Source organism: Amia ocellicauda, chromosome 16 (assembly GCF_036373705.1).
Source record: "Amia ocellicauda isolate fAmiCal2 chromosome 16, fAmiCal2.hap1, whole genome shotgun sequence".
Taxonomy (NCBI): domain Eukaryota; kingdom Metazoa; phylum Chordata; class Actinopteri; order Amiiformes; family Amiidae; genus Amia; species Amia ocellicauda.
The window spans coordinates 25,294,145-25,412,590 of record NC_089865.1 but is presented as its reverse complement, the minus strand read 5'-3'; the positions used below and the strand labels follow the sequence as shown (position 1 = coordinate 25,412,590).

Below are 118,446 nucleotides of genomic sequence, written 5' to 3'. Positions count from 1 at the left end.
GAGACCGTGACAATAATACATATATAATAAATCATCAACACTGTATAATTCTATAATATAGCTTCCAGAATGGCTCTACCAGGACATATAATATAACAGCAGGACACCTAAGACAGCTGATGTTTCTTAATGTGACCAAAAAATATTCTTCAGCACATCAGTTAATTGAAAGCTTCTGCATTAAAGGGATTGAATTGCTTGGTTGAACTTAGTGTCCCCTGCATGAAATCTGATTTTCTGATTAAGAAGATGTCTATAAGTAATGGAGTTTCCTAATATTCCTTATATAACACCCTTATATGTATTCCTGTAGGAGATTTCATCATCTTAAAGTGAAAATGTTAACTGGGAAGGCCTGTGCTGTTCTCAAGTGGGTGCAGGACAATCTTACTGGTTGTGAGGGTTCACAAAACAGTACTTTCTTTTTGTAACCAGCATTTTCATATACCCTTACACTATGGAATTGCTCAAATGAAAGACAGATTAATATATATATATATATATATATATATATATATATATATATATATATATATATATATATATATATATACACCGATCAGCCATAACATTATGACCACTGACAAGGTAAGTGAATAACACTGATAATCTCGTTATCATGGCACCTGTCAGTGGGTGGGATATATTAGGCAGCAAGTGAACATTATGTCCTCAAAGTTGATGTGTTAAAAGCAGGAAAAATGGACAAGCGTAAGGATCTGAGCGACTTTGACAAGGGCCAAATTGTGATGGCTAGACGACTGGGTCAGAGCATCTCCAAAACTGCAGCTCTTGTGGGGTGTTCCCGGTCTGCAGTGGTCAGTACCTATCAAAAGTGGTCCAAGGAAGGAAAAGGAGTGAACCGGCAACAGGGTCATGAGCGGCCAAGGCTCACTGAAGCACGTGGAGAGCGAAGGCTGGCCCGTGTGGTCCGATCCAACAGACGAGCTACTGTAGCTCAAAGTAGCTCAAATTGCTGAAAAAGTTAATGCTGGTTCTGATAGAAAGGTGTCAGAACACACAGTGCATCACAGTTTGTTGTGTATGGGGCTGTATAGCCAAAAACCATTCAGGGTGCCCATGCTGACCCCTGTCCACTGCTGAAAGCACCTACAATGGGCACATGAGCATCAGAACTGGACCAATGGAGCAATGGAAGAAGGTGGCCTGGTCTGATGAATCACGAGTTCAAGCTGTTGACCAGATCTCAATCCAATCGAGCATCTGTGGGATGTGCTGGACAAACAAGTCCGATCCATGGAGGCCCCACCTTACAACTTACAGGACTTAAAAGGATCTGCTGCTAACGTCTTGGTGCCAGATACCACAGCACACCTTCAGAGGTCTAGTGGAGTCCATGCCTGGACGGGTCAGGGCTGTTTTGGCGGCAAAAGGGGGACCTACACATTATTAGGCAGGTGGTCATAATCTTATGGCTGATCGGTGTATATTATATATGTGTGTGTGTGTGTGTATATATATATATGTATATTAATCTTCACAGCCCTGACTGATTTTACAGACTTTACTTCTGCTCTTGAGTTGCCAAGGCCAAATCCACTGATGCTCATTCTCACAGCCATTACAGTTGGGAGTAACAGGAAGCACTGAGTGAATGAGAACAGCTGACAGTTATCACAACAACCACAGTAACCATTGAGCTTCATTGATTCAACTCTCTGAATTGTTTACACCTTATAAAATATTTCCTCCCAATTTATACATTTTCCCAGACTATTTGCTAGACTATTAATTTGGTAACTGAATTTGAACAAATTTCCTTTGAACAAACAATTAACCTCTAATATCTGTCATTCGCAGAGATGTACTATGTGAGGCAATAACTGTCGCATATAGAACAAATGTGAAGAGCAAATTAAACAAGTAAGTATTCATATAATTTCATGTATGTCCATTGTTTATGTTAACATGGTTAAAGAAACAACTATTTAATTAATCTGAACACTAAAAGGAAATTAATGTTGTGTAATAAAATGCTATTTGCTTTATGTCTTGTGGAAATGTTCTGATTTTGTTCTGAACAAATCCTTGTCGTTTTTGTGGTTGTGTAGCAAATAAGACACCCATCCCAAGTCATATAAGTAATGACTAGATCAGTGGTTTTCAAACCGGTCCTGGAGTACCCCCTGCCCTGCTGGTTTTTGTTCCAACTGTGGTCTTAATTGCTTAACTGGATCCTTAATTGACCTAACAAAGCAATATAGCATTCAATTAAGTAATAAAGACCTAGGTTGGAACAAAAAGCAGCAGGGCAGGGGGTACTCCAGGACCGGTTTGAAAACCACTGGACTAGATCTATGCAATCAAAATTTGCTGTTACAAAAAAGCTTAAATTCAGTTCAAGTGTTTACACAAATAACACTAAGACAAATCCAGACTTTGACCTACCTGCGCATCAGAAAATTACAAACTTGTACCCTATCATATTTGTATTTAGAAAAAAGCAGAAGAAAGTGCCTTCTGACAGTATATTAAATATGGTACAAGTTGGTACGTTACAATTTGAGGGTAGGTTGAGTGCCTTTGAAATACAGGCACTTGACTACAACCACAAAGGACAGTAAACCGGATGAGGAGGAGAAACAACAAACCTGTGAAAGAGGAATAATGATGGCAGGTTCGACTCCAGACAATTCAAATAAATTACTTGAATTAACATTTAGTAAAACAATAGGTTTTACACTAGCTGAAATGTTTGGCACAGTCAAAAAACAGAAGAAACAACAAGAAACATTTCAATTTAACCTTTGTATGTTTGTTTGTTTGTTTGTTTACAAGAGGCTTTGGCTCGGTATACTCTATATCTCGATGCTTTGCTCCCCACCAAAAAAAAAAAAAGAGATCTGCACTATTACTTTATGATATTACTACTAAAATGAAGAAATAAATGAAAAAATGCCCTTCAGCTGCAGACTCTTGGTCTGATCTTTCTAACTTCATAAGTAACCCCCCCCAAATTAATGTTTAAAAAGACCCTCCAGCAAAACTCATATTGAAATACAATATCAGATTCCTAGCATGGGAAAGCTCATTTACATTTCTACTCCTCTTTAAATAAACTCATTGCAGTATGATGGATTCCCCTTTAGCAGTCCATGCAGATGGGAGAATATTAAGCATTCCACTTTTCCGAAGTCAGGTCTTCCTTCAGACTGATACATTTTTTTTATAGTATCGGATAATTTCCTTTTTGGGAACAGTACATTTGCACTTCGGCTCATTTGGGTGTGTGGTTTTTGGATAGGTAATGCATGAACAATGTAGATTTAAAGATTGACAATGATACTGATAAATATATATGCCATCCCTGCTTGAATCTGAATGACAGCTGTTCAAATATTGTATTTGTTTTTCTTCTCTGTACTGTGAGCACAAGTCATTTGACAGCAGTTGGAATAGCAATATAGTAATAGAATTACAAATATAGCCATTGATTAAAGAGAAGTCAGTGCCATAAGGAAACTAGACTGCCTGCAGATTTATAATGCAATCCATTACAATATGAGAGGGGACTGCGTAGCCTACTGAGAGTTAAGGTTGTTTAGCGATGACAGATTCACCCATTTAAACATATTGTGAGGAGCTGTAGTTGAAAGAATTCACAACCCTTTTCTGAAACAAAGTTATTCTGTGTTCAATTCAGTTTAATATATATTAATCCTTATTTATCAATGACATCTTCTCAGAAGTTGTTGCACAGTGATCCAGATTTCAGTTGGAAATCACAGAAGGAAAACTCAGAAAATATATAATTGACTACAAAAGTATATATTTTTATTAACAATAAGTATTAAGGTAAATTAATCACAGAATACCAGATTTCCAGATGACGGGTGTAAAAAAATATCTCTTTGATTTCACACCCACTGAGAGTTGTTGTATCTCCCATAGCAAAGTGTATGAGGAATCACACACAAGAAGAAGATGAATACAAAGACGAAGAACAAAGCTGCTGTAATGTTCCCACACAATATCATGTGTGCCACACGTAGCTGAACCTTGAATCATTCAGTGTGAAAACGAGTTCAACTACTGTATTTTGATGCCTTTGGCGTTTAAGAAAAATAAATAGTTAAAGGAAAGAGAAAGACAGACAGCGAGAGACAGAGAGAGAGAGATTCCCCTGGGCTGGCCAGGATTTTTCCCCTTGTAATTCATCAAAGATCTTTGGTTTAGAAGACATGCATTTTCACTAAGACTGTCAGTTCCAGCCCTGTCTCTAGAGAGCTTGTGATACATCATTTTCTCTAGTCAGCACACTTGCTGTTCCCTCCTGAAAAAATAATCAGCCACCCCCTCCTCTTAAATATATTTGATTAAGGCAGGGGGTTGAATTAATTTAATATAATGTAACTCTTACTCTCAACATTGTAACGAACCCATGTGTTTTTTTGTTACATTGTTGTGTTTCTGTTATTTATTTGTATGCATTTCAAAGTGGTATTCCAAAATCAGCTACCTAAAATGTACTGTATTGCAGTACAGGGATGTCGTAAGGTTACTTTTATATACAAGACTTGTATGTATACATTTTAAGAATGATTCTTAAATTACAATGGATACATACATAAATAAACAAACACATTCATATTTAATCCTTAATCCTGAACAAAATTGCATAGAAACAAATAGAAAAATTGGCATAATTACATCATAAGTAAATATAATATGAATAACAACCACACACTGATTAAACCTATTTATAAGTACACATCATTTGAATGCTAGAACACTGTATATTTTCTCTTTCCCTGTCGGAAATGTATGTAAATTATATGTTGTGGGACTTTGTTTTGTGAAAAGTTGTCCTGGATTCACCTTGAACAGTTTACTATCAAGCAACAGGTGCCAAGTCTAGAATAAGTGATATCACTGCAACAGGCTCATGTACACAAAGATCATTATAATAAATAATCATTCCCTACAGTACCTTAATTTTAACTTAACTTAATGATCGCAAAATGAAAACGAAAAAAACAAAAACAATAAGAGCAATATTTGTATTTAATATTTATACATATAAAAAAAGAAGGAAGAAAGAAAAAGCATTGAAGTGATTTTATCTCATGGGAAACAACTCTCATGCAGTCTGCTTATGAAAGTTTAAGGATTTTGAAAATGCTCAAAAATGTTAATAGGTATAATAATAACAATAACAATAACATCAGCCTCATTAATACAAGTGAAGTATCTTCATGTACAAATTGATAATCATGTAAAGAATATACATATTTTCCAAACACGTAGCAGACTCTAAATATATTAATAACATGTTTAATACATTTACATTACCCAATAACAACATTCTACATTTTTAATAATGCTACATTTCTAGATGAGGAATTTGTGTGTGTGGAATTTGTGCTGTAATGTTCTTTGTTGTTGTTGGCGTTCTTTAAGAAGACCACATATTTAACGTAAACTGTGGCCTAGTGATCACATAAGCAATTTTGACAATGTTACATTGAGTCAAAGTGAGTCAAAACCTGAAATTATACATTCCACAGTCATTATGTGCATGTAGTGATAATTATAACATGTTATGCATCTCCACATGAAACCAACCAATCAAAAACCAATTCAAATGCTTTGCATAAAAGTCTATTGGGATGGTCCTTTTAGCTTTAAGGTCAAAGGCATTCTTGGTTTCAAAGCCCAAATTATACTTACATTTGCTAATTAGAAATGTGAATCATTCCATTGCAAAAGCAGTTTAATCTGTCCTTACAAACTGGATTTTTTGTCTCTTATCTGCAGCAGTTATTATTTCATGATTCCAATTAAAATCAAAGAGTTCTGTCTAAGAGACCTAGCACGATTCTCAATATCTATATCTGTAATATATGTTTTTTCTGTACATTTCTAACACTGCTTGAATATGCTGTTACAGTGAGGGAAAAAAGTATTTGATCCCCTGCTGATTTTGTACGTTTGCCCACTGACAAAGAAATGATCAGTCTATAATTTTAATAGTAGGTGTATTTTAACAGTGAGAGACAGAATAACAACAAAAAAATCCAGAAAAACGCATTTCAAAAAAGTTATACATTGATTTGCATGTTAATGAGTGAAATAAGTATTTGATCCCCTATCAATCACCAAGATTTCTGGCTCCCAGGTGTCTTTTATACAGGTAACGAGCTGAGATCAGGAGCACTCTCTTAAAGGGAGTGCTCCTAAACTCAGCTCTTTACCTGTATAAAAGACACCTGTCCACAGAAGCAATCAATCAGATTCCAAACTCTCCACCATGGCCAACACCAAAGAGCTGTCCAAGGATGTCAGGGACAAGACTGTAGACCTACACAAGACTGGAATGGGCTACAAGACCATCGCCAAGCAGCTTGGTGGGAAGGTGACAACAGTTGGTGCGATTATTCACAAATGGAAGAAACACAAAATAACTGTCAGTCTCCCTCGGTCTGGGGCTCCATGCAAGATCTCACCTCGTGGAGTTTCAATGATCATGAGAACGGTGAGGAATCAGCCCAGAACTACACGGGAGGATCTTGTTAATGATCTCAAGGCAGCTGGGACCATAGTCACCAAGAAAACAATTGGTAACACACTACGCCGTAAAGGACTGAAATCCTGCAGCGCCCGCAAGGTCCCCCTGCTCAAGAAAGCACATGTTCATTGGCAAACTTCAGACGGGCCTGTACATCTAAATGATTCAGAAGAGAACTGGGTGAAAGTGTTTTGGTCAGATGAGACCAAAATCGAGCTCTTTGGCATCAACTCAACTCGCCGTGTTTGGAGGAGGAGGAATGCTGCCTATGACCCCAAGAACACCATCCCCACCATCAAACATGGAGGTGGAAACATTATGCTTTGGGGGTGTTTTTCTGCTAAGGGGACAGGACAACTGCACCGCATCAAAGGGACGATGGACGGGGCCATGTACCGTCAAATCTTGGGTGAGGACCTCCTTCCCTCAGCCAGGGCATTGAAAATGGGTCGTGGATGGGTATTCCAGCATGACAATGACCCAAAACACACAGCCAAGGCAACAAAGGAGTGGCTCAAGAAGAAGCACATTAAGGTCCTGGACTGGCCTAGCCAGTCTCCAGACCTTAATCCCATAGATAATCTGTGGGGGGAGCTGAAGGTTCGAGTTGCCAAACGTCAGCCTCGAAACCTTAATGACTTGGAGAGGATCTGCAAAGAGGAGTGGGACAAAATCCCTCCTGAGATGTGTGCAAACCTGGTGGCCAACTACAAGAAACGTCTGACCTCTGTGACTGCCAACAAGGGTTTTGCCACCAAGTACTAAGTCGAAGGCGTCAAATACTTATTTCAGTCATTAACACGCAAATCAATTTATAACTTTTTAGAAATGCATTTTTCTGGATTTTTTTGTTGTTATTCTGTCTCTCACTGTTAAAATACACCTACCATTAAAATTATAGAATGATCATTTCTTTGTCAGTGGACAAACGTACAAAATCAGCAGGGGATCAAATACTTTTTTCCCTCACTGTAACTAAATGTACTCTCAAATAATTACCTGGCAATTTGAATATTTAAATTAACTTTAGTCTTTGTTTTTTGAAGTTGCTAAGTAGCAGAATAATAGGGATTTAGCTGCATTGTGCTTTTTTAGTCAGAAGTTTAACAGAAGTTGTATTGCATTTGTTATTGTGAACTATTTAAAATGATACACAAATATGTTATAATATATCCAAAAGACTTGCTTTATATGCTTTAGATACATAACAGCACAGTAGTCTACATAAGGAACTTAATTATAAGGATGGGATCCTTGGATCACTTAGTTATTAATGGACACCAAATGAGCACGATGGGTCGAATGGCCTCCTCTCGTTTTAAACTGTCTTATGTTTTATGTTCTTAACTAGGGAAAGTTCAGTTCAGAGTGGGGGTTTTCAGTTTTGTACATCATTGAATGTCTTATTGGAAAACTAATCCTGAGTGAGCAGTCTACAGGAGCCATTTACACAGAGAGAGTTAGATAGGGCAGTTCAGTTCAGATACAGAGCAAGTGAACACAATCCCCTATTTAAAAAGCACAGAAAGATGCTTAAAATTGTATTCTACTTTATTCCCATCGGATCGGATACAGGAACAGAAATGCACTGTTTTCAATCTACTTATACAATGTTTTCTGTTTTCTGTTCCCTGTCAATATGACAACAGGGAAATTAACATGGAACTGTGTGTGTGTGTGAGGGAGAATGTAAATGTTGTCCTGAGTCTTAGAGTACGTATCGTATCTGGTAGTGAAGTAGTAAAGGCAGGAATTCCTATGTACTGTAGGACCATTAAAAGAGGACAATTGGAATTTCAGCTGCATTTAATGCTCTTCAGTAGTGGAGCAGTAAGATTAATGTCAAAATGTCTAAAACCTTTAAAGACATTTAAGACATCTAAGCAACTAGGATAAAAAATAAGCTGGAATGCTGTTTATAAATATAAGCATTTTATGAAATGATGTGATGTTAGGCTAGAGGCTCTCAAGAACAGGGGAAAACCGAATACAAGGTAACATTTTGGCAAGGGTGAGGTCAATTGCCACAGAATCACAACTTTTTCTTATCTTACGTTTTACAGACAAATGAATAAAGCAAACGCATGGTAGGCTAGCCCTGTTTGCAGGCTATAGGAGGACACCAACACCCCCACTCTATTATCAATCATACAGGAAATGATGACCTTGCAAAGGTTGGGTGGGCATCTGAATCTGGTCCAGTTTTAATGACATCATGAATTTGAAGGTCATTCAGGCCACAAAGGTAACAAAACAATCTTCAGAATAAAAGGATGGGTAGAAACACTTAGCGGTCATGGCGTGAGACTCCTTGTCTGAGATGGTTTACCACAAAGTCTTAGTAGAAATCCCCATCTAGAGAGCACTGATTATTAGGGTTGGTATCATACTGCTGAAAGAAGGTTTCAAATTGATTAATGAACCAGCCAAAGGAAGGCAGAGTACCAGATGCTGAGGACAGAAAAACTCCGTCTAAAACTGAATAACGGACAGGCTGTGGACCTCAATGGAAACAAACAAACAAACCCGAAAGATTAAACAAATATCATTCTACATTCTTCCCAAACGATATTGGCTGAGGACTAAAGACAGTTGTGTCAAAAAAGAAAAAAGGAAAAAAAAAAAAATAACATGGATAATAAATAAAAATTCAGTGTATGGTTTTGAAACCAACAAATAAGCATATAATATATAAATATGGAAATCTCAGTCAGGCTATCCTGAGTTTACAGCACTCCATTCCCTCTCTTCCTCAGCCTAACCATACACACACACACACACACACACACGGCTTATCAAATACACGCTTGGAGAACTAAAATGGCTACACAGAACCAAAGTTGACAAAAATGGTTTACTGTCACGTTTATCATATTCAGGCCCATACAAAGACATGCTTTATATAATAATAATAATAATAATAATAATAATAATAATAATAATAATAATAATACACAATTAACAGAACAAGATATAAAATGTATCAAGCAGAGCTCCCAGGAAATGTGGTGAAAATGTGTATTTCACACTTAGCTAACCCCTTGCCCATGGTTGAGTGTTGCTTTTCTTATAAGTATGGGTTTAATGTCAAGAGCTGAAAATGAGGGAGTATTTGAGCAACAGGTGTATACAGGGTCCATAGAAAGTCTACACACACCCATTATTTCACATTTTGTTGCAAAAAATAAATAAATAATATATATATATATATATATATATATATATATATATATATACACACACACACACACAAAACTGTCATTATTGGATGAGTCTCCATTGAGTCATATCATGCTTAAAGGTGAACTCACATCCCAGTTTCAGCTTTCTTGTTGAGGACAGCACAGACTTTCCTCAGGGAATTTTCAATAATTTCATTTACCCTTTCATCCGGACAAGTGTCCCAGTCCCTGCTGATGAGAAACATCCCCATCACATGATTCTGCCACCACCATGCTTCACAGTAGAGATGGTGTTCTTTGGGTGATGAGCTGCGTTGGGGTTGCGCTTTGTATTTAGACCACACTTTTACTAGTCTTGGCCCAAAACCCTGTAGCCCTTTGCGAAGCTGCCTCTGAATCTTGGTAGCCTCTCTGATCAGTCTCTTTCTTCCTACAGGTTGGAGGGACAGCCTGATCTAGGCAGGGTCTTGGTGGTGCCATACACCTTCCACATCTTAATAATCATTTTAACTCTGCTCCAAGGGATATTTAAGGCCTTTCATATTTGTTATACCCATCCCCTGATCTGTGCCTTACAACAACTCTTACCTGGAGTTATTTTGAAAGCTCCTTGTTGGTCATGGCTGAGTCTTTGCTTTGAAATGTACAACCCAGCAGAAGGAACCTACAGGAACTGCTGAATGTATCATGAAATCATGTGAATCACTGAAATTTAAACACAGGTGGAGGCCACTTAACACGAGTTGAGGATTACAAGAGGGGTGGACACTTATCCAACCAAGCAATTCAGTTTTTATTTTTAATTACATTTCTAGAATATAATGTTTCACTTGTGTGTGTGTGTGTGTGTGTGTATATACATAGGAAAATGCATTTTAAATACAGGCTATAAGTCAACTAAAGGTGTACAAATTTAAAGAGTGTAGACTTTCTATAGGCACTGTATATTACTTGAGTTTCTATTAAAATAAGAAAAATCATTATACTGGGATTTCACTTGAAAATTCCTTATCCATTTCATTCTCAAGATAATGTAGGAGAAAGAAATAACACTGGCAGCTTCAGCCAACATAAAAACACCTTTTAGGGGCCTCTAAATCACACCACATTTGACAGCCAAGGGTTAGAAGGCTTCTATGACTTCCCCCTCCCCCTCACACAGGAAAATATATTTGAGAAATACATTCAGAAACGTTGCAATTTGAGTTTTATTAGTATTGAAATATTAGATGAGTATTACAGGCTATCGGCAAGGCAGCACACACATGACTACTACTACAGGGCAATTTGGAGTAACCAATCAACCTGTCTTTGGCATATATATTTGGCAGCCGGACACATGGAGAACAGGCAAACTCCACTGCGCTCATATGGAGAACATGGTCTGTATTTGTAAAACCATGTAATTGATAAAGGCATCTGCTAAGCAACTTGATGGTAATTTTAAAATATATATTTGCAAATCAATTGACTTGTAACATACATTGAAACCTTATATTACCTGGAATAATATATTGTAAAAAGGTCTGCAATTATTAGAAATACGTACAGTATTACTGTTATTTCCAAAAGGGGCAACATGAAAAACTGGCAGCAAAGGAAACTCTAAAACATGATTTATATGAAATGGAAATTGTAATCTTCCTGCTCCTTCACGGATGTAAATGAGGAGGCTTGTTATCATCAAAAATATTAAAAATAAATTAAAATCACACTTCAAAATTCACTTTGTGCCCAACTTACTAGCTTTCCCCTTTTGAAAATCACACTGCATTTGTTAGAATATGCTGTGTAATAAGCGTACGTTTAAGCAGGCATATTTCTTTTTAATATGTGTGGTGTGCCTGATGCATGTTTAAATGCTTTAGTCTGAAATTAGCTTTTATTGTATATTTTTTAAATACTGCAACATCTCTAAATGTCTCTAAATGTATTTCTATAAAATAAGCTAATATATCTCCACGCTTTGAGTTTAGTTTTCTACCACCTCATTTTATACTGTTGCTAAGCATCTTGGGGGGGCTGGAGAATACGATTGAAAGCGAAGGTTGCGTTTGAAAGTGTAACAAACCATGTAGAAGTGGAAACAATTGCCTTTTATTGAGTTTGCTTTTAGGAAGCTTTTTAAGAAGTCGTTTAAAACTCTAATTAGTCCATTAGTGTGATTTAGTGATCTCCTTAAGAGCTCTGCTACACAAACTGTTTGCAGCAGAATGCAAGCCAGGACTCAATAATAGATCCAACAATACACCCAAAACAATACATAAATACAAATGTATCCCGATTTGGATAGGGGGGGTGGAATTGGGAAATTGGGAAAATCGGGAAAATCAATACATTAAAGACAGAAATAAACATACAAATAAAAACACCTGAAGAACAATAGCAAGAATATATACAACAAAGTCCACCTATACAAAATATACAGTGGGTTGGTGGTTCTTCGGCTGTCCTGTCGAGTACAAAAACAAAAAGGGCCATTCAAGGGGCCCACTACTTTACAAAAGACACTCCAACGACACAATGTCATGCAGTTTAATGAGGGACGTCTGAGTCGCAGGGCTCCTCAGAGGGGAAATTGAAGTGTGGCCTCAATGTTGGTCCCGGGAGAAGGAGGGGAATAGACAGATCTCCCCTTTTCTCATATCCTGGAAGAGAAGATGAGTCCTCCCTCCCCATTCACTCCCTCACCCGTCCTGGGCAGAACACAAAGTCCTGAGCTCCTTCCTTCCAAAGGAGTGCGGAGATGTGATTAAGAGACGTGTTAAAGGATAGGAGAAAGATCCGTAGGAGGGCACAACCAGACCAGCTCAAGCCAGTCTGAAGTCAGACAAAAAACGATTATTCAGATGCCCCTGCTGATGAAGTGGCTTGAAGTGCCCTACTGTTTTTCTACAGTTTTGTAAAAAGCATTAAAAAAAACCTTCCAAAAAACAAACAAACAAACAAAAAAAAATTATTAACAGGATCTGGAAACAAAAATCAATTTCCTGAGACAAACTCCAGTAGCCTGTCGGATTGCCCAAAAGAAAACAAAAAAAATGTTTCCTTCCCTAAAGATGGGAATTTACAAAGGTCTCTGGGATTAAGAGAAGGTTGAAGCATCTGACCGTAACTCAAAGAGCGTACGCAAGTGCAGTGAATGAAAGGGTAGCTGAAAGCAGTTGTCCTCATTAAACAGGGCTTCGAGTTCCTCTCCAAGTTAAGGCCTTGGCTTTCCACTCCAGCATAAAGGAAACTGACTGGAGAGCAGGCTCAGTCACAGTTAAAAATCTGCCCTCTGCAGACTGCGGCCCTGGCAAAGCACAGGGACCACAGCGGAGAAGCAGCAGACATGTGGCATAACAACAGGGGATGTACAAAATTCAAATTGCTCTCAGCCTTCTAATGCAACAACATAACACTAATTCAAAGCAAAGTGCATCCAATCATTACACAAGTTGGGTTTCCGTAATGCTCTGTTAAAGCCTTTGTGACTGTAAATGAATATATGAGATCACTGAAGGATACACTGTGTATGGAGTTGTCTGTACAATTGTATGGGGTCTGGATACACAGGCTAAAAAAAACAAAAAAATTTGCTAAAACACCTTTCATTAAATCATCATGCAAATGAATTGCTGAAATAACCAGAAGTTTTAAATTTAGCCATGCAGTGAGACATTTTTGACATCTGATTTTTGTACTAGGGTAGCAGGTTCATGACACACATGTGTGTGCCTATGCCTTTACAACAAGGCTTGCTCATTTTAACATGTTTTTGGATAAATTAAAAGTAAAGAAATGAGCGGGCTTACAACTAAAAGGACAAAGCCCAATTAAGAGCAATGACCGTGAACTAATCACTTACAGATCCATGGAAAGACTGTCGTTAGGTCATCAGATAATTCTCATTAAGCTTTCGTACTTTGTTTTTGAAACTGTAGACTGTCTTCCAGTCAGGGTTGACTTGAGACCTGCAATCACATTTTCACTTTAGACATCACAGTTTGGAGATTCAGGGATTGAGTCTCTATAACACAGAGTTCCTATTGTTTGCACAAATTGTGTGTGAACCATCAATAAATTCTTCCCAATAGCATACTATCATAAAAGCACAGTAAAAGAGTGGAAAAGCATGGAGATGGTAAACCTGACACTGCCATGAACACCATGGGAAAGTGCATTCATAATAGAACTATAGAAACAGTGTGGGAAAACTTTCAGATTACTGTACAAATGCATGGCGTTAAGCTTTCATTAAGGCTGGCCACATGATCACAGATATCATTAAACAGTATTTTAGTTTATGTGTTGGTTTGTTCATAAATCACACTTTCAGTGCTGAGAATCAGATGTCCAGCTTTACTGTAATGATCATTTTGAAAGTTTACTAGAATAATAATTAAAGAAGGCCTTTTCAAACATGGCCTTAATAAGATCCATAATAATCCTCTGTGGTCCATCATCCTCATCCCTAACCCCCTTTAACCTGCCTTTAATACCAGGAAGTGCTCAGATGGAAGCAGGTGCCTGGCACTGTGGTATTGATTTCACCTGGAACAATGAAGAATGAATAGGGTTTTATTTATCTCACCTTTTCATGTTCAATCCACTTCATAATGTGTTTGTGATTTGCAATCACACTTCCACACATACAGGACAGTTTGGAGTGCCAAGTTATCTTTGAGGGCAATAAATAAGATTTGTTTCATATATAATTAAACATCTCTTATTTCCACCCAAAGAGAAGAGTCTTTCAGAATGTAATAACATACAGTCTCCATATACGGATATCAATACACTGTGGAGATAAATGAGGATGGTCACACAAGCCCCTTTATTTTTTGCATTTAGACTTAAAGTCATTATAAAACCCTGCATAAATGATTACACCAGACTCTTAATTCATTCTGCCTTCAAATGTATATGAGTAACAATATACAGGGTTTGGACTTTACCGTACTACAGAAAATATGAACACACTCCAACCTATACCCTACAATGGTTGTTCATTGTTAAATAATATATATATACAAGTGTCTGTAAAGAAAGAACCCCCAATTAGTTTAAGGATCCCTGTAAACTAAGCAAACATCCATCTCCAAGCTGTTGTATAAAAGCTTTTTGGAAATACTAATACAATACACATATATTGTATCCAGATCATCTCCCATATCCCTATAGGTATGGCCCCTGTATTTTCAATGTGTATGTCTATATATACATATATATTGCATTATGTAGGACAGTATGGATATATTGACTAGGCAGGTATGTATACTGCTTCCAAACTGTAGAGTCATTCTTGTCGTTCTTGTCCAACTTTTTGTATATATATATATATATATATATATATATGTATATATGTATATATGTATATATGTATATATATATATGTATATATGTATATATATATGTATATATATATATATATATATACACACACTTAATTTCCCTTGTACTGTCTACTGCCACACTTAAGCAGAAAGCCACAGGATGGTCCTTGTTGACTTCAGAGACTGTGAGCAAACTGCAGTCTGAAGTCTGAAGAGATTAGATTACATTTTTTTTTTTTACAAAAGCCATAGTAACTAAATAAATACATACATGAATAAATAACACAAAAGGAATGGAGCTCAAGTACTGAGGATGCATCAACTCACAAATCTTTCCAAGAAAGTATAAGATGACCTTTTAGAGAGTTCTAGGATTATGAACTTGTTCATTCTTCATAACTAGCTAACCAATTCAGGTAGAAATAAAATGTCAAAGTAAACAAAAATACTATTTGGACTTGGATTTGATATCCTAACTTGCCACATTTTGTACTGTAGAATGAATTAAAAATGGATCAATATTAAGGTCCTCTGAAAATACAGACCCAGAACAATCTGAATGAAAGGCATACAAAGGATTTTGAGTGCTTCAGATTAGTTAACCACAGACTTGTCTGTGATAAACTATTGCACAATTATATGTAAAAAATGTCTTCAAAGCAGATCCTTAAACTAAGATTCGATGGAAAGCACAAGACACTTTTAAATATATATATTTTTTCCAACTTCTTAAATAATTGGGGCTTTCAGAATTGTGGAAGTGAACATGAATGGAAAATTTGCATTTAGATAGAAGAATTAATACTGCTTTCCACAGACTGAGAAAGAAAAGTAATTAAATTGGCCTCAGAATATAGAATAAAAATACAAAAAGAAAAAAGAATTCCAGAGGCAACAGCTTATTTGCTGGGTGTGTAGTTTGGAGACCACACTCTGTAAACTCTGAGACATTTTCCTGTTTGGGTCCCCTCAGGACAGAAAGAAGGTGGCCATATTGGGAGGCTACAGAGCTAGCAGGCCCTCTGTAACTTATCTATGAACTCCTTGAACCATCTGTCAGCCAAGTGGGGATCAGCTGGAGCCAGCCAGGAGGGGGAGATTGAAGAACATGGAGGGTTTTTTCAGGATGCTGCCATTGATGTGCTTCTGAACAGCATGGAGAGAAATGTGAGAAAGGGGTCCGCACAGGGCAGCCTTAAACGCGCACAGCAGGCCCTGCTGCTGCAGTCAGGGGAACGGTGGAACCACAGTCATAATCCAGGTCCACTATGGTGTGAGCCCCACTGCTCAGGCCTCTCTGGGGATAGCCCGTCTGCCTGTCCCGGAAACTCTGTATGTAGCTCTGAAAGAGAAGGCCAAAGACACAGGTCACAATGGAGCTCCCTCATACCAAGAACAATGTGCAGAACAATAATTTTGTAAGGTCTTCTACAGCATTGGATCTCAGCCCTGGAGTAACCGTCTCTTCCAGAGTTTTCTTTGTTGGAGCTCCCAGTTACTTAGTTAAATCCTTATCTGAACTAGCTCCAATCTTTAGCATTGAAGCCATTTTAGCTCCATTAAGTGGGCAATCTTGTAATTTAAATCTCAACTGGAACAAAAACCAGAAGAGATTGGGGTACTCTAGGAGCAGAGCTGAGAACCACTGCTCTATGGGACATTAGTTTCTGTCATAATGGGCCTTGGATTATAATTTCACCACCTTTTAATTATTCTTGCAGTTGAAAAACAGTGTTTCAAAAGACCTGAAATTCTATCTATCAAAGGCTTCAGAAAGACAGATGTGAGGAAGGAAGGTCTCTGATCAAGTATTAGTTGTTTTTTAAGATATTTTAAAATGATGTAGTACAGAAAGAATAAAGAAAGAAAAATGGTTTTGTTCTGACATTTTTAGAAAGCACTTGTACACATCAAACCCTGCTTTGAAATGTTTGGAATACCTGGGGAAATTGATCCAAGTTGACATCCTTTACAATCCTGGGATTCTTAGGGCTATACAAGTATATAAAATAATAACCCAGGGTATTAAAGTATTCTTACAGCTAGCAAACACATCTGTTGCACTGCTACAGTTATTGGTACCACAGAACAAGTCTTTTCCATCCCCTCATCCATATCCTCCGATCAGGGAGAGAATCCCTGCTTGAGGCCCCAGTTTATTTATATATTGGTCTTTGTTCTACAGATTATCATGGAGAGGAAAGGGATGTAAGAAGACACTAACCCACATCTCTGATTCTCAGCAAAAAGAGGACTGGCTTTTTGTGAAGTTGTACAGCTCACTATCTTCTCCCATTTTTAAAATGTTACAAATTAATATTTCAATATACAACATTTTTAAAATTGAGAAATCCCTCCAAACGGAGTCCATGCACGTAGAAGATAGTGCTTGGGGCTGTCCACTCTTGGCCATCAAAGATCCAGCAGCAGTCTGCATTTAGCCCTGTTCATCAAGGTGAGCACTTCTAATCCCACCTTTCCACCTTTAAAAGTGCCAGTACTGAACTGAGATGGACAGTAATGGGTAGAGCTATGATAAGAAACTCTCATGTTGAAGATAAGAAATTAAAATCCTTTTTTGCTACCAGGCTGTTGAGAAAACAGCTCACCGGCTCTCCATGAACAAGCCATTCCAACTAAACATCAATTCCACACTATTGCCTCAACTCACAATATTATGATTTCTTAGTTATTCCAAATCACTATAGATCAGAAAGTTTTTTTCCCTGCCCATGTGACTCCAGTCCAGTTCACATTTGGAATTAATCTTTAAGCATATAGGAATCTGCCATCAGCAGATAACTATCATTTTAGAAAACACAAATAACTGACCAAATCTCAGACTGCATCATAGTTTGCAGAAACAAGGTAATTGTTATGACCACAGAGTCTCGTTATAAAAGACTCCTCTTCCATGTATGACATGTAACCAGGTGGGCAGAGTTAACCCTGATAAAGCACCTGTCACTTTGGTTAGTAAACTGACAATCTCCCCTATTGGCATTGTGCAACCGAACTGCCGCTGGCTCACACTCTACAAACCATCTGGGACTTTATATCAAGCCATAGTATACCAATACCTGCTAAAGAGTGTAAAATATAAAGTGGTACTGCTCTGAAGAAAAAAAAAAAAAAAAAAAAAAAAAAGCAATCAATTTACTCACCAGGACAAAAATGTCTAGATTCAGTAAACTATCATTTAGGACCCTTTATTTTGGAAAACATACTTTGCAGACATCTAATATGCAATTTAAACATTTCTCATACTGTGGAGAGAGCATGAGACATGCAGGGAACAGGAAACATTACCATGGAATACATTAAAATAAACAGTACATTTGCATGAGTATTTCACAGGTATGATGCATTATGCTACAGAAAAAAGATCTCTTTCTCCGATTGTGCAAGTGATACATACACAAATACACAAACGGTTTCCTGAAATAAGGGGGTTGTTTGGATTACCCTTGTTTTGCATTTTAAAAATACACCAGGGAAACTTGAATCTACCTTGGCAACAGTGAAAATGGGATCACTTGAATATAATGGCTAGATCAAGGTCTGAAACACAGAGAGCAAGGAGTCTACTTTTACCACTAAACTCACTATAGATAAAATCCAATAGACTCCAATACGCAAACGTAGAAGAATCGGACACACCCATTGCATGCATATTTATAAATACATCTATACATTCTAATGGAAATACATCTTCTAAACACTACAATATTGGAGGGGGCTGACAGTAAATGCAACTGCCACCTCTCACTTCCCAGCCATGCACGGCAATGCAGTACTTGAAGGCTTCATGCTCCATGGAGCAACGTCTGTAAACTTTACACTGTCCTAACAAGCACTGTGCATGTTACACCACATAGACACCTCTAACACTGGGATTGGCTTGCAGTTGGCACAGGGCACGTCACTGTTGCTCCAAAAGGCCCAGAAGCCCTGGCAGGGCAGTCACCGTGGGCCATCTGTAACATGGCAATGCAGCTTACAATATATAACAAACTGCAAGAACAATATGCTGATGTGTTAAAATAATAAGTATATATGGTTTAAAATATGAATGTAAATTGAAATTGATTTTAGGTGCAAGTTGACTGTTTAAGCTCATGTATGCAAACATTTAAACATGTCCATTTTGACTGTTCATACATGTGAAAGCTCAGATCAAACAGTCTGTCAGATATAAAAATGTCAAGTGTCATCAAGTATCCAGATGGTGTCTTTAGTATAGGTCCTATCTTCTGCAAAACAGAGATATTTACATTGGTACCCTAAACCTCCGTGTTCTTCTTGTTCCTATGAATACACAGTTATAGTCTAATTAAATACCTTTGCTTACCATATACTGGTATTATGTGTGGCAGCAGTATAGAGTAGTGCCCATATATGGGCATCTGCTAAGAAATATGATCATGAATAACAATGCTGCCTGTGATTTTGTCTCCAAAACTAGGAGATGATTGATGCCAGCTCCAACCCAAGGTAATAATAATGAATTCCACTGTGACCTTAACTATACTTTTACTGGTTATTGTTTTATTGGCTATGACACATTTACTGTATACTGCAATGTTGTTTTGGTCGTTGGGGTATCTGTGGCAACCCAGACTGCGTGTTGGGTACACAAAAATCAAAACACACCTCTATATCACACAGAACCGTACACACTGAAATCTTAGCAGTTGACATTGTAACATATTAGAAGCAGAATGTGAATCAAACTGCAAATACTAGAATCAGACATACTTGTTGGCTTAAATCATTACTGCTGCTTTAATGATTGTGATATTGACTGAAAAGGACTGAGATACATAATATGCAACAGAATTTCACTTCCCTACGGAAAGGTGTGGATCCATTCTGCAAAATAATGTTTGTAGCCTATAATGAAAAACAAATACACATGGAAATTAACCCCTAAGATATGTAACACTGTCTGATCATTCTCAAAAGCCACAAACTGAAAGGATATGTACAGTTAAACCTACTGGGCTTGTCCCCTTATTTCTTTCTACATTAATTTATTTTTCATATGGGCTATTCATGTGTTCCACCGTCATACGCTTAAAAAAATATTACTAAAGGATCCTAATGTTGTTTACATCAATTTAACACAATAAAAGCATTAGACTCATTTGGTTTGGCTTAGTTTAGTATTTGTGTATCTTCAGAAAATAGGTGCTTCTTTACATAAAAAAGGGAGAGGCAGATTCATGGGAAAGAGGTCCTTAAAACAATAAGCTACTAGCAAACAAGGAATCACAATGAGCTCTCAAAGTAATGATACTCAGCCTCAAAGGGTATTCTGATTTTAATTCCACTTGATTTTGAAATGACTTAATGATCAATTACCAACTTAATTAGTCTCAATTACCACTATTCCCAGGTCGTTAGTGTTTTTAATTAACACTCCTTACCCCCTGCTCCCGGAGAGCCTCAATCATTCAGGTTTTAGCCAAATAGTGGCTAAAGATCAGGTATTTCTAATTGAACCTGTTATGTTAGCTGAGATGGGCTTCATTGAAGACCAGAAGACCCTGTATTGAAGCGATCCAAGAGCAGGGTTGAATGGTCAAATTTGTTTCAGCTGAGACAAGTCTTTGTATTGGTACACAGTCAAGTAGTCTAATTTCACATTGAAACAAAAGTTCTCTCCCTCCCTCAAGTTCTCCACTTCATCATTTACCTGCAAGAAAAAAGGAGGCACAGGCGGAGGGTAGGGAACAGACGGGCGTACCGGAGACAAGACGTCGCCGTCAAAGCGGCGGATGGGGTTGGGTTTCCTGCGATAGGCTGGCTCTGGGTGTAGGGGCTTGGTGGGATGCTGGTGGTGGTGGTGATGGTGTTGCTGTTGCTGCTGCTGCTTCTTCTTCTTCTTGCGGTCCTTGCGCTCTTCCTTCTGCCGTATCCTCATCAGCTGTACCCGCCGCTGCTGCCGGCTGATGATGACTGCGACAGGGGACAGGGAGAGGACAGCAGTCACACCACACGGTATTGCTCATGGCTGGACGGCAAGACATCTGCAGGACCCTTGTTCAACTTCACCATCAGGCAGGGGGAAGCATTCTGCCATCTACCTTGTTTATGGAATTATCAAACCTTTTAAGGCTTTCATTTAGTGGTCTTGTTCTATGTATTTGGCCAACCTTCCTTTATATTAATGGAAACAGCTGTCCTGGACCCGTCAGACCTGGATGACCCTTTAAGTTAAGTCGATGAGAACCACAGCTATGTGTGCTACATAAACTGTGCTATAAGGATAGTGTCTAATCCATTTCTGTACTCGCCGTATGATTGTTTGGCCATGTGACTTCACAAAACACTTTGGGACAAAATGAAAAGACACTCTGATTGATAGTGCAAATACCTACAGTACATTTTAATAAAAAATAAATAAAATCACATAACCCATTTGAAATGAAGGGCTAAACCAATCCTATCCACAAACCACCAAGAAGTACTAACCTGTATCCTTACATGTTTTAATAACACGATAAGGGATAAGTTCTGTAATTTACCTTTTGTGAGTAGGTCAAAGGTTTGACTTGATCTGATGTAGCCTCAAGTCTATCCCAGAGCATACAGCCAATTAAATGACCAGTTCATGTACTGCACTACTAAGGGACAATCATTGTTTTTCCCCAGAAAAAGAGTGATGTGCATCTCAGCCACTGACGATTCCCCGCAGACTAATCTGATTACCAATAGCTTTCACGTTTGTCTAAAAGGCAACCAATTTGGTTTTATATGACAGTACAGCATGGTAAAATGATAGCCAAGCATTACCTCGTAACTTGATGTCTTAAAGGGTTTACTGACATGGAAGTAGAAAATATATCTTTCACTTTTCACACACTGCAGAAAGATGCGCATACAATTCATACTGTGACATACACAGTGAAGTAAACTGAAATTGCAGAGTGGCTTGTCTGGCGTATGGAAAGGATAGGCTGTAATAATGTCAAAATGCGGCAGTTTGGATGGGCCCCATTGTTGACAATGCGTTCTGCATGGGCACATCTCCCAAACTCCCCACAGTGATTCAACTATGTGGAAACAACTGCAGTTGACAACTCCTGCTCCAATTCACATTCAATTGCTATATCACCAGATAAAGGAAGATTAAACACTACATTGCACTTCTGACAATGCATTAAAGGGGAGCTAGTGCAGAGCCCAAAATGACTGGTGTATACATACTCATGTGTTAGAAGTGTAATAGTTAAGTATCTGTGATTTTTCTGTTCCATTCTATTTTAGTAACTTTTAAAACTTAAAATATAATTATCACAATCATGGCTCCTGTAAATACTCCAAAGGATAGCTCTCCTGTGTCGGCACTTACTGCACAGCAGAAACGACTACATCTCTAAGCATGTTTAATATAAAACTGTAAAATTGTTCAATAAATCAATGTATTGTAGCCAATAAAGAAAATGGGCCACTGGGTATCGCAAAGAAAAAAACAAAGCACCTACCAACTGTGTAAAGATGTTCTTATGCAATTAACAGCATAATCATTACACAGGTGCATCTTGTGCTGGGGACAATAAAAGGCCACTCTAAAATGTGCAGTTGTGTCACAGAATACAATGCCACAGATGTCTCAGTTTTGAGGGAGCGTGCGATTGGCATGCTAACTGCAGGAATGTCCACCAGAGCTACTGCCAGATAATTAAATGTTCATTTCACTACTATAAACCGCCTCCAACATAGTTTTAGAGAATTTTGTACACTACAGGTCAAAAGTTTTAGAACACCCCCATTTGTTACAAAGGTAAGCGGTAAACTGCCAGAGGTTAAAAAAAAAGTTTAGGTTACCAAAAACTGAAAAATAATGTACATTTCAAAGTCATATACTGTGTTACTACACCCTTTTCAGCATTATTTGGCAGTGTTACACGCAGCTCCTGTGCGTAAAAGTTACACTGTATTCCTACAATGAAAGCTTGTTCTCTTGGCTACCAGCGCGTTTCATTTACAGTCATGCACATCTGATTTACAGTTTCTGTGTCGACCGCCGTCATTCAGAGCTCGGGGGGTAAATGCGGAGTCTGCTCCGGGATGGGTCTCATTCAGACAGTCACAGATCACTCAGTTTCGATTGGATTTCTTTGCAAATAGGCTTGTTTTGTCCAGAACAACCTAACAATGAATCCAGTATATATTTGAAGTTCTATCACACACAGAGAAGTTCTGATACAATTATGCAAAATCATTGTGTATTAGTACACTGTAAACAGAGTTTTCCATCTTGACATTTCGAGCTCTCTACGGGTGTGTGTTGCTTCTACCAAAATGTGGATGGTCTTGTTTTGATCAGTAGACTGTCTGGTTCCAGAATATGTCACATCAGAGAATGCTTGAATCTCAGCTTTCATGGGAAACCAAACGCTTGGCAAACAACACAACAGTCAAAAGTACACATGAGATTAAAGAAAAGCAAGGAGGGGTTTGTCAGCTTAAGGGGTTCAATTTTGTTAAACAAAACAATTCCATGATTTATTTTTTATCTCCAATTGTTTATTTGTTCTATGCTTTAATTTCAGAGTACACTGAGACATTAAACTGCATACATTTAAATAAAAACTGGAAAAATTGAGGTGTTCTAAAACTTTTGACCAGTAGTGTACATCCAACCGGCCTCACAACCATAGACCAGATATAACCACGCCAGCCCAGGACTCAACATCCAACTTCTTCACCTGCTGGATTGTCTGACACTAGCCACCCGGACAGCTGATGAAACTGTGGGTTTTCACAATCTAAGAATTTCTGCACAAACTGTCTAAAACCATTTCAGTGAAGCTCATCTGTGTGCTTGTCATCCTCACCAGGATCTTGATCTGACTGATGTTCCAGTTCCCGCCAATATCAGCAACTTCGCGCAGCCATTGATGAAAAGTGAGACAACATTCCACAGGCTACAATCAACAGCCTGATCCTCTATGCCAGGGGTGGCTAACCCTGGTCTTGGAGAGCCGCAATCCTGCATGATTTCCAGGTCTCTCTAAATTACCAATTAATGGATACCTTGAACACATGGACATTTTGCCTAATTTAGACCCATAATTGGTTCATTTAAGCAGTTAAATATCTGGATAGAACAAAAGCCTGCAGACCCTACAGCTCTCCTGGACAAGGGTTAGCCACCCCTGCTCTATGCGAAGGAGATGTGTCACACTGTGAGGCAAATGGTGGTCACAACAGATACTGATGTTTTTCTGATCCATGCCCCTAACTTAAAAAAAAAAAAAAACATGGATATCTGTATTCCCAGTCATGTGAAATCCATAGATTAGGGCCTAATTTAAATTGATTTCCAAATATGAACTGTAACTCTAAAATCTTTGATATTGGTGCATGGTGCATTTATATTTCTGTTCAGTGTATATCAAATTATTATAGTAAGACACTAAACCTGGTTAATTTCTGAGCTCAGTCGACAGGCTACTAACTACAGGTTAGTTATTATGAAAGCCAACAAGTGCAAAGTGAGAGCTGCCACCAGTGGAATGAAAGTTGGTGGCAACATCCAAGAAACCGCAGGGCGGCATCCAGAAAAAGGCCAACGCATCTTTGAGAAAATAGCAGCGACAGTTTAGAAGACATCTGCCAAAAGTAAAATGAGCCAGAAATTACAGACAGCATTGGGTTCGGTGACAATCCAATCCATGTTATTTTGAATTCACTTGTATATAAAATTGTTTGTATATTATACCAACCCTTATACACGAGTGAACTTACCTTCAAAACTGCATTAATAATATTATTAATAATAAAACGTGGAACACAAACTTGCATATTATTTTCTCTTACGATAAAGCTGGATTATTTCATATAAAAATGTTGGTTATGATTTTATTGTGTACATGTTTGTCTTTATGTACCTCTAAATTACAATTTGGCTTGCCATACTTTTCTGGATGCAGTGCTGCAGTTTTGTGGATGACGCCACCGCCTTTCCCTCCCCAGGTGGCAATTCTCACTTTGCACCTGTTGGCTTCCGTACATTACTCCTGACATCGAGCAAATAGTTGAGCAATGCTTAACTGATATGATTAGGAGAAACTTTATTTGATTATATTTAGCAAATGCCCTAACCCAGTGATACTTACAGTCATTACACAATGTACACTGTACACAGATTTACATTATATGGTCGAGTACAATAAATACATAAATAAATAGTTCGATGTATTTATTGAAGCGCATCAGGACTCATGTCTTCCGGATTTTTTAAAATCCTGTCCTGGTGATAATGAAGCCATACAATCGCACTACCACTGAACGCAATCATAACCCGAGCTGCTGTGGGGAAGACAAATCCTAAGCTCTTGTAGACGCAGTATTTTTTGCTTTCTGGTAAGTATTGAAACATCACATCCTGAAACACAGAAGAGCTCTCCTTTGCAGTATTTACAGAAGCTATGATTATGATGAATGTTATACTTTGAGATACTAAATTGAGGGAATGGAACAGAAAAATTACATATACTTCACTTATACACTCCTACTTACACATGAGTGCATATAAACCAATCAACATGGGGACTGTGCTAGTTCGATTTTAATCTCACCAAATGTAAAACTCAGGCTGTGATTTTTAAAATGCACAAGAGCTGTAGTTTGGCATAATGAGAAAATTAGTCATCAGCATTTCTGCATTAAAAACTCAAATCTGAACTCTCAATGGTAGTTATACTTTTACCAATGATAAGCCCATGCTGATTCCATGAGGATTGAATTCCCTTCTCATCTGAATAAGTACATGTTATGCAACTGCATATGCCCACATTTGAAATTTGAGATAACAAATAACCTTGTACATAGTGGACATCAGTAGGATTTTCTAGTTCACATAAAATAAAACAGTGTAAGCATCAATGTTTATTTCAATATGAAGTAGACCTAATGCTTTGTTTTTTTGGTGTGCATGAAATAGTTGTTTTAGGCAGGGAAAGGAATATGAATAACTGATAATTAAACTATACAATTCTATAAGTTTTGCAAAAATTTGCAACACATTGATAAACGGTTTAAAGTCTGTAAAGTCAGGTAGGTCGAAATTATGATTTGGTCTCTGCCAAAATCTCATGATGTAGTGGTACCTCTGCTTTCTTGGTAATCAAGAAAAAAAGTCTGCAAAGTAAACGTGCAGAGAAAGCCTTATATTCATTAGTGAACTGAAATTCACGGTCTGATACATAAGGAACCTTGACCCCTCTCCCCCATATAAGCATCATAAAATCACCTACTACTAGTTCTGTTAGGCAGTTAAAAGCTCTGGTTCTACTAACAGTTAACACCAAGATCGGTTTATATACATATGCTATAACCTGACCCCCTATACCATAACAATTCAGCTGAAACAGACTCAATAAATAAACCAACAAAATGTGTGCTCACCTTCAGTGTGGGAGTAGCCCTCAGCCGTCACCTTCCATTGCACTAGCACTCCCAGCAGCGTCAGCACAGGCCACACCCCCAGGATCACCCAGCTGAACCAGCACACCGGCTGGGCAGGCGCCACCTTGATGCGCTCGTAGACATACCGCACTAGGAGGAAGAGCTCGATGAAGTAGTCCACGGTGACCGTGATCACGGCGCTCCCGAAGACGGCAGTGGAGAGGGTGGTGAAGCACCGCTGCCACTGCAGGGTGAGCACGGCAAACAGCATCCCGGTGCCCAGGAGCAGCCCCAGGGGGATCCACACGGTGGGAGGGTGGTAGAACTGCTCCATCACCACCAGTGTGGCCACGGCTACCAGCAGGCCCAGGAGCAGCCCCACCATGAAGAGTCCCACACTGCGCACCAGCATGGTGACCAGGCCACACAGCACCCCGATGCCCAGGCCGATGCCAACACTGGCCTCCACACTCAGCTGCGTGTCTAGCACCCGCTCCTTGTAGCAGAGCATGAAGATGATGATGGAGCCGAACATCAGTCCGGTCAGGAACATTACTGCTTTGAAGCAGCGGTACCCTGGGAAGACCAGGAGGAGAGAAAAGGTGCTTGTAAAATGTATTTTAGGGTGATTTTATGTATCTTTCGGGCTTTAACAGGGTCCAAGAGCTATTTTATAGGCTTGCCTTGTTAAAAACCAAATGGGAGCAAAAAAAAAAAACTGAAATAGAAATGAAAGACAATGGAGTGTAATCCAAAACTCAAAACCAGCTTTCTCAGGGCAGTTGCAATAACTCATGTATTGCACAATCAATAACTCAGAAGATCAGAAGAAATAATGTATGCTTGTCCATATGCTTGAATGCACGTCCAATTAAAAACTCGTCCACGGATACCTGACCCAAATGAGTGCAAAGGTTGTTACACTGGTTCACAAAACACAATGTTCATACTTCTATTCACCCAGATGTACCTCCTCCACTTTCTCCGAGTTGGTTACACATCTTCATTGGGATTCACTACGGCATATAGCTCTTTAACCAATTGCTTATCCTGTCTCAATTTACATTTAATCTCAGGATCTGACAACATTTTCAGAAACGGTTCCATGTCTGAATAACCTTGTCAAGATTGCCTTGGGATAGTCATCTTTCATTCCTTTGTTTGATTGAAGCTGCCATAAAACCACAATGTAATGTCAGGCAGATATGACAATATGCTTTTGTATGAATTTGTGTAACTCAATTAAAGTCTCGGGTAAATAAAAAAATGAAAATTCTATTTATATTTATGCCTTGTTATTTTCACATAGTCCATCATTGGCAGTTGGGTATTTAAGACTAGTACTAATCTGGCTCTGTGAAACCATCCCACAAAGTATCATGCTTTCAAGAGTTAGTTCAGTACATTTAATATGAGAAATGTTCACAGGATAGGAAACTGGGATGGGGGTGGCTAAAGGAACAGTCTGAACTCATGTCCTTCTAGATCAAATCTGACTCATTATATTTCGTTGCATATTGTAACAGCAATTACTTCCTTTCGGGCACTTGCTACTCCACTGAAACGAGATATTTTACCTTTCCTTATTGCTTGAACAGTATGACCATTAGTCTGGTTACTTTTCTGCAAAACCTATTATATATAAAATAGTGATATGGAAGAATTAGTAATCAGCCCATGAGAGAGATGGTGTGCAGAACTAGAGAACTGCTGGGTTACAGTAGGTCGTAACTGCAGAAAAGGGCACGCACAACCCTTAGAGACATCCCAAGAGCAAGAAATGCCCAACAAGTTCCAACTGCTGGACATCGAGTTGGACAGTGTAGTGATGGCTCAGAGGGTGATGGGAGGGCAGTTGAGCACCAGAGCACCATGGTGCCCACTCCCCCCCAGAACAGGGAGGTAGTTATAGTAAGAGACTCAATTCTTAGAGGCGTAGACCACACAGTGTGTTCTAGTGATAAGGAGACCCGCATGGTATCTTGCCTGCCTGGTGCTCAGGTTGCAGATCTCCCTAAACTAGTAGACAGGCTATTGGCCAAAGCCGGGGGGAATCCACTGGTCATGGTCCACACTGGAACCAATGACATAGGAAAAGGTAAGGCAGAGGTTCTACAAGACAAATTTAAAGTGTTAGGAAAGAAACTAAAAAGCAGAACCTCCATGGTAGTTTTCTCCGAAATACTTACGATACCACGTGGATGCCCAGGGAGACAGGCAGAGATTAGGAAGTTTAACATGTGGTTGAAATCTTGGTGTTGGAAAGAGGGTATTAGATTTATGGAGCATTGGTCTTTTGTCTGGGATAGATGGGACCTGTTCAAACCGGACGGTCTACATCTAATGCATTGGGAGAGCGCATGTGCAGGGTAATTGAGAATCTTTTAAACTAGGGACCAGGGGGTCAGGGAGTTCTGACAATGGGAGATGTTCCACTAAGGAAAGAAAACCAAGTTAAACTACTAGTAGGAAAGTACTGAAATGTTTGTACCTGAATGCCAGGACAATAAGGAACAAGATGTTAGACCTAGAGACACAGTGCTGGCATGTGACTATGATGTTGTTGGAGTGACAGAAACATGGCTTACAGAAAATTTTGGGGATGAATACAAGTTGAAAGGATACACACAGTTTAAGACAGACAGGCAAAATCGAAGATGGAGTTATATGTCAAAAATGACACTGAGGCAGAAGAACTTAAATTTGATCCTAGTAACGAAACAGAATCTTTGTGGGTTAAACTTTTGAATAAGAGATCTGGAGGATTAGTGGTAGGAGTGTGTTACAGACCATCCAACTCTGATATTCAGAAAGATGTTGCATTGTACAATGTAATCAGGACTGCATGTAAAAAGTATGTGGCTGTTAAAATGGGGTATTTCAATTTCCCAAACATAGAATGGGAAAGCCCAGCTGGGACTACAGAAGCAGAAATATAAATGGTTGAGATAAATAACTGCTTTCTAACTCAATTTGTCAGAGAACCAACCAGAGAGAACACATGCATTGACTTGATCTTTTCAAATGACCAAGATAGTCAGAGGGACACTAGTTAGAGAACCAATGGCAAATTGTGATCACAATATGGTTAGCTTTGAGGCATTTTTTCAAAAAATAAGGACTCTAAAACAATGGTCTATAATTTTAGAAAAGCAAACCTTGAAGGTATGTCGTGGCACTTAGAAGCGTTAGACTGGAGCACACTGGATACAGATTCAGTTGAAAATGGATGATATTTTTTGTGTACTTCTATTATACCATTTGGGCCAATGTTTTCTGGTCCACAATTTGCTAAGTTTTGGTACACATTTCTCCTGAGCCTCAAGTAGTATATTCTTCAAATATAAAGAGAAAGAAAATGTTGTATAATGCATACAAAAGGGATAGACGCGAAACAAAATACAAAAGAATATGTTGAACTGCAAAGAGATCTTAAGAAAGGGATCAGGAAAGCAAAGAGGGAAATATAAAGAAACATAGCTCTTGGAGCTAAAACTAATGCAAAGAGCTTTTTTCAATACTACAACAGCAAGAGGTCAATAAAGGAGGAAGTGAAACAGCTAAAGGGCAAAATGGAAGTATCTTGGAAAACGAACAAGATGAGGCAAATGTTCTAAATTAGTATTTCACAGAGGTTTCTACAAAAGAAAAAACAGATAACATACCACAGGTTAACAACCAGTCCAGTCAAACCCTCAGAGCAGGGGTTCCCAAAGTGCAGCCCCGGGGCCAAATGTGGCCCTCGAGTATGATTGGTGCGGCTCCCCAAAGCCAACCTTTAACCACCCCTTTTCTGAACTTTTACTATATTTTTACACTTTCTGAAAAAATTCTGTTACAAATTACACATGTAATTTGGGGAAAAATAGTAATAAATGTTCCCTAACAGAAATGTATAGGAAATAAAAAGGTATGACTTGGGACATTTTGTTTTCATCAGTGGTTCATTTTCTACTGTGGTCCCCCCATCCCATGCAACCTCCGGACATTGGGAACCCCTGCCTTAGAGAGATCAGGATAAATGAGGAGGAGGTACTAAAGGGACAACCAGAATTAAAAACAAACAGATCACCTGGGCCAGATGGTATATTTCCAACAGTACTTAAAGAAATGAGGGAAATTATTTATAGGCCAATAACTCAAATATTCCAAATGACACTTAGAACAGGGGATGTACCAACTGACTGGAAAACAGCAAATGTAATACCAATCCACAAGAAAGGGGACAAAACTGAGCCAGGAAATTACAGACCAATCAGTCTCACCTGCATTACTTGTAAAATGTTGGAAAAAAATGATTAGACAGAAACTAGAGGAGCATCTTAATGAAAACCATATTCTTGGAGATAGTCAACATGTCAACATAATCCATTAGAATTTTTTGAACATGCAACTGCAGCTGTAGATCATGTGAAAGCATATATGATATGGTATACTTAGATTTTCAAAAAGCTTTCAATAAGGTTCTGATCCTCAAATTGGAAGCTCTATGCATAATGCAAGTAGATGGTTGATGTATAGGAAACAGAGGGTGTTGATTAGAGGAGTTGCTTCTAACTGGAGTGGGGCTGTTAGTGGAGTTCCTGAGAGACTGAGGGAACTGAACCTTTTCACGCTGGAACAGAGGAGACTACGTGGGGACTTGATTTAAGTCTTCAAAATCATAAAAGGCATCGACCACATCAAACGAGAGGAGCTTTTCCAGATCTGCAGGGACACATGCACCCAGGGACACATTGGGTTTCAAGGCAATCAAGACGGAAAACAGGTGACACTTCTTCACACAGAGAGTTGTCACAATCTGGAACAAACTCCCCAGCGATGTGGTTGAAGCTGAAAATTTGGCAACATTTAAAAATAGACTGGATAGGATCCTTGGATCACTTAGTTATTAATGGACACCAAACGAGCACGATGGGTCGAATGGTCTCCTCTCCTTTGTAAACTTTCTTATGTTCTTATGAAAGGAAACATTCAATATGTTCTTTAAGTGTAGACTTTCATCTTTAATTTGAGGGTAGTTACATCCAAATTGGATGAACAGTGTAGTAATTACAGCCATTTTTATGTGTAGTACCCCCAATTTTATGATCTCAAAAGTAATTGGACAAACTAATATAATCATGAATTAAATTCTTAGTTGCAAATCCTTTGCAGTCAATGACTGCCTGAAGTCTGGAACCCAGTCATCACCAGATGCTGGGTTTCTTCCCTGGTGATGCTCTGCCAGCCTGTACTGCAGCTGCCTTTAGTTCCTGCTTGTTATTGGGGCCTTTTGTCAGGTCAGGTGACTGGCCATTGCAGAACATTCCACTTCTTCACCTTAAAAAAGTATTGGGTTGCTTTCGCAGTATGCTTCGGGTAATTTGTCCATCTGCACTGCTTCGGGTAATTTGTCCATCTGTACTGTGTCTAATGAGTTTTGAAACATTTGGCTGAATCTGAGCAGAACACTTAGCCCTAAACACTTCAGAATTCATCCTGATGATTTTGTCAACAGTCACATCATCAATACCTCCACCATGTTTCACAGATGAGGTGGTATGCTTCGGATCATGAGCAGTTCCTTCCCTTCTCCATACTCTTCTTTTCCCACCATTGAGTTGTTTTTTGTCTTATCTGTCCATAGGATGTTGTTCCAGAACTGTACAGGGCTCTTTAGATGTTTCTTGGCAAACTCCAATCTGGTCTTCCTGTTTTTTTGGCTTACCAATGGTTTACATTTTGTGGTAAACCCTATGTATTTACTCTGGTGAAGTTTTCTCTTGATTGTTGACTGAGACACAGATATGCCTACCTCCTGGAGGGTGTTCTCGATCTGGCCAACTGTTGTGAAGGGGTTTTTCTTCAGAGAAATAATTATTCTGTCATCCACCACAGTTGTTTGCTATCTCTCCGATTGGTTTGTTTTGGTTTCTCAGCCTAATGATGGCTTGCTTCACTCACAGTGGCAGCTCTTTGGACTTCATATGGGTTAACAGGAACAGATTCCAAATGCAAATGCCAACTTGAAATCAAATCTAGACCTTTTTTCTGCTTACCTGTAATTGAACTAATGAGGGAATAACACACATGGCCATGGAACAGCTGAGACAGCTGAGTAGTCAATTGTCCAATTACTTTTGAGCCCCTAAAATTGGGGGGATCACATGTAAAAATGGGTATAATTCCTACACTGTTCACCCAATTTGTATCTAACTACCCTCAAGTTAAATATGAAAGTCTACACTTAAAGCACATCTTGATTGTTTCCTTTCAAATCCATAGTGGTGGCGTAGAGAGCCAAAGTGATGACAAATCCAAATATTTATGGATCTAACTGTATTTTATGGGTCCTCCAAAATTAAAGATTAAAACAACAATGCTAATCAGGGACTGTTAACAGGCCCCAGGAGCTCTAGTTGGCAGTAAGATAAATCCCAGGGTTCATAGGATTACACAAGTAGATGCCTCACATGTCTGTGGATTCCCTATTCCTGTAAGTATAGTTAGTTCAAACTGATCACTGATTCATAATTCAAAACAACAATTTACACTCGCATATGGTGCATTTCGTCACAAGCAAACACAAAAATTAAATAAAAATCACATACCTGTGTGCAGATATGAACATTTTAGACAGGACACTATTTCTTTTTAAACTAATTTAAACCTGTGGCCCCTTTGACCAAAAAACTGAAACATTTAATACCAAAGCACAGATACCAAAGCAATCCTCAGCATCTCGCACACCAATGAATCCCAGTGCCACCTGAACATTCAGGTTGCTAGCAGGTCCAGCCGGTTCAAGTTACCTTGCTGTAAGCATTCTGGCCTTGCAGTGTGAAAGAGGGAATGCACACTTAGCCTCATCCTTCATGAAAAAGTACGGAGTCATAGCCTTGGATTGAGCTGAATAATTGACAATTCTATCAATTTCCAAAATTAAAACTCATACTAAATACTTAAACAGATATTCCGAAGCTTCTGTGACTGCAAACTCTGGATAGGCTCTACTCACCAAAGAAGCAGTAGATGATTCCAAAGAGGCAGCACATGGCGCACACCACAGAGGGGACGATCTCATAGCGCCTCTCAATCTCCTGGTCACAGTTGTAGATGCGCTCCGGGCTGCCATCCCCCAGGGGGAGCAGCTTGAAGTGCAGTGTCTGCAGGGTGGAGGTCATGGTACCATCGAGGGAAGGGGGATCAGGGCACACTTCCCATCCACAAGGGAGTACCTGCATAGAGAGAAAGGAGAGGGGTGAGCCGAAACATCACATCTGTAGATATTTAAAACCGATTTCCACATCCAAACACATAAATCACAGTAGCCCTCATGGACACAAAGCAAGGACAATGCCCCCTGGGTAAGACCAGATTCAGACTAGCACTGTCTGCAGTCTAAGGCTCAAAATAGACTAGAAAGCACCAGTTCAACCAACTGGAAACCCTGTTATAGTCTTCTCTTCTGAAGCAAAATTCTAACTTGAAAGCATCAGAAGATCGAAATGAACCTAGCAAGAGTTGCTTGGGAATGCAAATTTCTGATTCATGTAATTAAACATCTGCATTACATCGGGATGCCAGATATAGGGTCTCTGTCTAGCTGATGAAAGACGACATCCAGAAGTTATTCTTTCAGTATATGCACATTTTAAATCTGTAGAGCTGGAGTAAACATGATTTGATTAGTTTTTGTGCTGGTGCTGCACTCAACTTGTTAACAGTGCAATACAGGGAGTAAACAATTACAGAGTTGTTTCAGAAATTTGCATTCCTTTTCAGTTGAACTTGATTTTCAATTCTTCATGCAGCTGTGTACCATGACCTGTAAACCATCATAGACATAAACCGTGGTCACACTGAGCCTCATCTTCCCTATTGACCCATTTTCATGCACACCACACTTTCTTCACAGTGCATAGTTTTAACAATACAGTTATTTGAATAGGCCAACCAACTTAAATAGCACTTTTCAATTTAACAAAAATCATAATAAGCAGATGGTCAACAATGTCCAGGGTGTATTAATACTTGTCCTCCAGTCAAGTAAAGAAACAGAAACCTTGTGTGTCAAGTTGGATTTAAGATTCACAATATGTCATGCTTATCTCTGCTAAATCTCCAACAACAAATGTGACCACATTGGCCACTCGGTGTGTAAATCCAAAGCTTCATTATTCATGCCTGGAGTCAACAGATTTTATCATTGCACTTCGTAAGACTAACACAGTAGTCTGAGCCAAGGAGAATTGCAAAAGTAAAGGAGATTAATAACGCTGAACGCTTGTCACTATTCATCTGTTACAAAGCAAATAGGTAGGGAGACCTCAGCTGACAGAAGTGATATTATTCCAAAAACTCCCTGTTTGAGGAACAGCAAAAGATCCCTATAGATTGAAATTTTTCCTGAGGCTTACAGTACTGGAAGTATCTCTGGGCAGAAAAATACTTTGGCTGAAAGGTGCATTCAAACTTAGGAGCAGGAGCAACAGATCAGCGGATTTCAAAAAGTTATTCGAAGAGACATTCTTTTCAAGGAGTTTGTTTTTCCTAGTGGTTCTCCCAAATGCATGGTTTTTAAATTGACAGCAATACATATTTAGTATAATAAAAGGTTACTGTAAAGGCTTTCACCTTCTACTATAAAGTTAAACAGACATGTCTCCTCTTAAAAAATAAAGTTATTTGACCATGAAAGCTGATTACCTTTCTGAAACTAACAGGGTTTTTACTGGGTTTTGTGCTTCAGTATGACAGCTGGCTTACATTTTTAATGCTGACAGAACGGTTCATGTCTCCCTGCTTCCTAGCTTCCCATTCAATGGATGGTGTGTGTGTGTATGCGTGTCAGATTCTGACAGTAGAAATAGAGATTTTTAGATCATAATGCCTTTATTAAGAGCTTTACCACCCACCTCCAACCCCCACCCTACCCTCAAGTCTGACTCCTTCCCTCAGTGCTAATATTAGTCAGCTTTGTCTTCAAATGTTCTAAGAATTACCTGGATGTTGCTAGGAAACATAGCACCAAAGCTGCAACTCCTTGACCTTTCATCAAAGTATTCAAAAAATAATTAAATAATTCAAACAGCTATGCAGCCATTCCCCAGCTCAGCAACAGTATAGTCATACGTGAAGTCCCAACCTGCAATTCTCCAGGAACTAGATCCCAATCATTAAAGCCATTGATTTCTTCTAACGAGAAACTGGTCTATACATGACAGCATGCAGTGGCTGTAAAAAAGGATTGCACAATTCATCTTACTTCTAAGATGTATATATTTAGCTGCAGAGAGAGACTGACCAGGGCACTAAACAAACCCCTACAAATATTTTTTGGAAATTTACTTCAATACTCTCCCACGTCTAGGGCTCTTTTTTATCCTAATCTTCCGTCACTCGACAAGACTTTTGAAAGATGTTGTGGAGATATACACATACACAGTCATCACCGTCATGATCAGCCTTCATGGATTTATCATTGGAAGGAGGCCTCTCTCAAGATATTTCCATTTGTTTTGGAAGGTAAACAACTTTACATTTTTCAATTATCCTTTGATCTACTTCAATTTTCTTAATTTTAACTAATTTATTAAACATGACTTTTGGTGGTTTTAATCAAGTTAATTTTGAATTCAGGTTTTCTAATTTGCATTCGAGAATTCTTTAATTTGAAGCTCCAGGTCTTCAGGCGTCTCTGCAAGGATGTCTGTCATCGGCAAATCATAGCTAGTTCAAGTAAATTCCCTTTGTTGATTCCTTTTTCTTCCCAGTCTAAACATTTGAAAAATTCAATTTGTGTAAAATTTGCAAATTTATAAAAATAGTTAATCTGGGAACGGAAATCCTATAATAAAGCATTATTTTCAAATAAAAGCTGAAGTCTAATGTCTTCCTAACTTGATTACAAATGTACAGCAGCAGTAGTATAGCTACAGCTATGTTTGGTCGACTAAAGCAGCTCTTAAGGATAACACTGTGGACCCACAAGCACTTTCTAAGCCATTGGGGCTGTTCTGTTCTTGGAGGTGACGAGGAAGTGCTAACTAACTTCAGATGCATCCCCTGGGAGCGTTCTGCCAAACTGAACGTTATCCCACAGGGAATAGTCAGCTACAACATTTAAACTAGTCATGTCTGGACTATAGAGACCAACTTACACCCCTAGAAGAGGCATGAACTGGTTGAGGATCACAAGGCTTGGTGTGCAATTTGGATTGATTTATAAATATGCAAAAGCATCTGTCTCCATCTGTAGAACCGTGTTGGAAATAAGTGGAGAAGTCGTCGAGATAAAGCAAATAGAACTTTAAATCAAGCCGGCTCGGAAGCCCCACATCATGAAATTCCGTCAGTGAGAACTTAATGTTTACAAACATGAGTGCAGCTTTATAGGAAAGTGACGTGAAATCTTATGGTCGTTCATCCAATCAGAAGGTACAAGCCCGGGTCTGTTTACAATCTGTCATACCGTGAAGAGGTGATGGATCCAAAAAGCAGATGTCTGTCTTTGATGTGCACCAGGAAGATCCCACGGTCGTCATTTACCTAGTGTCAATCACTCATTAACAGAAACAATTCCTGCCAATCTGGAGAAACAATTAAGTCACAAACAGATTTTCAACAAAACAGCTGTAGGCTATTTCAGCACTGTGTGATCTTTTATTACTGACAGGAGTTTCTAACAAATGAACCTTGTTGACCTTTTGCTTAGCCTGCTAAAACTAATCTGCTCAGTCTGTATACAAGCTACTTCTAATGCTAGTGTTAATATAAAGCATTATATAATTATCACAAAACACTTTCTTCAACTTTCCTATACAGAGTCTTCACCATCTGTCTAGAATCAGACTGCAGCAGCTGCCGAGACCACGGACATTGACCTTCACTTGTGAGAAAAAGGGATTAAGATTTTCTCTTTTCCCCAAGAATCATATTTTCTGCACTTTCGTCAGCTATTGGTTTAATTGGTTTAACTTTAGGAACTTTACATGTGTGTGTGTGTGTGTGTGTGTGAGGTCAGGGTCTATGATGTCAGCAGTATTTTTTTCCACAGTTCCACAATTCAGATGGACATTTCCAGATTTAGAAATCAATGACAAATGTGCATGAAAATGTGACATTTTACAAGAACATTAAGGGATATTTTAGGTTATGATTCAAGGTGACCATGAATCCTTGACAAAACTTATTTGTTGCCATTCTACAGCTGAGGAGCACTGCAGGAGTTGTACAAGGTATAACTATGAACCATACAATCCAACAGGTTACAAAACACAAATATCCACCCCCAGAGTCTTATAGGACGGGGATAGACAGAACCGTAATAGGCTGGAAAATATAAATCACAGAACATTAAAACTTCCAGTGTAATGGAAATAATCCCTGAGATTAAAAACAAATATAAACTGACAACACAATTATGGCATTAAGCTATCATATGTCCATTTGACAGAAGGTGCCCAGAAATCCAATATCTGACATTTTCATCTGTCCATGCCAAAAATCTTGGTTCATGCCTAGAATTTAGCATTGATCCCACAGGCCTTAAAGTAATAGTGCATTAGAACAAAGCATGTTCCATATACAGTGAGGGAAAAAAGTATTTGATCCCCTGCTGATTTTGTACGTTTGCCCACTGACAAAGAAATGATCAGTCTATAATTTTAATGGTAGGTGAATTTTAACAGTGAGAGACAGAATAACAACAAAAAAAATCCAGAAAAACGCATTTCAAAAAAGTTATAAATTGATTTGCATGTTAATGAGGGAAATAAGTATTTGACCCCTTCGACTTAGTACTTGGTGGCAAAACCCTTGTTGGCAATCACAGAGGTCAGATGTTTCTTGTAGTTGGCCACCAGGTTTGCACACATCTCAGGAGGGATTTTGTCCCACTCCTCTTTGCAGATCCTCTCCAAGTCATTAAGGTTTCGAGGCTGACGTTTGGCAACTCGAACCTTCAGCTCCCTACACAGATTTTCTATGGGATTAAGGTCTGGAGACTGGCTAGGCCAGTCCAGGACCTTAATGTGCTTCTTCTTGAGCCACTCCTTTGTTGCCTTGGCTGTGTGTTTTGGGTCATTGTCATGCTGGAATACCCATCCACGACCCATTTTAATTGCCCTGGCTAAGGGAAGGAGGTTCTCACCCAAGATTTGACGGTACATGGCCCCGTTCATCATTCCTTTGATGCGGTGCAGTTGTCCTGTCCCCTTAGCAGAAAAACACCCCCAAAGCATGAAGTTTATACCTCCATGTTTGACGGTGGGGATGGTGTTCTTGGGGTCATTCCTCTTCCTCCAAACACGGCGAGTTGAGTTGATGCCAAAGAGCTCGATTTTGGTCTCATCTGACCACAACACTTTCATCCAGTTCTCCTCTGAATCATTCAGATGTTCATTGGCAAACTTCAGACGGGCCTGTACATGTGCTTTCTTGAGCAGGGGGACCTTGCGGGTGCTGCAGGATTTCAGTCCTTCACGGCTGTTTTCTTGGTGACTATGGTCCCAGCTGCCTTGAGATCATTAACAAGATCCTCCCGTGTAGTTCTGGGCTGATTCCTCACCGTTCTCATGATCATTGAAACTCCACGAGGTGAGATCTTGCATGGAGCCCCAGACCGAGGGAGACTGACAGTTATTTTGTGTTTCTTCCATTTGTGAATAATCGCACCAACTGTTGTCACCTTCTCACCAAGCTGCTTGGCGATGGTCTTGTAGCCCATTCCAGTCTTGTGTAGGTCTACAATCTTGTCCCTGACATCCTTGGACAGCTCTTTGGTGTTGGCCATGGTGGAGAGTTTGGAATCTGATTGATTGCTTCTGTGGACAGGTGTCTTTTATACAGGTAACGAGCTGAGATTGGGAGCACTCTCTTAAAGGGAGTGCTCCTAATCTCAGCTCGTTACCTGTATAAAAGGCACCTGGGAGCCAGAATTCTTGCTGATTGATAGGGGATCAAATACTTATTTCCCTCATTAACATGCAAATCAATTTTTAACTTTCTTGAAATGTGTTTTTCTGGATTTTTTTTGTTATTCTGTCTCTCACTGTTAAAATACACCTACCATTAAAATTATAGACTGATCATTTCTTTGTCAGTGGGCAAACGTACAAAATCAGCAGGGGATCAAATACTTTTTTCCCTCACTGTATAGACGCTCAACATCTGTTCGTATAATGCACCGATCAGTCTTGTATAGCATAACCATCTTCTAGCAACCACCTCAGAGAAGATAAACCGACATCTACACAGTGGGCCTCTGTAAAATAAGGGATGGCAGTCTTTGCTATACAATTAAACCTGCGTCTTTCTCCTATTAGTACACAAATCATCTTTCTTAATAAAAAGCTAGTTTCTAGAGATAATGATACTGAAATACATCAACAGTATTTTTAGCTTCTGTAGCTAGCTTGCTTTCAGTATAACTGTGGGTGTGTAAACATTTGCAGAACCATACAGTTTTCTCCAATCCAATTTGGGGGAAAAAATAGGGAAAATTAGTTGAGGTTCCAAATTTAAAACCTTGACATTCAGTAACAGATTACATAAATGCAGATAAAGGAAAGTTTTACACTGGATCCAGCTGTCTACCATTAAAGGCATGAATGCACACTGTATATTACACTCACCTAAAGGATTATTAGGAACACCATACTAATACTGTGTTTGACCCCCTTTCGCCTTCAGAACTGCCTTAATTCTACGTGGCATTGATTCAACAAGGTGCTGAAAGCATTCTTTAGAAATGTTGGTCCATATTGATAGGATAGCATCTTGCAGTTGATGGAGATTTGTGGGATGCACATCCAGGGCACAAAGCTCCCGTTCCACCACATCCCAAAGATGCTCTATTGGGTTGAGACCTGGTGACTGTGGGGGCCAGTTTAGTACAGTGAACTTATTGTCATGTTCAAGAAACCAATTTGAAATGATTGGACCTTTGTGACATGGTGCATTATCCTGCTGGAAGTAGCCATCAGAGGATGGGTACATGGTCATAAAGGGATGGACATGGTCAGAAACAATGCTCAGGTAGGCCGTGGCATTTAAACGATGCCCAATTGGCACTAAGGGGCCTAAAGTGTGCCAAGAAAACATCCCCCACACCATTACACCACCACCACCAGCCTGCACAGTGGTAACAAGGCATGATGGATCCATGTTCTCATTCCGTTTACGCCACATTCTGACTCTACCATCTGAATGTCTCAACAGAAATCGAGACTCATCAGACCAGGCAACATTTTTCCAGTCTTCAACTGTCCAATTTTGGTGAGCTTGTGCAAATTGTAGCCTCTTTTTCCTATTTGTAGTGGAGATGAGTGGTACCTGGTGAGGTCTTCTGCTGTTGTAGCCCATCCGCCTCAAGGTTGTACGTGTTGTGGCTTCACAAATGCTTTGCTGCATACCTCGGTTGTAACGAGTGGTTATTTCAGTCAAAGTTGCTCTTCTATCAGCTTGAATCAGTCGGCCCATTCTCCTCTGACCTCTAGCATCAACAAGGCATTTTCGCCCACAGGACTGCCGCATACTGGATGTCTGGCACCAACAACCATGCCACGCTCAAAATTGCTTAAATCACCTTTCTTTCCCATTCAGACATTCAGTTTGGAGTTCAGGAGATTGTCTTGACCAGGACCACACCCCTAAATGCATTGAAGCAACTGCCATGTGATTGGTTGGTTAGATAATTGCATTAATGAGAAATTGAACAGGTGTTCCTAATAATCCTTTAGGTGAGTGTATATTGCCTAGGATTGGTGTCATCATTATTCTAATTTAATCTATATCCAACAACCTGCTGTGATTGCATCACCATCTCCAGTTAATATAGTCAAATTCCACATTAAATATATTTTGTTTGTGCCACTTACTTGTTCTCCCTTGGTTTCATTTTTTACACAGGGTCAAAGCTCAAATCAGAGAGGCATACACCACTCCCTCCCTTTATCAAAATAGTTCATAGAAGACAAAATACAAAACTAAATCACACTTCAAACTGTTGGTATAAAATAAGTTAGCAGTGCTCACAATTTATTAAATCTATCCAAGCACTGTTGAAAGCATGAGCAAAAAATGTATTGTATTTTTAAATTCACATGAGCTCTTTTCACACTTGACCTGATGATTTTGAAAGGGTCATTTTTGATGACTTTGGTCTTTTTCTGTATGTAGGGTATGGACCTCTCCATTCTAAGGAAATAAGTTAAGAAAAAACAAGTATAATTTGTAGCAATATGTGGAAAGTATGGCACCACTACATTTTGCAACCACACAAACTCAGGTAGTGTACTGAAAAGCAAGAGAATGTTGCTCAGGAAAAGAATTTGTATTCAACTAATAACAGTACAACACACAACCTTTTCACAAAAGCTAATTTTAAATTAAAATTGCCTTCTTTCCATTCTGTCAAGTAAGTGGAGAATTTGCATGGACTTCCAAGAACATCTATATAGGGCAGGCAGTTAATCAAGTTGTTCTCTAATTGAGGAGCTAAATTACTCGCAATCACAACCATTTAACTCCTTCCAGATAGTTCAGCCCCAATAATTTATCCTGTCAGAAATACTTCAGCTAAAATAATATCAAGCCTAGTTCCACAGCCTTGTCATTTGGGTTTGTAATATTGAATTTGCCTGGATCTAATTTTTCAGCAACAATTATGCAGTCTCAGATATTACATTGGGAAGTTGTTTTTCCAGTATGTTTTTTCCCATCTTCATGCCCCTGGAACAAAGTCAATGCAACTAAAGATCCATTAGAAAATGGCATCTTCCAGATTTTCTGATTTATTTATTTAGTATTTAAGGGTTCTTAACACTGGTAAACTTTGTTTGCTTGACCACATTTTGGAGCTCAGTTTTTAAAGATAAAAATACAAAAGTCATGATTGGTATAAAACACTGGAAACCCAAATTTAAGTTTGCATTTTGACATCAACCATTTTATTTTAAAGCAACCTAACCAAACACCTTATTAAAAGATCTTAAAAAGCCATTGTACTTTATACAAGATCTACAAGACATTTGAGTTGCAACAATGCTAGCTGGAAATGTTAGAATACAAACAACTACCTAACACATGGGAAGTTGTTATTTTACTCTGAGCATAATCAACACATTGATCCCCATCATTAACTGCAAAAAACAAGGTGTAGAAACATTTTTATGGATCGGTTTTAGATTGTCTTCACTAAGTAGGTACAGCATTTAGTCCTGTTTCAGTCTCCTGAAATCATTTAACCAGACTGACGCAAAGCTTTCCCGGTTCTTTCAAAGACATTTTAATAAATCTGTTTAGTGAACAGCACTAGCCATAGATATATGTAGAGCAAACCTTTAAAATGATTCCCTTAATGAAATCATAAATACAATTTCATTCTCAGGCCAGCCACTATGTGATTCAGGGGGCACTCTGTCTGTAGTGAAAATAAAACCATTTTAGGAATTGATTTGCAGCAAGGATTTCTGTTTTCACATAACTCCAGAAAACTCCAAATATATTTTTATACATCTTATTCAACCCCATTATCAATTAATTAAATAAATAATTTCACACTACACTGGTGATATGCTGGTGTCATTTAGCATAGTGCTAACAAAATGTAGAAGCTCATAAATGGTGCAGGCTTTAGTTTTATTAGATGTGTAAATCAATATAAATATTGGCCCTGATGATTAACCCTTTATTTCTAACAAAAATTATAAAAAATAGAAAAATGCAAAGGGGAAAACAAAAAACAATACATATGTAAATGCTTAGAAAACATAGATGGGCCACTTCCATACAGTATATACCACCAGCCTACATCTAAACATATACTTTGTGGAGAAGTTGTCAACACATTCTTTGGTTTGAAAAACATCACCTACACATCTAAGGTGTTGACACCCTTTCTGGCCAAGTGTAAAACTTCCCAGACTTTGTTTGGTTAGATCTTGTCCCGTACTGCAGTACTCGAGATATTTTCACATTGGTTTAATATGCAATCTCTAATGTTCCCCCTTTCAAGCAATTTGGAATTGAATTAGTCACCTCAGCCCACCTGACTATGACTCTGCCTTTATTCGTGAGGGATGAGAAAGCACGCTTCCTCCTGAATCATGTTGTCAAAGCCATCTGTTAGTTCTCGCACTGCTTGCCCAGAGTGCCCACAGGCCAGAAATTACACCAAACTGAACCTGCAGGCGCCCAAGGATGCACAGAAGTAGCTGGTGTTCAGACAATTGAGGTTTACTCAGCTGACCCAAACAAGCAACAGACACCAGCTGGATCCAGACTACAGGACGCCCCCAGACTCTGGGTAAAGGCTGTTACCAGACATGTCACTCAGGCAGCGTTTCCCAATCTGATTCCTCAACACATAGGTCTCTTCGTTCCAACCAAATTCTCAATTACTTCAATTTATTGTGCCCTTAATTTAACTAACTAAGTTTTTCGGCCCTCAGTTTTTGGGTAAAAAATACTGGTTTCAAGCGGTTTATTTAAAAATTATTGTACAAATCCAAATCTCGTTCAGTCCGTCAGCACCACGTGTTTAAAGCCATTTTCTATTTTGCAGATCTGTCTTAAGAGTTGGAATTGGTTAAAATTAAAAAAGGCCTCTTTTGATTTTGTAACCTAAAAAGGAATTAATCATCACATAGTACAAACATACTTTATATAGATAGTCTGTGTTAAGAGCACATGAAAAGTTCTCTTATAGGATCCTTTTATTAGCAGAAAACTGAAGGAAAGGGTTTGATAAAAAGGCATCAAAACATGAAGCTTCAAAATGGAATAGATCACTGAGATTTGCGAAACAGACAGGGTTTCTCAGCCAGGTTTAACAATCTGATTTCTGTGTGCGACGAAAAAGAGCCCTTTCAAAGGACATGATCGTCTGCTCAGAAAGATATGCCATTTTCAGAGAACACAGGAGGTTGGGGAGATTTATAGAAAATTGCTTTTTTTTGCTTTCCATGGGTTTGGAGGTTTGCAGTGGCTTTGCTCCATTGCACCCAATAATCCACACAACACAAATAAATAAAATACCAGAAAGGCATATGGTATGATAAGGTAGGACATTTACTTTATTTTATACTTTACTTTTATTTTATATTTTGGCCTGTGCTGATAAGCCTTTTCAGGAGGAAATATAAACAGTCGTTGAAATGCAGGGAAGCAAATTTAAGTCACAGCGATTTGGAACACATGCCATTTCATGCAAATTGATCTCTGCCGGGAGAGAGAAAAAATAAAAGTTGGTCAGGATTGAAACCAGTCATTCTAGCCCCAAGGCTTGGGCTCGGGTCTCCACCCTCCTCTTTCCTCCAAAACAAAGACAATCGCAGTCATCTTGCCACCTCAGATTATCATTATCTGGTTCAAACAGCAAACCCATTTCATAAATAGAATTGCAACCAGAAAAGCACTCCTTATGAATTACCATATATTTGCACAGGTTAAAAAAACCTATCAACAGAGTACATCTATTGCTTCACATAGGTGACAATATATTAAGAATAAATAAATACATAAATAAATAAACACACACATATATAATGATAATTAAGAGGGATTTGAGAAGGACAACTCAAAGATCATGCCTGCCAAGAACAAAGGCTTTTTCGACTAGGGGCTGCGTCTGTGCTGAAGACAGAGGTTGAAATGCACTTCTCTTGAAATGTACACAAACGACAGGATTATGACAGTTCAAGCTCTACAGAATTACATTTTCTACTGGATATTCAGAGAGTACTTATTTCTGATCTTTTGAATGCCCGCAGTATGCATTTGGACTTTTGTATTTCACAGACTTCTCACGCCTTGCTAAATTCTGACTTGAAAACCTAACAAAGCAGGGATGGAGAGTTTATTTTGTTTAAGACCACTGGTGGTAATGTTTATAGAAGCAACCCATCAATGCAGTACATGATAACTGTAAGGTAGGAAAATAATAATAATTAGCATTTAATAATAATCTTTGTGTTGAAGGAAAGAATGTCTTCCAAAGAGGTTTGGGAGCTGCAGAATAACAGGATTGCTCCTGTTCTCCAATTTTGCAAGTACCTAAATTTACTTCTGCAACCAGCAAATCCCAGGCTGCCCTGTCAGTTTGAGTGATTCCAACCAACCTCTACACTCTCTCCTGCCACACCCAGTGTAGAAGCCCCTCATCTAATTTGTCAGTTGGCAATTTAAGAGGGGGTGGGTGGGGGTTGATTTTTTTTTTTTTTTTTTTTAAGTCAGAGAGAGAGAGAGAGAGAGAGAGAGGGATGAGAGAAATGAAGCCAGAGATGATGGATTCAGAAGCTCGTGGCTGTAACACACAGGCTTGTAGGATTACAGCAAAGAACCATTTCTCGTGTGACATGACCCTGCTTAAAGCACGACAGAGTGAAGCTGTCAGACACGTATAATCAGTGGCTCCTTTTCGAATGATAAAATAAACATGTATGGGAATATTGTGGGCATCAAGAAATCCATTCTCCTGCTCAGATGGAGAACAGCTAACATGGGTTGAGGCAACCACACAACCTCTATAAAGCATTGAACAGAAATCTGGACAGATCTCACTCTTTGGAGTAATGGGGGCAAAGGAAATGTTTTGTTATGCTTACAGATGCAGTCATATTAGGATTGCTGAGGGTTATTATTTTGTGGAAAGAGCAGGTGTTCCTAATTATTGCTGAAGTTTATAATTCCACTGAGACATTTGGGGCAGAGTCAGAGGCAGGGCATTAGGCCACCCCTTGTGTCCCACATGTGCTGCCTGGAGATAGACAGCCGGCCCATTTGACATTTTATTTACCAGTCCTGCACAAAGTGAGCGCCCTAAGAATAAGTTTTAACTCAAAAATTCATTAAATTGAAATAATGAATAGGCCCATATTGGATAAAATGATGCTGTTGAGACGCAGACTAAAATACTCACAAATGGACAGTTCCTCCCATGTTTTGCTACTTTTCATACAAATATTTTTACACAGATAGGTGCATTTGCAGGCAGAATGAACAACGTGTATCCACATTAATTTAACTCCAGCTGGGATTGAGGATGGCAGGCTAAAGGGGGTCTATTAGTTGATTGTGCAACGTCAATGTCAAGAGACTAGGCTTGCAATTGGCTGGTGAAATCTATCGGATTATTATGAAAAGCAGTTCAGCGTTTCTGCTTTGTAGGATTAATGCCTGGGGTCTAGCCAAGCTTAACTAAAAAACAGATTTTATTACACTCACCTAAAGGATTATTAGGAACACCTGTTCTCATTCATGCAATTATCTAACCAACCAATCACATGGCAGTTGCTTCAATGCATTTAGGGGTGTGGTCCTGGTCAAGACAATCTCCTGAACTCCAAACTGAATGTCTGAATGGGAAAGAAAGGTGATTTAAGCAATTTTGAGCGTGGCATGGTTGTTGGTGCCAGACGGGCCGGTCTGAGTATTTCACAATCTGCTCAGTTACTGGGATTTTCACGCACAACCATTTCTAGGGTTTACAAAGAATGGTGTGAAAAGGGAAAAACATCCAGTATGCGGCAGTCCTGTGGGCGAAAATGCCTTGTTGATGCTAGAGGTCAGAGGAGAATGGGCCGACTGATTCAAGCTGATAGAAGAGCAACTTTGACTGAAATAACCACTCATTACAACCGAGGTATGCAGCAAAGCATTTGTGAAGCCACAACACGTACAACCTTGAGGCGGATGGGCTACAACAGCAGAAGACCCCACCGGGTACCACTCATCTCCACTACAAATAGGAAAAAGAGGCTACAATTTGCACAAGCTCACCAAAATTGGACAGTTGAAGACTGGAAAAATGTTGCCTGGTCTGATGAGTCTCCATTTCTGTTGAGACATTCAGATGGTAGAGTCAGAATGTGGCGTAAACAGAATGAGAACATGGATCCATCATGCCTTGTTACCACTGTGCAGGCTGGTGGTGGTGGTGGTGTAATGGTGTGGGGGATGTTTTCTTGGCACACTTTAGGCCCCTTAGTGCCAATTGGGCACCGTTTAAATGCCACGGCCTACCTGAGCATTGTTTCTGACCATGTCCATCCCTTTATGACCACCATGTACCCATCCTCTGATGGCTACTTCCAGCAGGATAATGCACCATGTCACAAAGGTCCAATCATTTCAAATTGGTTTCTTGAACATGACAATGAGTTCACTGTACTAAACTGGCCCCCACAGTCACCAGGTCTCAACCCAATAGAGCATCTTTGGGATGTGGTGGAACGGGAGCTTCGTGCCCTGGATGTGCATCCCACAAATCTCCATCAACTGCAAGATGCTATCCTATCAATATGGGCCAACATTTCTAAAGAATGCTTTCAGCACCTTGTTGAATCAATGCCACATAGAATTAAGGCAGTTCTGAAGGCGAAAGGGGGTCAAACACAGTATTAGTATGGTGTTCCTAATAATCCTTTAGGTGAGTGTATTTGGTAGTACTTGTTAGTAGGGGTATCAGTACTATTTCTTTATAAGGCAGGGGTCCTTGTGCTTACAGAAACTACAGAACTTTATATAAATTAAAAACGAGGCATCCAGACCCATTCCCGAATACCCTTTTGCTCTCATGAACCAAAGTTGCCTTTGCAAGGAGCAAGGAGCCTGCTTAACTGATCAATAACTAACCTATGTTTCCAGTCTCTGTCTAATAGCAGAGTAAAGCTGACCTATATAACTGACCCAATTGTGGCTCTGCAGTATCAGGGTTGGAGAGCACTGCTCTGAGAGTGCAGGTGTGAGGGTTTGCCATTTTCACTTTGAAAACAAATTGAAATCCTACCTTGCTTCTTTATGATCAATTAACATAAGAAACAGACATAAATGTGCTGAATTTGACAGTAAACCTCAAAGAATATCATGGATACCTTGATTATGTAAGTGGCATTATCTGAGCCAAATCCAGCCAACATTATTGAAATTCACTTGCATTTAAACATTTCAGAATGGGCTGAGTAACTCAGAGTATTAGGTAGTCCTTTGAGAAAAACTAAATGTGCAAAACATACTGATCTTTTGCTTTTGTAGACTATAGATACAATGTCAGACATCTTTACCAGTTTTTTGTGCAAATCCTCAAGTTGCGGTAGATATTCCTTTTGATATTACCTTTGAGTGTGGTATAAAGATAAATTGCAAATTAAAGTATGCCCATGAATTTACAGAACCAGACACTGGATATTGTTGCATGCATTCGCAAAATGAAATGTTTTTTTTATCGTCAAGTCTTTGACTCCATGTTTGTGTCTTTCAAGGTTTCTTTTAATGCATCAGGTTATTAAATGACCATGTACAATAATCATAATAAGTTTATAATTTCCCAATTAGTCAAATCCAAATGTATTTTCTTATTTGTGAATTCAATTACTTTAAATGGGGAGGCTACAGGGACATCAAGGGCATAAGCAGTTGAATTACAATTACAAAACAATAAGTTGTATAAAGCCAGGGCCCTAATCATCATGGGTGATAATCTTCAAAAAGCCATATATTGTGTTGCTGTCATGGGTTATTTATTTTTCCCAAGATTGTATGTTTTTTTGGTTTATAAATTAGAACAATGCAAGTGTAATCTGATTATGTATTGGCTGGTATGCTTTTAATTGAATTCAATGTTTCCATTATACAATATTTAGAAAGCACTTTAGAAATTGTTATTATGACATAAAAGGGTGATCCACATTCAATACAAATGTTTGTGATTTTTGTTCCCTTGGTAATGTAGTCTTAGAAATGATGTTCATGCTTCAAATTAATCATTTGTTTGACATGAGTTTTGCAAGGTTTCAAGGTCTCGCTGGCTGGGTAGAACTGGGTTCACCTCACAAATGGGGGCTTTGGCCGTGAAGGCACCTGGACAGTTCAGGGTGTTCTAGCTGGACCACGTGCATCAAATCCTGATTTGTGTGGTAGGTGGACTGTAAGATATGTCAACCTTGCAGTGAGAAAAACAACTGATGGCTCTGACAGCATGTGTATTGAGTTCAGTAATTGGTGACTTAAAAAAAGATGAACATTTCAAATTTGAAAAAGTTATTGCAATGTGGGTCTTTTCACTTGTTTCTCTTCAATGTAATGTACACCTAAGGGAAAGCTGGTAATGTTTTTTAGACATTTAGACATGTATAGACCACACTTCTTGTTGCTGGCTAATCTCTCACAGCACAATCCTGTTTCTCTTAGGGATGACTCGTTCGTGTAGGAAGATAATGGGCGCTCGTCACGAATCAAAAAACAGATGTGATTCAGAAAACTATGTTATTGCCAAAGGAAAATGGGGGGGGGGGGGGGGGTAAAAGAATACAATGTAAATCCAGAACATTCGCAATTCTGCAGGCCAAGCTGCAAACTGTGAAATCTGCACTGAAACTGAGATTTCAGCCCACTTTGCCACCTACGCCCTAGAAATCGTACTTATCCCCAACAGATTGCTTTCTTCTGGATGTCAAATAAACCTCTTTAGATTGAGTAGTATTCAGAACTGCCAAAAAAACTTGCCAGCTTGTAAATAAGTGCAAGGTATTACCTGCAGGTAACAATCAATTTCTACCCCTAATAGCTTGTCCCATCTCATCCCACTCAATTCAATTCAATTCGATTGAGATCTGGTGACTAGACAAGCCACTGCAGTGAGCTGAATTCACCGTCATGTTCGTGGAATCATTCCTGGACAATCCTAGCCTGGTGGCCTGCATGGGCCATTATCCTGCTGAAAACATCCATTAGCAGATGGATACACTGCTGCTGTGAAGGGATGCACCTGATTGCCAGTGATGTTCAGAAAGTTGCTCCACTTTTTTCAAGGGGCCCAATGTGTGCCATGAAAACACAATCGCCCACCATCAAACCACCAGCTTGTAATGTTGACACCCAGCATGTTGAATGCATGTACTTATGATACACACGGGAAACCGTTGAGCGGGAAAAACCCTAGTGGATTTAACAGGTTACATCAGTAAGGGATCATAGGATTCACCTCTTCAGTCTATTTCATGGACATTTTGTACACTCTGTGTATGCTCAAGCATTCAAAACAGACTGGATGTAACTCATGTGATTATTAAGTTACTAGCTAGCAAATTGTTCGGCAGGTTGAATGGCCCCATCTCGTTTGTGAACTTCATGTTCATATATTCTAAAGCTTGCCCCTTAAAGATTTAATATTAATCCTCCCATCTCAAAGCTTATCGCATCAGAGATCACCACATACACAGAAGAAATGGAAAAACAGTTAATCTCCCGCAGCAGTCCACCAAACTACATGAGAATCAGATTGGAAATTAGTCATCCCCTTCCTTGAATCAGATATTCACTGGCAGCCGCTACACTGACATTATTAAAATCGTTCTGTCTCCTTGCAGTCTGATTTCTGCATGCATGTCACTGCTTTTGGATTAGTTTTCTTTCATTTTTGCTTTGCTGTTAGTGTTTATTGTCCCTAAACCAGTTTTTTAAATATTTTTGAAGCTCTTGTACAATTGTCACACCTCAACTACAATCAGAAGAGAGGTCACTATGACATTATCAGCATGCCATGAATTCTGCCTAGTTTTGAGCTTTTTGCGCACATGCTTTATTTTATATAATTCTTTGTTAAAGTAGTTTCTGGCTTTTCTGCAAAGTATTCAAGGTTTACAAGACTGCTAACAATACATAATTTGCCACCATCTGTTTATTTTGAAATCAAAAATAATCCCAGTCAACCCTGGGACCCTTTTATACAAACTGTTCCTGGAACTAAACAACCTTCGACCACAATTCTTAAATACATCATATTAGACTGAAAAACATATCTGCACTTTCAGTATAATATAGTCCTATTAAGAATATCTGATCTAGTCTGGCTGTGCAATTTTGATAGCTAGGAAATTTAGTATAAATCCATTTACATTCACAAAGTTCCTCAACTCAGTTTTGATATTTGTTTGTAATTGTAAGTGTAAGTGTAAGTGTAATTTGTAATTTGTAATGCTAAGCTGCAATTGTCATTTTATAGTATAAAGCCCTGTGCATTATTTTCCAGTACTGATGAAATCTGTTTGCACTAAGAGTACAAGATTGAGTCCTTTCAGAAAACAGAATAGGCACTAAATTATTTAAGTTTACTCAATGAGTGTGAATACTGCAAAATTACCGCACAGGTTCGATTTGTTTTCTCCTTTTCAAATCTTTTTCATGTTCTAACAGTTAATGGTTTTCACTAGAACACCCCGTTTTCACACTGCCTTGTAAGTGCCACAGTTATGACAGTTTGAAATAATAGAAAACCTGGAGTGAATGAAAAGAAAAATCAATTGCTCAGGAAGCTTAACACAATCCATCAATCCATCAGGGCTTCCTATGGATTACATTTAATTCCTGCATCATTTAGACAATATTGCCATGTGCATAATACCATAATGCAGTACTTTAATAGCAAAATGAACAAAACAAGTTTCAAAATATAGTCTTTACTTTTGAAAACATGACATGATGACCCTTGAGTATTGACCTGCAAGCAATTCATATTTCTTTCCCGTTCCTTCAACAAAACCACTATAACAAAACAATATGATTTCACAGGCTTCCTGTTTATTTATGCCATCATCCAGTTCGAACTGTAGCCCTCATCAATTCTCTTTTGAGAAGCTATTCTTGATCTCGATGCATAAGCAGATTAAACCCATGCATTTAATATGTTGTACATACTGCATAACTATGCTCCACAATGTGAAATTTTGTAAAATGCAAAAAAGGGATGTTCACCGAAGGGCCAGCTACAGCTAGTGATGCATTTTGGACATGGAACATAACTTTCTCCCCAATGGATCAGGTTCAGAAAAATTTACATAAGCAAAAAGTGCTTGACATTTTATCACCTACCATAATAGTTTTCATTTTAAATGTCAATAAATGGTTAATTTTATAGGCCTGAAGATCCCATGGTCATGTGAATTGTGCATTGACCCGCCCCTGCTTTTGCTAAAATGTCTGTAGGTTTTTTGTTTGTATATATTTCTACCAGTTTGTATATATTTCAACCAAAAAAGTTAGTTAAATTTATTCAGAATAACAGAATTCCTTAATATGTGTGCAGTTAATCTTAAATTAGTTTAGCTATTCCATGTATGGTAGTATAGATTTTTATATTCAACACTCTTCAAACTATTAATTGATGTTGGGGTGTGTGGCTCAAGTGTAGATGCCTGACAGGATGTACTCATTATTCACCCAGTTGGCACCTTGCCTTGCTAATATTTTAATGACAGTTAAGCAACACTGAGGTAACATCATGCCAATTATATATATATATATATATATATATATATATATATATATATATATATATATATATATATATATATATATATATATATATATATATATACACACACATACATACATACATACATATATATACATACATACATACATACATACATTATATATATTAGTTACGCACTCCTTTAGTGACAGATACTGTTGTGTGGTTTTCTCCCCTTTGCTACTTTAAGTAATTTGTGTGAAAAAAAAGCTGTTAATGAAAGCACATCTTAATGCCACTTTCATACATTCATCCCCTTACACCCCCCACTTCCTGTCTGTTGTCATAGCTACAGGAAAGATGCTAGATTCCTGGCTTAGGCAGGTTTGTGACCACATAGCCAGTCAGAGAGAAGCCAGACTCCCATAGCAACAGCCTGTCAGCCAATCATTGCAGGCCTTCTCTCTTTACTCAGACTACTGTACAGCTCAGCAAGCCCAAGCTGGCTCTGCACATGCTCATTAATTAACCCTTCAGGGACTGCACCAGGCAATGTAAACAATGAATCACTCGATTTCTGTAACTCAGGCAGCATGTCTTTCAGAAAGAAGGTCTGCTCGACATCGAACTGAATATAGAAACAAGACAAACAAAAAAGCTACATACTATTATTCAACTGTTGTACATCTCCAGAATTGACTAAATACATACATCTTGTCAATTTCAAAATTTGCTGTTACATATGGGAGTATCAGAAATGATTTTCTATTTACGCATAGGGACTTTTGACTCACCCTGAAATTCACAACATTGTTACATAACACATAAACTGACCAATTTTAGGATTTTTTATAGTATAGGATTTGGCCAGCCAAGGAACTGTGCGTGTTTTAATTTGGAGCTTTTCCGATCTTGATTCTTCTGTGAAATTAGCAATATGGTCTTAGTTCACAGTGTCCCCCATTACAAATCACAAACTTGCGTGGAACTCAAAGCAGTCCCTTTAGATAACCTGAGGTTTGAGTGCAGCAAAGTGGAAGCTTAGTCACATCTGATGCCTTTTAATATTCAGGGCTGTGCATACACTATTGCTCATAGCTTCTTGTCAAACAAAATGTGAGAGTTGTGAAGTTATCTCGAACAACCTTCTGGTTACAAAGTACCTGAAGTGCCACAGTACAATTGTTTTACTGGGGTGAATCTCAGCAGGCTACTTCAATCAACTCACTTCAAAACACTGTGGTGTCAATGAAGAATATTTCTTGTCTTGGCAAAACAGAATTTTCTGGGCTTTATCTATTTGATTTATGATCTACAGTATTGAAGAGATAAGCTTAAAAAAAATAAATGCCAAAATGAAAAAATCTAATTTTGAAGGAAGCTTTCACTGTTTGGTAAACAAACAATATAGTGGTCCTTGAACTTTTCAAGCAGCGAAAAGTATGATATCCTTTGAGGCACATTACATGATGCATATGAGGAACAGTGATTTTAAACCTGTTGAAATCCAAGAATCAAACCAAAGAAAATGCACTTCTGAAAAGTTCTGTTGATTTAGTAGTAATTTGGCAGATTCAAAGACACACAATATGTTAACTGAATCAATCCTCATATTCTCCCAAATAGCAAGTTCATATTTTGGACTGAGAGGACAAGAGGATGGATATAGTTTATATTAGCTGGATATGTGCATGTCCATTCACTGAGGAAACATGCAAGAAAGATTGCAGGAAATAGCCTGCAGGCACAGCACGCTAACCTGCAAGGTCATGACACTGTAGCCTTTCCCATCATTTACACTAAAATTAAAACACATCCAGGTTTGCTCCATTTCTAATATGGATTCTGATACTGCCTCCCCAGTCGCAGCTGGCATACAACCACTGTAGTACACTGAGACACTATTGCTTCCAACACCGGTGCCTCAGGGCACATCCTGCACTTTGAGCATGGGCTTTCAAAATGCTAAGGAGATCTGTGACCACAGCATATCCTCAAGTCCTGAAGCACATGCCATGTCCTACTGAACAGATAAAGGTTTGATTAACTAAGCCTGTTTAAATCAAGGGGTTAAAGGGTTAAAGCTTAATGAAATATAGTTTATTCTGAGATAAGCCCCCGTTCAGCGCAATCAGCACTGAGTTTAAAAGCATCTTGATGTAGGCTGCACAGGTCTCGGCATTAGAGGGTCGGGAAAAAGGGATGACTGAAACAAGCATCCATTTCTTAATTTTCCATTATAAAAACAAGTGGGATCAGGCTTCATCCACTTGTTTAGATAGAAACACAAAGGACCAAGCATTACACTGCTGTCTTTGATTAAATCCATTTTCTTCAGTTTTGTTTCTTGGTGAAAACTTAAATCTGGAATTCATGAATAGAAAATTAAAATGTGTAATGCTGCTTCCCAAATAAGAAAAGTTAAATAATACACTCACCTAAAGGATTATTAGGAACACCTGTTCAATTTCTCATGAATGCAATTATCTAACCAACCAATCACGTGGCAGTTGCTTCAATGCATTTAGGGGTGTGGTCCTGGTCAAGACAATCTCCTGAACTCCAAACTGAATGTCTGAATGGGAAAGAAAGGTGATTTAAGCAATTTTGAGCGTGGCATGGTTGTTGGTGCCAGACGGGCCGGTCTGAGTATTTCACAATCTGCTCAGTTACTGGGATTTTCACGCACAACCATTTCTAGGGTTTACAAAGAATGGTGTGAAAAGGGAAAAACATCCAGTATGCGGCAGTCCTGTGGGCGAAAATGCCTTGTTGATGCTAGAGGTCAGAGGAGAATGGGCCGACTGATTCAAGCTGATAGAAGAGCAACTTTGACTGAAATAACCACTCGTTACAACCGAGGTATGCAGCAAAGCATTTGTGAAGCCACAACACGTACAACCTTGAGGCGGATGGGCTACAACAGCAGAAGACCCCACCAAGTACCACTCATCTCCACTACAAATAGGAAAAAGAGGCTACAATTTGCACAAGCTCACCAAAATTGGACAGTTGAAGACTGGAAAAATGTTGCCTGGTCTGATGAGTCTCCATTTCTGTTGAGACATTCAGATGGTAGAGTCAGAATTTGGCGTAAACAGAATGAGAACATGGATCCATCATGCCTTGTTACCACTGTGCAGGCTGGTGGTGGTGGTGTAATGGTGTGGGGGATGTTTTCTTGGCACACTTTAGGCCCCTTAGTGCCAATTGGGCATCGTTTAAATGCCACGGCCTACCTGAGCATTGTTTCTGACCATGTCCATCCCTTTATGACCACCATGTACCCATCCTCTGATGGCTACTTCCAGCAGGATAATGCACCATGTCACAAAGGTCCAATCATTTCAAATTGGTTTCTTGAACATGACAATGAGTTCACTGTACTAAACTGGCCCCCACAGTCACCAGGTCTCAACCCAATAGAGCATCTTTGGGATGTGGTGGAACGGGAGCTTCGTGCCCTGGATGTGCATCCCACAAATCTCCATCAACTGCAAGATGCTATCCTATCAATATGGGCCAACATTTCTAAAGAATGCTTTCAGCACCTTGTTGAATCAATGCCACGTAGAATTAAGGCAGTTCTGAAGGCGAAAGGGGGTCAAACACAGTATTAGTATGGTGTTCCTAATAATCCTTTAGGTGAGTGTATATTACAGCAACAGGAAAAGCCAACCAGGAACCTGCCTTAAGCAAGACCATAAAATTAAAAGGACAATCACACCTCCCTTGATACAGGTCTCTAGAAACAATGTACTCTACACATGTAGTTTATAGTGAAACAGTACAGCACTTGTTGACTCTTGGGGACACCATGATAAATGGTTCATTCGCAAAGCATGAATTGACTGCATTCTCTGGGGAAAGGCAGTGCGAACATTTAAAGTACTACACAGAACGAATCATAGATAAAGTTCATGCATAAAACATTTACTTTTGAAACCGTGAGTCACTAAGTTTCATAAGAACATAAGAAGGTAATGCTACAAAGATTACAAACAAACAAGGAGTTCCATTCAGCCCATAACTGAATATTGTATAAGTCCTTTTGTATAATCTGTGCTGCATTAACTATCTGCAGTGCCTTTTTTTCATCTGCAAATTTGACAAGCTTATCAACTATACCAGAGTCTAGATAATTACATATGAATTAGGAAAAGCAGACACCCTAGTACTGATCCCTGAGGAACCCCTCTTACCTCACTGTAATCTGAGGCATCTCCCCTTAATAGGACTCTTTTTTTTTCTATACATTAGTCAGTGCTTCATCGACTTCAATTACCTTGAACCTCTCTCTAATTTCAGGATCAGACTTTTGCTCGGAACTTTATCAAAAGCTTCCAGGAATCCAAATGTATCATGTCATATGCTTTTAAACCATGTACTGTTGTGGTTTTGTTTTTTGAGAAAGCAACCAATTAAATTGGTAAGAATAGTTTCTATTGAAATGATCCTCACGATTGTTTCCATGATTTTACAAGTAATTAAGTTTTTTTTTCCCCCGTCTTTGGAAAGTGATAATTTTCCAATTAGTAGGTACATGCCCTGCTTTGATAGTTTGGATATTTTAGTTAGAATACCTTCCCCTCATTTTCTTGTGTGCTACTGGGAATATACCATCTGACCGAGGTGATTTGTTCCCTTAATACTTCATCTTCCTCTATGTTGAGATCAGTTAAAACCATGTAGGATTATTAGCTAACCTGGGGCATGCTATTAGTTTTCTTAATTTGTAAACAGCAGAGTGAAATACTCATGTAGAACACTTGCTACAGCTTGATCATTGTCTGTAATAGTCCCACTACTATCTTTTAGCAGTTTTAATTATTCTCTTACTTCACTCTTGAATTAGAAAACTTTTACATTAGTTCAGCCCCCATAGCAATGTTTCTCTCTCTCTTTATACCATTCTGATGTCTTTCTTAACTTATCCTTGGAGTTCTGTATACTTACCAAGTTGTTTGATCTCTGTCCCTCTGGATACAGCTTTTTCTTTTTCAGTTTATTTTAGTACAAGACTAAGCAAATAAGATCAATTCACCACTAAATGCAATGGAAAAGTTCTGTCCAAAAAGCAGTAAGTACATCATAAACGACAGAAGTTATGTTTTAGTGAAGTGAAGCCATTATTTCACTGGGAAAGGGTGATTGATATAAATGCAGTCAAAACGTTTGCAGACACTAAGCTACCAAAATCTTTTTCTCCAAGTAATTTGCAATTCCCCCAAAACACTGAACTTTGTACTCTAATATACAGGTCGACATTATACGCGTCTTTTTTTACCATACTCTCCATAAAAAGGCAAAATACTTAAGACAGCCCCCAGTCTATGGGAAACTTTCCCCCCAAAATGCAAATTTTCGTTCTACTACACACACCAAATGGCAGTTTGTCTGCAGAGAGATGCATCTGGTACAAACCAGTAGAAGCTGGTCTCATTATGTGCTCTTTGGTAACCTCATGTACGGGTGAGGAATTTGGGGCCTCTTCAGTCACCGTCAATGCCAGCTAACTGAGTGCTCAGTAACGTAGTGAAAAGTGTAGGATTTACATAGAGGGATGTAATGTTATAATATTCAATGCATTAGTAAGACCTAATTTGGAATATTGCACACAAGGTGAATGCTATGAGATGGATACTGCTGCCCTGGAAAGAGTTCAGAGAAAAGCCCAAGAAATGGTATTTCACAGACAGGTTAAAGGAACTGAAACCTCAAGGTCTTGAACAGACAGAGGGGGAGAGAAACAGGCAGATTTGGGAATCGTGAGTGGGGTGGACAAAAATCAACCAAGAGGAATATTTCACATCCAATAATAAAACAGCCACCAGGAGGTTACAAGTGGAAAATAAGATTCCGTTTTTAAAATAGGATGTGGTGGTGTGTTCCTTCAAGAAACATCTGGAGAAATTCAGTGGTTGGTTATCCATTAAAACATCGGCTCATGTTTGTAATCTTTCTCATGCTGTGATTTATGACAAATCCAAGGGTTGTGGGATTGATACTCCTTAAGAATGTCATTCTTATGTGCAGTGGACAAAACACCCAGTGGCTCCCGCTTGTCTTTTCCCGTAAATGCAGAACTTATGAAAACATTTCCATAATTATTGTTGGGGGTTAAAAACTGGAGAAGGTCACATCATAGCAGTATTTGCAAATACACACAAACACACACACACAACCTGCCCACGTTTGACTACTTTTAATAAAAGCCATCTTGTAACGTAAGCTTAAGTGAAAAGTGTATTGACATGGAAATTAACATGAAAAGACAATTAGGGAGAATGGGAGGGACCAAAGCATACTCAATATACTACCTATTACCAAATGCATGTCCATGCCAGTAATATTTTGTAAATTAATACTGGCCGAGTCCAACACCCCTGTGCACCTACTGTAGACTAAGTATTCTCAGAGTCTGTGCACATAAATACAGATGCATTTCTCACTCGCATAAGGTGCAGCAAATGCTGGAAATCACACCCTTACGCTTTTAGAAACACATCTTCACATCTTGGCTTGTTTTCAAAGACACATGCCAATTCAAACAGAGGGATGTTTCCAATCAAATTTGTGGCAGCTTTATTAAGTTCAAGGACACTGTGAGGATTGTCTTTGTAGACTGTGCACAGATTGTTGCACAAAAGCACGTAGGAGGCATTTCCACCATTTGCTGTAACTAACATGAATGAGAAATAGATTTGTATTTATGTGCAGAAACTCTGCACATAAAGTTGTAGACACTGTTTCTTATAAAATAAACAAACAAACAAAGTCACTTATCCTTCAAAAACAAGCCCTTTCCAGATGGGCAGCTTAAATGAAAGGCTTTAATCCAATTGTAGACTTTCCCCTCCTGTTGAAGTCTCCCTCATTAGATGGCATGTTTCCTCTTATACCCGCTCCCCTGCCATGAGCGCTAATCACTGTGCTCAGCCAGCCTCTCATCCACCTGTTTGTTTGTCCTCCACTGTTTCCAAATTCTTGTCACCGCAGTACAGTGGCAATACAAGTAATTTTTTTATTCTCACGCACACACACAAAACCAGAATGTAATGCTGAACCTGAATTTAGATGGTCAAAAAATCAGACCTTTTTTAAACAATCCCAGGGGATTCCCAGTGCAAGCTTTTAACAAAAAAAAAAATGTTTTTTTTTTTTTTCCGTCTCAGTATTTTTTTGGTAAGTGGCTTTTATATTTTATTTCCTTATAGAACGAGTTCCAATTTGCATTCATTCAATCATCTTGCCTTTACTCCTTGAAATGTTGCACAAAACCTTATGGGCCATAGGCTCCCACACCTACATCCCCAAACAAAATGAGTTTTATAAAACTCATTATATAACTACAGCACAGGGGCTTGTGACTCAAAAAATTGGGGAGGACAGGAGGAAAACCAACCCACTGTGTCATGTGTACTGTCCTAATTAGTTACAGGTGGAGTATTGAATAGCCCCCTGGACCTCTGCACCAGCAGTCAGTGCCAGCAGCCTTCAGTGGCCCCCTTCCAAAGGGCCCCATCGCCAAAGGGTAGGGACTCTAGCTGTGAGACTCCAGCGAGGAGAAGACTGCAAGGAGACTCTGCAGAGCAACAACAGGCAACCATGACTATCTCTACGATTCCTGTCCTGCTCTCTCCTTCCTCTCGGTGTGCACGCCATTGCTTTCCTAATCCCTCCATCCTCATCTCTCTGCCTCTCCCCTCCTCCTCTCTCCCCTCTACTCCACTCTCCGGAGGCCTGTGGAACTGCCACTCCAACAAGGCCGACTTCATCTCCGCCTTTGCCTCCCACCAATCTCTGGATTTCCTCACTCTCACCAAGACATGGATCTCCCCAGACAACTCAACCACCCCTGCTGCCCTATCCTCTCTGTTTGTCCTGTCTCACTCCCCCCGTCTTACCGGGCGGGGAGGAGGAACAGGGCTCCTGCTCTCCCCTTCTCTCCTCTTCTCTGTCCCCCCCTTTCTCTCCTCTATCACGACTAACAGCTTTGAATTCCATGCAGTGGAACTCACCTCTCCCTCTTCCTTTTAGTTCTCTATCGTCCTCCCGGTCTACTTGCCTTCCTGGATGAACTTGACTTTCTTGTCTCCTCTGTCCCTTTGCTGTCCTCATCTACCATCAAATGCTGATGATTTTGCCTCCTTCTTCTCCTCCAAGATCTCAGACATCCGCAAGCTCTTCAACAGTCCCCCTTCCTCACCCATCACACCCAAACCTCCCACCAACCAAGCTTCCTTTTCTTAATTCTCACCTCTCTCAGACTCTGAAATTTCCTCTCTCCTCCTACGTCACAAACCTACAATGTGCACCTTGGACCCTCTCCCTTCTCGCCTCCTCCAAGCGACCACTCCTGATCTACTCCCCTTCATCTCCTCCCTCCTCAAATCACATCCAATGGTTTCTCCTACCACTTCAATGCTGATGATGCCCAGATCTTCCTGTCTTTTTCCTCTTCTGATGCTCTCATCCCCTCTCACATCTCTTCCTGTTTGCTATCTTCGCCTGGATGTACTCGCACCACCTCAAGCTCAACATCTCCAAATCGGATCTCCACTTTTTCCCACTCTTCCAGACACTTCCAGTTAGTCACACTCATGTACAATACAGTGGTAGAGAATTGAAGATGAAATTTGGAAATTATCATTGGACGAACGCAATGTCAATATTGTATTCTGGTTGTTGATTGGTTAGGGAGGACGTCCTGCCTTGGAGCATCATTTTACGTGTTTTGGCCAATAACACATTAGCATGAAAAAAATTGAAGTACATTAAATTGATATAAGAGATCCCGCCCTAAGGAGGACAGCAGGAGACCGTCCTCCTCTGCCCCCCACCACCACTTCACACAGCCTGCCCTTTTCCCTCTGCCTGCAGGTGTCACTGTTGAAGCATTTAAAACAGAATTTCAATAATGGATTTTTTCCAAAGAAAAGAGAAATTGTATAAATGATACTGAGATTTGGTAATGGTTTATTTCAACCAATTACTATTTTTTATATTTTGATCTCCCTCTTGCCTCTCAAAAATAGAGGAGGAACAACCTCCTTTGCCTCTATGCACCAGCCTCCTCTGAACTGCAGTCACTGTAAAAGAAAGGGGACTGACACTTCCAGTCAGAGGCTTAAAGGAGATAAGTGCACCACAGAAACTGAAAGGAGCCCTTCGCCACTATACTCCAACATAGAACAAGAACAACCACACAACATAAAGCTGGCACTGAAAACCAGAAAAACAGACAGCAAGAAGACAGGCAAGGGTAATAATTATAATATCTAGCCAGGACAACAGGTAACAGTATTTAATTCACACTTCTGCTGTATGCACTCCCGTCTCCTGATCAATTCAAATGAACAAACAAAAAAAGGCTGCATTCAAACACAGCATAGTGACCTGTTTATATTGGGCTGCTCAGCTAATTCCAGAGATGGAACTTGGCACACAGACCTAAAGAAAAAATATACAGATTGTCCAGTCAAGAGCAATAACCTGGAATGCCGGCCTGGTGCATTAATGCAAGCTTTTCTCAGAAACCTGCAATTCAGAATCCCAATATCGGTATTGTCACCCTGACTCGAAATGCCCTTTTCCATTGTGTAAAAGGCAATTTCCACTCGGAGGGATAGTGTTCAAGACATTTCAAACCACCTTTACATAAATCTGTACAATTGTTTAGAAAGTTCAGCTGTGTATGATTGTTGTCATTGGAGTTCTCCTCTTGGAAATGTTACCTTGAATGCTTCTGTAACCCAGCTTCCACTGTTCTTCCACAGGTGTAGTCAAAATGGAAGGCTTGGGGCAAAGTGTACTTAATTACAGGCGGTTTACAAGATGTGTCGGCCTATTCAAAACACTCTAATGTGAAAACCAGGTACTGTGTAGCAATTCATTTGGATACACATACAAACATCGCCCCTCTTGAACACTAAACAGCTTAACACAGCTGTGTGACATGTCCCTCCATACAGGCAAGTCATCAAGGACACAAACCATGTTGCCCACAGACATGTTTTCACCATACAGTAATTTGAAGTGACCACCAAACTTTAAGAGCAAAAGGTAAAAGAGCAAAAAGCACTGCAAGTCAACGGGGTTGTAATATCCAACTTTTTAAGTTTCAGGTTTCCTGCATTGTATCAAGTGGCCTCAGCAGACATTTTCTGCATGTGTAGACATCCTATGTAGATGCATCTGTCACTGATGGCTATACCTTATACCTTACGATCTTTATAGGTACAAGTGTCTGGTGCTTTCGAAGCAGCTGTAGCAGGTGTTCATTTAGGAGTCTTATGTTGACTGTTGTAAAAGGTAACATGTCAGCTGTCTCTCACACCACATGATCTCCAAGCAAGGTTAAAAACAACCAGACACGACTTGGTCAGCAGAGTTGGTAGAGCTATTGTTAAAGTAGCTGTGGCAGATAGCGAGACAATGAGTTGTGCAGCAAGTTGAAATGCAATTGTGCAGGGTTTATTATGTATATTTTTATGTATATGTATATATTATATATATTATACATAATAAAGAAGAACATGCTTCAGTCTACAAGAGACCTGGGACTGGGCTGGACATTCACCTTTCAGCAAGACAATGATCCTTAACACACAGCCAAGTCTATACATTACACTGAGTGACCTAGAATGGCCCAGTCAAAACCCAGACCTCAATCCAATTGAGATTCTGTGAGATTGCAAAGTTGCTTTGAACCAACGGTGCCTATCCACCTTGAGAACTTGAGCAATTTAGCCAAGAGGAATGGGCATTAATAACAGATGTGCAAAGCTGGTAGAGATTTACAGTTGTAATTGCTGCCAAGGTGGTTCTACCAAGTATTGACTCAGGGGGGTGAATACTTACACAACTAACACATTTCAGTTTGTGTTTAATTAACTGGATGAATACTTATGCAATCCATTGTAGGAAATGCCAAACTGATAATGTGGTCACTGCACCCTGGCAGCACATGAGCAGTTGTGCCCCACCTCCTGGGGAACTCCTGGGTTGAGCCAGCAATAGCCTAGCCTGGATTAGAGAGCAGCTGGATGCAGGGCAGAGACTGTGTCATTGAATTCAAGCATTTGATTTTTGCTGGATATGCCAATATTGGTTTTACTTGGAGTTCCCTTATCTGGATTTTAGGGATTGTAACATGTGCCTTCACACTCAATTGACCATTGCAGCTCTGAAAAAAAAAAAATATATTCCTTTTTGAGCGATTTTTTTTTTTTTTTTTTAGAGCTGACGAATCTTTATTGTACCACTGGGAAAAAAAAATCTATAATACTGAACAGCCCTTAAGTACGCTTCTATAGTGATTATTTTATCTGCAGTAACAGCAATTCAGGGTTCCATACTCATTAGGGTTATCTTTTGACATTTTCTGTCTCTCATTGTTTTTAGGATACAGTAACTATTGCAATATATTTTTCTCACATTTGTTCTTGTACTGCCTCTACTTAACACTACACAATACAGACATTGGTCAAAACTTCAATCTGCAGCGTGAAGCAGGGCATAAAAGAAAGATGTAGAACACGCATTAACCAAATATTTCACCAGTCAGATTTGACACCTGAACCTGCCGAGGCCGGAGAAGCCACAGGGAGAAGCCTGTGCATAAAAAAAAAAAAATCGGAATCACCCAACCCACTCCTATTCTCTCCCCTCCATCAGCACTCTAGGCGTTTTACACAGGGTTACAGCCCCAGTTTCCCATTATTCTTACCCACTTCTTGTAGCATAACTCTAAACACCTTTTTTTAAGTAATTAGCACAAACAATGTGTTTATATTCAATGATCTGACAATGTCATGTAATAAAGTAATTTCATGGCGATGTTCAGTCAATAGAGCCATCCTGATGTATATCAAATTAAATGCAACACTAAAAGTAGGACAGCTATTTGAATAACCTCTAAATAAAAGATGTAACCAGTCTTCAATTATATAACAATGTCTCCCGGTTTTGAGCTTTGAGAAGGTAGTCACCCTGGTTGTGCAGCCTAGGGAAGCCCTAGCTGAAACCCGCAGTAGGAGAACCAGGATTGGAGACCAGCTGGATACAGCCAATAGGGCACATCCTTGTACCTCTTAGGCCAATGTTTTTCTCTGCTGTGCCACTCAAACTATTTTGATAAGGAATGCCTGGTGAAAATGTTAAGGCCAGCTTAAATTAGCTGATTAACTTGGGAAAGAAAGCACAACATGCTACTGAGCAAATACAAGAATCAAACTCCTGGAAAGCATGTTGAATAATAAGAGTGACTAAAAGGATGAGAATAATATTGTCCATTTTAATCGCTGGTTTAGTTAGATTAGCAGGGAAATGATAACTGGTTTGCCTACAGATAAGATAAGAGTGTTGAGAACAGTAAAAAAAAAAAAAGGCATCACAAACAATGTTATTAGTGTTGATGCCACTATGGCCTAAGGTTTGCGCCTATAAAACCATTTCAAATGTTACATTATAATTTCCACATAAAAAGTCAGGGTTTTAGGTTTGCCATCTAACTACATTTGAGCTTCCTTTGGGTTATTTGATACACCACAATTCAGGGAAACTACTACACTCAATTAGCAACCTGCTCCTTCATCCCAGGGTACAGAAACAAGATAGAAGAAAATATAAAGATGTAAGATGTAAGATTCAGCATCAAAAATGGACTCTAAAAGGTTACCAAAAAAAAGTAATATTTGAAGTACCAGGCAGGTTTTCCTCCTATTGCAATTTGTTTGTCGTTTGGAGCAAGGCATTTGTGAAAATCACAAATGAAGAAAACAAATAATTAAAATCCTAGGATATACAATAACTGTATTGTACACTGAATTATCTGAAAGGGGAAACAGAATGTCAGAAATCCTGTATACAAATGTATGGCCGTTCCCTTTTGGACTCTCCTCTGTTTCTCAAACAGTCCGTCTACCTGTTGAGTTGGATTATGTAAAACGAGTGTGACAACTGGCGATTTGTACTAATCAGGTAATTACCTCCGTGAGTGACTGCAAGTTTAGAGACATTGGAAAGGTATGTATTTGGTAGCATTGGAGAGTGATATGCTTTAGACTGAACATCTGTGTAGGATGAAGAGGTTTTTTATTTTTACTTGCGGAAAATTTGAGTCTGTTCCTTTTTTCCATGACCATAGAATTAGCTTCTTTGGGGTGTGTAAAGTGATTATTCTCGCATACACCTCTACCACAGTTGTTGGACGAATACAAATACATTTAAATTGCATTCTATTTTTGGACATTTGCTAAAAGCTTTATCCGAGCCTTCAGCATCAGTCATTTCATGTTTCCATTGCACAAGGAGGTCAGTCCGAGAACTGGGTTAAAGACGCACGAGTAACAGGCTGTTTGCCCACAACATAAAATCCAATATTACGAGCTCTCTCCAATAAAACTGCACTCTCCATGTCTGGTATACAAGCTTACTGCACGTCTCAGCCTCCAACAACTGAGAGCCGTGTCCCCATTTTCTCCTCTCATCTGTATATCCTATTATAAGAGGGCTGTAACTGACCAGAGTGGATGAGACGCAAACCTTGTATGACAAGCGCAAGATTCCTAATCTGGAGGGCGGGGGGGCATAAAAGGCTTGTTGTAAGTTTAAATTGGAAATCTTTAATTATTAAAGGTTTGTGCAATTCACGAATCCTCCAAAGCAAATATTGTCAGAGCTTTGCACTATTTAATGTCTTTATTTATACTGCAAGCCCAGGATGTCCACAGACCAGCTAGAACTACAGTCAGATTTGATGCAGCTGGATATGCCAACAACTTGAGCCTGCAGGCATCAAATAAGCTACAGGGAGCTATTGGCATGTGACGATCTGAGAGTCCCTTGCCAGCTTCTGTCCACCCAGCCAGTTGTGTACCACTCCCAGGGAACGCCTGGCTGAGGTTAGCAATACAGTAGGTGGGACTGGAGACCAGATGGATGCAGGCTACAACACTAATCCTGCACCCCAGGTCGAGGCCTTTACTGGAGGGGCCACATGGGAGTCCCTGCCCTTGACTTTATTTATGTAGAGAATGACCCAGGAAAATTCCGAAGTCGCAAGTAAAGGTTGCAGTTTTTCTTGTTTTTTCTTGGGGGAGATGTGCATTTAAAACAAACAGGCAGTTTATTTCATAGTATTTTCTAAAGTCAATATATAATAAAGAAAACTTTAGAATTAAGAGATAAGCAGCTACACAAGACCAGCTCATTTCCTTTGTCCTTGATGTGCTCAAATGTAAATTGTAGAACCAATTTAAGGCAACTCCCTGTTCTTACCAGATAAAGCCGCAATGCCTCCTACTCTTTCCACAACTGCCCTCAGCTGATGTCACTGACAGTATGTGCTCTCTTAAGAACACAGTACTGTGGAAGGATGAGTAACTTAACCCCATTCATGTACTGAAATAAAAATTGCTCACCCTGACCCAGTGAGAGTTTTTAATAAGGTATAAAATCAAAGTTTTTCTGGGTTTCTCTTTGCCTGTATTATAGGTGTACAAAGCATAAACCAGCAGGCAGTTTTAGTGTCTTAATACCTTTCAACGCCTCCTTAAGATGAATCAGTTTAGATTACGACGGTGGACTATACTGATCTATACTTACCTTTAATTTATTTACAATGTATAACATTGTAGGTTAGCATTAGGAAATCCATGTATGTCACCAACGATATCTGCTAAATACAGTAAGGGAAAAAAATTTGATCCCCTGCTGATTTTGTACGTTTGCCCACTGACAAAGAAATGATCAGTCTATAATCTTAATGGTAGGTGTATTTTAACAGTGAGAGACAACAAAATCCAGAAAAACGCATTTCAAAAAAGTTATAAATTGATTTGCATGTTAATGAGGGAAATAAGTATTTGATCCCCTATCAATCAGCAAGATTTCTGGCTCCCAGGTGTTTTTTATACAGGTAACGAGCTGAGATTAGGAGCACTCTCTTAAAGTGAGTGCTCCCAATCTCAGCTCGTTACCTGTATAAAAGACACCTGTCCACAGAAGCAATCAATCAATCAGATTCCAAACTCTCCACCATGGCCAAGACCAAAGAGCTGTCCAAGGATGTCAGGGACAAGATTGTAGACCTACACAAGGCTGGAATGGGCTACAAGACCATCGCCAAGCAGCTTGGTGAGAAGGTGACAACAGTTGGTGCGATTATTCACAAATGGAAGAAACACAAAATAACTGTCAGTCTCCCTCGGTCTGGGGCTCCATGCAAGATCTCACCTCGTGGAGTTTCAATGATCATGAGAACGGTGATGAATCAGCCCAGAACTACACGGGAGGATCTTGTTAATGATCTCAAGGCAGCTGGGACCATAGTCACCAAGAAAATAATTGGTAACACACTACGCCGTGAAGGACTGAAATCCTGCAGCGCCCGCAAGGTTCCCCTGCTCAAGAAAGCACATGTACAGGCCTGTCTGAAGTTTGTCAATGAACATCTGAATGATTCAGAGGAGAACTGGGTGAAAGTGTTGTGGTCAGATGAGACCAAAATCGAGCTCTTTGGCATCAGCTCAACTCGCCGTGTTTGGAGGAGGAGGAATGACCCCAAGAACACCATCCCCACCGTCAAACATGGAGGTGGAAACATTATGCTTTGGGGGTGTTTTTCTGCTAAGGGGACAGGACAACTGCACCGCATCAAAGGGACGATGGACGGGGCCATGTACCGTCAAATCTTGGGTGAGAACCTCCTTCCCTCAGCCAGGGCATTGAAAATGGGTCATGGATGGGTATTCCAGCATGACAATGACCCAAGACACACAGCCAAGGCAACAAAGGAGTGGCTCAAGAAGAAGCACATTAAGGTCCTGGAGTGGCCTAGCCAGTCTCCAGACCTTAATCCCATAGAAAATCTGTGGAGGGAGCTGAAGGTTCGAGTTGCCAAACGTCAGCCTAGAAACCTTAATGACTTGGAGAGGATCTGCAAAGAGGAGTGGGACAAAATCCCTCCTGAGATATGTGCAAACCTGGTGGCCAACTACAAGAAACGTCTGACCTCTGTGATTGCCAACAAGGGTTTTGCCACCAAGTACTAAGTCAAAGGGGTCAAATACTTATTTCAGTCATTAACATGCAGATCAATTTATAACTTTTTTGAAATGCGTTTTTCTGGATATTTTTGTTGTTATTCTGTCTCTCACTGTTAAAATACACCTACCATTAAAATTATAGACTGATCAATTCTTTGTCAGTGGGCAAACGTACAAAATCAGCAGGGGATCAAATACTTTTTTCCCTCACTGTAACAATGATATTATTAATACAATTTGTTCTTTGATTGGTTGAACAAGGTTCCAACCATATAGAGTAAATTCGACAATGTGTAATGGCTCTGCTGCTTGTCCTCCCTCTATTAAATAATCTTGATTTAAAACAATTATTCTGGATTTTAAAAATGTGATCACATTTGCCTGCAAAGTGTCACAAGGACCTTCAGGGTGTGCATATATACTGTATCCAACATATTGGACATACACAAACAGGCAGCTCTTCATTAATTGGTGATCCATACTGCAGTAGGGGACTACGCAAAGCAGTTTTATATTAAATTGGAGAAGCTTCCTCATGCGTATACATTTTGCTCGAGTCCAAATGGGTTCCCGTAGGAGTTAGGGTTTTCCTGGGCTCAAGTCACCCAACATCATGTAAATGAAGGGAAGGGAGCCCATATACCATAAGACATGCTCGTCCTGACTTCTTAGGAAAGCCATGAATAAGTGGTTTTGTGTACAGCAAACATTTCTCAGATCACATTCTTGTATGAGATAACATTACACAATCACTTCTGTATAGATATGAAACATCAGCAACTACAGCTACAATAGCAGGAAGACTCCTTCCCAGAAAAACTGACCTTCAGTTTCAGCTCTACCAGAGTTTAGATTTACACGGCCAACCTTTAAAATAAACTGCAGACTGATACCTCATTATTCACTACAATTCTAAATGCCCCACAATTAGTATTCCACCTGAATGCAGATTATCTTAAAGTCTCCACCATGACTTCTCTAGTGTGTAAGGTTTTGCATTGGATTTGAAATGTGAATTCAGACAAAAACAATTAATTCTAATGAAACTTGTAACACTGTTACACAGCTGGCAGAATAAGGCCAAGCCTTCCTCTTTTCCCCATGCTATTTTCTAGGCTGCCTGTAGCCTTCACTAAAAAACAGTTTTTCAGGTTATATGGGTCTTCTGAACCGAGAAAAAACAGTATATAGACAGCTCTGGTAGTTAGCCAGAGGGGAGGTCCCTTTGTGTTTGTCGGTAGATGAGAGAGAATTCTGTGTTTCTGACATCTCTAAATTCTAGAATACTTATAAGCTCTTTTGTCACTTTTGCCTTATTAGTCTGCTGACCTAAGTGAGGTGGTTCTTGCCTTTTTGTTTTTTTATGCCTTTTTGTTTGTTGAAGCCTTTTTGACTAGTTTGCCCTGTTTCCTTTAGTTATTTTCTAAAAGGATTTGAGTTTGGATTGTCTTTGTACTTTTGGACTTTGCATCAATTTTGGATTCCTTTTGGAGTATTTGGGAAATATTTGTTTCTTTGGTGGATTACAAAATCATTCCTGGACTGGTCAGATCATGGGCCTAATCCACGGAGTGGTAAGACCAGCCAGAGGCTGAGAACTTTATTTTTTGGGACTTCCTTTTTGTACCAATTCTGTAAAGGCATGATTCTTCCTACTGTGCAGAGACTCAAACACGGGACACGTACAAATTGGATACTGTTGTGAAAAATTTGTATATACTCTGCTGTGTCGGTATAGGGGAATGGTGTTGAGATATACAAGATTTGTGCACATACATGAGTAATACCCATTGGGTTTACAACCAGATATTCTGCAGTCCTTATCCTCCCTATCTTTAAGTCTGGTGATCCCTTCTGTCTTGGTTGGGAATCGTTACAAACTGTCCAACTGCTGCAACTCATTACGGCTGGAAACTGGCAGAAATGTGAGATTATACAGGTTTGTGTCCATGTCTGTTTCCAAGGTTGCCTGCATTGGGAAAAGTGGATGTTCTGCCTTTGTTTTAGTCTATTGATCATTGGCTTTTACATTTCAAAGCAGTCTTTTACTTTTAAAATTCTTAATAGGCTGCTTGTAAAGACATCTCTGCCTACCTGTTGAGCCTTTATAGCAATTTAAAACCCATAATTTTGTCATTTGAAAGTGGGATGATTAGTCTTACATGATTTCATGTTTAAATGAGAAGGATTGAAAAGGGTGATATCTATTTCACCATTTGCTTTTGCACAGCTAGCAAAATACAATCTGTGTAAAGGATGTAAAAACTATAGCTTGAGAAAACTCAGTACAATTTCTTACTGAAATTGGGACTAATTTGACCTTGCAGTTTATATAATATCCTACTTTTCACACGGTACTCTTATGCAGAAAGTTTGAATGTCCAGATGGCCATTTTAAGTGCATTTCTACCCCCTCCTGATCAAAACCATTGCATCAATGGAGTGCAAGAAAAAAGGCAAACAGAAGTCATCTGAGATATCATTAATGTTAGGATGGACAAAACTAGTCTTAAAGCAGGAGGAAGCACTTCCAAGCCTAAAAATTATGCACAGTGGTGGAAGTCTTCATGTTGTGAACAAAGTGTTCTCTTAGGGTTACTAATAATATGGCTGCTGTGTTCTCCACCAGTCGTTCTCCTGGCCCTGGGGACCCAGTGTCCTGATGGTTTTTAAACCAATTGAATCATTATTGGAACTAATTTTTTTTTGTAATTAAACATTGAAGAGTTAATTGTAATATTGTACAAGGCACTGGAATTCTTCATTTATGAAGCTAAATTATAAAATCCAGTTAAGCAAATTAAATTAAATTAAGGTTTCAATTAAGTCGTTGAGAGCTCAACTGGAACAACAACCAGCAAGACAGTGGACAGTGAGAACATGTCTAATCCATTAATTGCCCAATATTAATGAGACAATGCCCTGCAACTCTTTTCTACATTTCAAATAGCCTACCTGCAGAGGTTGCTTTGAACAAAGAGAATTACATTAAACTGGAAATATAATTATGGGATGGAAACCAGAAGAATGGAAGAAAACTCAGGAAAATGTAACAATCAGGTTATGAAATTTAACCTGAACAATGTGTGCAGAAATCCCTCTCCAGAAAGCAACCCAATTAGTATATATGAAATTTTAATGTACTCAGAATATAAGATGGAATATATATTCAGAATCTTGCTTCAGAATTCTTGATAGTCTCCTCCATCCTCAATGAATAGGAAGTTTAGACATTTAGATGGCTCAGAATTGCTTTTGTTTACTTCTCAATTAGTTCTTCTTGGGGATCTCTACTAAAGACTTATTTTAGGTGAGCTGGAGGTAGGAGTGTTGTGTTGTGGTGTAGGGGAAGAAGTGTATTTTACATATGTAGTCTTTCTAGGAAGTGTTTTGAGACCTGTCCAAGCAGTAAAACATGTTTAATTAATTCTTAACTGGATAGGTTCTCTCTATAAACAAAATATTTTAAATATATATATTTTAATGAACTCATCTACACAACTAGCTGCTTATTTATTTGGTTGAATCTTCCTGGTTGTAATCTGCATCGTTGTATGGGTTAGATAAGGATGCAAACTGCAGGAGCAAGGATTAAAAAACACTTTAAAATATCGTCAATAGGTGCAGGCAGGGGACCCATACTGCCATACTGATGAGAGGCTAATCAAATACTGGCTTTGATCCAGGATTGACCACTGAATCACAGAAACTAATCCATAGCCAGTCTTGATCTGCACAAAATACATCTGAGATTCTTGGATCAGTCAACACTAGATTCGATCTGATCTCAATCTCAGTCTACACAATCCACTCTGGATATTTCCTTTGTAGAAAAAACACATGCCAACGTGTCAAGGATCTGCATGTTTAACTTAAAACACTTTTAAACACACTAAGCATTTTATGTAGTACAACAGAAAGCACTATATCTGATGTGTTACATGCAACCATTTGTTACAAATAAAACATGCACAAGTCAAAATTTAAAATGAAAAAAAAAAAAAAAAATCTACAGAATATAAATATCAAAGGAAGAACAGATCACATTTTGTTATGCCCTTTACAGGAATTATTGACAGGGCTGGATTTAAAAATTCTGGGCCCCTGGGCACAAACACCTTATGGCCCCACAACTTCACAACAGCTAGTTATACATTTGTGTGTGTAAGCATGGGTCATGAATAAAAAAAAAAAAAATCTGAATCAATGGAACTCAGTTTAGAGGAGTTTTATTTAAACAGGAATAGGGTATTTGTATGTCAGTCTCTTGCTAAAGTCCAAATTTCCACTACTTCACCATTTTGGCTCTCTCCCTGTATGACCAAGCAGGATAAAGGAAGTACAGTTGTCTCCACAATGCAGGAAAGTAAACTACTTTTTGTAGAAGGAGTCCCCCTATTGAAAACCCCCAAGGCTTAAACACAAACTATGGCTTCTCTTTTACATAAAATATACAAGCAAAATAAAATGTACACATCCCATGGAGGGCAAGTAAACAAGCAAGTCTCAAGAAACTACTTCTCCATTCTGTAAGCAGGAACAAAATTAATTGGTTAACAAATGGGTCCACCCCCACCACCAGCAACATCCCATGTTGACGCTGGATTTTAGCCGCTCTGTACTAGACAGCACAGTCTGGAGTCACTCATCTATCTTTTGCCCCGTTTGCCTGTGTGTTAATCCAGCTATGATTATTGAATTATATTTTAAATGCCCAAAACTATTACAGATAACACAAAACATATTAACAAGAACTGTACACAGGAACACAGATGATGATCGAATGCTCTTTTGAAGGAAATTCCAGTGCATGTCACATTAAAAATACATCTTAATAACTTATCCACCACAGAAATAAATTAGCTAAAGCAAGCAAATAAATCATTCAAACTAAGCAGATAGATGACAGGGCTTAAATGGATTTCATTTTACTAGATTCATTTCAAAGAATTTAATAATTTTTTATACACAATGAGAATTTTATCCATTTTATTTTTGGATTTAGATGTTTTCTTTGCAATGAAACCAGATTTCCCACAAATTAATCCAAATAGGAATAGGGCAAAACTAAAGCTAAGTCATCAAGATGCAAGCATTGATGAAAGATTTCCTGGTACCAAATCAAAATATAATAATAATAATAATAATAATAATAATAATTAAGACCTGTGAAGTCCCCTGGTACTAAAACCAGCCCCTCTTGGGTCAGAAATTTGCAGGTCCCTTTTCAGTGGGAAGGAAAAAGAGAGTAGGCCGTAGAGCCCTGCATTTCAGCCCGAGCCCGACGGGCCCCGACTTATTTACACCCCTCGGACCGGGCTTCGGGCCAATTTTCATGACATAGTTCACACGCCGGGCATCGGGCCTGTTTTAGGCTCCTCCTCCTTTTTATATTTTAGACATTAATTAATTAAAAGAAACTATGAGAAGTTGATGATGGTAAAACAAACATAGAAAGACGTTTTATACGTTTTTACCTATCACACTGACACACATGACACAGTCTGCTCACGTACACACACGCACACAGTTTTCGGCTCGCACGGTGTTAGTGTCCCTGCCAGCGGCAGCAGCAGCAGCGTGTCGTCAGCGCAGCTGGAAGAGTTATAGAAGAAACAGGACTGGACTGAAACCTCCACTGTGGATGCTGTGCTTTTTCTCCACTATGCTCTGTAAGAGACTGTTCTTCTGGCTGTAGCCATGTTAAGACTAGGAGGCTGTCTTGTTTTTCATTTGATTGGACTTCATTTTCATTAGTCTAACTGTTGGAAACTATTGGAAATAAGAATGGCCATGTTCTGTTGGGACGCCTTGATTCTTGAGGTAAGGTAAGATAACCTGCGTGTTTTATTTTATTTGTTTAGATCGTACAGCCCGTTCGTAAATTTTCCGCACGCCGTTGCGAGCAGCAGAGCAGTCTGGTCAGCTTGTCAAAAATGCCTTTTTACTGTGGTGGTGATAATGAACATTTAAACTAACACTGTGTGATATAAGTGTATTATATCTATCGATTTTATTGTAGGCAAGTCAAGTGTTGATTTGAGAGGCTAAATTGATCAAACGTGATCAACTCACTGTCGGCCACTGGCCGCTTGGTCGTCACTTTAAACAAAAACTTTAATTTAACAAACAAAAAATGCTCCACACATTTTTCTAAATTAACCTAATAAAGAAATAAAAATAAATATAACTACTTCGCCATTAAAACGAAACTGAACTATTTTAATGGCTGCAACAGTAGTATAGGCTGTGTAATGGGGAAAAAAAACACGGGCTCCAGTCGGACTCGGGCCGAGATTGTGATAAGCTGTCAGACAAGGGCCGGGCTGGGGCCTTAGCGTCTCGGGCCAGGGCCGGGCTGGGGCCTAGATTTGAGGCCCGTGCAGGGCTTTAAGTAGGCACACATTTATAAGTCTTTTGCAAGTCCACTTTTTAAAGAGAATTTTGAAGCTCTCAAATCGATTGAGAATGAAGGAAAAAGGAATACAAACATAACCAGTCTGATAGTTGCAAAATGTTTCAAGGCATTCCTTTATCATATATTAATGAAGTGCACACCAATCATTAATTTACAGTGGGGGGTAAAAATTGAATTTATGCATCTGCTGATGTTACTTTTGGAAAGCTTTGAGATCGATTAAGGATGGCTTAAATGCAAGGGGAAATCAAATACCCCCTGGCACAGCTTAGCTTCACTAGAGCTGCATTATCCAAGCACAAGCTTGGAAAACTAACCTATGCCCACATTCTAATTAGAACAACATCAACCAGCAGCTAACTTCTATACTTGATGTCTAGACTTGACTTTGGAAAGTTACCGGTTTACAATCTGCCAATGGCAAGACTTTTAAAGCAAAAGTCACTGTGCTCAAACTTTACAGGTCAGATAAGGCAGATGCACAAAAAAAAGTCTGGCTAAAATTAGTGAAACTTAAAAAAAAAAAAAAAAAATAGAAACTACAAAATGCGGTGTATTTTTGGTTCATTTTAAATAAATGCATCTGTAGTATGTAAAAGTGCCCCTGCAAATATTTTAAGCAACTTGTTTTTCTCAATTGTAATTCAACTATGGCCTAGCTGTCCCTACAGCCACTCCAGTTATAGTCATCAAATTCATAATGAAGAAATCAACACATTAAGGTTTGACTGACAAATAAAAACAGTTATGAAGAGTATAAATGGTAATTGAAGGAACTCATGCATACAAAATAAAGAGAAATTGAGAAACCTAAAACATGGCGTCAAAGACATCACAATCAAAAAACATTTCACTGAGCGACAGATACGCATATGGGTATAAATTATTTTGCAGAACTTGCAATTTTATCTTTGGACCACACTCGAAAATCAACAATAAACCGTCATTTTTCCTGAGAAACACAGAGAACAAAATGCTTAGATTGACAGCTGTGAGACTGTGTCCTCATTAATAAAACAAAAACATAAGAGGGAAAAAGTTATGAACGTCAACAAGATTTTTGATTTGACAGAAGCATTTGTTTGTACTAACATCCCCCTGGAAAGAAATGAAACTAAGTGAATTTCTGAATAAACATGTAATACATGTGGAAGCAATTCTTACAGCAGGTCAACAGGGAAGGGAAAATGTACCCCAATTTGATGATTTGCACAAGACAGAAAATGTACAACTGTTAAAGATGTATTACAGTGTAATTACTGACAAGTAATTATTACTGACAAGTCTACAGATGGAAAAGATCTGGGTTATTTTCCCCAAGGACTATGGAATATGAAGGAATTAGCCAATACAGATAATCTGTGAATTACTCATCAGTGACACAGCATACCCATTGTAAGCATTATCTAGGCAAATTTTCCAAAAGCAGACAAGCTGGTTCCTACCAGAAAAAAAACTACCTTGCCCAAGCAGAAAACTGTTTTAATGACCACCTGACAAATAATCCAACAAGAAGACTGTACTTTATACATGAATTTGCCACCTGAGCCATGCATAATATGATGAGGCATTTGGTATTCTGCTGCTCTCATTATATTCCATTCCAGGATTTCTTTGACTGTAAATTGAAAATTGAAAAATACCTATGATATGCAAAAGAAAATTGCAGTAGAAAGAATTAATTGACTGTCCCAATTGAACACAAAAGGGTAAAAGCTTTAACTAATTCTGTAGATGCCAAAACAAGTGTTTCTTAGCAATGTTCCACCTCTCCAACCCTTCCCACTGTGCCGGATTTCTTCCTCTCCTTCATTCCTTTAACTTCTCTCTCTCCCCGTCTCCCCCCACTCATAGGGCTGGCCGCCAGCTAGACCTTTCTCACTTACTGTACTTGTGTAAATTGTAAACTGGAACTTGTAAAATTTATTATTTTGAATTGCTGTTTTAGCTAAATTGAATTTGTAATGATTGATGCCTATTTTTGCATTTATGTTGTACAGTGGGGGAAAAAAGTATTTGATCCCCTGCTGATTTTGTATGTTTGCCCACTGACAAAGAAATGATCAGTCTATAATTTTAATGGTAGGTGTATTTTAACAGTGAGAGACAGAATAACCGCAAAAAAATCCTGAAAAACGCATTTCAAAAAATGTATCTTTTATACAGGTAACGAGCTGAGATTAGGAGCACTCTCTTAAAGGGAGTGCTCCTAATCTCAGCTCATTACCTGTATAAAAGACACCTGGGAGCCAGAAATCTTGCTGATTGATAGGGGATCAAATACTTATTTCCCTCATTAACATGCAAATCAATTTATAACTTTTTTGAAATGCGTTTTTCTGGATTTTTTTGTGGTTATTCTGTCTCTCACTGTTAAAATACACCTACCATTACAATTATAGACTGATCATTTCTTTGTCAGTGGGCAAACGTACAAAATCAGCAGGGGATCAAATACTTTTTTCCCTCACTGTAAGTCGCCCTGGATAAGGGCGTCTGCCAAGAAATAATAATAATAATAATAATAATAATAATAATAATAATAATAATAATAATAATTGTATTATTATTATTATTAATAATAATAATAAATGTTTTTACAGAACAACATCAGTGTATGACTGTAGGCAGGGTTAATCAATTAGTGATTTTTTATTTTTTTTACTTTCAGGAAATGAATTGACACTTAATATGCTGCCTTTGAACAACCTTGGATTATTATGTTATCTTTGTGATATGTTACAGCAGTGGTTCTCAAACCTGTCCTGGAGTACCACCTACCCTGCTGGTTTTTGTTCCAACCAAGCTCTCAATTACTTAATTTAACTAATCATTTCCTAAATCAAAGCCTTTTAATTATTTTTAACAGTAGGGGTTTTAAGTTAAGTATAAGGAACTTATCTTATTAAGGAATCAACTTTTCTATCAGTTACACAATTTAATTTAATGAGTCAAATGTAATCAAATTACTTAAATTAAGGGTTCAATTAAGTAATTGAGAGCTCAGGTGGGTGACAGACCAATAAATGAAGGAGCAATACATTCAAATGACAAGCATTCCGCCCACAACACTCAACAGCTGGTAGCCCATTCCGACAGGTCCTTTCTGTCTGACAGGACGAGCTGCCTAATGTTTTCAGTTGGGTCAGCTCATTCCAACCGGTAGCTATTTTTTTTCAGACTACCGGTCAGCTCATCCTGATAAGGAAGCTAATTTTGTCAGAACAGTTTATGCAGTAGGATATACTGAATACAATATAGATGACTATCTGGGCTTTGAAATAGAAATTAGTCATTGTGAAAGGGTTATAATCGTGTTGATTCCTGAAACGTGATTTTCCACAAGTCATATATTTATATATTATTGTCATTATTTATTGTATTAGCAGATTTGCACCTGCTATAGCTCTCGTCTGCCTGCCCTGTGATCGGCTCGGCAAGTTTCTAACTTTCTTTCATTTTGATACCAGGTCTCTGGATCAATGCTTTAAATCGGTCACCTGTTTGATGCTATTTATTTTATATTAGGGGCACCATAAAGCGTGTTTACTGCATTGTACACAGCTGTAATAGAGACAGAGCCATTTCAAAGCGCTCATTTTCATGCTCATTTTATAACTGTTCTATAATTGTATATGTCTGCTAAGATATGTGCATACCGATTTATAAAATGCATTGTGTACGTTTGTTTCATTATTTTTTTCTTGTTTATGTATAAGTGCACGTTTTGATCCCGTCTGCCTGTCCTCTGATCGGCTCAGCAAGTTTCTAACGTTCCTTTGAATTCAATCATGACAACTCCCGAAAAACTCCATGCAAATCTAGAACTACTTAAAGTCCATTAAAGTGCGTTTCATAACCCCTTACTGTTAATGTACTGTTAATACACTGTTATTGTTGATTTCTTGGCTGGCAGTGTTAAAATAATTTTAGATTTTTCTCAATAAAATTGATTAATTTAGAGTGTATGAAGAAAATAACAAAATCAAAAATTGAACTGAATCGAAAATTTGTGGAATCGTTACAATCATTTGAAGAGCTTCATGGCAAAACGTGATAAAAGCCAATTCCACACATAATTCAAATTACTGCTATGGATATACTCCTAGAGAGTACACCTTTCATGTAGTATACACAGTTTAATCTAAAATTAGTTATGTCTTGTAATCCCAATGTTAAAAACTGTTTGTTTTTTCCAAAATGCTAAATTCCTGATTTATATTTAAAAAATCATATAAATTATTAACAAATCAGCATCGCGCTCGTTTTCAAATTAGCACTGATCTATGAAATGGTGAGCGTTCACATGATCACAATGGATACATCATTCAGCAATGTTGACAAAATATCAGACAATATCACAAATTACAAACCCGTACTTAATAGCTTAATTTGGAAAGAGATGTTTCTGTAAAATACAAGGAACAGACTAAAACGAATGACAAAATGGAATGCCCATTGACTATAATGGAGTGGAATGCCCATAGACTACAATGGGGAAAACAGAAGGATGGTCAATATCTCCAAATCCCACACAGGAATCCTAAAATTAAAAGTGGAATGTCATGGAATGACGTGCCTGGAATACCGAACATACACTGAAAACATAATAGGATTGTTTTCACAAAACAGACATTTTGATTTACAAGCAGGTCTCACGAATGAAATACTTGATGGTGTTTGTTGAAAGGCATGATACCACTTTCTGCATTGACAACAAAGAACCATGCCCTCTCATTTGATTGGTTAACTATACAAACTTAAATTAAAAGCAAGAACATGCACAATACTTAATATTTGATTTAGTAAAACCTATTGCTTTAATGTTAAAATGGAACAAAATTGAAATTACTTCTTGATTAGCAATTACTGTGAAGAAATGGATTAACAATATCATTTTCTGAAGTTTTAAAGCAAGTTAATCAGAGCTAATCACTTAATTATAGTAATGCTGTCTTTATTGCTGTTAATTTCTTATTAATATTCTTTATAATATTTTTATGCACTTAGATTTAGACACTTTATTAAGGCTGATTTACAACTGTTTCAAGATATAGCATTATTTTACATACAGTTGCCCATTGCAGTTTTGGTTTTGAACATGCAGTGTACATAAATGTAGATGACAGAATTATATTATATATATATATATATATATATATATATATATATATATATAGGCAGTCAATCCCATTTGGATTATGTTTTCAGTGCATTTTCAGTATTCCAGGCCTGTCATTCCATGGACATTAGCTGTCATTCCATGCCATTCCACTTTTATGTATTATATAAGGTTATTTTAAAGAAAGTGTATTCAGGATTTTAGGATTCCTGTTTTCCTTCTGTTTTCCCCATTGTAGTCTATGGGCATTCAGTTTTGTCATTTGTTTTAGTCTGTCCCAAATACGGCCTCCTGTCGTGTCCAGTGATGTCCCCCACAATAAACTTACAAAGTTATATCAACATTTCTTTGTGTTCTAGGTAAGTTGGCATTGTGATTGTATTTATATTTATTTATTTAAATATCAGCTACAGCTGATATAACACAAACCTTTAAATCAATAGAACAATTATTTTGTTAAATAGCTCTGCACTCTGGCCATGATTGAGGGGAAATAATAATAATATATACACTGATCGGCCATAACATTATGACCACTGACAGGTGAAGTGAATAACACTGATAATCTCGTTATCATGGCACCTGTCAGTGGGTGGGATAAATTAGGCAGCAAGTGAACATTCTGTTCTCAAAGTTGATGTGTTAGAAGCAGGAAAAATGGGCAAGCATAAGGATCTGAGCGACTTTGACAAGGGCCAAATTGTGATGGCTAGACGACTGGGTCAGAGTATCCCCAAAACTGCAGCTCTTGTGGGGTGGGGTCTGCAGTGGTCAGTACCTATCAAAAGTGGTCCAAGGAAGGAAAAGCGGTGAACCGGCGACAGGGTTCAGGCCAAGGCTCATTGATGCATATAGGGAGCGAAGGCTGGTCCGTGTGGTCCGATCCAACAGATGAGCTACTGTAGCTCAAACTGCTGAAAAAGTTCATGCTGGTTCTGATAGAAAGGTGTCAGAACACACAGTGCATCGCAGTTTGTTGCGTATGGGGCTGCGTAGTCGCAGACCAGTCAGGGTGCCCATGCTGACCCTTGTCCACTGCAGAAAGCGCCTACAATGGGCACGTGAGCATCAGAACTGAACCACGGAGCAATGGAAGAAGGTGGCCTGGTCTGATGAATCACGTGTTCAAAGTGTTGACTTGGCCTCCAAATGCCCCAGGTCTCAATCCAATCCAGCATCTGTGGGATGTGCTGGACAAACAAGTCTGATCCATGGAGGCCCCACCTCGCAACTTACAGGACTTAAAGGATCTGCTGCTAACGTCTTGGTGCCAGATGCCACAGCACACCTTCAGAGGTCTAGTGGAGTCTATGCCTCGACTGGCTGGGCTGTTTTGGTGGCAAAAGGGGGACCTACACAATATTAAGCAGGTGGTCATAATGTTATGGCTGATTGGTGTATATAGGAGTGTCTTCAAGACATGATCTTTTCTAAAAGTCATGTCTCAAGACATGTAAAAAGCTGCCATGGCATGATGACCTGCGTCTTGAAGATGTGTCTCAAGATGTCTTCTGGTGTCTTGGAATGAAAATTTTCATTAATACATTTCATTAACACATGTATGTGGTCACATTTCAATGGTTCAGCATAAATACACTGCTCAAAAAAATTAAGGGAACACGTAATCACAGTATAACACCAAGTCAATTAAACTTCAGGGATATCAATCTGTCCAGTTAGGAAGCCTAAGCAATTGTGAACCAATGTCACCGGTTTTGGTGCAAATGAAAGTAACAACAGGTGCACTGGAGAGGCAACAGCAAGACAACCCCCAAAAAGGGAATGGTTTTGCAGGTGGTGGCCACAGACAATTGCTCTCTCCTTATGACTGATTCTTCTCTAGTTTTGCGTTTTGCTAGTGTCCTTGTCACTACTGGTAGCATTAGGCAGGACCTGCAGCCCATTCAAGTTGCACAGGTAGTCCAGCTCCTCCAGGATGGCACATCCATACGTGCCGTCACAAGAAGGTTTGCTGTGTCTCCCAGTCAGAGGCGATTCTAGGGAATGTGGGGGCCCCAGGCAAAATATTTCTGACGGTGATTCCGGGGTGGGGGGGGCTGCGGCGGAGTTTTCTCCTGTGAGAGCGGGGGTGGGGGTGCGGCGGAGTTTTCTTCCATGAGAGCGGGGGGGCAGCGGAGTTTTCTCCCGTGAAAGCAGGGGGGGGTGGTTCCCATTTGGGGGCCCCCCCTCAACCCAGGACCCCAGGCAATTGCATAGGATACCTACCCCCTTGCGACGCCCCTGCTCCCAGTAGTCTCAAGAGCATGGAGGAGATACCAAGAGATGTGCTGTTACACGAGGAGCGCTGGACAGGGCCGTAGAAGGGCATCAACCCAGCAGCAGGACCGGTATCTGCTCCTTTGTGCGAGGAGGAACAAGAGGAGCACTGCCAGAGCCCTACAAAATGACCTCCAGCGGGGCTACTGGTGTGCATGTTTCTGACCAAACTGTCAGAAACAGACTCCATGAGGGTGACATGAGGGCCCAACGTCCTCTAGTGGGACCTGTGCTCACAGCCCAGCACTGTGCAGCTCAATTGGCATTCGCCAGAGAACACCAGAATTGGCAGGTCTGCCATTGGCACCCAGTTCTCATCACAGATGAGAGCAGGTTCACACTGAGCACATGTGACAGATGTGAAAGAGTCTGGAGACGTCATGGTGAACGTTATGCTGCCTACAACATCATCCAGCATGACCAGTTTGGCAGTTGGGCAGTGATGGTCCTTAGAGGGTCACACAGACTTCCATGTGCTAGCCTACGGTACCCCGACTGCTGTTAGGTACTGGGATGAAATCCTCAGACCCATAGTCAGACCTTATGCTGCTGCAGTGGGCCCTGGGTTCCTCCTGGTGCAGGACAATGCCCAGCCTCATGTGGCCAGAGTGTGTAGGCAGTTCCTGGATGAGGAAGGCATTGATGCCATTGACTGGCCCTCACGTTCCCCAGACCTGAATCCAATTGAGAACCTTTGGGACGTTATGTATCGGTACACCCGACGCCGCCAAGTAGCACTACAGACTGTCCAGGAGCTCACTGATGCCCTGATCCAGGTCTGGGAGGAGATCCCCCAGGACACCATCCACCGTCTCATCAGGAGCATGCCCAGACATTGTCGGGAGTGCATACAAGCATGTGGGGGCCATACACACTACTGAGTCACATTATGAGTTGCCGTGATGAAATTCACACAAGTCAGAACAGCTTGAGATTTCAATTGTTAACTTTGATTTTCGGTGTGAGTTTGAATCCAGCCCTCAATCGGTTGGTGATTTTGGTTTCTATTGACCATTGTTACATCATTTTGTTCTCAACGAATTACACAATGTACAGTAAAGATTTTGATCATTAATATATTTCATTCATCGAGATCCGGTGTGATTTAGGTGTTCCCTTAATTTTTTGGAGCAGTGTATTTCATTAGTAAAGTGTGTGGTATACTTCATTAATGATTTGTAGTCAATAGTAAAGAAGTGGGGGGTAGGAAACCTGGTAGCCAGTTTTGGTTTTATGCATTACTGAGAGGCTGATTTGAGCTCCAGAGGAATTGTGACATTTATTTTTAGTGTAGTTGATGGTTTTCAACAAATTATTTTGGAATGTGCTGCAAATAAAATCTGGATAATATATCCGCCTTTTTGGTATGTTTTGATTTTTGTGTAATTGACAACTTAATTTCCACTTAATTAAGCCTGGGCTACTTGTCCCCACTACTTAGTGGGATTACTTCCCCAAAGACTTTTGTACTTGATCCTAAAGGAGCTCATGCACATGAAAACCTTGCTTATACAGATGTGAAGACACTTGCAGTGCATTTTTACTTCAGCCCTCATGTCCTTCTCCATTGTGGCAGCCTAACACAGAAGAAAGCCAACAAGGTTAAAGGAGGGGGGAAAAAATAAGTCTGCGACAGTAACTTATAGTGCTCAGTCCTTGCCAGGTTTAGGTTTCGAACCGTGATAAAATTGCTGATGCCATCACTATTGTACCCAATTCTGGGCTGCTTGCCCATACACCATGAGAGTCAGGGGCTCTTAGCAGAGCAGAAGGAGTCACACAGCAGGAGATGAAGTGTGTGCTCAGAGAGACTGTAAACTGCAGGCAATGAGTGTAAAAACAGAGAATACCAGCCACAGCAATGGCAGAGAGACAGACACACACTGAAAAAGGGAGCAGAGGTAATGCTCTTGTTTGTAAAGAAATCCTCCTCCAAAACCTCTGGATACAATCCTTGGATCAAGCCATCAAATGAGAAAGCTATGTTCTGTACCGCATAGATCAATGAGGACCTGGATCCATGACAAGGGGGTTACAAGTTCAAGACCTCAAAGTGGACACATGGGTATGGTTCATTCAAACCAGCACTGGAGGGGTTAACGTCTTGGATTTGGATCTCATTCAATCTTACACTACAGCTTAATGCTAGGATAACATTCAGTCTCATGAACCACTTAAACCAGTGTGTTACTTTTATCTTTTAACCAGCAGACCTCCATTCCAACTAGTTTTAGACACCAACCTTAACCAATCCTTACAAGATAAGCGTTTTCCACTGAGCCACTGGGATGATGAACCTCTCCTTTTGCAGATTCTACATCTTCTCTTTCCCATTATCCAGACTGAAAAACATATTTCTGTTTATCAGCTTTGAATTTTATCTCTGTCTCCGTCTCTTCGGGTGCCATGGGCCGTGCTGAGACGCTGACTCAGAGAGTTACTATTGGCCCTTTTTCTAATTATTTGCCAGCTACAGATTTCTTGTTATAAAGGAGTTCATTTTTTGACACTTCACATCAGATTACAAAGCTGAATTCAGTAGCTTGAATTTCCCCCTCTCCACCAAGAGCCTTTGGGATGACTTGTGAAGGTCAATACAGAAATTCAAGTTGTTTTGATATTGAGTAGAAAGAAAAAATGAAAAAGGCAAACACCCCCTTATTGCCATTACAGTCAAGTGATAATGACCCAAAGAATATACATTTTCACACTTTTTAGACATCAGAGCTAAGAAAAAAAAATAGATTTAATTTTCCTCCTCACAACAGTACATTGTGCATCCAACATTCAACAAAAGGAACTCCAGATGGGAAAAAGTAGAAAGGTTTTTATTGAAAATTATTTACACTTACACAAGACCCAGCCATACAGAAAATAACTGCTGTAAAAGCCACAATATAAAAGTAATTAAACCATGATTAAGCTGTCTAAGACTGGTCTTCAAAAAAAGACATTGCTTACAATCATGTTTTCAACAAAATATACTGGGTTTTGGAGTACAAAATACACAAAAATGCTTGATTTTAATGTTGTGAATGATGCCTCCCATTGTAATTGTGTATACTGAACATTCATAAAACTTACCATACCAACTTATAATTTTGAAAATCTATTTAAATTGTAATGTATTTATACTTTATTTGCATCATTGCATCTTTCTTTCATCTTGAAAATGTGAAGATTTAAAGGTGAATTAGTTATTAATATGGGCCTGTATGTTAATTGTTAAACTATGCAAGACACCTTTAAGGAGAATAAGAAGAATTTTTGGAATCCCAAGAAACATCCTACTTGAACTGCACTGTACTGTACTGTGTGGTTCCCGACCAGAAACAGCTTGTATAAAGTGGCACCAAAGGGCTGCAGAGTTGAACAAGTTAAAAGTTACAAGCATGAGTCACTTGTCATACACTTGCACTTCCAACAGTATTGGGAATCGAAGGAAGTGTCATGGCCATTTATGAAGCAGACTGCCTTGCATAGTGTGCATTCCTACAGGTTTACATTGTTCAGAGCAGACTCCCTCCTCAGAGCTCCAAACAAACTTGAGACTGAATTACAAACATTTATCTGTGAATCTCAAGCTACAATGTGCCTACTGAGGACGGGAAGCCGAAACCGCTTGATCCATGTTCTGTAGGCCACACTGCTGCATTTAACCACTTGCCCGGTAATAAAAGAATGAAGGAATATATGAAATGGGGTAGACTTATGAAAATGGCAATAATAATCATTACTTACACAATCTTTCCTAGTTTGTTTACATATCCAGTTGTCTCTGGGACTGTTTTATGTTTAAAGAGTTCTGCAGCTATGTAAATTAATCTCACTCAAAACCCAGTGTGTGGCGAAATAGAGAATATTTTGACAGCAACCTCTGTATTCAGAATAATGTGCATAGGTACAGTGAGGGAAAAAAGTATTTGATCCCCTGCTGATTTGGTACGTTTGCCCACTGACAAAGAAATGATCAGTCTATAATTTTAATGGTAGGTGTGTTTTAACAGTGGGAGACAGAATAACAACAAAAAAATCCAGAAAAATGCATTTCAAAAAAGTTATAAATTGATTTGCATGTTAATGAGGGAAATAAGTATTTGATCCCCTATCAAATCAGCAAGATTTCTGGCTCCCAGGTGTCTTTTATACAGGTAACGAGCTGAGATTAGGAGCACTCTCTTAAAGGGAGTGTTCCTAATCTCAGCTCGTTACCTGTATAAAAGACACCTGTCCACAGAAGCAATCAATCAATCAGATTCCAAACTCTCCACCATGGCCAAGACCAAAGAGCTGTCCAAGGATGTCAGGGACAAGATTGTAGATCTACACAAGACTGGAATGGGCTACAAGACCATCGCCAAGCAGCTTGGTGAGAAGGTGACAACAGTTGGTGCGATTATTCGCAAATGGAAGAAACACAAAATAACTGTCAGTCTCCCTCGGTCTGGGGCTCCATGCAAGATCTCACCTCGTGGAGTTACAATGATCATGAGAACGGTGAGGAATCAGCCCAGAACTACACGGGAGGATCATGTTAAAGATCTCAAGGCAGCTGGGACCATAGTCACCAAGAAAACAATTGGTAACACACTATGCCGTGAAGGACTGAAATCCTGCAGCGCCCACAAGGTCCCCCTGCTCAAGAAAGAACATGTACAGGCCCGTCTGAAGTTTGCCAATGAACATCTGAATGATTCAGAGGAGAACTGGGTGAAAGTATTGTGGTCAGATGAGACCAAAATCGAGCTCTTTGGCATCAGCTCAACTCGCCGTGTTTGGAGGAGGAGGAATGACCCCAAGAACACCATCCCCACCGTCAAACATGGAGGTGGAAACATTATGCTTTGGTGGCGTTTTTCTGCTAAGGGGACAGGACAACTGCACCGCATCAAAGGGACGATGGACGGGGCCATGTACCGTCAAATCTTGGGTGAGAACCTCCTTCCCTCAGCCAGGGCATTGAAAATGGGTCGTGGATGGGTATTCCAGCATGACAATGACCCAAAACACACAGCCAAGGCAACATAGAAGTGGCTCAAGAAGAAGCACATTAAGGTCCTGGAGTGGCCTAGCCAGTCTCCAGACCTTAATCCCATAGAAAATCTGTGGAGGGAGCTGAAGGCTCGAATTGCCAAACGTCAGCCTCGAAACCTTAATGACTTGGAGAGGATCTGCAAAGAGGAGTGGGACAAAATCCCTCCTGAGATATGTGCAAACCTGGTGGCCAACTACAAGAAATGTCTGACCTCTGTGATTGCCAACAAGGGTTTTGCCACCAAGTACTAAGTCAAAGGGGTCAAATACTTATTTCCCTCATTAACATGCAAATCAATGTATAACTTTTTTGAAATGCATTTTTCTGGATTTTTTTGTTGTTATTCTGTCTCTCACTGTTAAAATACACCTACCATTAAAATTATAGACTGATCATTTCTTTGTCAGTGGGCAAACGTACAAAATCAGCAGGGGATCAAATACTTTTTTCCCCTCACTGTACGTTGCATTATGTGCATCAGTTTCTGAATTGTAGCTCATTTTTTAATTTAATGGAAGTGATAACGTCATACGCACCACATTAATACTGTGAAATGATTTCCTGTTCACAAAATCTGGCTCATTTGGTTCTGAGGGGGCCTTGATGGGGCTCTGACTGTAGTCCACAGCAACAATGACGTTGGGGATCTCTGCAGTATAATGTAGTCTGTAAAACTATAACAATATCCTATTCCTTAAATTGCATTTTTTTACTCAAAGTTAGCCTGCGCTGAAGCAAGTTTACGATTAAGGATGTGTTGCTATGGTAACTGACTCAGCTGGACTTTAAGCTTGCTTGGAGGAATGGAAAAAGCCAGACAAGCACAACTTTAACATTTCAAATAAAATAACTAAATACATATTAATATAGAAATATTGGAGAGCAACCAATTTTTTAAAGTTATAATCCTGGTTGTTAGTTGTATTTTCAGTATTTCAGTTAGTTCTCAGGTCAGGGTTGTTGAAACTAGGCCATTTGATCCAAGTCTGTACCTAGAAGATTATCCCAAACTGATCTGGGCCAAAAGTTATACGAGAGGTACCGTATTGTTTCTCTTTAACCACTAGGCTGCTCCTGCCCACGTCAGAGTTTAGACTATTATAAGTGATGTGGAGCGCTGTACTTGCCCAGGGCTACTTGAGGCCGCCAGATCAATGGCAGATACAATCTGCTCCCAGATTTATCCAATGCAAGCAAATCAATTGGCATCACAAGCTCCCTGACTATTGAGGAAACATGACTGCTGGAATGGAGACCCTGAGCTCCAAAATCCACGTGGAGGATTAGCAAACATTTTGGGCTTATTCTTCAAAAATAGGCCCTCTGTATGTCGGAAGTATACTGGCAGGAACCTACAGATCAGAGAAGAGGCTGCTCTGTACAGAATGTGTACAGTAAAAAATATTTAAAATATGAATAAATGGGAGAAAAATAATACTTGTTACATGAGGTTTTGGGTAAAAAGCCTGTCTTTAGCCTGGAATTATTGCAGGATTTTAATAGAATAAACCACTCAGGAGCCCCAACATGAATAATTGTGAAAAGTGAAATAAAGTAATGAGAGGCTGAAATGTCAGACGCAGGAAAGGGTTATGTATAGGGAGTTCCCTCCATTTGACAATTGATGCTTTCTGGGTGCGGTCAACTGCTGTAAAGGAAAGGACAGTGTGACTCTTTGGAAAAAGACAAATCCCAAAGCTGGCATGGGGAAACATAAGTGCATAATATGTAATTGTCTGTCTGCCCAGCTGTGTCCAAGGACATGAAGCTTCTGTCCTCCTATGAGCCTGAGCTGTAGCTTTTTTGTCCCTCCTCTCTGCAAACCAGTATACAGAGCCTGCGTGTAGACCATATCTGAGATTCAATCCTAAACTGTTCTTTTATGTATTTTTTTTTTTAATCCAAACCTCTTAATTGATTCAATGCCATGCGTTCAAGGTTTTTAGTGACTGATGATTTTGAGAAACCTGTAAAAATCTATGGAGTTGAGTCTCTCCAGGAACAGGGTTAGCCACTACTGGAATGAATGGTTGATTAAATTGGTCATAAAATTGGTGGTGGAGATTTTATCAATGCAAACATCTATTGGATGCCTGTGCTCAGCCGTTTGTGCTGTTGGGCTTTTAGGCATGAAATGTACACTGTCAGGAATCTTTTTAGAGGACATATTGAAATATGTGATCCCAATATGCGTCGGGACAGTTTACCAATTCCAATGTGCTTTTGTGGCATATCTAGTAAAGGCCTCTGCCTCAAGGTTCAAGATGCATTCTATAGCCTAGATCAAGGTGGTTTCCAATCCAGTTTCTAAAAGCTTTCTCCACAACTTCTCAGGGGTCTCCTTGGATGTGCACACATAGGCACCTGCCTGAGAATGCTCGGACACCTTCAGGTTTCAACATTGATTTTAGATTAGCCTTAAACAGGACACCGCTTCATTCCATTCTGTGAATGTCACGCAAAGATTTGGAGTGTGGAAATTAGGCATCCATTGAATGAGGCATTCTGGAGAACAGTTAACCAAAGCACAGCTATCCCTTTATACAACATTGCAAACACACTGGCAGGCTGCTGAAGACAAATTATAAAATAAAAATAAGAGCTTTGCATCCTTAGCCTCACTCTCCTTATAACCTGGCTCAACTGCCAGGCCAGTTGGATAAGCATTTGTCCTTCTTATGTGGATTAACAATACATTTCCAGCCGCCAGGTCAGGATTACCTCTACAGAGTGCACTGCAACCTTCATTCTTCAAAATCCTTCAAAAGGTGATGCCTCAAAAAAAAAAAAAAAAAAAAAAAAAAAAATCAAAACACTGTCCTTAGGCGATTAAGTGTTTTCAGGAATTTGTCTTTCAAAATGCCATCTTTTCCATTGATGTCCCACATCTTTCTCAAACAGGTAATTCAAATATGCATTACATAGTAGCCTGTGAGTAGTTTACAATTGCATTATGGTTAAACAGTATTCCTGCACAGTAACTAATTACATTTCCACCAGTATATATAAAACATTTTAACGGTTAGCTGTAATCAATGTTATCGTCTGCATGAAAAGTTTTTGACTTCCCTCTCCGGCAGATTAGGGCCTGCTGGATTAAGTACTTTGTTACAATCTCTTTTAATGCGTTTTCTTGGTAATGTTCTGTTACGTCCACTTCAGTTATTAAAACAGCCCTCAGCCATCTACCATGTGGCAAAATAACTTCCAAACACATCTGCGCTTTGAGAGTCATGTACTCATGCATTTATTTTGAACAGCTTATGTTTATTTTGCCTCACCAGCTAGAAACAAAAAAAAAAATAATAATGTTTGTTTTCAACCTACCTATTAATGAGAACTTCAATTAATAAGTGGAATACATAATTCATTACATAGCTCAGAAATGTGTTGTCACAGATGGTGTGCGATGTAATGACTACCATACCTTGCCAAAATGCATTTTGCATCATAGTGCCTCAAAACAACTTGCTTGGACACAATTCCCAGTCATTTATAGATCTGCAGAAATGTTCTCAATTTCTATAATTTTGTATTTAGAATGCAAACCACTGACTTTTAAATTATAATAGGATGACAAGATGCATTTGCTTTCAACACTGATTTGAAACAATTTCACACCAAGCAATATGTACGCGTTGCCAGACGGGATAGCATCATTAAGGGTGCTTTCACACTGGCAGTTTAGTTCGGAACGGGGCACGGTTCGCATGAAAAATCGCTAATGTGAACGCTGTCATGCGGACCCGGGTGCGCACTGGAGTACCGAACCCGAGACTACCTGGAGGAGGTGGTCTGAGTTCGGTTGCTCCCGAACTGTGGCATGGTTCGCGTGAATGTGAAAACACTTGTTCAGGAAATGAAGTAACCTGCGAATGCATGACACTGACGATATCATTGTTTCCTCAACACACGAGAACCATGAGTGGCAGGGGAACGTTGTGGGACACAGAAGAGGTGAGGTGCCTCATTCAAATATGGAGAGAAGAAAACATACAAGAGCAAATTTCAGATGGCATCTAAAGTCATACATTATATATATATGTGTGTGTGTGTGTGTGTGTAGGAGATGACACTTTACCTTGGATTCGTTCGTGAGTAAGCATGCAGTGTTATCAAAGATACAAATGCATTTGTAGCACTCAGCCGTCTTCTAAAAAAAAAATCTATTGCGAGCAGCAGAAACACACCGTCCCCTGGTTATGTGCTGAATTACGCCATGCAATGAACATAAACGCAGTTGTCGTTCACTATGCTGTACATAATAAGCACCAAAATAACAACAAAAATAAAAACTATGCTCAGTCGCATTGTGTTCTCCATGCATTCTCTGCGCGCGTTTGTGATGACGTATGATGAACGCAAATGCACCAAGGTTCCATATAATCAAGTTGAGTGTGAAATCAGACCAACGCTACAGGGGGCGCCGGGAACAATCGTGCCCGGGCTCGGACCGTAGCAAACGAGCCCAGTGTGAAAGCCCCCTAAGGAATGCAAGAAATGAAAACGAACAGAAAATGTATCAGCCAGTCAATCTAATACATATGTGCAAACATACACATACATACTCCGTAGCTCCTGATCAGAAATTAGGAAAGTTTGACATTTAACAAAACAAAACAGAGGATTAGGCCTATACGCCATTACTTACAAATATACAAAGCTAGCATACTGCTGGCAACAATTCATAACCTAATTTGTCCTATTCATTCAGAAAAGAGTACTTACAGTTTCACTTACTGAGGCAAACATGGCATAGCACTTATAAGGAGTGTAAAGCGGTATTGCTTTGCCATTTAAAAGATGGCTGCAGAAGAAGAATGATGGTTAGGAATGATCACATGATACCTTTTAGTCCATTCAGTCCACACCCTGCACCCTCAAAGGACTTTGAACTTCTATGACCTTAAACCATGACTACATCATTGTAAATTATACCCGTTCCAGCAGATTTGAGCGTCTAACCCAGATTACAGGAGTCAGAAGTCTAGGCTAGCATACAGACTGCTATTACAATGAAATCACTCAGTGCTGTGGGTGTAGCATGAGGTCTATTTAACAAAGAAATCAATAGCTGAAATTGACTCTCTCTCTCTCTCTCTCTCTCTCTCTCTCTCTCTCTCTCTCTCTCTCTCTCTCTCTCATAAAAATATCAGTGTCCACTATTGATGATGACCCTTCACTGATTAAAATACACAGGCTGTACAGTTTCTCACATGTTTTCAATAGTTTTTTCAGTTAATAGCTTGAGAAAGAAAGTCTTAGTGCCCAGCCGAGATTTCTCAGTCGAAAATAAAATGGAAATTAAACAACTGGCTCAGCAAGGGTCTCGACTGTATTAGTATATCAAGTTTTTGACAGCTGCAAGATATATTTTGTAGAGTAGGAAAAATACTTTAATCGATTTATTTTCTTGAATTTATCAAAATCAAAACCATCAGAAGAGCCCTCTGAACACTGCTTTCAGATGTTTAGCTAACAATTCTCAAAGAGAGCTGTAAATCTTGTTAAAGTATAAATCTGAATGTAAACTAAATGAAACTTTGCCATCAGTAAGACTATATTCCGTCTATATTAATTGTATATGTTCAATTTGCTATCAGTGCTCATTCATTAAAGACCTATAATTGGTCCCTGTCAGGGAGGACATGCAGATAGAGCCAAAATCAGATGATTAAAAATCCATTATGCAGCTTGTCTTATGATTTCTTCATAGACAGGCTCCAATAAAAGTTAATATTTCCTCCAAGGTGAGTAATGAACCAAACCACCAATTCAGGAATCAGGTAGGGGCAAGTCACTGATACACTATTGAATTACATGCAGTAATGGGGCCTTGTCCATACCCAGAGGAAACAAACACAAAATAGCACATGGTTACAGAACAAGCAATTTTGATAAGCTGTTTAAAGAAAAGCCCATTTGAAGTAAAAGGATAAAGACAAATTGCATAGGTGGAGAATAGATAAATGGTGGCACTTCTAACATCAATGGACTGAACAGAGTGAGTAGGAAAACTGAGCAAATCTGTAGCACTTCATGGGGATGTGATTCCAAGAAAAGACTCTCACTAGTCCAGACCAAAAGGTAAAACCTCAATCAGACATGACAACAAAGCAGATTTCCTCACCAAAGAACCTTTCAGAAGGAAGGTGCCATCTAACATCAGTATTTCAGAGAGGCCTGAATGTTGATCTTCTTTTATCTTACTACTTACTATCTCAACAAACACAAACAAAGACATAAATTGTGAACTGACCTGTGTATGTTTGTTACCACATCCTGACTTGACTAGACTGCCCCACCCTTCACTGACTGCCAGGCTGGATGACTGCCTCACAGACATGTTCTGATTGGCTGATTGACCAGCATAAGAACATAGTTGCATGCTGAGTTCTCATTGATTGGTCAATCAGACACCTGGAAGAAAGCACCAATCTTATTAAAGCTTATGTTTGAGTAATTGACTTGTTATTTTTTTCTCCTTTGATTTCACCTTTTTTCTTTCATTTAATAAGGCTTTTCCTACACACAAATCTGCCTCTCCCTGATGCCCATGTGGTTGTGCATGTGTCTGATTCATACTGGTCTTCACAGTCAGTAACAGAAGCCAGAACAAAGGAGTAATGCATTGTTGAATCACTGTGTATATCAGTATTCCTTTTACTAATGTGAAATACAGATTTACAATGCAACTTCACTTTTAGAGGGGAGGGTTTACAGTGGTTTTAAGAGAAAATAGTGGGGTTATAGACTGCAAACATCTGATGCATTTCTGCTATGGAGCTGGCACTTTAACAACTGTTCTATATGAGGGTCGTCATATGCAGGCCAATCCAGTAAAGACATGATATGCGTTTCCTAATTTATGATTTCCGCTCTAGTGTCTTTCAGTCACCAGAGACTGAATCCACTAATGGGAAAATGGCATTACTCTTCTGGGATGTGAGTACGTATAGTAAACATCGTACCTCTCCAGGCCAAGATTGAATAAAGCATCCCTTCAAATAGAGAACGTAGAGCTTTGACAGCAGAATTAGAGCCTGACGCTTGTGTATTGGTCGCTTGATTAAACTTATTATCTTAACGCAGGAGAAGCCAAGGCGCACTAGGAAGAATGAACAGATGCTGCGATTACAGGTACTTCCAGAAGCATGAAATTCAGTTACAGTGGATTCATGCCAAAGCACAAATTGGGGCTCCTCTTTAAAAGTCTATATTCAATAAGGTATGGATCTCAAATCATACCCTATTAGAATGAAACTGCAACACAAATTCAAAATATTTACAATGAACAATGCATTCCCTCATTCACTCACTCATTTTTGGATCATGTGACCATGGGCATGGTTTGGATTCATTAAGGATCCTATTTTTTCATTACAAAATACAGAGCTCTTAGAATTCATTCAGTCCCCAGGTTTTTTTGGAGGTTTCAAGAAAAACATTAACTTTCCTGTTTTTAGTTAATGTACTGGACTCAGAGAGTATGGTGTAGTAATTTCTAGCTGCCAGGTCTCAAATGTGTGATCATGATTAGTAGAGTGTGAGATTGTGCCCGCTGCCTCACGGTACTGGCAGTATGTCAGATTACAACATTACACACAGGAGGAGGGCACACGAAGCAAAGAACTGAAAGCGAGGGGGTTGGACTGAAGAGACGTTTTCTACCAGTGACACGGATTGATGGGCACAACCTTTTAAAAAACAAACTATTTCTTGGGCTTAAAAAAATATGAACCATTAACAAATGGCTGAATGAACAGCGGGCTGTGTTGTGTCAATGAACATGGCAGCTAACTTTTGTCCTCCATCTGTGTGTTTCTGCCAAGTGGCTCGAAGGTGACAGGAGATTAGAAGGGCTTTATGGAGCTCAAGGATTACTATTAACTTTCTGCAAGAGTAGCTAAAGCCAAGCCAAGGGCCAGTGCATTGTGCTGACAGATGTGAGAGATTGACACCAAGGCTGCTGAGCCAAAGACTGACACATACTTTCAGTTGGGACTAATTAGCACAGGGCACAAGAGAAATAATTAAGGAAAATATAACATACCCACTGATTAACTTTTCAGTGCAGGAAATCTGCATATCAGGAGACAACAGATCACATTTAAACACTGGCATTTGTTTTTTCTGTTGCTGAAAATGGGACAATTGTTCAAGCTCAAGTTACATCAACACATAATTCATAACTGGCCAGTTTAAGCACAGGAGATCACAGAGCAATTTGTAATTTGTAATGCAATGAAATGCAAAGGGGATTGCTTTAGGTTACAGCTGGTATTGAAATGTTACAGCTCCTACATTCAGTCTATTTTGTACAGCTCAGTGGGATTGTTCAATCTGGAAGGTACTGATTGTACAATGCAGAATCACTTTGTCAAGCTTCAGCAGGTTACATTGGTATTATATTTAACTGCTGGTCTTAGTGGAACACAGTAATGCAGTGCAGAATCTGTGGGCACAATTGTATAGGCATCTGTGACAAAAACAATACAGATGAGTGTTCTGCAAACCACAATAAATTGAAACAGTAAAGTGTGAATTCTCATATGGCCTTTGCATGGTTGGAGTATTTACATATTTGTAAATGTATTCCTTGATTTGTATCAGGGTTTACTTTACTCTTCTATATATCTGTATGTTTTGCCATGACTTCACTTTGCTTTATATGAAATTGACATCTGCAAATAAGTCTTAGTCTTTCAACCCTGATACTCAGAAAGATTGAAATGGACTGGGAAAGCCAGTTATTGCTCAATCCAACTCACTGGTCCACCAGCCTGGTAGTCATCAACATGTCAGATCACTGAGAATCATGGGGATCACGCACTTGTCTACTACACAGCAAGCCAGCATGTTGATTGTGCCAAGGGGACAGGGCGCCCTTATAAATACCATAGATGCTTCACAAATGGCAGGAATCACAAATGTGGAGGAAGAGATGGAATTCCCAATTGGCTGCAGTCCTAAGGGCACTTGGCCAATTGTCTACCAATGGTTTTACCGGCCCCTAACTGTGAGCAGTAGTACAAAGATTAAGACTAAGATTTAATGCATATGCTCACCTTGGATCCTATGGGCTTGGAACACAGATATTACATAGTTGTTGTTATTAATATTAACCATCTATCTATATTAAATAATCACTTAATCTAGTACTGGGTTAAGATGAATATTAGTAGTAATAAAGTAGGAACAAAGGGAATGGCTTCGTGTTCAGTCCCTGCATCACCCATTTTCTTATGTCCTACAGAAAATTACATGCTTCCTGCTAGAATGAAATTGAGTGTAAAGGTATAAAATTGGGTAAAAGCTATTGCACTGATGTTTATTTTTTGGTCTTTTCACTTCCCATTAAACAAAATAACATTGCCTCCCTTGCTCGTGCAGAGTGATCAAATTAGATGCAGTCCCGTCAGCTTTTCTTCTCCCCTTTTCAATCTTGATTACATAATTGGTTTGCAGTACAATGCACTCTCATGCTGCACCACAAGACAGGCTGACTGTGGAGCATGTCTCACTCATCCTCCTCTCCCATAATGCAGCCACTGTATCGTTTTTTTGTATTTCATCAAGGGCCTGTAGAAAATCCCTGTCACATTTCAGCTGCATGACATTCTCAAGAGAGAGTCCCCCAGCAGGTATCACTGGCCGCTCTGACACTCCTCGAGCCCTTCAGAGTGGAAGGCCTGAATATTTGATGATGTTGATATTGTCAGAAGAATGTTCCCCATTTAAAGCACAATTACAGAGATAGACACTGGGCTCATGTACACAGTGAGGTTGTGCTTGGGCAGGGAGGTATTTTTTTTATTTAGGTGAATCAGACCACAAAGATTCATAAAAATGGGTTTTATTTAGTTGTTTTTTTCAAAGACTAGCAGTTCCTGTGGAATATTATTAATCCATGTTTAATAAGACAATGATACTTGTGCTTTTTTTAGGAACTTTACAAGAATAAAACTGCTCTATAAGTCTTAATAATACATTATTAACTCCCCTTTAAAACTGGTCATGTCTAAAATACTAGGGACTTAAAATGTGATAAATACACCTAGACCAGCCACACAGTTTCATCGTTAATGAAAGGTTAAGACTTAGATTTATATAGAAAAGAAAGAAAGAAAGAACTAATAACATTTAACAAAAAGTTTACAATAGACAGATTTGAAAACTGAGGACCTGCCGCAATCACACACACGCACACACGCACACACACATACAGCTCTGGAAAGAATTACAGAAGTCCACTGCAATTTTTTCTTAAATCATTATCTCTACATGTATAGCAGTCATTCCATTACATTAATATTTTTATTTGGAATTTGGGAGAAATGTTGTCAGTAGTTTATACAATATAACAAAAACACAAACCTATAAAAAGTAAAACCAGAGAAACTGATAATTCTGCAGTGGTCTCTTAATTTTTTCCAGAGCTGTATCTTGAAGGGGTCTGTGGAAGTTTAGAATGGTATTCCTCTTCCTGCAGCAATCATCCCTGTGCTGTCAGTTTGATCGATTAAGTATGTTAACGTAAACTTTTTTAATCTCCCAGAACCCTTCGGAAATTAAACTGAGAGGTCTGGTTGCTAAACTGAAATTTTCACATCATCTTGAAGCTGTCTGGCAAACGAATCAAAACAAAACAAAATACTGCCGCCAAGGTAATGTGAACAAACTTTCTCAGAGAATCTCTTCCTCCATCAAAGATATAGGCCTATCTTTTAACCAGTCCTTGACATTCAGTATAAAATTTAACTATTTCATGTATTTATTTTTACCAAGACATACTGCTCAGTTGACCATTGAAGAGCATTCTGTCCCAGTTACATTACTAAACAGAAATGTAGTCCATTTTAAATCACCTTTAGTTTAATAAGTGTGCTCATGGCTGTGTCCTGCAGTATATAGCACTGATTTCATTGCCTAAGCTTGAGGAACAGGGTGTAGGCAATAGACCCCCACACACTCATTTACTCGGGCCAAGCTTTCACACAGACTAAATCACCTCTCTGAACAGCCATTACAACCCATTATGAGTAATTTCTATCCAGATTTAGTGAACTCATAGTGGAGTTCTGATGCTCTGTGATGACTCTGTATTGCCTGAACTTCTGACAGCACGTTATGAGACAAGGGAAGAATCCAAATACCAGAGTGCCTCAACATGAGGTCTATTTGATGATACTATTTGTTCCTCTGGATACTGAATGAAAAGGAAGAGAGTGGCTGTTGAACTCCAACACATACTGCCTGTCCTTTTGTATTCAAGCTGACTTACTGACAGTGATGGTGAAAATGATGAGAAAAGGAAGCACCCAAAACATAATACTAATAGCATATCTCATAAAAGCTGCCTTAATAACAGGTATTCGGGTTTAGATTATATTTGTATTTCTTTTCATCTTGAAATAAGAGTCAATTATATTAAACAGGAAACAGCAAAGCCCATTCAAGTATTTGACCATTTTATTAATGAAAAAATATAAGCTATATTTGAGATCTTGTGTGTTTAACAAACCAAAGGCAATAAGTAGATGAAGCATAGCACTCTTCTTATAACAAATATACCAGAATCAAACAAAACAGTACAATCCTGACTTTTGACAAAAGCTTAAAATAAAAATGTTTTTCCTGAATTTCTGTCTGGTCCCCCCCAAAAAATTAACCAGGTGTACTGTCAACATATCCACTGCAGAGCACAAGGAAGTAGACAGCATGCTATCAAAGTCCTTTCAATCATTTAGTTCTGCATTTTGAAGAAAATATATATATATTGCCTGTCTGGCCTATCATAAATTGGGATCTAATTAATTTAATCTAAATTGCCATTGTTATTATAAAAAGTGGTAAGGGCTTCTCACACTTTCAATTGACACAGCAGTGCTTAGATACACTATATTGTTAAACCGATGACATTGACTGAAGGGAACGAAAATGATTTTGTTAGCATTTAAAATGAATTATTATCAATACTGTACAATGATGAAGTACCCAGTTGTTGGGAGTCCTTTGCTGTCAAGTGGCTTACTGCGAGTGATCGATTGTGCCCACGTGCCAATAATCTGCCCAGTGCAGTCCAGGAAACCACCTCCAGGGTAGCCAATCGCTGACAGCTGCCCTACTTCAATAGCATATACCCAGTTATTGTTGGCAGGCTGCTAATTCCAAGTGCACAAAGGGCAGCGGTTTCTAAATCCGATACAGAACCCAGGCAATGGGAAGCCCTAGGGATGAACACAAAAGAATTTCATTATGTTCGCTAATGGCAAACAGAGCACCGCGGCACGGGACAGTGTGGCCATTTCGTTAAAGGTTGAATTCTGCGCTGTCCGGTGTGTTCAAGGTTATCTTGCTTTCAAGGGTTCTATGCATTTCTACTCTTTGATTATTTTTTTCTTTCTCACCCTAGATTCAGCAATTGCCCTGCTTTTATTTTCAGTTGCCATCATATTGGATCACTTAAGACCTACAGACAGTGAACTAATTTGCAGGCCACCTGCTTCCTACATCCACAGAGACGTTCTCTAGAGCATGCACACCTCTCCTTTTAGTATCATACTATGTAAAAATTGTCTGTTGTTCTAATAGAACCTAGAAGCTGAGGTAATATCAAATGCATACAAATTTAGCCTGTTTTTAAAAGAAGGTCCATATGAAGTCATATTGCTTCACCTATTCAATGTTAATTAACTTTTACCAACTACTGATGACCCCCTATGGTGTCGAAAAGCCAGGGAGTTTGCTTGGGAACAATGGAGGGACGCAAAGCAAGGAAAACTAGGAACTTAGGGTGTTAACCTAATATTTATACATGGTGTGGGGGGGATTAGGGTCCAACCCATCTCCCGAAATTTCATTTACAACTCCAGTAAGTGGGGAAGACTGCTGTTAAGCATGTTTAGCAAGATAAGGATGCTAAACAAATGCTATGAAACACATTTAAATATCTTTGTTTCAAAACATAATAGTTTTGTGTAGAATGGAGTATTAGTATGCAGAAACTATTCTTTTTTGAGAACATCCAGAGTGCAACTCAGTGAAATAAAATGAATCAGCATTAACATCTGCTGTTATTACTTTTATTCCTAAGACAGGCTGTTTTGTTTATTGTTCTTGTTAAAGAGATTTTGTATTTGTATTGTATTTTTATCACTACAAAACACAAAGGAAAGTAGAAGAACAGGTGGACTTCTAATAAAAGGAGTGGTCAGAAATTATTCTAAATTCAATGTATCAATGATAAATAAATCAGTTTAAATATGGTAAATGCTTGTAAGCACTACAATGGTGCTGGCATTACCACCGTGCAAATTGGCAGTGCATCTCGCAGTGCCAATAATACCCAGGGAAAAATCACCAGGCATTGACCAGTGCTAGGTTATACTGTATCCAGTCTTTTAGAATAGACACATTTCCAAGAAAAGAAAACCCAGAACAGTCTGATTGGTCTAAACAAAAACTACCTTAGATGGTACCATTGGACTGATTCTACAGAATCCACTTCCTGACTGTTTACCATGTCTGCACTAGAGGATTTGCCTTTCTTCAACCCTAGGGAGTGACAAATGTAAAATTGCACCACGCTTTCCAATTCCAAATCAATCATGCCTTGATCATACAACTTAAGTTCACAAAGCCAAATGGACAGAACATGTCCATTTACAATTACAGACCACTGCCTTCAGAAATACATATAAATATACTGCCTTATCAAAGAAACACACATTTCCACACACAGAAAGGGGTCAGACACAGAGACATCTGCACTCTCTGGCTCTCTCTGCTAATCTCTAGGAACCCTGCACCCTGTTCAAGTCTAAAACACAGAAACAGTATGTTAATGAGTATCCTTTCAGAAATAAGTCTGTATTAAATGTTCATATATTATAATGGGGTTTCCTGTGAAGGATGAAGTGGATAAACAGACTGAAGAGACTTCTCTCCTGAGAGAACAAACTCAAAAGCTTGAATAAGTGATTTATAACAATATAAATACAAAAAATGATTTCTACTTACTGAGATCAGCTCACTGGGTAGAAAGCTAAACAAACAAACCCCATGTTTGTCGCTAAGCCGATAATAAAAGTCAAACACCTCAATTTCTCAACCAAAGTCTTGTTTTAGATAAATGTTCAGTTTAAACCATTGATACCAATGTAGCATATACAGCAAGGTCCATAAATATTTGGACAGTGATACAATTGTCATCATTTTGGCTCTGTACACCACCACAATGGATTTGAAAGGAAACAACAAGATATGCTTTAAGTGTATACTTTTATCTTTAATTTGAGGGTAGTTGAATCCAAATTGGATGAACAGTGTAGGAATTACACCCATTTTTATATGTGGTCCACCCAATTTTAGGGGCTCAAAAGTAATTGCACAAACTAACATAATCATGAATTAAATTGTGAGTTTCAATACTTAGTTACAAATCGTTTGTAGTCAATGACTGCCTGAAGTCTGGAACCCATAGACAACACCAGATGCTGGGTTTCTTCCCTGGTGATGCTCTGCCAGGCCTGTACTGCAGCTGTGTTTAGTTCCTGCCTGTTCTTGGGGCGTTCTGCCTTCAGCAAGTGAAATGGACAATTTTGTAACGTATAAAAATACTAGAGAAATACTACATAATAGAGTATGAATGTGAAATGATTAGCTGTATAAAATGCTCCATTTGGTGTTGTGCTGTAATTTTCAAATAAAACTACTCTGCTTTGTGCATTTCACAGCATTGTGGGTATTGAAAAGTCTGATCTTTGTTTGGCTGATTTAACAGAGACTGTATTCAAGCAATCTAAGGCCAACTACAAAAACTTGAAAACAAAAGGGATTTTTTATTTACTTATACATGTTAGTATTTAGTGTAGTATTATGTTCTCTGCATAAACTATAATACAATACTAATACGATGCTATAGTATGACATATTTACCCGGATCAAATGAATTGGCTGTACTTCATACTACAGAACATCTTTGTTGTGCCTAATACCCCTGTGGTGTGCCACTGTTCACAAAGTTTTGGCTTCCTACACCTTTAAACATGTGCCTTTATCTCCAACTATATTGAACTTTTAGGAGAAATGTTGCTTTTCTTCCTATACAGGAAATTACTTTCATAGACACCAATGTACCGTGCACTAACTAAATGTAGCAATATTTTCCATTTTGTAAGTGTGAAAGCGAGTCTGGATGCATTAAACATTTAATATCCTTCATGTCTTATGCAATAAGATCATTTATATTATTGCTAATGGTTTTTTTTTCCAAGCAGGTTTTATTTGTTACATAGAGCCATTTGTCCACATGTTATTCTTCACACAGCGTCTGTTTTCAGTCTAATAAAGGAAGACAAAATGTAAAGGTTTGATGTCACATTGTGGTAGGCTTGGCTACTCTCTGGTAGAGAATACAGGGGTCAATAGTATCTGATGCATACCTAAATGGTATTGATTATCTTTTATAAAAAAAATATTAATCAAACCAGGAGACACCCATCACTAGAATAAAAATGTAGATGTAGTGTTAACAGCAGAATTTGATCCAAAGGCACAAACAGCAAACCGAAAGAACAGAGTGTTGTTTAGAGTTTGTTTTTTCTTTTGGAAGTGTTTAAAGTATAGTCTGCACGTGTAGCCATTTCTACACCAACAGTAATTTAAAATAAGAATTAGAAACAATACAATTTTTCAATTTCAATAAGTGGCACCATTCTCCTTAAATGTATCAACCCTAAACTAGGCTCAAAAATCCAGTGATTTAGGTGTATTCAAAATCAATTTGCTGCACTAGAAGATTGAAATATTATGAAAAACATGTTTATTTAAACAGACTTTCTCGGAGAACAGTTGTGTTGTTTAGTGAGAAAGAGAACAACCGTGTGCTGCAATTCAACCAAAAAAAAAAGATTGAGGTTTCTCCATTTAAACACTATTTATTTACTTATTTATTTATGGATGCTGATGATGGTAATTAATACAATTATTGCCCTTGTTACTACTATCTTCATTGTTTATTACTGTCTCCCTTTCTGTGGCACCTCACCTGTGATCGTCTGTATTCAAGCAAATTGAGTCTAATCTGAAAAATGCAAATACCACAAATAGCAATCAAAATATAGTTTCTTAGTATGCAACGATGTAAGGATACTGTACGTAAGTCGCTTTACGGACACGTGACCAGATCCCTCGGCAGTAAAAGCAACAAGAGAGAGAGAGAGAGAGAGAGAGAGAGAGAGAGAGAGAGAGAGAGAGAGAGCCTTGGTTTATTTAACTTCAGCTGTTTATATAGCGCTGCACTGTCCAAACACGACCCGCCACGGATCCTGATCTGTGAGATTAGGACCGAGATGAATGTCGTGCTCCTACAGACAGAGCCCATGAAATGAATACCTTTGTGAACAAAAGAAAAAAATGGAACACCGACAATAAAATATCAATTCAATAAATAATGGAAGGGGGGGGGGGGCAAACACATTTATTGTTAACGTAAACAAGCCTATGTATGTCATCATCCGTGGGTCACAATATCGAGCGCATTAGCTTCAATAAAGACAGCTAATGTAAACATATCATATTATATAAGTAGCTACAAAGAAGAACACTTTAAAATGGGTGAACTTGAAATATAAGAAGCCGTTTGTGTGTGTGTGTGTATAATATATATATATATATATATATATATATATATATATATATATATATATATGAACCAATAATTATGCATGCATTATTGCTTTTCTCTATATATAGCCCGCTAGCTCGCAGCCCTGTCAGTGAACTGCACAGTGCACAGAATTAGCTCTCCATCATTCCACATCACAGGTTCCCAACAATGAACAAAGGGACGGTGTTGCTACTCAATATACAGCACAGCATCCTATTGTGCTAGCTACTCACTGTCACTAGCATAGTATCCTATCGTGCTAGCTATTCACTCTCACTAGCACAGCATCCTATCGTGCTACTCACCCTCACTACAGCACAGCATCCTAGTGTCCCTCCTCCTCCGGGAGAGCGCTGTCCGCGGTACCGACCAGCTGCAGCCCAGTCCCGCGCCGTGCCCGGCTCGCCCCGCGCTCCATTAGTCTAATGCATTGGACAGCAGCAGCAACACAAGCGCCCCCCCCCCCCCACCCCCCACCAGAGCGCCTAGCTCCTTGGCAAAAAACAAAATGGTTTACATAAGAACTGTAATAACTGAACAAAGCAATAGATATCCCGCGCACGCCCCGTCCTCGATCCAGTTGTTATTTCTGCCACTTCGTGTAGCAACCAGCCTCCATCTCGCCCCCCGTGTTACCGGGTATGCTTCTGCAGCCCCATCCAATACACAGTGCCGAGAAGGATGGGGATGACGTCACCGCGCCGGAGCGTACCAATGCGCGTGAGGTGCGGGGCTGTCCGTGATGCACCTGTTTACTGGGAAGCTGCTCTGGATTTGTGATTTGTAACACACGCTTTTACTACATTAGTTTTAAAAAACAAGCTCAATAGTAAAACAGTTGATTCCTGTTTGGAAGCAAACTGCAAACCTGGTATTTAATTAACAACTCAATATGTGTGCTGTGTATGGCCATTGATACAGCATAGTTCATGTCAAGGACAGAGCCTTTTCTCAGTTTTTGTAATGCTTACAGAGGTTGTGCTTTACTAATTGCAACAAAAACTTAACCCTAACAATCTTTAACATATCAGGGTGCAATGCAGGGTACACACTTCAGGACTTTCAATACCATAATTATACACTCACCTAAAGGATTATTAGGAACACCTGTTCAATTTCTCATTAATGCAATTATCTAACCAACCAATCACATGGCAGTTGCTTCAATGCATTTAGGGGTGTGGTCCTGGTCAAGACAATCTCCTGAACTCCAAACTGAATGTCTGAATGGGAAAGAAAGGTGATTTAAGCAATTTTGAGCGTGGCATGGTTGTTGGTGCCAGACGGGCCGGTCTGAGTATTTCACAATCTGCTCAGTTACTGGGATTTTCACGCACAACCATTTCTAGGGTTTACAAAGAATGGTGTGAAAAGGGAAAAACATCCAGTATGCGGCAGTCCTGTGGGCGAAAATGCCTTGTTGATGCTAGAGGTCAGAGGAGAATGGGCCGACTGATTCAAGCTGATAGAAGAGCAACTTTGACTGAAATAACCACTCGTTACAACCGAGGTATGCAGCAAAGCATTTGTGAAGCCACAACACGTACAACCTTGAGGCGGATGGGCTACAACAGCAGAAGACCCCACCGGGTACCACTCATCTCCACTACAAATAGGAAAAAGAGGCTACAATTTGCACAAGCTCACCAAAATTGGACAGTTGAAGACTGGAAAAATGTTGCCTGGTCTGATGAGTCTTGATTTCTGTTGAGACATTCAGATGGTAGAGTCAGAATTTGGTGTAAACAGAATGAGAACATGGATCCATCATGCCTTGTTACCACTGTGCAGGCTGGTGGTGGTGGTGTAATGGTGTGGGGGATGTTTTCTTGGCACACTTTAGGCCCCTTAGTGCCAATTGGGCATCGTTTAAATGCCACAGCCTACCTGAGCATTGTTTCTGACCATGTCCATCCCTTTATGACCACCATGTACCCATCCTCTGATGGCTACTTCCAGCAGGATAATGCACCATGTCACAAAGGTCGAATCATTTCAAATTGATTTCTTGAACATGACAATGAGTTCACTGTACTAAACTGGTCCCCACAGTCACCAGATCTCAACCCAATAGAGCATCTTTGGGATGTGGTGGAACGGGAGCTTCGTGCCCTGGATGTGCATCCCACAAATCTCCATCAACTGCAAGATCCTATCCTATCAATATGGGCCAACATTTCTAAAGAATGCTTTCAGCACCTTGTTGAATCAATGCCACATAGAATTAAGGCAGTTCTGAAGGCGAAAGGGGGTCAAACACAGTATTAGTATGGTGTTCCTAATAATCCTTTAGGTGAGTGTATCTTGGGGGTCTTGCAATATAGCGGGGGTAAAAATATACAGTGAGGGAAAAAAGTATTTGATCCCCTGCTGATTTTGTACATTTGCCCATTGACAAAGAAATGATCAGTCTATAATTTTAATGGTAGGTGTATTTTAACAGTGAGAGACAGAATAACAACAAAAAAATCCAGAAAAACCCATTTCAAAAAAGTTATTTGACCCCTTCGACTTAGTACTTGGTGGCAAAACCCTTGTTGGCAATCACAGAGGTCAGACGTTTCTTGTAGTTGGCCACCAGGTTTGCACACATCTCTGGAGGGATTTTGTCCCACTCCTCTTTGCAGATCCTCTCCAAGTCATTAAGGTTTCGAGGCTGACGTTTGGCAACTCGAACCTTCAGCTCCCTCCACAAATTTTCTATGGGATTAAGGTCTGGAGACTGGCTAGGCCACTCCAGGACCTTAATGTGCTTCTTCTTGAGCCACTCCTTTGTTGCCTTGGCTGTGTGTTTTGGGTCATTGTCATTCTGGAATACCCATCCACGACACATTTTCAGCCCTGGCTGAGGGAAGGAGGTTCTCACCCAAGATTTGATGGTACATGGCCCCGTCCATTGTCCCTTTGATGCGGTGCAGTTGTCCTGTCCCCTTAGCAGAAAAACACCCCCAAAGCATAATGTTTCCACCTCCATGTTTGATGGTGGGGATGGTGTTCTTGGGGTCATAGGCAGCATTCCTCCTCCTCCAAACACAGCGAGTTGAGTTGATGCCAAAGAGCTCGATTTTGGTCTCACCTGACCACAACACTTTCACCCAGTTCTCCTCTGAATCAATCAGATGTTCATTGGCAAACTTCAGACGGGCCTGTACATGTGCTTTCTTGAGCAGGGGGACCTTGCAGGCGCTGCAGGATTTCAGTCCTTCACGGCGTAGTGTATTACCAATTGTTTTCTTGGAGACTGACAGTTATTTTGTGTTTCTTCCATTATGAATAATCGCACCAACTGTTGTCACCTTCACACCAAGCTGCTTGGCGATGGTCTTGTAGCCCATTCCAGCCTTGTGTAGGTCTACAATCTTGTCCCTGACATCCTTGGACAGCTCTTTGGTCTTGGCCATGGTGGAGAGTTTGGAATCTTATTGATTGATTACTTCTTTGGACAGGTGTCTTTTATACAGGTAACGAGCTGAGATTAGGAGCACTCCCTAAGAGAGTGCTCCTAATCTCAGCTCGTTACCTGTATAAAAGACACCTGGGAGCCAGAAATCTTGCTGATTGATAGGGGATCAAATACTTATTTCCCTCATTAACATGCAAATCAATTTATTACTTTTTTGAAATGCGTTTTTCTGGATTTTTTTGTTGTTATTCTGTCTCTCACCGTTAAAATACAACTACCATTAAAATTATAGACTGATCATTTCTTTGTCAGTGGGCAAACGTACAAAATCAGCAGGGGATCAAATACTTTTTTCCCCTCACTGTACATCCAGCCTTTACTCACTACCCATGTTTAGTTGTCAGTAGATACGCATCATGTGTATTACTGCAGTTATTGGCTTGGGAAAGGCATTCCCTCTTAAAAAGGGGATGACTTACCAGTGTGGCTCCCTGCAGAGTCTTTTCACAGGTTTAATTTGCATCATGAGTCATGGGTTAAATGGGAAGGTCGTGGATTAACCAAACAAAGGTTCAGTTAGAACATATCAGTTGATACAGTGCAATGGTGGGGTGGCATCCTCAACAACAATTAAAACAACTGCAAAGTCACAGCAAGGGTTAACTGACAGGGGACACTGAATATTCTCAAAGTCAAACGCAGGACAAACACAAAACAAGTAAAAGCAAGTAAAACCACAAGGTGCCCAGGAAATGCTGGTTCAAGGTGAATGCTGTATTCGACCTGTAAAAGTAGTTAAGTCTGCTTCCATTTTTCTCATAAATATCTCAGGTTTATGTTTTAACCATTTCTTTCTGAAATACAATACAATATACAATAGCATTTTAAATAATTTTAATCTGTCATGTTACTTTGGACAAATGACACTTTTTAAGATAAACGTATGATCTGTATTGTAAGTCCCTAAAGAAGGCCACAAGAGTGAAGGATATGGAGACTTCTTCAATTAAATGTACCCCTCAGTCAATCTGAAACAAGATACATACATATGGTTTACTTTCTTACCAGCAATAAAGCACAACACAGTAATGGGAAAACCTCACACCAGCTTCAATCGTCTTGATTGAATTTTATTCAAATGCAGTTTAATGTTTCAATGTACTAATGTACATGTAATAGTTTTGTTTAACAACATGTAACCCCTTAAGTTGAAAAACACCTCTGGTACACTTAAAAGGCCACCAAATCTGCGTGCTTCTCTTTAATCGCATGTGTACTCTTCACTGTTGTATTGTTTGCCAAGTGTTTGGTATCACATGAAAGCTGAGACTCTCTGAAAAACAAGCCTATTTGCAAAGTAATCCGATAGAAATTGAGTGATCTGTCATCGTCTGAATGCAAAACACCTCAATATTGGTCATAAAAATAATATGGAACATACAGAACCTCAAAACCATTTACATTTTTACAGTTCCTTATTGCCTTGGACAAAGGCATCAGCCCAATAAATAATAATAATAACAGTAATAATATTGAAATTGAACATGAGTATTTGTGTTTGTGATGTGTTAGTTTCCAGGATCATGTTTTTAATATTTATTGGTTGTACTCTAATAACCTAATGAAGCAGAACCCGCTAGAGACAAATTGGAAGTGTACATTTCCTAGTACAGTGGTGAGTGTGTGAGACCTATTACAGCTAGCATATTTAGAACAAAAGGGCATCCCTTTTTCCACATCTTTTCTGCTGAGTGTTTTCCTGTTTTCTACAATACCTGTAATAATACAGATTGAGCCATCATTAAGTGGTTTCCTGTTGGTCAACATGAGCAAGTAAGTTCAAATCTAATTGGCTTGATGTTTGAGAACAAATCATCTCCTAATTGGGACTCCTTTATCGCCATTAAAACAGGGAAGAGATGACATCCCGTGTCCAAATGTTTGTAAAAGGCAGGATAAATAAAAAGGAAGGAGAGTAATTTACTGAAGCGGTCTCCAGAGCAGATATGAAAAGCATCATGAGATAAAACAGCTCTCATGTCTGACAATAAAAGTGGGTTTATTAACAGGGGCCTAGGGGGCACACATAGGCCTCTCAGATCAAGAAGATCAAATACACCTGCGTCTTCAGGTTCTCAGCAGCACAGGAGGGGGGTGTATAAGGCAAAGAGGGAATGAAGACCTTATTAATTATTGACATGCACATTTATGATGATATACCTTAGGACAGGATAAGCCAGAGGCAAACACCCATCATCAGCGGAAAATCAAACTTAATTTCTTGTAGGGTCTTTGCAGAAATACAAAAATCAATGGTTTGTGTCATCAGGAATCCCACAGTGAAGACACAGTAGAACGATGCTTGCACACTGTCACCCACCCCATGCCAAAGTACTCTTTGTCACTTTTTTGGGGGGCAACACTACTTGAGGAAACCACTGCTGTACAAAACTAGTATTCAACGATGGAAATGGTGTTTCTTGGACAGGTATAGACATAGAACACCCCTGATGGAGGTGACTGATACAGCACATTGCAGAACAGCTGCTTGAGTATGTTTCTGGTTTATAAGCACTGCATGGGTAGGAATCATCATCAGGAAACTGATTCACCTGATGAGAGAGGAGAGGAATTGGCCTAGTTTTGTTTTCATGGCATCCTTTTCTATCACTCCAGTTCAAATCCATGTTAATTATTATCTCTGCAAATTGCTTTGCTGGCTTCCCACTGATATATTCATTGCCTTTAAACTGAGCAGAAATGATGATAACCTCCATCATTCAAGGAAATCCAACCAACTTCCTCATGTTGATGATCAATTGATTTGTGCAATTGGAGTTCTGTAAGACAAAACAATGGGTACAGCTAATTTAGACTATTTTTATCTCTGCAAAAGCACATGGACAATGCTGGAAATATTGAATATACTGTACTTTTGTAAACAATAAGTAGTCTTGCATAAAAGCATATTGCCTAATGAATATATAATAATAATAATAATAATAATAATAATAATAATAATAATAATAATAATAATTTCCATGCCACCATCCAAAACAAAAAATATGAAAAATATCCTGCCCCCATTTCAATCCCATTTGTTGTTTTCCATAATTCTGCTTTGGAATCCAAGTGATGGGAATGTATTCTGAAAGTAATTTATTTTATTTCAGGTCACAGAAAACAGGGATCAATTACTTAAATTACTTGCTTTGTGAATTTGTCACACGGTGGTACCCAGTTTGCTATGTAATGAAGTTGAGTCAAAAATGGATTACATAATCTGAGAATCACAAATAAGGGTTTTATATATATATATATATATATATATATATATATATATATATATATATATATATATATATATATATATATAACTCATTAACTATATTTGATTTAATATAACATAAATATCAAGTCAGAAGAAATGCTCTAAATGGGGGCTTATTTGTTTCCCCCCAAAATTGCAAATAAAAATTGTCAGCCACCAGTGTAATATCTCATTCCTTCCAAATCCTACAGCATTTCCATTACTAACAACACATCTGATGCCTCAATTAATTAGTTAATTAAATGACACCTGAACATTTATGTAAGAAATCAAGCATTACTTTAAAAGCCCTAATGGGTAAGAGCATTAATTAGATTTCGATAAAGATCAGGATGAGTTCCTTTTCAATCTGCTGTGAAGAATTTCGATTCCTTGAGAGAACATGGCTATGGATTGAGGTGATTATCACAAATGTGATGCTCACTTGGTAGTTTTCATGCCTTAGAATTTATTTTAACTTGTGTTTGTTTACTACAGCACTCATTCCACTTAACAGATCAACTTATTTCAGATCTGATCATAATGGATATGCACAGGACGCACAGGATTCTGCCATTGGACAGATTCTACCTTCAAAAAGAAGAAATTCATGTTACAAATTACTGACAAATATGAGATGAAATTATAACTGATCCTTAAACCATCAATCATATCTTCAAAACACAACAAAAGTGAGTGTCAACCAGATTTAACAGTATTTTGTTAAATGACACTATTTATGAAGTGGTCCATCTCCACCAATATAAACTGAACCACGTGCTGCAGCTGTCGACAGAAAGGTAAAGAAAAGATAATGTAGGCGTATATTGCCACCTAGTGGACAGACTAAATTGAGCAGGATGTCAAACAACAAGGTACCGTAACAGAAGTTAAGATTTGTCCTCATTTAACCGATTTAATTATTTGATAGGGGATTATCAGTTCAGATCTGTGAACGATTTCAGTCCTACTTCTATCAATATTATTATTATTATTATTATTATTATTATTATTATTATTATTATTATTATTATTGTTGTTGTTGTTATTGTTGTTAATAACAACAACAACTACAACAACAATAATAATAAATTATCCAAGCAGCTTACTAAAAACTAATATGCAATGTGCTATAATATTTATACATGGCATCACTGTAAATATTGTCCACACATCACAGTGAATCAAATCAAGGTATAACCAAAGAACAGAATATTCTATACCAAATTTGTTCATTTTCAGATCTGGATTTTCACAGGTTATGTACAATTTAAGTTTTAAAACAAGACAAATGCAAGGAACAGAGACAGAAAATAAAAAGACAGATCGTAACAGCAGAGGGACACAATTTATGATGTTTTTATTTGCATCCACGTTGGATTTCTGCTGTGGCTGTTAAAGGGGAACATAAAGGGACCACTCCAGTCCAGATCTTGACAAATAAAAAAATCTCACTTCCTTTTGTCAAGTCTCAAGGCTTGCTGGGACACATAGGGGATTAAGGTAATTTTGCTCAAGGGTTTTTGTGGACCAGAGGTGATTATGTATGTATGTATGTATGTATGTATGTATGTATGTATGTATGTATGTATTTATTTGCACATGTCGTTACCAAGGGTGACTTGCAGTTGTCACAAAATATAGACATATCACAAAACATGATACAGTAAGACCAAGGAAATACAATGATACAATAATGATACAAAATACAGTACTATATAAGACGTAATTAAGAGTAAATGCAAAATTAAGTGCAATATTCTATTACAGGTGTAAGGAATGAAACTGGGTAAATTTCCTCCTGGTAAAATTCCACAGTTTGTGATAAGGGTGCAGACAGCCTTCCAATATCCCAGCATGCTTTAGGGAGGGATGATTGAATTACCTTCGAGAGAGGTAAGGGTGTGGGAAACCAGGGTCATAAACCATGGAATGTGGGAGAGGGGGTGTTACCTTGTATGATATAACTTAGGCAGCTGCCATTGGCTACCCTGGTGGGTGTGGTGGTAACCCTAGAACGTTGTCTTGCTGTACCCAGTGTACTTGTATACTGTGCTCTATATTATGAGCTCCAGTCACTGTTACAAGTTACATTCTTACACAGGGTATTATTATTATTATTATTATTATTATCATCATCAATTTCTTAGCAGATACCCTTATCCAGGGTGACTTATTATTGTTATTTTATATTATTATATTATTTAATATATCACATTAATAGGCATTTCAGTGTTACGTACCATGGGGTCAAAGTAGGCCCATTATTAGAGATATTTATAATTAAGGCAAGCGGCATAAGAATAAGTACACATAAAAATATACATTAGTAGGGAAAATCAAGGTGGAGCAGAAAAGTGCAAGTTAGAAAGTGCATTGAATGGTGGATGCTATATACCATACAGAAAGGGCATGACTGAGGGATTATTTACTTTTTTTTTTTTTACTATAGACTATTTTCCTAATGTGTTTAATCTATCTGTGATCATTTCTGGTAGGCTTAAACCTACCTGTCGCCCAACAAAATGAATATAATACAGAACCGTTACTAAGTGTAGTTTAAATAGATCAGTCTTGAGCAGGATGCTCAGCTACATTGTTGAATCAGATTCCCAGGGATCCCTTTATAAATGTCTGTGTGAGAACCTCAGAGCAACTGAGCTGCTAACAACTATATGAGTAAGATGGGCAAAATGGGACCCTCATCTGTACCTTTTCTTAGGAAAGAGTCAAGCTTTATGTAGTTCAAGGATAGGCTTCAATTGACTAAACTAAAGTGCTGTTTGGCAAGAAAAAACACATTTAAGACTGATCACTTGATTGAACTGAAGCTGATTTATTACAGGATGAGACCCTGATGTAGAAGTTAGTTAAATTTTACATGTTGTACTCATCCTGTTTTTGTCAATACTTCTTTTATTTATTTTCCTACATCATTGACTCGGATGACATACATTATGGTATGTGGGTGTAGTGGTTCTTGATCTTGTTCCTGCTTGTCCCGCATGAAACAGAATATGTCACAATGCTGAAATGAAAAACAAGAGCGATAATACAACACTCAAATACTTGTATTGAGAAGGAGGCTGGAGTTAAAATGAGGCACTTCACAGTCACTTAAACGGTTACATTTGATACGTGAGGATTTATTGTCTTTGGACATTTTGGACTTATTTACTTATTTCATATGTCAAGGCAATGTTAATATATTTATGTGATAAAATATTCCAGTTTTCTTGAATCATTGAGCAAGTCTTACACAGATTTACAGGAATGGTAATCCTGCATTTTTCATAGGGTGTTCTTCAGCAGGAATTTACATGGATTTCACTATGCCCTCCTTTCCTTTGACGGTGCTTTCAATGTGCTTTCCTACATGTGCATGATGTTTATAAAGGTTTTATCTTACAGTCCTTATATGTATTTTTGAAGATGTAGCTGTTCTAGTCTAGCTAAGCACAGTGAAAGTGAGGTAGAACCAAATTAATGAAAAGTCATTTAGTGTAAAATATAGATTGAAAAACATGGCTCAGCATGTGACATGACTCCAAATTCACCGTAGTAAAACGTCATAAGGGAATTTACCATTTCTGATGTTTGAGTAAGACATTTAATTAAATTACAAGAGAAAGCACTTCATCTGTTAAAACCTTGGACAGATCGTGAGGGAAAAAAAACACTCACTGGAAATAGTATGTGCCAATATCCAATTTCTCTGTGCAGGCTGCAGTGACTTATTTATTCATGCATGAAAAAAAAAAAGATTCCTGAGAAATGAGGGTTAAGTAGCTACATGCTCCTTTTGTAATTGAACAAAACTAAACCTGTCTAGATTTCCTTCAAACCATGGCCGTAGGTGAATTGCAAGCCTTAGACTTTGCATAGCTGAACAAAGGCAGGTGCTGTATTCTGCAGTGATTAAGGTTCATTAGTCACTAATAAAAAGGTCACAGATGTACACTTCACCAGTAGATAAGGCAAAATGGCAAAGCACAATCTGATAGCAGTGGGGCAAGCATCCAGCGCTGAGCGTGAACAGAGATACAGAGGTCGACTATCTCATGTATTAACAAGCACACAGTGCTGGGAGCTCCGATCACTCAGTGCAGGAAAGCAGAAAACTAATCAGAGCTGGGAACATTACCATTAAAGATTTGCCGTTACTTCTTCTGCTTTGAAAAGAGCGGAGTTGAACAAGCCATTACAAATACAAACAACTGAGACACAAATGGATTGTCTGGAGAGCTGCTTTTTCTTTTGTTGAATTTTTTTTTTCTTGCTCAAATAAGTCTCAGGACTTATTTTTCTTCATCTAATTGTGCACACCTTCATCAGTATTCATCCAATCACTGCAGCCTAATCATGGCTGTCAGGATGAAGAAACAAAAAAAAAGGGGTACAATGTGACATAAATCTCTGTAATAATGGCAATCAACACTTGCTAATTTGGGTTTGCGCCCTCAATCTAATGTGTCAGATTGATACATCCCAGATGTCATGCACACTTGTTGGTGATTCCAGTGCAGAGATGTGACACCAGTAATCGAAAACAGAATTAGGCTAGCTGTTAAATCACATTAACATAACAAGGGGTTCAGATTCATGTTTAAGCTAATTTAACCAGATACATTCCCCTGAACATTTTTTATTTTGTTAACAGTGTAGCATTCCGTTTTCTTTGTGGATGTTGTTCTTATCAATTTATTTTGTAGTAAAACCCAACTTCTACCAGAATATTGTTCTTTATTAATCAAATGTTCAAAATGCCATCTGATTTTCGCAAATTACATCCTTTTTTAAATCATTAACCCAAACTTAGAAAAACAATTTGCAATATATTCAGAACCCCCAGTTATGTGATGTCCTGATTTAGCTCTGCTGAAGGCAGGGAAGAACTGGGACTAAAAAAAAAGTACTAATACAGTACTTTTTTGAGAGTGCTACAGAACACATACTCTGTAAACTGTTAGTTACATACAACACATACTGAAATATCATGATTGAAGTAGTGTAGCACTACTTTCAGTTGTAACATAGTAGAAACAATAGCTTATAGTCAGGCTGAATCATCATTAATTTAATGAATAAAAGATGGCGGTGTCAAGGACTGACTCACACAAATAATAGGGCTTCAAATGAACATTAACCTGCTGAATGTAATGTAAAAATGCAGATTTCCACCTAAATAGACAAACCCAATGGTAGTTATCATGAGAGGGCCATACACACTAACCGTAATGCTGCATATTACATAGCACATAAGTACATAGCACAAATATAATGAAAATATGAAATATATATTGCAGCAATCTTGGTGGGTGTATGCAGGGCGAGTGAGTGTATGTGTGTGCGCACCAGAAGGGCAGTCTAAGGGATGGGGGGGTTGTAAAAGTTTGTATGGAGGGTCGGCGGGTCAGTTCAGGGACCCTGTGTGTGTGTGTGTGTGTGTGTGTGTGTGTGTGTGTGTGCGTGTGTGTGCATGTGCGTGTGTGCATGTGTGTGTGTATGTGTGTACTTTCGGGGTGTTGTTGTTTTGGGTTAGGGAGGGATGTTTGTGGGGTCATGTGGCTTCCCCTGTCTCCGGGATAGTATTGCCGGGGAGCGGTGATTGGCAGGTGGGAGTCAAGTGGCCCAGGGGGGTATATCAGCAAGCAGTGACGCGCTGCACGGGGAGTCGTAGGAGAGCTGAGTACCGAAGAATACATAACATTGAGTGCTAAGATTGAGAGCCTGCATAGAAGGGGGAAAGTTGATGTACCTCTTATGGTGTACAATAAAGCCTCAGTTTTGTTTTGGAACCTACTGCTTATTTTACATTATTTCAACCATGACCTCAAAAGCTGAGGTCGCTACATTTGGTGTCAGAAACACGGATACGAACCACACGCTTGGGAGAAAAGAAGAATGGCCGTGCCATCGACCAGGAAGGAGCAGCTGCTGGGAGCCATGCCAAGGAGGCACCCAGAGAACAAGAGCGTGGAGAAAATATTGGAGGAGAGCCAGTGAGAAGTGGGGAAGGAAAGGGAGGTGCAACGGTGGAGAGAGTAGAGTACCTAGCAGACGCGGGACGGGCCCGGACAAACCACGTTGCAGCCAACGTGGAAGACCAGAAAGGCGGCCATCTTGGGCCACAGTATAAGCAGCAAGACCACGTGGCCTGGGCAGAAGACGTGTCAGCCGGTAAGACCACATTGGAATGCTTTATGGCCGAAACAGAACAGTGGACTGCTGATATGCAGCTCTTACAGCTGGTCAAGAGACTGAGCCTACCCGAGTTCGAGCTGATACAATCAATCACTGTTAGAAACCAAGCCTGTGAGTAGCGAGACTGTACAGCAATGTTTATGGGTGTTAGCAACGGGGGTAGACAAAGGCACCACTCCGATAGCGGCAGGGATATAGGCTATGAAACTACCTGGGTCCCGGCTTTACGAGACACCTCTCAAACTCTGGCACTGCAGCCTACACTGCAGGCTCCATCCCCGGGCTACACTACACTGACGGAGAGCTGGAAGGAGCTGAAAGCAGGGGGCATTATGACAGAAAAGCCTCCTGGGACTCAGCTTTTGGCAGCATTAGAGGGGGAGGCCCTGCAGATATTAGTGGACATTGGCAATGGCGAACACCTTGACTAAGAGGCGATCAGTAAGGCTTTAACTTACCAGTAGGCCAGTACACAGCCGACAACTGCCATTTATCCCACCAGGGATACAATGAGTTCCCTCCAGCAGTACAGACTTTTTGTAGCTAGTCGGAGGCCTGCTTGATCTCTGGGCCTGCACCATCCGCTTTGGAGAAGAACTGGTCCTCCCTCTCCAGGCTGGGTGCCTGCACCTTGAGGACGCTGGTATGCAAGCCCCCCACGACGCCTCCTCCGGGACCACCACCTACGCATGAGGTCACTGCCACTGCAGTCATAAGACAGGTGTGGGGATGCAAACCGTGAAGGCATGCAGAAGGAGCAAAGTGAGCAGTTGTGGGCCCTGCTATATGAGTTTCACCACAGTATCGAAGTGATCACTGCCCATGCTGGCAGAACTCACGTTGTCCAGCATCACATTGATCTAGATGATCTCCTGGTCCATGGGAGAAGCTTCAACAACACCCTCTCAGCACAGCGGAAGGTGCTGGATCGACTGCGCAGGGCTGGCCTCAAGCAGCACCCAGAGAAGTGTCGGATGCTGCAGTGAGAAGTCTCCTTCCTGGGACACCGGGTCAGCCAGGCCGGCATCGCCACCGAGGAGGACAAGATTGAGGCTGTGAGAGACTGGCCGCCCCCGCCAACATCCGTCAGCTGCTGGCTTTCCTTGGTCTTGCCTCCTTCTTCAGGCGGTTTGTCCTGGGGTTTGCTACAGTGACTGCCCATCTTCACAGTCTGACCCGCAAGGGCGCCCTGAAACAGGCCCTCTGTGCCAGCCCTGTACTCACTGCACCTGACCCTTCAAGGAGCCAGAGGGGCAGGTGGTGCATT

At 39.3% G+C, this 118,446-nt stretch overlaps 1 protein-coding gene across 1 annotated transcript; it reads right to left on the bottom strand.

The window, feature by feature from the left end:
* Positions 1-15,115: 15,115 nt before the first annotated feature.
* Positions 15,116-104,701, bottom strand: tmem198aa (transmembrane protein 198aa). Its single transcript, XM_066688015.1, has 5 exons — positions 104,568-104,701; positions 33,451-33,670; positions 26,451-27,026; positions 20,779-20,990; positions 15,116-16,371 (listed from the first exon to the last, which is right to left on the bottom strand). The coding sequence occupies exons 2-5, from the start codon at positions 33,614-33,616 to the stop codon at positions 16,225-16,227; spliced, it is 1,101 nt and encodes a 366-aa protein (XP_066544112.1). The 5' UTR covers positions 33,617-33,670; positions 104,568-104,701; the 3' UTR covers positions 15,116-16,224.
* Positions 104,702-118,446: the final 13,745 nt, after the last annotated feature.

Bases quoted from the DNA above. Each gene is read 5' to 3' on its own strand.
- tmem198aa (XM_066688015.1), bottom strand. From the start codon at position 33,616: ATGACCTCCACCCTGCAGACACTGCACTTCAAGCTGCTCCCCCTGGGG. The intron at 27,027-33,450 runs GTGAGTAGAGCC...TGGTCTTCCCAG, and splicing joins AATCATCTACTGCTTCTTTG to GGTACCGCTGCTTCAAAGCA. The intron at 20,991-26,450 runs GTGAGCACACAT...CCCCTGTCGCAG, and splicing joins GGGCTACTCCCACACTGAAG to TCATCATCAGCCGGCAGCAG.